A 141,049-nucleotide genomic window follows, 5' to 3' on the forward strand; every position below is an offset into this window, starting at 1 on the left:
ATCCAACTTTCCTGTAATTACGAGTTTATTTATTTAAAGAAATTTCTTAAAAAGAAATTAACTAAATGGTAAAATAAATATCGACACATTAATGTCCTCTTTTTTATTCTTTCTCAAATCATGATCAATGCTTTAAAAAAAATGTACAAGGTGTATCCATTTTGGCACTTGCTTCTTTTTTACAGACTTTACATCAATTTACAGCTCCATCTTTTTCTTGGAGACCATTCAAACTAAACTGTTAGTGACTTCCCAACCTTAATGGAGAGTTGGCTGAACTCTCGGAATAGCGGGTCCCGTTGTTACCTCCTTAATCTCCCCCAGCTCTCTAATCTATTTTTACATGACTTCAGCTTGTGCTACCTGCAGGAAATCCCTCTGATAAAAGGAAAATCCCAGGAAACAAGAATTAAAATTAGCCTCCTCTGATGGTTATTTTCTTCTGAAAGTTTCTTCCTCCTGAAACTGCAGTAAACACTAAAAACTTTCAGCCACGTGTGATAATTAACATTTCACTGCCTGTGTGCCTTAGAGATTCCAAACCATAACTGGACATAATGTGTGTGGGGGAAGCTAGTGTGAAGAACTAGAGCTTATGTACATGATTGTATTACGGATCTCTCCTGTTATGGGACCAAACTGTACCTAGTCTGCGTCTGATGTTCTGTGGGAATTTGTGAGACAAAACAAGGCACTCTCCTTTATATGTGATTTCAGAAAGGCACCGTGCAGGTGATGCAAGAAATGGACCTCCAGGAACTTTGTGCCATTCTACAGGGTCTGTGCACATTGTAAAAGCCATGTCCTTGGGTCAAACAGAAGGTCAAATGTTACATGAAGAAATGCATTGGAAGAACAGATGCATAATAATAGCCTGTGGGGTATAGTAGGCATATTTCTTTTCTCCAATTCTACTTTGATGTTGCAAAAAATTAATTCAGTAGTTGGATATTCCTTTTTAATGGGAAACAGGTATCAACTAATGTGGGTGCCATTTCAAATAGCATGACAATTGTCAGCTGGCTTCAAGACTGCAGAATGTCAAGCTTATAGAACACTGCTTCATCCATTTCTTTACCGCTGCTGTACCCTTTTCCCCTAAAATGCGACCTACCCTGAAAATAAGCCCTAGCATGATTTTTCTGTATTTTGAGGATACTAGAACTATAAGTTCAGCTCCAAAATTAAGGCAAAAAGCCAATTAAAATAGTCTCCAGAGAGCTATACATGTAAAAAAAAAAGTGAAAGCTTTAGGAGCAAAAATTAATATAAGACACTGTCTTAATTTAAGGGAAACAGGGTAGTTATAGTTTTCAAGGGCCTGGAATAGCTTAGGAACAATACACGCAGGGTGTTTTCACACAGTACTTTATATGTCAGTCTGTCATGCAGCTTTTTGAGCCAAAGCCAGAAGTGGATTGCAAGAGAATGGGAAATATAAAGGAAGGACTTGTACTTCTCTTTCCCGCAGGATCCACTTCGGACTTTGACTGAAAAAAACTGTATAAAAAAATTGGAGTTGCAATTTTCCAAATAGGAAAGAATGCTATGTGTGAAAGCGTGCTCAGGACAGGTTTAAATTGCAAAACAAAAACAAATGTAGATTTGATGGGGAATCCATATCCTACTCATTTGATTGGGAGTCCGTGACATATTTTTTTACCACACAGATTTGAAATCCGTGTCATACAAATAAAGAGAAGTGACGTCTTAAGGCCCATTTAGACACAACGATTATCGCTCAAAAATCGGTCAAAGCCGTCTTTTGAGCGATAATTGTTGTGTCTAACTGCACTGACATTGTGCAGTTTTCGTTAAGCCGTCGCTCATTGTTGTCTTTCAGAGTGCTGAGTCTTATCAGGGATTCACAGCGGGATACAGCTGATAATATTGCTTCACCTGTATCCTGCTCCCTGATGACAGGCGGGGTATGAAGAACACAGTTGTCCAGCTATGTTCTCCATACCCCGCACGGAGCGCACAGCTGTATAACAGCTGGGCGCTCCGTGCAGAAAATAGCTGGATGCAGAAGACAAGCGGCACCACCCTGCTTGTCTTCTGCATCCTCTGCTCAGAGCACTCGGCTACATGACAGCCGGGCGCTCAGAGCAGGAAACAACTGGATGCAGAAGGCAAGCGGGGACACTCTGCTTCTCTTCTGCATCTTCTGCTGGGAGCGCTCAGCTGTATGACAGCCGGGCACTCCCAGCGGGGAACAGCTGGATGCAGAGAACAAGCAGCCCCCCACTTGTTCTCTGCATTCTCTGGAGTGCAAGGTGATCGCTCAACGTTTGAGCGATCATCTTGCCCTGTAAATGACACAGCGATTATCGCTCAAAAGTCGCTCAAAAGACATCTTTTGAGCGATAATTGTTGTGTCTAAATGGGCCTTTACTTCTCGATCCTCCGAATGGAATCTGCATTGATTTATTTGCATGAGGATTAGCTCCATTGAATGAGACTAATCCAATGGAGACCCACAGCAGCTGTATGCAAAGCTTCACTGCCGGAATCCGAGGTTCAGCCTCAGACTTCTGCCATGGATTATGTAGCAAATCCAATCAGATTTTTAAAATGTAGAAAATCCCGTGTGAACATACTGTTAGGATTGGATATGACCAATGTCATGACAGCAAGCAAATCAGGAGATTAAATTTAGCAATTAAGACCCTTCAGGATGGACCAACTCAAGGAATTATATTAACAAATATATACTGTATGTGCCACTATATGCCAAAAAGAAAATGATTACATTAGAATTTTTGGGATTAGTATACCTAAAATAAATCACAACTCAAGTGCAACAGCAATTCTATCTGTTCAGCCTGTGTGATTGTAGTCAAAGGCAAACTGTTACTCAATTTGGTGATGTTACTTTCATCTCACTCTTAACCCTTTCCAATCCACTGCCTGATGTCTTCAGACATTCTAATTGGAAATTATACAGCTCTGATGTCGGAAGACGTCCGGCAGGGTATTCTTACTGTATATTACTGGCCACTCTGTTGTCTGGAGCCTCTCCAGTATGTCCCATACCACAGTACTGGCTCTAGGCAGCAGAGGGCAACATCATATAATGGCAGAAAGAGAAAACCCACCTTTGCCCGCCTCTGATCCTGCTCAAGCCCTGATATGTCCTTCTTTAGTACCGGTGCCCAAAACGCTCCACAATATTTAATGTGGGTTTTGACCAGTGACTTGTAAAGAGGAAGAACAATGTTCTCATCATGTGCCCTTTAGACCTCTTTTGATGCACCCCATTATCCTAATTGCCTTGGCAGCAGCTGCCCAATGCTGGTTACTCCAGTTAAGCTTACACTTGACTTCAATCTCCAAATCCTTCTCCATGTCAGTTTTACCCAGTGGTTTCCTATTTAGGGCTTAGTCAGTTGGGCGTTTTTTGCTGTACATTTTTTTTGATTGCATCTCTTAGAACAATGCTTTTCAATAGCAGTGGTCACATGTTCAATTTTTACCTGCGCACAAAAATTTGCACCGGTAAAAATAGGGTAGCGGATTTCAAAATACAAGTACCTGTGGCATTCAGGATTTTTTGGATGTGAAACCCATGGATATTGTCACATATAGGGGTTTCACCTTGTGCTCAATGTGCAGCAGCGGCGGCCCCATGGACAACATACAGAGAAGATTGCGATCCTCTGGCACAGCTGTTCAATGAATGGCTGAGTGCTGCCTCTGATTGACTGAGTGCAGGGACCAATCACAGGCAGAGCTCAGCTGTCATTCAATGGCTGAGCGCTGCCGCTGATTGGTCACAGCGCTCAGCCAATCAGAGACAGCCTTTTCAGCAAGTGGGGATTTTAAATCCACGTCTGCTGTAAGGACATCAGAGCAGTTCAGGAGGACAAGCAGTTAGACGCGCCTGAGCCCCGGCAGCGGCAGAGAGGTGAGTATATATATATTTTTACACATTCTAGGGATGATTTTCAGGGAATGGTTTATATTTAAAGCCCTGCCCCAAAAATCACTGCAGGGGATGCCGGCAGCCCTTGCTTTCAATGGGACTGCAGAAGTGCTGGCCCCTTTGAAAGCAGTGGGAGAGCATCACACTCCTTTGCCACAGCTGTGATAGCTGTGGCAGGGGAATTCTGTGACAGCTGTGAGAGCTGTGGCAGGGAAATTCTTCATACTAGGGGAGTCCCCTTGTCACTGGACACTGTGACAATGCTGTCACAATGTTTAGTGATGAGGGAACTCCCCGCGGAGATGAAGAAATCCTTGGCCACAGCTGTCACAGCTGTGCCAGAGGATCCCGATCTTCTCTGTATGTTCTAAATGGGGTCGGCGCTGCTACTGCCCGCCCCATTGACCACAAGGTGAAAGCTATGGATGTGATGGCATGGAGGGGTTTCATATCCAAGGAATCCAGGCACCACACTTTATATGCGAATTTTGAACGCAGCAAAGTGCGTTTTTTTCAGCAAGACGCCCGCTTTGGTTATGCAAATTTTTGTGCGCATGCGTTTTGCGCAAAAAAAAAAAGTCCGTCTGACTGAGCCCTGTAATGGCGACATGTATCTCTGCTGCCTATGTGCAGAACCTTACAGTTATCAGTGTTAAAACTCATCTGCCACTTTTCTGCGCAATCCCTTAATTTATTCAGATCCATTTGCAACTACATTGTCTTCTCTTGTGTTAATTGCTTCACATAGTTTTGTGTCATCTGCAAATATTGATAATTTTACTGTGCAATCCTTCTACCAGGACGTTAATAAATATATTAAAAATAATAAGGACCAAAACAGACCCCTCTAGTATCCCAATAGTAACGGTGACCCTTCCAATATTGCCCCCCCCGTGGTACCTCATTAGTAATGGTTACCCCCCAATACTGCTCCCTGTGGTACCATATTAGTAACGATGACCTAATCATAGTTTATACCATTTATAACCCCTCTCTGCTTTCTATCACTGACCACTTACTTACCCACTTACACACATTCTCACGCAGACCAAGCATTCTCATTTTATATACCAACCTTTTTATGTGGCACAGTATCAAACACTTTGGAAAAGATTAGATACACAAGATTCAATGACTCTCCCCAGTCCATTCTAGAAATTACCTCCTCGTAGAAGTGACCAGATTGGTTTGACAGGAGTGATTTCTCAGAAACCCATGCTCATACAGAGTTAGGGTGCATTCCCACGAACGTATATCGGCTCGGTTTTCACGCTGAGCCAATATACGTCATCCCCATCTGCAGGGGGGGAGGATGGAAGAGTCAGGAGCAGGAACTGAGCTCCTGCCCCCTCTCTGCCTCCTCTCCGCCCCTCTGCACTCTTTGCAATGGGGAGAGGCGGGATGGGGGCGTGGCTAATTTGCAGAACTTAGCCCCGCCCCCATCCCCGTCCCGCCTAATCCGAAGCAAAAATGACAAAATATAGCCGTCGTTAAGGGGTTAAGGAACTACAATCCCATAAATGGATTTTAAAATAGATGCGAAACTGAAACAAAACAGGAACTAAAGTTTTCGCTTTTTTGGCATATTAGTTAAACCTTTAAGGAACAAGTGCAGTAAATATATGGTGCTTCGTCCTGAGCTTTAATCCTGGCGGATAGCAGAAGTATGTTGCAAGATTAAAGCCCCTGCAATCAAGTAGGAGCAGGTCAGATCCTTGGCTCTGCAAGCAAGCAATTTGTAACTACTTCTCCTTTACAGGCTACATAGTGGTCAATGAGCACTATGTAGTGCAGAGACAAAGCGGATATTTAACTTCTGATATGCAACCCAGAGGTCATGTGACCGCCGGGTGTTCCCCTGCACAGCAGAGCTGCAGGTTCCTAGCAAACTCTGATCAGCTCTGCCAGTGACTACTGTCACTACAGGGGATGCTTTCCACTATAACTGGGGCTCCTATGGATTCCTGAGATACAGGGGAAAAGTGTGAAATAGAATAAAAAACAATTTAAATGATCCCCAGAGATTTTATATGACACTATGGGGGAAATCGATGGTAAACAAAAACTGTTACAAGACTAAGTTTTAAAAAATGATATATAATTATACATATTATTCTGTTATTTTTTTTTGTGTTTTTTTATATATCAATATATATATATATCAATATGTGTGTGTGGTATATATAAAAACACAAAAAAGAAAACGACTCACCGTTAATACCAACCAAAACTGTTGCTATATGTGTCCTGTAATCTAAAACTTTACATATTATATATCAAAACATCCAAAAAGAAGAGGAACCCATTCCTGTACTCTATTTTTGAATAAACATACCGTATATACCGGCGTATAAGGCGACGGGGCGTATAAGACGACCCCCCAACTGTCACCTTATACGCCGGTATACAGTGGAGAAAAAAAAAAAATTTATTACTCACCTCCCACGGCGTCCTGTCGCGCTCCGGCAGGATGTCGCTCGCTCCGGCAGGCTGTCGCTCGCTCCTCGTCCCCGCCGCAGCATAGCTTTCTGAATGCGGGGCTTGAAATCCCCGCTTCCAGAAAGCTAATACACACGCCGGCAGCCATGACATCATTGAATGGCTGTGATTGGCTAAAGCACATGTGGCTTCAGCCAATCACACTATTCAATGACATCATTGAATGGGTGTGATTGCTAACACGTGCGCCTTCAGCCAATCACAGCCATTCAATGATGTCATTGAATAGTGTGATTGGCTGAAGCCACGTGTGCTTTAGCCAATCACAGCCATTCAATGATGTCATGGCTGCCGGCGTGTGTATTAGCTTTCTGGAAGCGGGGATTTCAAGCCCCGCATTCAGAAAGCTATGCTGCGGCGGGGACGAGGAGCGAGCGACAGCCTGCCGGAGCGAGCGACATCCTGCCGGAGCGCGACAGGACGCCGTGGGAGGTGAGTAATAATTTTTTTTTTTTACACTTTTTTTTTTTTTTGTATTACTGGCGCATAAGACGACCCCCGACTGCAGAGCAGATTTTTCGGGGTTCAAAAGTCGTCTTATACGCCGGTATATACGGTATGTTGTTTTTTTTTAAATAAACCAATAAAATTAAAAAATCAATTTTTTTTACTAGTTTCCCTCAGTAGCATTTTATAAGTTTTTACACTGTTATTGACAAATACAAAGACAAAGACTGCATATTTACGAGGCTTCTGCAGTTCACCCTGGTATGCTGGAGATCAGCTTTTGCGCCAAATCCGGACTGAAGACAGCCCATTCTTCCTAATCTTGGAGTTTATCACAATTTTCGTGTTTTTGTTTGTCTATCTGCTTTTTGAGGGTTAATCACAGGTTCTCAATGGAATGTGATCTGGGGAGTTTCCTGGCCATGCACCCAAAATGTCAATGTTTTGCTCACTGAACCACTTAGTTTTCACTTTTGCCTTGTGGCATGGTGTGTTGCTCTTGGTGGATGTTTCGATCCCATTCTTTATTCGTGGCAGTGTTCTTCAGCTGTGAGCCAGCCTACTATCTTGGATGAAAAATCAACTCCACGTATTAAAGGTCTCAGGATGCTTTACTGTTGAGATGACACAGGACTCATGGTAGCGCTCATCTTTTCTTCTCTGGACAACCATTCTTCTAAATGTCCTAAATAGAGATGAGCGAACGAACTCGTCCGAGCTTGATATTCGTGCGAATATTAGGGTGTTCGGGATGCTCGTTACTCGTAACGAGTACCACGCGATGTTCTGGTTACTTTCAGTTTCCTCTCTGAGACGTTAGCGCGCTTTTCTGGCCAATTGAAAGACAGGGAAGGCATTACAACTTCCCCCTGTGACGTTCAAGCCCTATACCACCCCCCTGCTGTGAGTGGCTGGGAAGATCAGATGTCACCCGAGTATAAAAGTCGGCCCCTCCCGCGGCTCGCCACACATGCCTTGTGAGTTAGCTGAGGGACAGTGCTGCTGGTGCCTGAGCTGCTGTAGGGACAGTGTTAGTAGTGAGTGTAGGCTTCAAGAACCCCAAAGGTCCATCTTAGGGCCACATCTACCTGTGTGCAGGCTGCTGCTAGCAGTGGTTTTTTTTTTTTTTTTCTCAAAATCGGCAGTGCAGAGCATTGCACCCGGCATTAGGGACATAAGTGGTGCTTAGGCAGGGAGAGTGTTAGGAGTGAGTGTAGCCTTCAAGAACCTCAACAGTCCTTTCTAGGGCCAAATTTAACCGTGTGCAGTACTGTGCTGGCTGCTGTTAGCAGTGTTGCATTTTTTCTTTTTCTAAAAATCGTCTGTGCAGAGCATTGCACCCTCCATTGATACTACAGGGACAGAATTGTGTAGGCAGGGCCACAACACAGTTATTGTTCATTGAATATACGCAGTGGGGCCCTCCCTTTGCAAAAAAGCAGGGAAAAAATTATATTTGGCCTGCCTGTGTCAGTCCTAAGGTCTCCGTGTACGTGTGTGCTGCGTGGAGAACGTACAAAAATCAGACGCAACCAGCTACGGTTTACTGCAGGCTTGCGCCATTGTCTTTCCTGACTGGCAAATACCTGCTCTGCCAGAGTTAATAACTCTGCTACACTAAAGTTGTGTGACACTTTTTCAGGGCCACACCACAGTTATTAATTAAACGTATTGTTCATTGAATATCCGCAGTGGGGCCCTCCCTTTGCAAAAAAGCAGGGAAAACATTATATTTGGCCGGCCTGTGTCAGTCCTAAGGTCTCCGTGTACGTGTGTGCTGCGTGGAGAACGTACAAAAATCAGACGCAACCAGCTACGGTTTACTGCAGGCTTGCGCCATTGTCTTTCCTGACTGGCAAATACCTGCTCTGCCAGAGTTAATAACTCTGCTACACTAAAGTTGTGTGACACTTTTTCAGGGCCACACCACAGTTATTAATTAAACGTATTGTTCATTGAATATACGCAGTGGGGCCCTCCCTTTGCAAAAAAGCAGGGAAAAAATTATATTTGGCCTGCCTGTGTCAGTCCTAAGGTCTCCGTGTACGTGTGTGCTGCGTGGAGAACGTACAAAAATCAGACGCAACCAGCTACGGTTTACTGCAGGCTTGCGCCATTGTCTTTCCTGACTGGCAAATACCTGCTCTGCCAGAGTTAATAACTCTGCTACACTAAAGTTGTGTGACACTTTTTCAGGGCCACACCACAGTTATTAATTAAACGTATTGTTCATTGAATATACGCAGTGGGGCCCTCCCTTTGCAAAAAAGCAGGGAAAAAATTATATTTGGCCTGCCTGTGTCAGTCCTAAGGTCTCCGTGTACGTGTGTGCTGCGTGGAGAACGTACAAAAATCAGACGCAACCAGCTACGGTTTACTGCAGGCTTGCGCCATTGTCTTTCCTGACTGGCAAATACCTGCTCTGCCAGAGTTAATAACTCTGCTACACTAAAGTTGTGTGACACTTTTTCAGGGCCACACCACAGTTATTAATTAAACGTATTGTTCATTGAATATCCACAGTGGGGCCCTCCCTTTGCAAAAAAGCAGGGAAAAAATTATATTTGGCCTGCCTGTGTCAGTCCTAAGGTCTCCGTGTACGTGTGTGCTGCGTGGGGAACGTACAAAAATCAGACGCAACCAGCTACGGTTTACTGCAGGCTTGCGCCATTGTCTTTCCTGACTGGCAAATACCTGCTCTGCCAGAGTTAATAACTCTGCTACACTAAAGTTGTGTGACACTTTTTCAGGGCCACACCACAGTTATTAATTAAACGTATTGTTCATTGAATATACGCAGTGGGGCCCTCCCTTTGCAAAAAAGCAGGGAAAAAATTATATTTGGCCTGCCTGTGTCAGTCCTAAGGTCTCCGTGTACGTGTGTGCTGCGTGGAGAATGTACAAAAATCAGACGCAACCAGCTACGGTTTACTGCAGGCTTGCGCCATTGTCTTTCCTGACTGGCAAATACCTGCTCTGCCAGAGTTAATAACTCTGCTACACTAAAGTTGTGTGACACTTTTTCAGGGCCACACCACAGTTATTAATTAAACGTATTGTTCATTGAATATCCGCAGTGGGGCCCTCCCTTTGCAAAAAAGCAGGGAAAAAATTATATTTGGCCTGCCTGTGTCAGTCCTAAGGTCTCCGTGTACGTGTGTGCTGCGTGGAGAACGTACAAAAATCAAACGCAACCAGCTACGGTTTACTGCAGGCTTGCGCCATTGTCTTTCCTGACTGGCAAATACCTGCTCTGCCAGAGTTAATAACTCTGCTACACTAAAGTTGTGTGACACTTTTTCAGGGCCACACCACAGTTATTAATTAAACGTATTGTTCATTGAATATCCGCAGTGGGGCCTTCCCTTTGCAAAAAAGCAGGGAAAAAATTATATTTGGCCTGCAGGCTTGCGCCAATTTATTTCCTGCCTGGGAAATCAAATCACTGGTAATACAGCATGCTGAGGGGTAGGGGTAGGCCTAGAGGACGTGGACGCGGCCGAGGACGCGGAGGGCCAAGTGAGGGTGTGGGCACAGGCCGAGCTCCTGATCCAGGTGTGTCGCAGCCGACTGCTGCGCGATTAGGAGAGAGGCACGTTTCTGGCATCCCCACATTCATCGCCCAATTAGTGGGTCCACGCGGGAGACCTTTATTAGAAAATGAGCAGTGTGAGCAGGTCCTGTCCTGGATGGCAGAAAGTGCTTCGAGCAAGCTATCATCCACCCAGAGTTCTGCGCCGTCCAGTGCTGCAAATTCGAATCCTCTGTCTGCTGCTCCTCCTTCCTCCCAGCCTCCTCACTCCACTACAATGACACATGCTCAGGAGCAAGAACACTCCCAGGAACTTTTCTCGGGCCCCTGCTCAGATTGGGCAGCAGTGGTTCCTCTACCACCAGAGGAGTTTATCGTCACTGATGCCCAACCATTGGAAAGTTCCCGGGGTCCGGGGGATGAGGCTGGGGACTTCCGGCAACTTTCTCAAGACCTTTCAGTGGGTGAGGAGGACGATGACGATGAGACACAGTTGTCTTGCAGTGAGGTAGTAGTAAGGGCAGTAAGTCCGAGGGAGCAGCGCACAGAGGATTCGGAGGAAGAGCAGCAGGACGATGAGGTGACTGACCCCACCTGGTGTGCAACGCCTACACAGGACAGGTCTTCAGAGGGGGAGGCAAGGGCAGCAGCAGGGTAGGTTGCAAGAGGCAGTGCGGTGGCCAGGGGTAGAGGCAGGGCCAGACCGAATAATCCACCAAGTGTTTCCCAAAGCGCCCCCTCGCGCCATGCCACCCTGCAGAGGCCGAGGTGCTCTAAGGTCTGGCAGTTTTTCACAGAGACGCCTGACGACCGATGAACAGTGGTGTGCAACCTTTGTCGCGCCAAGATCAGCCGGGGAGCCACCACCAACAGCCTGACCACCACCAGCATGCGCAGACATATGATGGCCAAGCACCCCACAAGGTGGGACGAAGGCCGTTCACCGCCTCCGGTTTGCACCGCTGCCTCTCCCCCTGTGCCCCAACCTGCCACTGAGATACAACCCCCCTCTCAGGACACAGGCACGACCGTCTCATGGCCTGCACCCACACCCTCACCTCCGCTGTCCTCGGCCCAATCCAGTAATGTCTCGCACCGCACCGTCCAGCCGTCTCTAGCGCAACTGTTGGAGCGCAAGCGCAAGTACGCCGCCACGCACCCGCACGCTCAATCGTTAACCGTCCACATAGCCAAATTTATCAGCCTTGAGATGCTGCCGTATAGGGTTGTGGAAACGGAGTCCTTCAAAGCTATGATGGCGGCGGCGGCCCCACGCTACTCAGTTCCCAGTCGCCACTACTTTTCCCGATGTGCCGTCCCAGCCCTGCACGACCACGTCTCCCGCAACATTGTACGCGCCCTCACCAATGCGGTTAGTGGCAAGGTCCACTTAACTACGGACACGTGGACAAGCACAGGCGGGCAGGGCCACTACATCTCCCTGACGGCACATTGGGTGAATTTAGTGGAGGCTGGGACAGAGTCAGAGCCTGGGACCGCTCACGTCCTACCCACCCCCAGAATTGCGGGCCCCAGCTCGGTGGTGGTATGTTCGGCGGTGTATGCTTCTTCCACTAAAGCACCCTCCTCCTCCTCCTCCTCCTCAACCTCTGTCTCGCAATCTAGATGTGTCAGCAGCAGCAGGACGTCGCCAGCAGTCGGTGTCGCGCGGCGTGGCAGCACAGAGGTGGGCAAGCGTCAGCAGGCTGTGCTGAAACTACTCAGCTTAGAAGATAGGAGGCACACGGCCCATGAACTGCTGCAGGGTCTGACAGAGCAGACCGACCGTTGGCTTGCGCCGCTGAGCCTCCAACCGGGCATGGTCGTGTGTGACAACGGCCGTAACCTGGTGGCGGCTCTGCAGCTCGGCAGCCTCACGCACGTGCCATGCCTGGCCCACGTCTTTAATTTGGTGGTTCAGCGCTTTCTGAAAAGCTACCCACGCTTGTCAGACCTGCTCGTAAAGGTGCGCCGGCTCTGCGCACATTTCCGCAAGTCCCACACGGACGCTGCCACCCTGCGCACCCTGCAACATCGGTTTAATCTGCCAGTGCACCGACTGCTGTGCGACGTGCCCACACGGTGGAACTCTACGCTCCACATGTTGGCTAGGCTCTATGAGCAGCGTAGAGCTATAGTGGAATACCAACTCCAACATGGGCGGCGCAGTGGGAGTCAGCCTCCTCAATTCTTTTCAGAAGAGTGGGCCTGGTTGGCAGACATCTTCCAGGTCCTTCGAAACTTTGAGCAGTCTACCCAGGTGGTGAGCGGCGATGCTGCAATCATTAGCGTCACCATTCCTCTGCTATGCATCTTGAGAACTTCCCTGCAAACCATAAAGGCAGCCGCTTTGCGCTCGGAAACCGAGCCGGGGGAAGACAGTATGACGCTGGATAGTCAGAGCACCCTCCTGTCTATATCTCAGCGCGTTCAGGAGAAGGAGGAGGAGCATGAGGAGGATGAGGAGGAGGGGAAAGAGACAGCTTGGCCCACTGCTGACCGAACCCATGCTGCTTGCCTGTCATCATTTCAGCGTGTATGGCCTGAGGAGGAGGAGGAGGAGGAGGAGGAGGATCCTGAAAGTGATCTTCCTAGTGCGGACAGCCATGTGTTGCGTACAGGTACCCTGGCACACATGGCTGACTTCATGTTAGGATGCCTTTCTCGTGACCCTCGCATTCAACGCATTCTGTCCACTACGGATTACTGGGTGTACACACTGCTCGACCCACGCTATAAGGAGAACCTTCCCACTCTCATTCCCGAAGAGGAAAGGGGTTCGAGAGTGTTGCTATACCACAGGACCCTGGCGGACAAGCTGATGGTAAAATTCCCATCCGACAGCGGTAGTGGCAGAAGGCGCAGTTCCGAGGGCCAGGTAGCAGGGGAGGTGCGTAGATCGAGCAGCATGTACAGCCCAGGCAGTGCAACAGTCTTTAAGGGCCTGGCCAGCTTTATGGCTCCCCAGCAAGACTGTGTCACCGCTCCCCAGTCAAGGCTGAGTCGGCGGGAGCACTGTAAAAGGATGGTGAGGGAGTACGTAGCTGATCGCACGACCATCCTCGGTGACGCCTCTGCCCCCTACAACTACTGGGTGTCGCAGCTGGACACGTGGCCTGAACTCGCGCTGTATGCCCTGGAGGTGCTTGCTTGTCCTGCGGCTAGCGTCTTGTCGGAGAGGGTGTTTAGTGCGGCTGGGGGAATCATCACAGATAAGCGTACCCGCCTGTCAACCGACAGTGCCGACAGGCTAACACTCATCAAGATGAACAAAGCCTGGATTTCCCCAGACTTCTCTTCTCCACCAGCGGACAGCAGCGATACGTAAACAATACGTAGGCTGCACCCGCGGATGGAAGCTACGTTCTCTCTCACCATCCAAAACGGGGACATTTCTGCTTCATCAATCTGTGTCTAATATTCCTCCTCCTCCTCCTCCTGCTCCTCCTCCTGAAACCTCACGTAATCACGCTGAACGGGCAATTTTTCTTAGGGCCACAAGGCTCATTCATCTAATTTTTCTAAACAATTTTTATATGTTTCAATGCTCTTAAAAGCGTTGAAACTTTAACTTGAACCAATTTTTCGTTAAACTGGGCTGCCTCCAGGCCTAGTTACCACTTAAGCCACATTAACCAAAGCGATTAATGGGTTTCACCTGCCATCTTGGTTGGGCATGGCCAATTTTTCTGAGGTACATTAGTACTGTTGGTACACCAATTTTTTGGGGCCCTCACCTACAGTGTAATCATAGCAATTTGTATGTTCTTCGCCTGCACTCATGGTACAGAAGTGTGTGAGGGGTTGGCCTACACTTTAGCTACATAAATGTAACTTGGGCCTTGGCTATACTGCAGCTACTGAAATGGAACTAAGACTGCGCTCCCACTATACTGCTGCTTCAGAATTGTTACTGGGGCCTGTCTTGAGTGCTACTATTGCTGACATGGAACGAAGACTGCGCTCCCGCTATACTGCTGCTTCAGAATTGTTACTGGGGCCTGTCTTGAGTGCTACTATTGCTGACATGGAACGAAGACTGCGCTCCCGCTATACTGCTGCTTCGGAATTGTTACTGGGGCCTGTCTTGAGTGCTACTATTGCTGACATGGAACGAAGACTGCGCTCCCGCTATACTGCTGCTTCGGAATTGTTACTGGGGCCTGTCTTGAGTGCTACTATTGCTGACATGGAACGAAGACTGCGCTCCCGCTATAATGCTGCTAGTGATATGTTAGTGGGGCCTGCCCTAATGCTACGGCTGAAATGTTACGAATTATGGGCTCTGCCTATACCGCTGCTAATGGTATGTCTCTGGGGTGTGGAAACAGAGGCTTCCCAAAGACATGATGGCGGCGAGGCCATTTCCCACCAACGCGGTTACTGTTAAGGTGCATATAACCACGGACACGGGGAGAGGAAAAGTAGTGCCTCAAAAACATCCCCCTCCTCCTCCAACAGGGAAAACATTCTTGGCAAATGCCTTTGCATTGGTTCGTCTGGTGGCAGTCCAAGAATTTCACCTATACCGACACTACAAGAGAGCCCCCCACCATCCCCCCGCCACGGCCCACTTAATCCTGGCCACATTCCGAAAACCAACAAAATAAAACCGCGCTACTAGGTCCGCAGTCACCACCACATTACCACCAACGCGGTTACTGTTAAGGTGCATATAACCACGGACACGTGCAGAGGACACGTAGTGCCTCAAAAACATCCCCCCCCTCCTCCAACAGGGAAAACATTCTTGGCAAATGTCTTTGCATTGGTTCGTCTGGTGGCAGTCCAAGAATTTCACCTTTACCGACACTACAAGAGAGCCCCCCCCACCATCCCCCCGCCATGGCCCACTTAATCCTGGCCACATTCCGAAAACCAACAAAATAAAACCGCGCTACTAGGTCCGCAGTCACCACCACATTACCACCAACGCGGTTACTGTTAAGGTACATATTACCAGTCTGACTGGGGCATGCAGACACCTTGACAGAATGAATAGTGTGTGGCACATAGGTTCCCCATTGCTATGCCCACGTGTGCAGCTCCTGATGGCGGTGGCACAGGATTCTATTTCTCATTGCTTCTGTACAGCATTGTGGGCTATCGCCCCGCCCCTTTTAAAGAGGGTCGCTGCCTAGCCGTGCCAACCCCTCTGCAGTGTGTGCCTGCGGTTCCTCCTCATGGCAGACGCACTTCTAAATAGACATGAGGGTGGTGTGGCATGAGGGCAGCTGAAGGCTGCGCAGGGACACTTTGGTGTGCGCTGTGGGGGGGAGGGGGGGCGGTTGGTCAGCATGTAACCCAGGAGAAGTGGGAGCGGAGTGTCATCCAGGCAGTGATTGTGCTTTGTTGTAGCTAGTGTGGTGCTTAGCAAAGGTATGCCATGCTAATGAGGGCTTTTCAGAAGTAAAAGTTTTTGGGAGGGGGGGGGGCCCACTCTTGCCGGTATTGTGGCTTAATAGTGGGACCTGTGAACTTGAGATGCAGCCCAACACGTAGCCCCTCGCCTGCCCTATCCGTTGCTGTGTCGTTCCCATCACTTTCTGGAATTGCCCAGATTTTCACACATGAAAACCTTAGCAAGCATCGGCGAAATACAAAAATGCTCGGGTCGCCCATTGACTTCAATGGGGTTCGTTATTCGAAACGAACCCTCGAGCATCGCGAAAAGTTCGTTCCGAGTAACGAGCACCCGAGCATTTTGATGCTCGCTCATCTCTAGTCCAAAACAGTCTGAAGGAGTATTAAAAAGAGAAAATACTGTACAGGGATTAACCTGCAGAGAACTGTAGTAAAGCTATTTTCTCTGATGAAGCCCTTTCAGACTGTTTAGGACATTTAGAAGAATGATTATTGAAAGAAGAAAACTGAGCGCTACCATGATCCCTGTATCATATCAACTGTAAAGCATCCTGGGACAATTCATGAATGGGGTTGCTTTTCACCAAAGGGAGTGGGCTCACTCACAATTTTGCCAAAAAATATGGCCATGAATAAAGAATGCTATCTGAACATCCAAGAGCAATTTCTCCTAACCATCCAGAAGCATCTGGTGATGAATATTGCTTTGTCCAGCATGATGGAGCTCCATGTCACAAGGCAGAAGTGATAACTCAGCGGCTCAGTGAGCAAAACTCCCCTGATCTCAGTACCATTGAGAACCTGTGGTCAATCCTCAAAAGGCAGATGGACAAACAAAAATACCAAAACTATGATAAAGTCCAATCACTGATCAGGCAAGAATGGGCTGTCATCAGTTAGGATTTGTCCCAGAAGTTGATATCCAGCATGCCAGGGCAAATCACATAAGTCTTGCACAAAAGGGTTGATGCTGTAAATATTGAGTCTTTACTAGAGATGAGCGAACGTACTCGTCCGAGCTTGATACTCGTTCGAGTATTAGCGTGTTCGAGATGCTCGTTACTCGTGACGAGTACCACGCGATGTTCGAGTTACTTTCACTTTCATCTCTGAGACGTTAGCGCGCTTTTCTGGCCAATAGAAAGACAGGGAAGGCATTACAACTTCCCCCTGCGACGTTCAAGCCCTATACCACCCCCCTGCAGTGAGTGGCTGGCGAGATCAGGTGTCACCCGAGTATAAAAATCGGCCCCTCCCGCGGCTCGCCACAGATTTGTTCTGACATAGAGGAGGGAAAGTGCTGTTGGTGCCGGAGCTGCTATAGGGAGAGTGTTAGGAGTATTTTAGGCTTCAAGAACCCCAACGGTCCTTCTTAGGGCCACATCTAACCGTGTGCAGTAGTGTGGAGGCTGCTTTTTGCAGTGTTGCACATTTTTTTTTTTTGTATATCGGCCGTGCAGAGCATTGCGCCCTGCAGTAATTATTCATACTCCAGGGCCAGAAGTGGTGGTTAGGCAGGGACAGAAGACATATATTTAGAGATGAGCGAGCACCAAAATGCTCGGGTGCTCGTTATTCGGGACGAACTTTTCGCGATGCTCGAGGGTTCGTTTCAAGTAACGAACCCCATTGAAGTCAATGGGCGACCCGAGCATTTTTGTATTTCGCCGATGCTCGCTAAGGTTTCCTTGTGTGAAAATCTGGGCAATTCAAGAAAGTGATGGGAACGACACAGCAACGGATAGGGCAGGCGAGGGGCTACATGTTGGGCTGCATCTCAAGTTCACAGGTCCCACTATTAAGCCACAATAGCGGCAAGAGTGGGGCCCCCCCCCCTCCTAAAAACTTTTACTTCTGAAAAGCCCTCATTAGCATGGCATACCTTAGCTAAGCACCACACTAGCTCCAACAAAGCACAATCACTGCCTGCATGACACTCCACTGCCACTTCTCCTGTGTTACATGCTGCCCAACCGCCCCCCCTCCCCCCCACAGCGCACACCAAAGTGTCCCTGCGCAGCCTTCAGCTGCCCTAATGCCTCACCACCCTCATGTCTATTTAGAAGTGCGTCTGCCATGAGGAGGACCTGCAGGCACACACTGCAGAGGTTGGCACGGCTAGGCAGCGACCCTCTTTAAAAGGGGCGGGGCGATAGCCCACAATGCTGTACAGAAGCAATGAGAAATAGAATCCTGTGCCACCGTCATCAGGAGCTGCACACGTGGGCATAGCAATGGGGAACCTATGTGTCACACACTATTCATTCTGTCAAGGTGTCTCTGCATGCCCCAGTCAGACTGGGGTTCTTTACAAGTGGACACAGATGCATTTATAATTCCCTGTGAACCCACAGCATGGGTGGCTCCCTGGAACCCACCGGCGATACACAAAAATATCCCATTGCATTGCCCAACACAGCTGAGGTAGTAATGTCGTGCTTAATGCAGGTGGGCTTCGGCCCACACTGCATGCCCCAGTCAGACTGGGGTTCTTTACAAGTGGAAAAAGATGCATTTATAATTCCCTGTGGACCCACAGCATGGGTGGGTGCCAGGAAGCCACCGGCGGTACACAGAAATATCACATTTCATTGCCCAACACAGCGGATGTAACGTCAGCTGTAATGCAGGTGGGCTAAAAATTCATTTGATTACACTGTAGGCGAGGGCCCACAAAAATTGCTGTATCAACAGTACTAATGTACATCCAAAAAATTGGCCATGGCCAACCAAGAGGGCAGGTGAAACCCATTAATCGCTTTGGTTAATGTGGCTTAAGTGGTAACTAGGCCTGGAGGCAGCCCAGTTTAACGAAAAATTGGTTCAAGTTAAAGTTTCAACGCTTTTAAGAGCATTGAAACATATAAAAATTGTTTACAAAAATTAGATGAGTGAGCCTTGTGGCCCTAAGAAAAATTGCCCGTTCAGCGTGTTTACGTGAGGTTTCAGGAGGAGGAGCAGGAGGAGGAGGAGGAATATTAGACACAGATTGATGAAGCAGAAATGTCCCCGTTTTGGATGGTGAGAGAGAACGTAGCTTCCATCCGCGGGTGCAGCCTACGTATTGCTTACGTATCGCTGCTGTCCGCTGGTGGAGAAGAGAAGTCTGGGGAAATCCAGGCTTTGTTCATCTTGATGAGTGTAAGCCTGTCGGCACTGTCGGTTGACAGGTGGGTACGCTTATCCGTGATGATTCCCCCAGCCACACTAAACACACTCTCTGACAAGACGCTAGCCGCAGGACAAGCAAGCACCTCCAGGGCATACAGCGCGAGTTCAGGCCACGTGTCCAGCTTCGACACCCAGTAGTTGTAGGGGGCAGAGGCGTCACGGAGGACAGTCGTGCGATCGGCTACGTACTCCCTCACCATCCTTTTACAGTGCTCCCGCCGACTCAGCCTTGACTGGGGAGCGGTGACACAGTCTTGCTGGGGAGCCATAAAGCTGGCAAAGGCCTTGGAGAATGTTCCCCTGCCTGCGCTGTACATGCTGCCTGATCTCTGCGCCTCCCCTGCTACCTGGCCCTCGGAACTGCGCCTTCTGCCACTAGCGCTGTCGGATGGGAAGTTTACCATCAGTTTGTCCACCAGCGCCCTGTGGTATAGCATCATTCTCGAACCCCTTTCCTCTTCGGGAATGAGAGTGCAAAGGCTCTCCTTATACCGTGGATCGAGCAGTGTGTACACCCAGTAATCTGTAGTGGCCAGAATGCGTGTAACGCGAGGGTCAGGAGAAAGGCATCCTAATATGAAGTCAACCATGTGTGTCAGGGTACCTGTACGCAACACATGGCTGTCCTCACTAGGAAGATCACTTTCAGGATCCTCCTCCTCCTCCTCTTCCTCCTCCTCAGGCCATACATGCTGAAAGGATGACAGCCCAGCAGCATGTGTACCCTCACCAGTGGGCCAAGCTGTCTCTTCCCCCTCCTCCTCATGCTCCTCCTCCTCCTCCTCAACGCGCTGAGATATAGACAGGCGGGTGCTCTTACTATCCAGCGACATACTGTCTTCCCCCGGCTCTGTTTCCGAGCGCAAAGCGTCTGCCTTTATGCTTTGCAGGGAACTTCTCAAGATGCATAGCAGAGGAATGGTGACGCTAATGATTGCAGCATCGCCGCTCACCACCTGGGTAGACTCCTCAAATTTTCCAAGGACCTGGCAGATGGCTGCCAACCAGGGCCACTCTTCTGTAAATAATTGAGGAGGCTGACTCCCACTGCGCCGCGCAAGTTGGAGTTGGTATTCCACTATAGCTCTACGCTGCTCATAGAGTCTGGCCAACATGTGGAGCGTAGAGTTCCACTGTGTGGGCACGTCGCACAGCAGTCGGTGCTCTGGCAGATTAAACCTATGTTGCAGTGTCCGCAGGGTGGCAGCGTGCGTGTGGGATTTGCGGAAATGTGCGCAGAGCTGGCGCACCTTTCCGAGCAGGTATGACAAGTGGGGGTAGCTTTTCAGAAAGCGCTGAACCACCAAATTAAAGACATGGGCCAGGCAGGGCACGTGCGTGAGGCTGCCGAGCTGCAGAGCCGCCACCAGCTTACGGCCGTTGTCACACACGACCATGCCCGGTTGGAGGCTCAGCGGCGCAAGCCAGCGGTCGGTCTGCTCTGTCAGACCCTGCAGCAGTTCGTGGGCCGTGTGCCTCTTCTCTCCTAAGCTGAGTAGTTTCAGCACGGCCTGCTGACGCTTGCCCACCGCTGTGCTGCCACGCCGCGTGACACCGACTGCTGGCGACGTGCTGCTGACACATCTTGATTGCGAGACAGAGGTTGCGTTGGAGGAGGAGGAGGAGGAGGAAGGTGCTTTAGTGGAGGAAGCATACACCGCCGCAGATACCACCACCGAGCTGTGGCCCGCAATTCTGGGGGTGGGTAGGACGTGAGCGGTCCCAGGCTCTGACTCTGTCCCAGCCTCCACTAAATTCACCCAATGTGCCGTCAGGGAGATATAGTGGCCCTGCCCGCCTGTGCTTGTCCACGTGTCCGTTGTTAAGTGGACCTTGGCAGTAACCGCGTTGGTGAGGGCGCGTACAATGTTGCGGGAGACGTGGTCGTGCAGGGCTGGGACGGCACATCGGGAAAAGTAGTGGCGACTGGGAACCGAGTAGCGCGGGGCAGCCGCCGCCATCATGCTTTTGAAAGCCTCCATTTCCACAAGCCTATACGGCAGCATCTCTAGGCTGATCAATTTTGCAATGTGTACGTTTAACGCTTGAGCGTGCGTGTGCGTGGCGTCGTACTTGCGCTTGCGCTCAAACTGTGGCACTAGCGACGTCTGGACGCTGCGCTGAGAGACATTGCTGGATGGGGCCAAGGACAGCGGAGGTGAGGGTGTGGGTGCAGGCCAGGAGACGGTAGTGCCTGTGTCCTCAGAGGGGGGTTGGATCTCAGTGGCAGGTTGGGGCACAGGGGGAGAGGCAGTGGTGCAAACCGGAGGCGGTGAACGGGCATCGTCCTACCTTGTGGGGTGCTTGGCCATCATATGCCTGCGCATGCTGTTGGTGGTGCCTCCCCAGCTGATCTTGGCGCGACAAAGGTTGCACACCACTGTTCATCGGTCGTCAGGCGTCTCTGTGAAAAACTGCCACACCGTAGAGCACCTTGACCTGTGCAGGGTGGCATGGCGCGAGGGGGCGCTTTGGGAAACAGTTGGTGGATTATTCGGTCTGGCCCTGCCTCTACCCCTGGCCACCGCACTGGCTCGGCCTGTGCCCACACCCTCACTTGGCCCTCCGCATCCTCGGCCGCGTCCACGTCCTCTAGGCCTACCCCTACCCCTCAGCATGCTGTATTACCAGTGATTTGATTTCCCAGGCAGGAAAGAAATTGGCGCAAGGCTGCACTCAACCGTAGCTGGTTGCGTCTGATTTTTTTACGTTCTCCACGCAGCACAGACGTACCCAGAGCCCTTAGGACTGACACAGGCAGGGCAAATATACTTTCTTCCCTTTTGTTTAAAAGGATAGGCCCACTGCGTCTATTCACTGAATAATAAGTTTAATAACTGTGTTGCGGCCCTGCAAAACTGCACAGAACTTTACTGTTGCAGAGTTACTAACTGTGGCAGAGCAGGTATTTCCCAGGTAGGAAAGAAATTGGCGCAAGGCTGCACTCAACCGTAGCTGGTTGCGTCTGATTTTTTTACGTTCTCCACGCAGCACAGACGTACACGGAGACCTTAGGACTGACACAGGCAGGCCAAATATAATTTCTTTTCCTTTTTTGCAAAGGGAAGGACCCACTGCGTATATTCAATGAACAATAACTTTTAGTACTCTAGTGTGGCCCTGAAAAAGTGACACACAACTTTAGTGTAGCAGAGTTATTAACTCTAGCAGAGCAGGTATTTGCCAGTCAGGAAAGACAATGGCGCAAGCCTGCAGTAAACCGTAGCTGGTTGCGTCTGATTTTTTTACGTTCTCCACGCAGCACAGACGTACACGGAGACCTTAGGACTGACACAGGCAGGCCAAATATAATTTCTTTTCCTTTTTTGCAAAGGGAAGGACCCACTGCGTATATTCAATGAACAATAACTTTTAGTACTCTAGTGTGGCCCTGAAAAAGTGACACACAACTTTAGTGTAGCAGAGTTATTAACTCTAGCAGAGCAGGTATTTGCCAGTCAGGAAAGACAATGGCGCAAGCCTGCAGTAAACCGTAGCTGGTTGCGTCTGATTTTTGTACGTTGTCCACGCAGCACACACGTACACGGAGACCTTAGGACTGACACAGGCAGGCCAAATATAATTTCTTTTCCTTTTTTGCAAAGGGAAGGACCCACTGCGTATATTCAATGAACAATAACTTTTAGAACTCTAGTGTGGCCCTGAAAAAGTGACACACAACTTTAGTGTAGCAGAGTTATTAACTCTAGCAGAGCAGGTATTTGCCAGTCAGGAAAGACAATGGCGCAAGCCTGCAGTAAACCGTAGCTGGTTGCGTCTGATTTTTGTACGTTGTCCACGCAGCACACACGTACACGGAGACCTTAGGACTGACACAGGCAGGCCAAATATAATTTATTTTCCTTTTTTGCGAAGGGAAGGACCCACTGCGTATATTCAATGAACAATAACTGTGTTGTGGCCCTGCCTACACAATTCTGTCCCTGTAGTATCAATGGAGGGTGCAATGCTCTGCACAGACGATTTTTAGAAAGAAAAAAAAATGCAACACTGCTAACAGCAGCCAGCACAGTACTGCACACGCTTAAATTTGGCCCTAGAGAGGACCGTTGAGGTTCTTGAAGGCTACACTCACTCCTAACACTCTCCCTGCCTATGCACCACTTCTGTCCCTAATGCCGGGTGCAATGCTCTGCACTGCCGATTTTGAGAAAAAAAAAAAACAAAACACTGCTAGCAGCAGCCTGCACACAGGTAGATGTGGCCCTAAGAAGGACCTTTGGGGTTCTTGAAGCCTACACTGACTCCTAACGCTCTCCCTACAGCAGCACCAGCACGATAGTACTTTCCCTCAGCTAACTCACAAGGCATGTGTGGCGAGCCGCGGGAGGGGCCGACTTTTATACTCGGGTGACATCTGATCTTCCCAGCCACTCACTGCAGGGGGGTGGTATAGGGCTTGAACGTCACAGGGGGAAGTTGTAATGCCTTCCCTGTCTTTCAATTGGCCAGAAAAGCGCGCTAACGTCTCAGAGAGGAAACTGAAAGTAACCAGAACACCGCGTGGTGCTCGTTACGAGTAACGAGCATCCCGAACACCCTAATATTCGCACGAATATCAAGCTCGGACGAGTACGTTCGCTCATCTCTACATATATTGTGAGGCAGGGACAGAAGACATATTTATTGAATATAGGCAGTGGGCCTTAGCAAAAACATTTGGGGAAAAAAATCTATTTGGGCTGCCTGTGACTGTCCTCAGTGTACTGGGTCTGTGCTGGGTGTAGTTGTCCTCCTAATTCATACGCAGCCAGCTAAGTGTTACAGCAGGCTTGCGCAAAATTATTTCCTGGCGTTCCGTAAGCGAAGTCAGCCTCCAACCACAAGCCAATAAGCGGCACATTTAATTACAGCGTTCTGTTTCTGCACTACTGGTAATACACCATGCTGAGGGGTAGGGGTAGGCCTATAGGACGTGGACGCGGGCGAGGACGCGGAGGCCCAAGTCAGGGTGTGGGCACAGGCCGAGCCAGTGCGGTGGCCAGGGGTAGAGGCAGGGCCAGACCGAATAATCCACCAACTGTTTCCCAAAACGCCCCCTCGCGCCATGCCACCCTGCACAGGTCAAGGTGCTCAAAGGTCTGGCAGTTTTTCCCAGAGACGCCTGATGACCGACGAACAGTGGTGTGCAACCTTTGTCGCGCCAAGATCAGCTGGGGAGCCACCACCACCAGCATGCGCAGGCATATGATGGCCAAGCACCCCACAAGGTGGGACGAAGGCCGTTCACCGCCTCCGGTTTGCACCACTGCCTCTCCCCCTGTGCCCCAACCTGCCACTGAGATCCAACCCCCCTCTGAGGACACAGGCACTACCGTCTCCTGGCCTGCACCCACACCCTCACCTCCGCTGTCCTCGGCCCCATCCAGCAATGTCTCTCAGCGCAGCGTCCAGATATCGCTAGCGCCACTGTTTGAGCGCAAGCGCAAGTACGCCACCACGTACCCGCACGCTCAAGCGTTAAACGTGCACATTGCCAAATTGATCAGCCTGGAGATGCTGCCGTATAGGCTTGTGGAAACGGAGGCTTTCAAAAGCATGATGGCGGCGGCGGCCCCGCGCTACTCGGTTCCCAGTTGCCACTACTTTTCCCAATGTGCCGTCCCAGCCCTGCACGACCACGTTTCCCGCAACATTGTACGCGCCCTCACCAACGCGGTTACTGCCAAGGTCCACTTAACAACAGACACGTGGACAAGCACAGGCGGGCAGGGCCACTATATCTCCCTGACGGCACATTGGGTGAATTTAGTGGAGGCTGGGACAGAGTCAGAGCCTGGGACCGCTCACGTTCCTACCCACCCCCCGAATTGCGTGCCCCAGCCCGGTGGAGGTATCTGCGGCGGTGTATGCTTCCTCCACTAAACCACCCTCCTCCTCCTCCTCCTCCTCCTCCTACGCAACCTCTGTCTCGCAATCAAGATGTGTCAGCAGCAGCACGTCGCCAGCAGTCGGTGTCGCGCGGCACGGCAGCACAGCGGTGGGCAAGCGTCAGCAGGCCGTGCTGAAACTACTCAGCTTAGGAGAGAAGAGGCACACGGCCCACGAACTGCTGCAGGGTCTGACAGAGCAGACCGACCGCTGGCTTGCGCCGCTGAGCCTCCAACCGGGCATGGTCATGTGTGACAACGGCCGTAATCTGGTGGAGGCTCTGCAGCTCGGCAGCCTCACGCACATGCCATGCCTGGCCCATGTCTTTAATTTGGTGGTTCAGCGCTTTCTGAAAAGCTACCCACACTTGTCATACCTGCTCGGAAAGGTGCGCCGGATCAGCGCACATTTCTGCAACTCCAAGACGGACGCTGCCACCCTGCGGACCCTGCAACATCGGTTTAATCTGCCAGTGCACCGATTGCTGTGTGACATGCCCACAGGGTGGAACTCTACGCTCCACATGTTGGCCAGGCTCTATGAGCAGCGTAGACCTATTGTGGAATACCAACTCCAACAGCATACTGGGAGTCAGCCTCCTCAATTCTTTACAGAAGAGTGGGCCTGGTTGGCAGACATCTGCCAGGTCCTTGGAAACTTTGAGGAGTCTACCCAGATGCTGAGCGGGGATGCTGCAATCATTAGCGTCACCATTCCTCTGCTATGCCTCTTGAGAAGTTCCCTGCAAAGCATAAAGGCAGATGCTTTGCACTCGGAAACGGAGGCGGGGGAAGACAGTATGTCGCTGGATAGTCAGAGCACCCTTATGTCTATATCTCAGCGCGTTGAGGAGGAGGAGGAGGAGGAGGGGGAGGAGCATGAGGAGGAGGAGGGGGAAGAGACAGCTTGGCCCACTGCTGAGGGTACCCATGCTGCTTGCCTGTCATCCTTTCAGCGTGTATGGCCAGAGGAGGAGGAGGAGGAGGAGGATCCTGAAAGTGATCTTCCTAGTGAGGACAGCCATGTGTTGCGTACAGGTACCCTGGCACACATGGCTGAATTCATGTTAGGATGCCTTTCTCGTGACCCTCGCTTTACACGCATTCTGGCCACTACGGATTACTGGGTGTACACACTGCTCGACCCACGGTATAAGGAGAACCTTTCCACTCTCATTCCCGAAGAGGAAAGGGGTTCCAGAATGATGCTATACCACAGGGCGCTGGTGGACAAACTGATGGTAAAATTCCCATCCGACAGCGCTAGTGGCCGAAGGCGCAGTTCCGAGGGCCAGGTAGCAGGGGAGGCGCAGAGATCAGGCAGCATGTACAGTGCAGGCAGGGTACCATTATCCAAGGCCTTTGCCAGCTTTCTGGCTCCCCAGCAAGACTGTGTCACCGGTCCCCAGTCAAGGCTGAGTTGTCGGGAGCACTGTAAAAGGATGGTGAGGGAGTACGTAGCCGATCGCACGACCGTCCTCGGTGACGTCTCTGCCCCCTACAACTACTGGGTGTCGAAGCTGGACACGTGGCCTGAACTCGCGCTGTATGCCCTGGAGGTGCTTGCTTGTCCTGCGGCTAGCGTCTTGTCAGAGAGGGTGTTTAGTGCGGCTGGGGGAATCATCACGGATAAGCGTACCCACCTGTCAACCTACAGTGCCGACAGGCTTACACTCATCAAGATGAACAAAGCCTGGATTTCCCCAGACTTCTCTTCTTCACCAGCGGACAGCAGCGATACCTAAGCAATACGTAGGCTGCACCCGCGGATGGAAGAATCGTTCTCTATCACCATCAGAAACGGGGACCTTTTTGCTTCATCAATCTGTGTATAATATTCCTCCTCCTCCTCCTGCTCCTCCTCCTGAAACCTCACATAATCACGCTGAACGGGCAATTTTTTTTAGGCCCACAAGGCTCAGTCATATAATTTTTGTAAACAATTTTTATACGTTTCAATGCTCATTAAAGCGTTGAAACTTTCACCTCAACCAATTTTTATTTTAACTGGGCTGCCTCCAGGCCTAGTTACCAATTAAGCCACATTAACCAAAGCGATTAATGGGTTTCACCTGCCCTCTTGGTTGGGCATGGGCAATTTTTCTGAGGTACATTAGTACTGTTGGTACACCAATTTTTGGGGGCCCTCGCCTACAGTGTAATCCAATTAATTTTTAGCCCACCTACATTACAGCTGACGTTACATCAGCTGTGTTGGGCACTGCAATGGGATATATTTATGTACCGCCGGTGGGTTCCAGGGAGCCACCCATGCCGTGGGTCCACACGGAGTTGTAACTGCATGTGTCCACTTCTAAAGAACCCCAGTCTGACTGGGGCATGCAGTGTGGGCCGAAGCCCACCTGCATTAAGCACGACGTTACCTCAGCTGTGATGGGCAATGCAATGGGATATATTTATGTACCGCCGGTGGCTTCCTGGCACCCACCCATGCTGTCGGTCCACACGGAGTTGTAACTGCATGTGTCCATTTTTAAAGAACCCCAGTCTGACTGGGGTATGCAGTGTGGGCCGAAGCCCACCTGCATTAAGCACGACATTACCTCAGCTGTGATGGGCAATGCAATGGGATATATTTATGTACCGCCGGTGGGTTCCAGGGAGCCACCCATGCCGTGGGTCCACACGGAGTTGTAACTGCATGTGTCCACTTCTAAAGAACCCCAGTCTGACGGGGCATGCAGTGTGGACCGAAGCCCACCTGCATTAAGCACGACGTTACCTCAGCTGTGATGGGCAATGCAATGGGATATATTTATGTACCGCCGGTGGTTTCCTGGCACCCACCCATGCTGTCGGTCCACACGGAGTTGTAACTGCATGTGTCTATTTCTAAAGAACCCCAATCTGACTGGGGTATGCAGTGTGGGCCGAAGCCCACCTGCATTTAGCACGACATTACCTCAGCTGTGATGGGCAATGCAATGGGATATATTTATGTACCGCCGGTGGCTTCCTGGCACCCACCCATGCTGTCGGTCCACACGGAGTTGTAACTGCATGTGTCCACTTCTAAAGAACCCCAGTCTGACTGGGGTATGCAGTGTGGTCCGAAGCCCACCTGCATTAAGCACGACATTACCTCAGCTGTGATGGGCAATGCAATGGAATATATTTATGTACCGCCGGTGGGTTCCAGGGAGCCACCCATGCTGTGGGTCCACACGGAGTTGTAACTGCATGTGTCCACTTCTAAAGAACCCCAGTCTGACGGGGCATGCAGTGTGGACCGAAGCCCACCTGCATTAAGCACGACGTTACCTCAGCTGTGATGGGCAATAGAATGGGATATATTTATGTACCGCCGGTGGCTTCCTGGCACCCACCCATACTGTCGGTCCACACGGAGTTGTAACTGCATGTGTCCACTTCTAAAGAACCCCAGTCTGACTGGGGTATGCAGTGTGGGCCGAAGCCCACCTGCATTAAGCACGACATTACCTCAGCTGTGATGGGCAATGCAATGGAATATATTTATGTACCGCCGGTGGCTTCCTGGCACCCACCCATGCTGTCGGTCCACACGGAGTTGTAACTGCATGTGTCCACTTCTAAAGAACCCCAGTCTGACTGGGGCATGCAGTGTGGGCCGAAGCCCACCTGCATTTAATCGGACGTTACCTCAGCTGTGATGGGCACTGCAATGGGATACATTAATGTACAGCCGGTGGGTTCCAGGGAGCCACCCATGCTGTGGGTGCACACGGAATTCCCATTGCGGAGTTGTACCTGCCTGTGACTATTTATAAAAAAACGCGGTCTGACTGGGGCATGCAGACACCTTGACAGAATGAATAGTGTGTGGCACATAGGTTCCCCATTGCTATGCCCACGTGTGCAGCTCGAGATGGAGGTGGCACAGGATTGGATTTCTCATTGCTTCTGTACAGCATTGTGGGCTATCGCCCCGTCCCTTTTAAAGAGGGTCGCTGCCTAGCCGTGCCAACCCTCTGCAGTGTGTGCCTGCGGTTCCTCCTCATGGCAGACGCACTTATAAATAGACATGAGGGTGGTGTGGCATGAGGGCAGCTGAAGGCTGCGCAGGGACACTTTGGTGTGCGCTGTGGACACTGGGTCGTGCGGGGGGGGGGGGGGGGGGTTGTGCAGCATGTAACCCAGGAGAAGTGGCAGCGGAGTGTCATGCAGGCAGTGATTGTGCTTTGTTGGAGGTAGTGTGTTGCTTAGCTAAGGTATGCATTGCTAATGAGGGCTTTTCAGAAGTAAAAGTTGTTGGGAGGGGGAGGGCCCACTCTTGCCGGTATTGTAGCTTAATAGTGGGACCTGGGAACTTGAGATGCAGCCCAACATGTAGCCCGTCACCTGCCCTATCCGTTGCTGTGTCGTTCCCATCACTTTCTTGAATTGCCCCGATTTTCACAAATGAAAACCTTAGCGAGCATCGGCGATATACAAAAATGCTCAGGTCGCCCATTGACTTCAATGGGGTTCGTTACTCAAAACGAACCCTCGAGCATTGCGATAATTTCGTCCCGAGTAACGAGCACCCGAGCATTTTAGTGCTCGCTCCTCTCTAGTCTTTACCTATACTTGATGTATTTGTCAATAAAAGTTTAAAAACTTATTAAATTCCTATAATTGTACGTCACTAACTGTAGAAACATCTGACTAAAGATCCAAAAACACTGAAGAAGCAAACTTTGTGAAAACCTAAATTTGTCAGCCTCTAAATTTTAGGCCACAACTGAACATTTTTTTGAGCTGATTCACTTCTTAAACATTCTTGTGCATGGGGCACCCACCCACTGAGCTTGTTACTCCAGCCGTAAGTCTACTGAAAGCCATTGTTTTTGGTTTTCAACTCCTTCCAAGAAATAACAGAAATATTAAAAATGCTATTTTATTGAAGTAACATTGTTGAAGTAATTGTAAGAACCATTTAACACATCACAATTTTCCAAAACATGGATTCAAAAAAATCATGTTTACTTCTAAATTGCATTAAAGTAAATATCACCCAACAGTAGCAGCATTTGTCTTGCATTCTATAAAATAATCATACAGCCCAAAGAGGCTTTTATTAATAAATGTGACTTTGAGTCATTTTGTCATTGACATTAGCAGAACTGGATCTACCCACCTTAAGAATAAAATGTGAACTTCATAGCACAATTGGAGGGCTACCAGTTCAACAAACATTGATAGCATTAATACTTCTCACTGCTCCTTCTTATGTCTTGTATTGAGATTTCTAGTATGTTCATGGGCCAAGACAGTCTCCTAGAATTTGATCCCATCTACATTATAGGACTGTAAATAGGGCCAATTGCCCCCGGGATCCACCCACTAAATGCCTCACTGCAATGTCCAGCATGTCCCACACTCTCCCAATTGGAAAATGTTGGTGTTTTAAACAGTTAAGTGTAACCCCAAAATTACAGAAAATCTTAATTTATAGTGTAAGAGATAATTATGCAGTTTTTACTAATATTTAAGTTATAGAGCTCCAATTTATTTGCGCAGAACTCTGATGTCCAATTTGCACTGCGAACTAGAAGATATTACATGGTTGATAAGACATTTTTATTGTCATACAGTGAAGGGGATAAGCCGCTGCCAGGCACGTCTGGTAGTGCTTATCTCCTGGGGAAATAAAGGAACATGCATGTAAAAATCTAACATACCAAAACTTGTTTTTTGCAACAGCAGATGTCAAAGTACAATAAGGGCTACTTTCATACACATTCAAGGTCTTTGAACTTTGGTACCAATCCCATTGTTTGTATTTGTAAATTAATCATTATGAGTTTTGGCAAAACAGGTTTTGCAATGTGCTGGGAGTCTCCAGCTGTCTATTCTAACCTTGGAGAAAATATTAATTAATAAACAGCTGAGTACTAAACTTTTAAAACAATTTCAGTGTGATACTTTACTTTACTATTAGGATTCGATCACTAAGGACTTGTTCCCACTATCAAACGGAGATGCTGTACAGTAGCTATAGACACTTATGGAGCCCTACTGTATCTCTATATACTTCTGACTACATACAGAAGTTTTTTTCTATTGGGCTCAGAATGAATTGAGAGAAAAAAATTGCCATGTTCCATTGGCCTAGAAGCTTTTAGAATATAAATGAAGTACAGCGCTGGCCATAGATACAGGGAATCGGTACCTATGGGAATATGTCCAATGTTGATTCGGAATTGGATGACTCATAAAAGGACTCCCAAAAGCTGGATTCACACATCACGTATGGGTTTTAATATTCTCATTGTGAAATCCCCAGCAAAATTCAGCATCAAAGCATAGTGTAACGTAATTAAATGAATACAATTTTAACAAATCGGTTGACTCATAGCTGAGAATTCTAAATGTGCAGAAGATTTTGTATGTATCGTGGAAACGTTGAAGATTTTCACAATGGATTTCATTTATTGCAATACAATAAGTGAAATCCACAGAATAATCTGCACCAGAACTCTACATGTAAAACACAGAATCTCAGTGTTAGTTTCGGGGCAGATTTTTAGGCCAGTTCTACTTTTTACATAATATGTGAAACCAGCAAAAAGCTCCCTAATTCTTACGTTAAGCAGAAAAAAATATGTTTTTGCTTGATCCCATGTGCCTGGCCTCCATGGGTCCCGACTGCACTGATGTTTAGAACTCGGTGCAACCACATCACCTATGATGCTGATTGGAAAATACTTTTAAAGGTAAAAATATTACAAACATGATTGTTCTTTGAGGTCGATTCAGAGGTTTTCTTATTGTCAGTAATGTTCTACAAACACAGTTTTGGATTACTGGAAGCAAGTCTTGAGGTGAAGCATTCCATTATTTGGGATTCACAGTTGTAATAATTCAGCACATTTATTTTTTTACAGTAGGATCAAATTGCACTAACTGAATATTATAACTACATTAAACCATCACTAACTTCTCAAACAACTTGAGCTTATACGATAGCCAGTGTGATAATTTGCAAAACTGCTATTTATTTTATTTACCTAAAATGATGTTTTTGTGCTGAAAAATCCCTCTAAAGTGCTGTCTCCCTTCCCACTAGCTTGCTGTCCACTTGCTCCTGATTTACAAGGGGACACTGGGACACCAGAGGAAGGGATGAGTCACCAGTGCTCACTGAAGTGTATGCAGAGAGGAAGGGATGGGAGAGACACACACAGAGAGCTGCAAGTAGAGATAATGGTGAAATCTTTATACACATGTATCCTGCTAAATCTTTCTGTATACTCCTACCTGAAGAGGTTATATATATATGTGTGTGTGTGTGTGTGTGTGTGTGTGTGTGTGTGTATAATAGGCACTTAGAAAGCAAGACCTCTGTAATTATCTGTATGCAGTCTATAAAACACACACAGTAGCAGCTCCTCCCGCAAGTCCTGAGAAGATGGAAATTCAGATATACACCCTGCACAGGAGAAAATGGGGGGAAACGCAGGATACAAGTCATATAATGGCTAGAAAGAGGGTTATTCCTCATTTACACATGGCAGCCTATTCTGAAACGTTATCTAAAAACTTAGGTATGCTTTAACCTTGTATGCAGAATACAGAGACTAAAAAATTAGTTTGGGTACACACATCGCAGAACCACGAGACAGTACTGTGATCTACGGATAAAAAAAATGAGCAGAAAAACAGGAGACAGTTTGCCGGAGATTTGCAGCAAGTACAGATAGAGCACACTACCACCTCTCAGTCATAACGTATAAATTAAGGGCCTGCTTCACTGGAGTGTAAGACATCTAGAATATAGATCCATAATACTGACATATTACACAAGGCATTGGATTGGCATGTCATCAGTATTAGTGATCTGTAATTCTGATGGGCTCTCTGCAAGGCAGGATATTAAACTACATAAGACAGCCACTTTGGAAAATGGATGAAATGCTGATAGTATTCTGATGCAATACGGTTCATATAGAGAGGCATTTGTATCTTAATCATCGCTCATAGGCATCAATGTATGTATAAAAATAGTGAATGCTGCATTTTTAAAATATGCACATATTTTATGACCCCATGTTAACAGACTGCTATGACAGTTAGCTCTGTATTACAGAGAAGGCCACTTTCACACTACAGTATTTTGGTCAATATTTTGCTTCAGCATTTGTAAACCAAAACCAGGCATTGAATCGAAGCAGAGCAAAAGTATAATGGAAAAATCTAAAGCTTTTCTCTGTTTTTGTTCTACTTCTAGTTTGACTTACAAATACAAATGCAAAATAATGACCAAAGCGCTGTTATGTGAAGGTGATCTATGGGCGATCACAGACATTTAATGATGTACACTTTTGAAACCAAGCTGCTTTAGATTCCAAAGATAGTTTTGGAAGGGACCTCCGGGGTCATCGGGTCCAAACCCCTGCTCAATGCAGGATCACAAAATCATCCCGGACAGATGTCTGTCCAGTCTCTGAAGACTTCCATTGAAGGAGAACTCACCACCTCTCGTGGCAACCTGTTCCACTCATTGATCACCCTCACTTCGCCAATAGACTTGATGAAAATGTTCTACTGTTTGGATCCGCTGTGCCTATACTGAACAATGTGTCTTCACGGACATAGCCCAATCCTGCAGTCTATAATCATTACCTACAGCATCTGATTGCAAAGAATGTTTCTTTGCAGTCTCTTCCCGTGACGACATATAGTTCCCCATAGGAGCTGTATGTACAAAACATTTTTTTTTAAGTCTATTCGTAATTTTCCTGCATTTTCTTGCAGTTTAAACAATAAACAAAGTGCATGAAAAGTTGCACATATCCTGCAGCCTACCGTAAAATGATGCAATAAAACTTTCTGTGCTTACATTACGGCAGCACTATCCTTAAGTTTTCTACATATCGTAGCACTTATTTGGATGTCCTGCTTCTATTTAGTCTGCTCAGTTGGTTGCCACCATCAGCTACATATACAGTGGGTGGACAAAAATATGGCAACACCGTATGAAATGCATGTGATTTTAACCATTAACACTGAGCGGCCTTTTGACCCCTGCTTAGCTGAGAGCTTTCCCACCAAATTTGTGTTTACTTCACTTCTTGCCTTGCTCTGGGTAGTTTTGGGAGCCAGCTGGTAACAGCAGTTGAGTGGCTCAAACCCCTGACCAATGGAACCTAGTTGCTCAGGCAGATGTTCACTTCTGCCTGGCAGCATCAGTGTCATATTAACTCCACTAAAATCAGTTTCTACATATCTTATTGAAATATGATTTATAATCCCATGTAACATAAAACATGAATTTCGTACAGTGTTTCCATATTTTTGTCCACCCCCTGTAAATAATGATAATAACATCAGCATTATTTTTCAGACATTCAGCTACAAAGGTAATGTTTGCTTTCTTTAGGGGGAATTCACACGTAGCAGATTTGTTACAGAAGCGGTTGGTGCTTTGGTCTAGTTCACACCGGCATGTCCAATTTGTGTCCCTGAAAAACTGACTGATTTACATATATCCCTGTCGTTCTGTACACACCGCGTTTGTCTGCTGTTTTCTTCTTTTTGTCATCCATTTATAGCTTATAGACATCAATGGCAGGGGTGGTGGACCACAAATAGCTGCAAGACCGCCCATTGGACGGTTTGCAGCTCATTTACATACCGTACAGTGCGTGGAGCAGGAAAACGCCAATTTCTCCTTCATCCTTGTTTTTCCAGGGGAACAAAAGCTATAGAGCTTCCTTTTGTAGTACCCACCTAGTTTTGGCAGTACTTTATGGGGCATATTTGACTGTCAGTCTTGCTTTAATTACCTTTCAAAATAATCAGTGAATACATAAACCAACATACTTTGATATTCATTGCCTATCTCTAGGATAGGCCAGTGATGGTGAACTTTTTGGCCAAACTGCAACCCAAAACCCACTTATTTATTGCATTGAGGGGGGGGGGGGATTATCACGACGCATGACTTTACCTTTGTTGTTAAAAAAAAGGACAGGGCTGTTTCAAAATAGACAGGGTGCAGATTTTGACTGCTTTTTGGATGTGGAAATGCTGCGGAGTTTGCCATGAAAGTTTCCGCTGAGGACATTCTGTAGCATTTCTGCCATGTGTAAATATACCCCAGCAGTGATACTAACCCCAGAACAGCCCCAGCGGTAATAGTGACCCACAGAGCAGCCTCAGCAGTAATAGTGACCCCCAGAGCAGCCCCAGCGGTAATAGTTACCCCCAGAGTGGCCCCAGTGGCAATAGTGCCCCCCAGAGTGGCCCCAGCGGTAATAGTGACCCCTAGAATAGCTCCAGCGGTAATAGTGACCCCCAGAGCGGCCCTAGCGGTAATAGTGACCACCTGAGCAGCCTCAGCAGTAATAGTGACCCCCAGAGCAGTCCAAGTGGTAATAGTTACCCCCAAAGTGGCCCCAGTGGCAATAGTGCCCCCAAGAGTGGCCCCAGCAGTAATAGTGACACCCTAAAGCGGCTCTAGTAGTAATAGTGATACCTTACAGCAGCCCCAGCGGTAATAGTGACATCCCACAGTGGACCAAGTAGTAATGCTATTACTACTGGGGCCAATATAGTGGACACTATTACTAATAGTATCCCCTATATTAGCCTCAGTAGTAATAATGCCCCCCCCCCTAGACCCATATACTTACCGCTCTTCCTCGTCGAAGCGCTGCCGCTCCTCTGCTCGGCGTTGCTGCTGGCGCTGATGCCAGGTATACACTGTGATGTCAGTGTGCTGCCGGACTCCTCCTCCCCTCTGCTCTCATGAAACCAAAGAGAAGACGTCAGAGAGGGAGGATCCCGGGTGCACACTGACGTCACAGCAGTGCCACTGAGTGAATGCCGACAGGGAAGCCGCGGCCCCTTGCTGGTATTTACAACCGTGGGGAGCAGTTGCCGGTGCGCATGCCAGCAGACAGGGCTCTGCGTGCCGCCTCTGGCACGTGTGCTATAGGTTCACCACCACTGGAACAGGCCATTAATATCAGATGAGTGGGGGTCCGACTCCCAGCACCTCTATGATCAGCTAATTGAAGGGGTCATGATGCTCTGGCAAGTGCTGTGGACACTTTGTTGTTTCCAGTAGCACAGCTCTGTCCATTTTGTAGTGGCTGTGCCTGGTACTGCAGCATACAGCAGCTCAACATCATTTAAGTGAATAGGACTAAGCTGCAGGCAGAGCCACAAGGTGTATGTAACTGACTGGCAGACAATGAAGAGACCACAGTGCTTCAAAAAGCTGATCGTCAGGGTGGCGGGACCCCCAACAATCTGATATTGAAAGTCTATACTAAGTATAAGCCATCAATATTAAAGTCCTTAAAAAGCCCTAAAGTGGTGCTCCCATCTCAGCATCTCATAGCCTAGGTGGTAAACTGCTGCTATACATACCGGCCAACCAGTCAGAGTGTACAGACACAGCCAAATGTTTCAGCCCAGAGCTGTTTCCGTAGCTCTCATTGAAATGAATAGGAATTACGGAAACAATGCTGGGCTGCAGCTCTCAGCTGTTTCCATCGGCTGGTTGGGAAGAGAGGGCTTGGTTTTTTTAAATATTGGCTGTGAAAAGCTGAGATAGGCATACCCCTTTAATCTTTAATGGCCCTTTGAAATCCATTGCACAAAGATTTTGTAACTTAATCAGTACAAGCAAAAGTTTTTTGATTAACACACAAAGTAGAATTACTGTACAGTTAAGGGGGTTTTACAGTTACAGCTATATCTCTGCTTGCAGTAACTGTATTATAACCTTCATAGCTCACTTTCAGGGAACGAAAATCAGTTCTGGTCAAGTAATGCATGCATGGGCATACAATATGTGCAACCGGTGTACCTGCAGCGGGGCTCAGTAGTTAAGGGAGTCTACTACCACCTTAAAACAAGTTTGCTCCTACGAATTAAATTAAATGTGAAGAACTGAGTGAATGAGAGACATATAAGGTCCATGTACTGTTCCTGCCTAGAAGTTGGTGTCCACCCTTGCTGTGAACTTGTCACATGACTAGAACAGATTTGTATTCCCTGGAAGAAAACTAGAAAGGTTACCTGTTAAATGAAAGCAAACAGAGAACTTGAAAAACCATAATGAATTGTTATATTGGAAATGCTTTGATTATAAAAATTATATATATATTTTCAAAAGATTGGTCTGTGTGGACAATTTGATGACAACGCCACCTACTATATGTGTAAACGGAGAAATATCACTGAGCTGCTGCACTAGAAAAAGGCCTGGCTATGACAGTAGCAAAAAAGGCATTGAAGACTCAAAATTAGCAGTTAATTAAGACATTAGAAATAGTAACGCTAGGTCATGTGGTACAGTTAATAAAACACACCACTGTTAGAGTTATCTATGGCATGAGCATCATCCACATAGAAGATAGGAGAAAAGCAACTTTTTCCAGCTCAGCAGAGAATGAATTAACTCATAGAAGATCTGCTTGAGTTTCACTCGATCATTTTCACTTCCAGAAGATCCATTCATTGCTATTGGCTAATGATATTTTCTTCGATGTGATCATTAATGTTAATTAATGGTTAGGTAGGAATTCCTGAAGGAAAATGTTGTCCTACTTCCTATTCAATAGTATCAGTTCCTTTATCTCTGGTTAAAAAACCAATTCCTTTGGTACTTCCCAAGGAAATCCATCTCTGCCAAAGTGCCCATAACATGCGGTCTTCTGGTATATAGGCTTCTTCAAATCAAGATCTCTATAGAAAGATATAAAATGTAGATTTCAAAGAGTCAGAAAACTGTAATATCTGCACATTATATGTTGTGCTTATCACTTTTGTGTGTGTTATATATACAGGGTGTGGTCATAAAACCGGATCCCGCGCTATATCTCATACTGGTGCCCTAAGGTGAAATAACAATAGCATACGTGAATAGGAAGGCATGAATGTGCTACATAATGGTATGGTTAACATGGGGGCCCCAGAACATAGATTTCAATTTTTTGTTGTGGCCCCTTGGAACCCAATTGCAAAGTTGAAAAGTAGCATGTGAGAAGCAGAAATCCACTTTTCGTGTCTCTCTAAGGGTGGCTTCACATGAGCGTGTTTTTGTGCGTACATAGGTGCGCACGCATGAATGTGCAAAAACTCACGTGAATGCAGGTCCGTGCATTGTTTTCAATGGAGCCGCGGCTGCTGCTGGCGGCTCTACTGAAAACAATGGTCTGCCGGCACAGCTGCATTCTTTTTCATGGAATGGCTTTACATATAAGCCCTTCCCTGAAAAAGAAAAATTTTAGTGTAAAATAAAATAAAAAATCTACTTACCTGTCCGCCGCTGCCATGACCCCCGCAGGGATGAAGAACACATCTGCGGCAGATGTTTCCCTCATCCCCGCTAGTTAAAATAATTCCCTGCTGCTACATCTGCTACATCTGTGACAGATGCAGCAGAGGAATTCTTCAATTCTCTACCGCAGCTGTCACAAATATAAGCCCTTCCCTAAAAATCAAGTAAAAAACAAAAAAAAAGATACTCTCCTTGCTTCAGCTGTCGGGGCTCAGCCGGGTCTTCTCCTGCTGTCCCGACCTGCTGAAAGAGCTGAATGTGATTGGCTGAGGTGCTCAACCAATCACAGGCAGCTCTCGCCCGTCATTCATTCGGGGAGCCCCAGCAGATGAAGCAAGGTGAGTATCTGTTTTTTTTTTGTTTTTTGTACCACTTTTACTTGATTTTCAGGGAAGGGCTTATATCTAAAGCCCTTCCCTGAAATCAATTGCCAGCAGCAGAATCCTCTACCGCAGCTGACATGTGTGACAGCTGCAGTAGAGAATTGAAGAATTCCTCTGCTGCATCTGTCACAGATGTGGCAGATGTAGCAGCAGGGAATTCTTTTAACTAGCAAGGATGAAGGAAACATCTGCCGCATGCAGCAGATGTGTTCTTCATCCCCGCGGGGCTCACGACAGCGGCGGACAGGTAAGTATATTTTTAATTTTTTTTTTTACACTAAAATTTTTTTATTTCAGGGAAGGGCTTATATGTAAAGCCTTTCCCTGAAAAAGAATGCAGGGGTGATGGCAGACCATTGTTTTCAATGGAGCCACCAGCAGCAGTCGCGGCTCCATTGAAAACAATGCGTGCATTCCCTATGGTGCACGCAGGTCCTATCTTTGCAGGCACACGCCTGTAAAGCACGGACATGTGAACACACCATAGGGAATGCATTGTTGCAAATAGAAGCGTGTTTTTGTGCGTGCATATGCATGCACAAAAACATGCTCATGTGAAGCCACCCTAAGTCAGGTGGGACTGCTGCTATGACTGAAGTAAAGTGTACACAAAGTGGTTTCCTTATGCTGCGATAAGGGTGGATCATCTAGGAATTCATCTACCATCATCTGCAGGAGATTCAGGTACCAACCCAAGTTGAGAGTCCTGGAATGCACATAGGTCTATTGAAGCGATAGCGCCAAATTCCAACCCACAAATTTAGTCTAAAATTTGCATTGCCTTCTGATTTGGTTGTGCTCTTACTATTAATTTGCATTGTATCTTGCACTTCGCCATTCAGTAACACAGTCCCACAATGATATCATCAATCCTGGACTGCACTGTTCAACACCTCCATGTCCATGCATGTATCATAGCAGAAGGAGGCCACTTCGTTTACGTTTTCCTTACTTTAGTCATACCAGCAGTCCAAGGAGACTAAGAGAGGCATGGAAAGTGGATTTCTGCTTCCCACATGTTACTCTTCAACTTTTCAATTGGGTTTTACTCTCTATCTCTTACAGCGGCCACAATGAAAAAATGAAATCCATGTTCTCGGGGCCCCCAGGGGCCCGTGCACCATACCATCATGTAGCGCATCCATGTCTTCCTATTCAAGTGTGCTATTGTTACTTCAATATTCAGTATGGATATATAGCGCTGGATCAGTCTTATATATATTTACAGAATATACATGTTTATTGGCACGTGAGGTCCATCGAACAAAGGTTCCTTTACATGTGCACGAAAGACAGTTTAATCAATAATGGGGTTGTCCAGCATTAGAAAAAAGGCTGCTTTATCCTGGATTTTGTCTATGGGTTATGTCTGGTGTTGCAGCCCTTTACCATTGACATAATCGAGAAATTTCCAGATCTCCTATTTCATGTAGGCCTCACACAGCTGGGTATAATTCTGTTTTAGAACGTGGCTCTCATATCTATGGTGTATGTGCATGAAGCTTCCATCGTACCTTTATATACCTCTGATTTCACCAGAAGAACAATCAAAAATATGGAAACACCTTAGAAATGCATGGAATTTTGAGAATTGGCACTGAGCTGCCCTTTTGACCCCTGCTTGGCTGACAGCTTTCCAACAAAATTTGTGTTTACTTCACCTCTTGCCCCGCTCTGGGTGGTTTTGGGAGCCAGCTGGTAACAGCAGCTAAGTGGCTCAAACCCCTGACCAATGGAACCTTGTTGTTCGGGCAGATGTTCACGTCTCCCTGGAAGTATCAGTTTCATATTACCTCTACTTAAAATTGGTCTCTACATGTTTTATTGAAATATGATTTGTAATCCCATGTTACTTAAGACATGCCTTTGTACAGTGTTTCCATATTTTTGTCCGCTCCCTGTATGTATGAAATGGCTTGTCTTTATCTCCATACATGGCATCTGTCAAGGTCCGCACACAACACATAAAGCCCTTGCACTGCTAAACTGGCTTGACATGGCAGACATGATTGTGTGTCGGACCATCCTGTGAGAAGGAAGAACTAATATGTTTATCAGACATTAATCATTTTACCGGACAATGACTCCAGGTCTCAGATCAAAGTTCTTATTGACAATTTCCAACAGCTCCTTCTCAGATTTTTCGGAGGTTCCATAAGTGAACAGAGAGACTGACAATGGGTGGGCCACACCAATGGCGTATGACACCTAGTAAACCAATATAAAAATCTATAGTTTTACAAGAGGTTCCAATACTGTATTATTGTTCCTCTGAGAAATAAAGAAAAGTAAGCGTACCTGAACCAAGACACGATGGCAGAGCTTGGCATGCACCAAAGATTTAGCAACCCATCTAGCAGCGTAGGCAGCGGAACGATCTACTTTAGTATAATCTTTTCCTGAAAAAGCTCCTCCACCGTGGGCACCCCATCCTCCGTACGTGTCCACAATAATCTTGCGGCCTGTTACACCAGCATCACCCTGTAATATACCAAATATACCAAATACAAAGAACAGCTAAGTCAAACAATGGGTGAATGAGAGCAAAAGTAGAATGTGAGATAAATATACTTTATTTTCTAGGGAGAATCAGGAAATAGCTAATGAAGTCACCTGAGGACCACCAATGACAAAACGGCCACTTGGCTGTAGATGGTATATAGTCTTCTCATCCAGGTACCTGGCAGGAACAACGGCCTTTATAACTTTGTCCCTTAATGCATTCTGCATGTCACTCAAAGTGATGGTCTCATCGTGCTGCACAGATATTACAATCGTATGAACCCGAACAGGAATGACTGCACCGTTCTTCTGAATGTACCGCACCGTTACCTGAACAGGAGAAGATTAGTCAGTATTTTCTGGAAAGACACGCAGCTTTCTTACATGTCTTAGATCAAAACGATTGTCTTCAGTAGTGCAATACACAACTGAGAGGAAATGGACCTGACAAAGGGGAAGGCAAATATGGTGCAGCAATTTTTCTGCCTCAGCCTGTGTGAGACTCATGTTGTGAGAAGAATAAGGGCGAGACATCTGAGGGGTCGGAGCGAACGGCGTAGATTTCCAGCGTCACACGTGGAACAGTCTGCCCACTAAGCACAGTTATGGCATGTTTATATGTAGCGGAAATGCAGCAGGTATTCTGCAGCGGAAAATCCACAGCATTATCCACAGCATTTCCGCACCAAAAACAGCATCAAATTCTGTACCATTGAAGCAGACTGTCACGTGGATTTTGGTGCGGATCTGCAGCAGACTTCACCCCTTCTATTAAAAAGGTGGAATCAGATACATATCTGCACCAATGGATTATGAGGCAGAAATGCTGTGGATTTCGAAAAATATACAGCATTGCCACTGTGTGTAAATAAATATACCTTTATAGAGAAAAAAATTACCTCTTACACAAATTATGGAGTGGGTAAGAAAAGGCCCAAAAAATGACTGAAACATGAATGTCTAAATAAATCTCTAAATCTAAAGCATCTACAACAGTACCTACATCGGTATCTGTATTGGTATCTACATCAAATGAGTTCTCTGACAACACAGCATCTACTAGAAAGTCAAAGTGGAGATGTTGTCACCAGAATCTCCCAGCAGTCACTCGCCAGGCGGAAGGTCGGGTACGTCAGGCGGCCGTATATCAGTATAGAAGTGAGGTATTAAATGGTTTTCAGATAGTTAAGGGCACTTTATGAATCTCTTTTGTTTTTTGCAGCATTTTTCTTGCCAGTGTTATTTATTTATTTATTTAACTCCTTAAGGACCAGGATGTTTCAATCCTAAAGGGACAACCACTTTTTAGTGATATTACCCATGTGATGGTTTTATGTCCCTAATTTTTCCCTGGCCTACCAAAACTATTTTCCCTGTGTTTTTGTTTTTCATCATATAGGGCTATTTTTTTTAAACACTGGATTTTTATTGGCATTTCCAAATATGCAAAATACAAACATATATTGATCGATATACATCATATACATTAATGTCTTAAGTCGAAAAACGGGATATAAGGAGGGGAGGAAATCAGGAGGGGGGAAGGTACCTCTTTAATATAGGGCTATTTTTTAATACCATTTCTTCACTGATTTTTTTTCCCATTTTCTTATTGTACTAGGTGTAATGTTCACAAAAAGTAGAAAAAAAAGACTTTTAAAAATGTATTTGTTTTGTATATTTTGATATATAATTTGTATAATTACAGGTTGAATATGGCAATGGTTTAGGTTGGCATCAGCAGTGGGTCATTTTCTTTTATATATTGCTGGGGCATCCATAGGAGACACATCCATAGGAACCCCAGTTACAGGAGAAAATATCCCCTAGTGTGGTCAGGGGTCTGCTAAGAGCCTACAGCTCTGTCATGCTGGAGGTCATTGGTGATAACGTGATCACCGGGTCCTGTGCAGGAAAAGGCACTGCTGCTTCCTGCATTCTCTACATAGCGCTCATTGTGCTGTTAAAAACTGCTACTGTCTTCTCCTCTGGGTCCTCGGCTGTGTCTGATAGCGCCATAATCTTGCTCCATATAATTATGGTGCGTGGTCCTTAATGGCTTAAACAAATACTATAATCAAATGTTAACATAAAGCTTATACTGAATTATCAAACATGCTCTTTTTGTATTTTTGCTGTGTTTTCCTTAACTTTAAGTGCATTTTTGGGGGTCAGTGGCATGTTTTTTTAAAATGCAGCATGCAGGTGTTTTTTTTCCAGGTGTCTTCACATATACTTCTCAAAAAAGTGTAAAATACATGAATATAGTGTTAAATACAAAAAATTGCCATCCAAAAATGCTTGGAAAAAAACACATGAATAGTGCCACAAAAACAGTATGGGCCTCATTTCTTAAAACTGTGCAAGCGTAAAACTGGTGTTGTTGTCCTTAGCATTTCATTTTTCCAGAACAGTCAATGAAATAAAAGCTGAGCCGTGATTGGTTATTAAATGCAACCAGACCAGTTATAGTCTTACACAATTTTGATAGATGAAGCCAAGTGTGCAGGAAGCCATCAGCGGTGATTATTGTGTAGGGCAAATCCTATGAATTATTTGGCAGTTATGGACAGTTTTCGGAAGTTGTTTGTGCTTTGTGCATATTTCTATAGTAAACGCATGCAACTGTTTCCCTCATTCTGTGTTCTACTAATATGCCCTCAGATAAATCAATTCCTGTTTGTACATTGTGGAAACTGAATAGATTCTGTATTGCAGTTGATGTATCAGGCCCCTGTTCAAGCTTAGCAAACATCAACATGACTTCATGGTGAATCAACAATGGACCATGAAGATGTGACAGATCAGTTGGTCTCCAAGGCTTGACATATACTTGCCAATACATAGTGCTCTTGGAGCAGCTGAAAGGTATACGTTTACTATGCAGAGACTTATTCTGGAGCAACAGGTGCTTGTAATACACAGAGCATGCGAGGGAAGTATTACTGCTACAGATTACAAGGAAGAATAAACATTGTGTTTATTGCAAATGGACTGACGTAGACAACTGGTGGCAATATACTGTGCACTGACTTCCACCTGTCCATTTCCCCAGCACCGACATTTAAAGAGGTTTTTTAGGCAGTGCCAGGATACATCGTGGTCAGAGTGCAACTTTCTGGTGTCCTATCAGTCTGTCTATAATGCAACTACAGGATGTCAGTGGGTTTACGTGACAGCCCGAAGGCTTGTGAAGTCTTCCAGAGCCGTTATGTATTTCACCCTATTAAACCCTACCAGTAAAAATTGACATAATTTGTTATTGCTATATCCATAAAAAACAAGCCTGTAAATAATTCCACCGAGGAAAAAACGTACAAGTTAAGGGAGTCAGAATGTGGTGACAAAAAACATGTTTTTTGAAAGTTTTATATATTTTAGAGGTAGTAAAACCAAATAAAAAGTATATAAATTTTGTATTACCATATCCTTTTTACCGCAATGTTAATGTCATTAAAGCAAGAACCCCCCAAAAATAGCACAATTGTGATTTTTCCATTTCACATCCCTCGTTTTTGGGAATGAAAAAAAACGAAAGCGCAAAACTTGAAAAATCGCTGATCATATATTTTTCAAAGAGGGCCAGGAAAAAAAAGGACCCTGCCTAAAGAAAAACATAATAAATCACATTTCAAACTCACCAAAGAATATGTAACAGAGTCCCCGGATTCTCTGGTCAAATTAAAACTTTATGGCCATCATGGGAAATGCTATGTGAGGCAAAAACACTTTTCATCACGCCAAGAGCACCATTCCCACAGGAAAGCTTGATGGTGGCAGCATCATGCTGTGGGGATGCTTTCATCAGCAAAGGTGGGAAAACTGGTCAATATTGACGAAAGGATGGATGGTATTACATATAGGGCAATTCTACAGGAAAACCAGTTTCAGTCTGCCAGAGATGTGAGACTGTGACAGAGGACAATGACCCTAAACATACTGCTAGAGCTACACTGGAGGGATCCAAGGGGAAAGATTTAAATGTCTTAGATTGAGGTCTTGGCTTTTACTAGGCTATTCCAATTAAGAATCTGTGGCATGACTTGAGGTCTGCTGTACACCAACAGAACCCATCTAACATCAAGACGTTGGAGCAGTTTTGCCTGGAAGAATTGGTAAGAATTCCATTGTCCAGATGTACTAAGCTAATAGACACATACCCCAGAGACTTGCATATGTATTTGCAAGAAAAGGTCTTGACATTCGGGGGGTGAGTATTTATGTGCATTAAAGCTCTGTGTTTCTTGTCTTAAAGGGGTTTTTCACACAAATACTAACGAAGACCCAAAGTATCCTCATGATAGGTCAGCATTAGTTGATCGGCTAGGGCTCGCTGCTCTAGATCTCGGCTGACTAGCTGGTCAGGCACTTGCTGTCACTGCCACGATACACAGGGGCTATAGCGGAAGCAGATGTCTCCAACTCCTGTGTAGTGGCCGGTGCTTGTAATTACAGCTCCCATTAAAATCTATTTTATGCTATTTTATGCCTGGTTTTGAAATGGCTGAGAGTTTTATATACAGTAACATATATATTACTGTATATAAAATAATATTGACGTAATAGGGGGTATGATGTAAATGGGACAAGTCAAGATGCTATCACTAATCTACCATAACCTTTTTTTTTAAAGATTTTAGCTTAAACAGAAAAAAATATGCACCAAATAAAAGTAAGTGAAACTACAGTATATACACTGTATACTATGTCACTGGTTCGGCAGAAAAGGAAGTCAATGGGCAGTGCAAAATCACTGTGAAGGATCATTGTGGTGTGGGATCACAGTAGACAAGTATGGGCACTGGCGCAACTATAGGGGATGTGGTTGCACCCAGGCCCAGGAGCCTCAGGGGGCCAATAAGGTCTTTCTTCTCCATATAGGGAGTCCAGTACTATGAATAAAGCATTATAATTGGGGGCTCTGTTACAGATTTTGCATTGGGGCCCAGAAGCTTCAAGTTATGCCTCTGCGTTAAGGGGTTAAGAGAAGTTGGGGGGCCCCAAGATAAACTTTTGCACCAAGACCCATGAGCCTTTAGCTACGCCCCTGAGTATGGGGTTACTGGGATGGCAAGTAGGGCAATGAATGGATTACATAAACATGATGTAATCCTAATTCTAAACTGCTACAACAACATTTTTAACTATTTTCTTATTGTTTGCTTTTTTAACAGATAAAGAAATACTGTGTTCTATGTCACTGGGTCATTGACAGCTCTCCGCGGCAGGTGGGGAAGTTACTTGGCACTGTAAGATGACTGTAGTGTAGGTCCCTATAGAAAGATATGAGGGTACTGGGTGATGTTTGGGGCAATAGAGAGACTGCTGTATTTTTTTAAATCTTTTCAGCCCTGAGATGTACAATCAATGATCAGAGCCAGGAAAGGTGGTAAAACCAGTCTGTTCTGATATGATGGACCGATCACAGGCATTATGAAAGCTGACTTGTACACAACTGGCTAGCTAGACTTGCCCCCTCACTGTGACTCTAGCTTAAGTTGAACCCTTTTTTGTTGGATAGTTTAACTGAATGACATACGTGAACTTTGAGATGAAAAAATGTGCCGTATCACCCACCATATATGGTTTTGCGAAACGAGGTTAATGATAAATGAGTAAAGTCTACTTAAATTAAATATATAATCTTAATTTTGTATTTTTAAATACTTGTAGGATGAATAATTGTAGGATGAATGGCCATTGATGTGTGAAATTTTGTCACCAATTGTGGATCGACCAGGAAGAATCTCCAATAGAAAGAGATTATAGATTGAATAGTAATGGAAGCAGAAAGGACTATTAATGGCCAGCAGGCTTTTCCTAAAATAGGAATTTAAAGGGTTCATAACAGAAAAAAGCCGGGATGTCTATCCTGTCTTCTACCTGATCGACAGGAGCAAGAGAAGTGTAGGCACCTCAGAACAAGAAGTGTTTAGCAGTACATCTTAAGGAAATTTAACATAACAAAGGCAAAGAATGACATGTACAGTATCACAAACCACAAGGTACAACTATAAGTACTAAAAATGCAGTACTGACCTACAATTGGAGGACCAATAATGAGATCAATCCAACCACATTGAACAAGTACAAGAACACAATAAAAGAATAATAATGTGTTATAAGATGGACCTTCAATAGAAATGTGGATAGAGTAGAACCCAACAAACTACGTTAAGGCTACAATTAACATGTGTACAAACAAACACAAAGTATCAAATCGTACAGTATAAGAGGTCTATAAAGTTATGAGTGTCAAGCAGAGAAGAGAAGTGAAAAAAAATGCAGCCTCCTATGAGCTAAGCTTATGGGCTAAAGGTAGATGACCTGTTGAGTCCAGGGATGTAAGTGCTATAATTACCTCCCCCATCGTTCTTGTGGTGTCAGCACTGAAAGGTACTCATTGAGCGGCACTGTTAAGTAGTCTGCCCATTCTAATTTTATAATTGGAGGACTACTTAGCAGCACCGCTCAATGCATTGAGTGACGGCTTCCAGCGCTGACGTAAGAGAAACGATGGGGAGGGTAAGTATAACACTTACATCCCTGAAGTCAGTGGGTCACCTACTTTTCGTCCATGGGCTTAGCGCATAGGACTAAACGTAGGTGACAGAGTCCCTTTAATTAAGCAACATGATTCTATATTTATATCCCTGTGAAGATTCTGCCCCCACACATATAGCATTGCTGTAGACTGACTTTGCAAGTATACTTGTGCCTTGTTGTTTGTGATACTCTACAACCATTCTTTTGACATAAACCCACTCTCGTGTGCACAATGAACACATGCGCATTGTAATGTATCAAGTGCTAGAGGAATTCATTGTAACTAGTTAACAGAAACCTTAGAAAAGAAATTCCCCATTTCAATTACCTGTGTTTTGGAATCTGCCCTCAGCCAAGGAAGATCGCCACTGCGTCTTAACTCTGCTAGTTTGGCATTCAGTTTGTGTGCAAGCATAATAGTCAATGGCATGCACTCTTCTGTCTCATCAGTGGCATAACCAAACATCAATCCCTACAGAAAAAATTAAAAGGCAAAATTGAGTAATTGAAATGTGCACTAGCAATAAAAGTAACCCATTCAGGATTATAAAAACTTTTTCAATATTACATATTTGACAAAAAGACAATTCTGGGGCTATCTAATTACAATGTATATATGAATGGACAGTACAGAGATCTGTCCATTCATATGATCTTTTTAAGTAATGATGACACGAGGAAATCCTCTACGTCTAAAGGGAAGAAGGTTATAACATAGACGGGGATTTTCTACTGTAAGAGCAGTAAGACTATGGAACTACAGGATAAAAAATAAAAAGCATGCCAGTGATTTCTAATACTGCTAGTATGAGTCAATGTAGTCCTGCAGCAAAGACTCAGTTTCATCCCAGAAATGCAGCAGATTGAAATGCTAAGCATTGACAAATATTGTCTAAAAGCAGAAGCTGGGTAAGGCAAATAGAGTGATGTACATCCCACGCAAGCACCCGTAGGAACATAGGCCGAAATCAGAAGCCTTCACTGAGAATGCTTGAATTGGTCACAAATCGGAGGACTAGATGAGCTTGGAGTCACATGGCATTGGGAAGAGAACAACAAACTAAGCTGCTTCATGTGGAACCTTTGTTTTTATGGCCTTTTCAGCCTTGTGCATGGAACTCGCTGCCACAAGAGGTTGTGATGATTGATTCATTGAACATGTTCAAGGGAGACCTAGATGCCTTTCTTGAAAAATTCAGTATTACAAGTCATGTGTACTGGATTTCTAAAGATGGGACATTGATTCAGGGAATCATTCTGATTACCATAATTGGAGTTGGGGAAGTACGTTTCTGCCTAATATGGGGTAACTGGCATCTGACTCGTATGGGGTTTTGCTTTCCTCTGGATCGCATATTTGTATTACAGCCATCCTCCTGCCAGTGGCCACATGGTACTTTAGGCTAAAGTTGTAATTTGATGTCAAAGTGTATCAAGGGTTTTATATAAAAATAAGTAATTCTAAGGCCAGGTCAGATTCTGTATGCGGGCCTTCCGGACTGTCACCCTGCGTACCTGATTTGTCTGTATTCGGATGACCGTAGCGGCTCGCCGTCAGTCATGCACAGTACAGTTTTCTTTTCTAATGTTTGTATTTCCCGTAAGTGATGACGTGGGTACCTGCAGCCCATATGCAATGTTAATTGCGAATGGGCTGCAGGTTGGACACCTACATTGACTTCAACGAAGGCCGTCTGGGCAGAGATCACAGCAAAATAGAGCATGCTACAGTTTTTCTTATGCCTGCCGAACACAAAATTTGTATCAGTGAGATTGAAGGTAAACTCAAAAGTTCATGCCTTTCAATGCCTGCGGTATGCCATGGATCCTCTGTCCGGACAGCGATCACAATTAGAATCAGTCCGTGTGAGACCCCCATAATTAGGTGGGATTTACCACTTATAAAAACGTACCTGATCACCAGCTCCGATATCTTCCTCTTTTCGGTCTAAATGAACACCTTGTGCAATGTCAGGAGATTGCTGTTCTAGAGCTACGAGAACATTGCAAGTTTTATAGTCGAAACCTGCATTAAAAAAAAATACAATAAAAATGCAATTTAATACATGACCTACAATCGGTCTGCTAATCATTTTTAAATATGGTTAATAGTACCAAAATAAACTAAATTTAGGAAAAATCAACAAACCTTTTTGGGAATCATCATAACCAATGTACTTAATGGTGTCACGAACCACTTTCTGATAATCCACAACTGCTCTTGATGTTATTTCTCCACAAAGCAGAACCATACCAGTTTTACATACCGTTTCTGGAAGATAAATACTTGTGCTTAATGACATTCCCTCCATTGTCTATGTCGTACATTTACTGTCTTGGGAATAACATAACTCTCTAATTAACCAACATTATTCATACAATCAAGAGCCATTTAGGAGACAATGCTTTATTGCAGAAGCGTAACTAGAAGTTCTTGGGCCCCCATGCGAAATCTGTAACAGGGCCCTTACCTACCATGTGCTATTGATAATACTGGTGTCTTCTTATGTGATGGAAGGTTCTTCGGGCCCCTTAAGTCTCCAGGGCCTGGTAGCGACTGCTGCCCCTGCAGCCCATATAGTTAGACGTCTACCTTGTTGGTCTAACACCATCCAGTTAGTGTTTTAGAAGCCAAGGATCTTTTTGGGAAAAGTCATGTATAGTTTTGGCATAGAAGTTGCATTTAGATAGTTATGTGATCTACCACTGATGAAAGAACCCCTTTCAGAATGTGGCTACCACACTAAATGACTGGTCACCCCTTGTTGTTCTCTTGGCTTTCCCGGGAAACAGCTGAATTTTCTAGAAGCTTCAGCCAATCAGTTATTTCTTCTGTAACAGCCACTGCAAGGGCTATATAGTATTACATGGTGGCCATTCAAGGAAAGCATGGGTCCTCTTATTCTAGCTCCCGGAATGGGTCTTGAACAGGGGATCCCCCTCCATAATATCTATATACCCTAAGAGGGCTTACGGACAATTCATTAAGCGAGAGGTAGGCAGAAATGGGTTAAATGCTGGTTCCAGGTCTTAAGAGGATCTATGGGAAGTGGTGGGGACAATAGTTTGACAACATAATTTAGGTGGAACTGGAAGCATCCTTTCCTCCTTTCCTTAGTGCAATCAGATGTTGGCATAAACAATGCTAGAGGCTCATGTTTGGGGACAATGGTTCATAGAAATACTTTAGGGTTCTTTTTGTTGAGGTCCCCAGAAAAGCACCCTTTAAAAGGCTTGTCAAACAAATATTTAATTTCTCTGTTAGGTCACTCAAAACATTCCAATTTTTCAACTGGAAAAATAAGGAATTCTCCTGTGTCCAGATATTGCTGTGACACACTTAATGTTCTTTTAATTCTCTTTGAGAACCTGAGGGGAAGACAACAGAACACTAGGAGGTGCTATAACAAGGACAGAAGATAAATACCGTATATACTGGCGTATAAGACGACATTTGAACCCCGAAAAATCTGCTCTGAAGTCGGGGGTCGTCTTATACGCCGGTAATACGAAAAAAAAGAAAGTGTCAAAAAAAAAAATCATTACTCACCTCCCCCGGCGTTCTGCGGCGCTGCTGCAGGCTGTTGCTCCCTCCTGGTCGCCGGCAGAGCATTGCTTTCTGGACGCAGGGCTTGAAATCCCTGCCTCCAGAAAGCTAATACTGTGATTAGCTAACACACGCCGTCAGCCAATCACAGCCATGCAATGAATGGCTGTGATTGGCTGAAGGCACGTGTGTTTTCTGGAGGCGGGGATTTCAAGCCCTGCGTCCAGAAAGCAATGCTCTGCCGGGGACCAGGAGGGAGCGACATCCTGCAGCAGCGCTGCAGAACGCCAGGGGAGGTGAGTAATGATTTTTTTTTTTTGCTCCGCTGTATTCCCGGCGTATAAGGTGAAAGTTGGGGGGTCGTCTTATACGCCCCGTCGCCTTATACGCCGGTATATACGGTATATAGGCACGGGAACATTTTTTAATACAGTTCCAACTGAAAAAATTATGTTTTGCATGACCTAACAGGGGTAATCAAACTACTAACGACCACTTGTCAGTGAGTATGTATGTGGGTTTTTCTCATGCTCCGCCACCCTGGTGACGTCATCGCAGGTCCTATAGGATATAAAAAAACACAGAGCCTGATCGATTGAAGAACAACACAGTTAGGGCTCTTGGAAGGACAGGACAAAATAACAAAATGAGAATACAACTAAGCCATTATTATCTCAGACACAGCTCAGTGGTCCTGACAGAAGATACCGACCTACCACCACCACAAAGATCCACTGAGCTGAAGAACCTGTGGTGATGTCACTGCTGTGGGAGGGGCCCAGAAGTGTTTGTCTTGTGTGGGAAACAAGATGGATGTAGTGGAGCTGTGTGTGATGTGTGGGGTCAGGATGGATGTAGAAGAGCTGTGTGTGTGATGTGTGGGGATCATAATAGCTGTACTTTGTAGCACAGCTGTGTGGCGCATTGCGGCTCCAGAAACACTGGTACTGTAATTTCCTAATAATTACTAGCTCCTTTAATAAATGTGAGCATAGAAAAGTCAATACAGTATCATCAAGGCATATCTACTGTAGACTTTTCTTTAACCAGGACAAAAATCATCCCCCTCTGCCCCCAGGTCATGTACCTGCCATAGCTGCACCCCTGATGAAGCTTTTGTTTGGCTAACTGGAGAAACACAAGATTCCAGAAATATGAAATAATGAGAAGAGTTTGATTTGGGAAATTCATAGTAAATACAATATAATGTTTTGCAAATTGTTATTTCATAGATATACTCAAATATTCAACACTGACATAAAAAAATTCATATGTGTTCAAGTCTGCAAAGAAACCAATGAAAGAATGTAAATAAATACTTCATCAAATGAAAATTATCCTATCCTAAAATATCCAGTTACCTCCAATTCTGGACAAAAGCACCTTGTTACCGAGAAAGCTTCGAGAAGAATGATTAGACTAGTACAAGCTGAGAAGTAGGCTACAGGACTGCATCTAAAATAAGCATGTGATATGGGGAATTGGAAACTAGTCCCACAATACAGAGCTGATGGCTCACAAAAACAGAATAGGTGAAGTCTGAACTATGGTGCCCCAGTTTATGCTACATCACTGTAGGCACGGTCATACTGTACTTTGGCATAATCCACGTGAATCCTCCCTGCCTCTTCTCAATAGTTATAGATGCTGATGTTAGTCATGGCTTACAGTACCAATCAATGCCAAGTGAACATATTCTGAATGCTGCAGTCTAAGTATTATTGCTGACCATGTCTATCTCTTTATGACTACACTACTTAAAGGGGTTGTCTCACGAAAGCAAGTGGGGTTAAGCACTTCTGTATGGCCATATTAATGCACTTTGTAATATACATCGTGCATTAAATATGAGCCATACAGAAGTTATTCACTTACCTGCTCCGTTGCTGGCGTCCCCGTCGCCATGGTGCCGTCTAATTTCAGCGTCTAATCGCCCGATTAGACGCGCTTGCGCAGATGGGTCTTTTCCCTTCGGCTCGGCAGCAGCGGCGTTCTGGCTCCGCCCCCTTGTACGCGTCATCGCATAGCTCCGCCCCGTCACATGTGCCGATTCCAGCCAATCAGGAGGCTGGAATCGGCACACGTCATGGGCGGAGCTACGTGATGATGCGTACAAGGGGGCGGAGCCAGAACGCCGCTGCTGCCGAGCCGAAGGGAAAAGACCCATCTGCGCAAGCGCGTCTAATCGGGCGATTAGACGCTGAAATTAGACGGCACCATGGCGACGGGGACGCCAGCAACGGAGCAGGTAAGTGAATAACTTCTGTATGGCTCATATTTAATGCACGATGTATATTACAAAGTGCATTAATATGGCCATACAGAAGTGCATAACCCCACTTGCTATCGCGGGACAACCCCTTTAATTGCTAATGTTTGTTTCTAACAGTACACCTCTCTGTCATTAAATAAAATTAGTTTGGTGCTCCCCAATGGTCTACACATTCATCAGATCCCAATCAAATATAGATTATTTAGGATGAAAGTGCAGTAGACAAAGCTGCACCAATTTCACAGTCATATCCTGGCAGAATACCTCATTAGATCTAAGTAATGTTTCCAGTAACTTAGGGTACTTTTACACGTTCCATGGTCGCCATTCAAGGAAGGCACCAGTCCACTCATTCTAGCTGCCGGAATAGGTCCTGAACAGGAGATCCCCCTCTATTATATCCGTGTACCCAAAGAGGGCATATGGATGGCTGTTATCTTTATAAGACAACCCAATAAGGTGGAGTTGGGCTGAAATTGGTTAAAAGCTGGTTCACATAAGCAAATGATGTCATAGTTTGCTCGTTCACTCAGCCTGTCATTTTAAACACAAATATAAGTGATTTGTTGAAAGGTAATCATTCCAAGTAAAAGCAGCTTTACTAAATCTTTGTTATACTGTAGGGAATTCGGGTAGAAATTCGACCAAATGGTCTGTCCTCTATCATAAAGAGTTGTACATAATCCAAACAGCTCCAGAAGAGCTCTTCTGCTTGAATTCTCAAATTGTTGAGAGTTACTGTATAGATAAAGAATATTTGTTGAATTAATTTCATCTGCTGCATATACAAAAATAAGTGTGTACTAAAGGATCCAAACAACCAATTACTGTGAAGTGTTTAGAACGAACATGGTAAGCTTGATAAAGACCTAATTAAGGGTCGAAATGTGGCATTTATCTATTATGGAGGAACAAAGATTTGAAGATTCTTGCACCTATGCATGCAGCCACAAGCTTCCTTTATTGTGCATGTACTTTTTCTGGGAACAACGGTTCAGGTTCCAGCTCATGTGGCTGTTGCATTTTCCAGTCCTACCTACACTGGGTTAAAGTGGGTGCTGCTGGTAACCCTTTCTCTTCTAGAACGAACATGGTGTCATACAGTAAAGATTTTACTTTTAATCAATGCGCCTTACCACATGCAACCTTGGCCTCAGGATCCTGTTTTAAATGGGCATCTAGGACAGCATCACTTATCTGATCACAGATCTTGTCTGGAAAATAAGAAAAGAAAATGATATTATACTGAGAGTTTAAATAATGCAATTTCCAACAGAACCCCTATTTTAGTCTTTGTGGGCTAGACCCCACTGATCACATTTTTTTTTCTACATATTTGGCCAACGTTTCAACCAAAATTTTTGAGGCAACAGCTTCCACCATTCTCGGCGCGTCTGGAGTCCCATTGGTACAGAATGTGAACTGAATTACCCCAAAACAATTGAAATAAAACAACCAGCAGACATTACACTAGAGACATGCATGCTGTAAAACAGAAGTGGACACTATCATTGTGCGTTAATCTTCCTCTAACAAATACATACTTATCTCTTGTAGTAACATGATTGATTAGTAAGGCAAAAGTTGATTCAGGTGTCTTCTTTCCCTCGAGTACCAGGAACCTCCGCCAATGCTTAACACGTAGAAAGCTTCTATGAAATACATGGACTAGATCTATTTTTAAACCCATCTCTTTTTACAAAACCTCCAGTGCCAACTACTCATCACATAGGTCACACTACATGCTAAAACAGTGACCCGGGGTATTACAGGCTACACGGAAACATGTGGGAGTCAAGTGAGGGCAACTTTACTGTGATCTGATACACAAGATTGCATTCACATTATAACTGTTGTTGATGCTGTATGACCAATAGTTTATCCATCTTGGAATGATCCTAGTCATTTCTAAGGCATTCAGACTAATACTGGAATCTATTCATTTTCAAATGTTCCAACCATTCATTCATTCATTCATTCATTCATTTATTCATTCATTCAGGATCCCTTGTTTCTTGCTTTCCAAAAACGTATCCAGTAAAATTTAGATGCAATTTACAATTTAACAATTTTGTATGGAAAAGCTGATGCAAATCGACTTTATATTGATATTTGCCAACACTCAATGTCTGAAAGGCTGTCTGGAATGGAAAAAGAATGCATTTCTGCTACTTTTCATTAAAAGAGGTATTTTTCAGGATGGGATGCGCAATGTTGCACAATATAATCTACAGTATTTTACACTTTTAGTTGTCTCATTTTATATTATTTGCACGACTCTATATACAAGGTTGTGTCTATAGCATTTAAAGGGATTGTCTGGATACCAGATAACATTTCAGCAGTAGCTTGAACTGTCTTAAAATAAGAAACAGAACTATACTTACTCATCTTTTGCTGCATAGATAAGCAATTTTGCCCCATCGTACTCCTGGTGATTATTGTGGAAGATGACATCAGCGGAAGTCACCTGACTACTGCAGCCAATCAGAGACTGCAACGTCTCTGTTCTGAACTAATGGCATCATGATGCCCAGGAAATAACAGCTGATGCCAGAAGAATGAGCAGTGATGCTGCAGTTTCTGATTGGTTGCAGCTGTCACCTGACTTCCACTGATGTCATCTTTCACGACAATGACCTAATGACCGGTGTATGACAGGCAACATCTCTGGATCCCCGCAGCAGAGAACGGGTAAGTACAACTCTGTTTCATATTTTAAGACAGTTCAAGCTATTGCTTAAATGTTGTCTGGTAACCAGTCAATCCCTTTAAAAAGTAAACATGGAGCCACTTTCTTTTAGTACGTAACAAAAAAGAGGGGAAAAAAATGCTTAATTCTGTGCATTTCACAAGCTGTATGGCCTTCACTCCAGTTGCTAAATCTTTCAGTCTGTATTTGCTTTTTGATCCAGAATTCAGATAGTTTTTTGATAAAAAGCTTACATAGGAGACCTCTGTGTACAGCAGTGGGATGTACTGCCAGCAACAATATACCTCTCCAGAGCACAGAGTTCCTACAAGTCACTAATACCCACATAGCATTTACTAATGTAGCCTTACACTCAATACAATCAGCCTTTTTACATGGGCTGAGAATAGGGCCCAAACATTCATAAGAATCCTCATTTGCCCAATTATTGGCCCATGTAATGTGGAATTACACTGTGGTATTTCTCCTGTACAAAACACGCCAAGGGAAGAAAGGCTGATTGAGGTTGGTACCTGGACTCAGCATAGGCATTGATTGGATGAGCCCAGGTGCTGGCTGCAATGTGTTGCCAAGAGTGATGATTCTCTAGGGTATGAGAATGATGTCTCATTGGACCCATCTGAAGATAGGGTAGGTGAGTGCCAATCATTGATTGACGATTGTCTACTGGAGCAAATCTCTCCATGTGAAAGGACCCTAAATCATAAGCCTTTTAGAGCAGGGCTTGCATCAGCACCCAGCAAACCCAGGTTGGTGCAGTGCCCACCCCACCTGGGAGACCCATTTCACTTACAGTTCCAGAGGTAGAAGAATGGGTCACGAGGAGGTGCAGCAAAAGGTGTCTGTTTGAGTGCCTAATTACTGTTAATTATGTGTCCTAATCCTCATGCTTCGCAGCACATGGCCAGTCTCACTCTAGGTCCTCTGCAAAATGATGCTCCTGGTTTATCTGTGCAGTTATTTTACATTTTGATTAGGTACTTGTGAGTGTTAGGTTGGTTCTAAAGGTTTCCATGAGCACAGCTTCACAGGTGAGGGTTAATTGAACTAGCTGGGTGTGGTGTTTCTCCATCCAATCCCCTCTGGTCTGCTGCACATAAATACCAGCATCTCTTGGTAGAGATGATGGTCATCTTACTCATTTTCCTCTGTTAATGCACTCTGTGCTAATCCCACTCTGAGCTGTGTTGTGCATGTCTAGTCTGTTGTGTCTCTCTCACTTTCCCTAAGGATGATGTGGACATCTGTAGTTCCCGTCTGCATCATATGCAGACCCCCTCTTCCCTTCCCTTTGACAGGTGTGGCCTCCAGACGTCAGATGTTTTATGAGTGTGTCAGATGGGTAATGCCTGACACTGTTCCCTGTATCTCAGCACGGTGGCTGACTCTCTATTCCCTTGGTGTGAGGACACTTGGACTAGTTATGGTTTACTATCTGTATGCATGTGAGTTCTGGGTGGGGTTCCTGTTCTATTCGGTATGCATGACCTTGTGTGTTGTTGTGAACACCGACTTCTCTTGTATGTCTGTGTGTGTGGCCAGACATGTGCTCTATGTGCAGTCCTGTTCTGTGTGGTATGCATGACCTGGTGTGTTGGTGTGAACAGCGACTTGTTTTGTTTGTCTGTGCAGGTGGCCAGACATGTAGTATGTACAGCCGTGTTCTGTGTTCTGTGTTCAGTGTGTGTGAATAGTGTCGTGTCCTATGTTTAGTGCTTCTCTCCGGGTTCCTAATCAAGGATAGCCAGGTCCCAGATGAAGTCAGTGGGGCCGACCTTATCAGGACAATCACCCCGCTTTTTGGCAGGAGTTCCCTACTTTCCCTGATTAGCAAGGGGCAGGCGCCCTTCCATCTTTACCTGGAGAGGTTCAATTGGTCCTTGCAAATGATGTGAGAGTATTGCAGTTTTATTAGGACACCATCTTGCGTCCATGCTGAGGTGTGGCGCTTTAGTGTGCCGCATTGACGTTACAGTAAGGCTCCTTGAAAGCACAACACGGTAGAGTTGAGATTCACGGGTCATAGGTTAAAAAATTAAAATAGTGTTTGAAAATCGGGAAAATAATGTATGATTTATAGAAAAGGAGAAATGTTGCTTAATCCAATTGGTATTCCAGATGGAGCAGGTTAGAAATTAAAGAAATGATAGATATGTTCTCTACCTTTGTTTCCACAGAGGCCTACAGTTGGGTTCACAAAGCATATTTTCTCTATCATTTAAAAAATGTGGTTTTTGCTACGCCTCCATAAGCTGAAAACTTTTCTGTGAGATCACTGCATAGTTATACTGTGTTTCCATTACAGGCAGATTTATCACTAGGTCTCAGCATAGTTAGGGTGTTCATACAGTGAATTTTTGCAGCAGAATCTGTGCGAGTTCCATGGCAAATTCCACTTTCCATGCAATGAGAATCTGCACTGTAGTCTATGCAGCTCTCAAATCCGCTTGTGGAAAAAAAATAAGTGACATGTAAATTCTTGATGTAAATTTCACACCGTTGCTGCATCAGCAATTCTGTTTTGCCTATTGAAAAGGGCTAAAGCGTATGCAGATCTGTGGCTTTATATCTGCATAGTCCCAGCAGAAATCTGCAGCATTGCCGTGGATTTCTGCTGTGATTTTTAGAGGCAAAATCCACAAAAAAAAATCTTTGTTGGATTCTGTCATCTGAATATGCCCTTAGCGAAACAGATGCTTCAAACATGTGTCTATAGGGATTTAGAGGGATTTGGGGAATTAAAAAACGCAAGGAAAACATGGCTTCCCTATTTCTGAATCTACAGTTATGTGTTTCCCTCAAGCACCCCAGAAATAAATTATACTACACCACACCCCCAGAAAAAAGATATAATATGTACTGTGTCCCCAGAAATTATTATACGCACCTTGATCCCCAAAGTTAGTTACTGTAAGCACCGTGTCCCCAGCAAGTAATCATAATACACACTGTGCCCCCTGAAAATAAGAGTCGTCCCCCCACACACATACACAAGCAAGAAATACTTACCTGTTCCTGCTACCACCTAGAGATGCCTGCATGGCCTCTTCTGGGCAGACCTGGCTCCTGTGGACGTTTCTGGTGCTACAGTATCTCACATATTCCCTCCAGGTGGCTCTAAACATCTTTTGTGGGACCATTGTGAGGGACACATCCCTGCCAGCCTGCCCCTGCTGAGGATATTGTGTTTGCCATGGCCGCCGCACACAATATCCTGTAGGTCCAGACCTGCGGCCAGGAGTACACTTGGGAAGTAAACTGGTGAACTGGAGGAACTGCAGCAAGAGCAAGTAACATGGGAGGTAGAGACAACATACTGGGGTCACAGAGGCAATGCAGCTCATCCACACAAAACGTCCTAACAGTGCTAGCATACGGACTGTCAGGCAAATGCCAAGTGAGCTTTAGGTGCAATGACCAGTAAGAGGATTACCTCCTTGCATGATCAGCGGCCTGGCTGTTGGCCCACCAATTCATTGGGCAGCGTCGCTTACCGGGAATCTGCCAGCCTGGACCTGCTGCTGCACTAAGAGTATATGTGGACATAGCAGTTAGCCATGAACTGTGCAGAAAAAAAACACATGCAATTTAATTGCAAGTCGCCACAAATTTTAATGAGGATCACTTATGCTAGCTGCAGAACTGTGGCAATTTGCAGTAAAACCTTAGGTTTTTTTTTTGTTATGCAGTTCTTGGCTGTACACCAAGAACCACAACACAACTGCTTTTCTAAATAAGAGTTCTCCCTCTGTGTGCTCCAAGTAACAGTGCTACCTTCTGTGCCTCCACATGTAATAGTGCTACCTTCTGTGCCTCCCCATGTAATAGTGCTACCTTCTGTGCCTCCCCAAGTAATAGTGCTATCTTCTGTGCCTCCCCATGTAATAGTGCTACCTTCTGTGCCTCCCCATGAAATAATGCTACCTTCTCTGCCTCCCCATATAATAGTACTACCTTCTGTGCCTCCCCATGTAATATTGCTACCTTCTGTGCCTCCCCAAGTAATAGTGCTACCTTCTGTGCCTCCCCATGTAATAGTGCTATCTTATGTGCCTCCCCATGTAATAGTGCTACCTTATGTGCCTCCCCAGGTAATAGTGCTACCTTATGTGCCTCCCCAGGTAATAGTGCTACCTTATGTGCCTCCCCATGTAATAGTGCTACCTTCTGTGCCATTCCCATGTAATAGTGCTATCTATATGCCTCTTTAAGTAATAGTGCTACCTTTTGTGCCTCCCCATGTAATAGTGCTACCTTATGTACCTCCCCATGTAATAGTGCTACCTATATGCCTCCTCAAGTAATAGTGCTACCTTCTGTGCCTCCCCGTGTAATAGTGCTATCTTATGTGCCTCCCTATGTAATAGTGCTATTTTCTGTGCCTTCCCATGTAATAGTGCTATCTATATGCTTCCTCAAGTAATAGTGCTACCTTATATGCCTTCTCAAGTAATAGTGCTCTCTGCATCAAGACACAAGAGGAACCAAAGAGGAGAAGAAGACTGAGGAGGAGAATGCAGGAGGTGTGCACCCCAGCAGTTCTGTGTGAGGAAGAAACAATAAAGGAACAGGCAGTTAATCAGGGGAGCTGTCAGCATGCTGCTAGCAAGCCTCATGGCAGCCAGCTGAATGCAAATGAGCCTACAGCAGGCATGTTGTGCCAACCCAGGTCCTCCTGAGACTGCAAGGTCAGTAGTTCTTCCAGTAGTTACTTTATTGTTCTTTGCATGTGTTCACATGTTCCAGGACTGTGGCCTAATGTGCTTTGTTTTCTTTACCATCATTTTGCATTATAGATTTTTTGGAATGGGAAATTAAAAGATTTCTGACTAAAAACCCTTTATGAGGCCATTTTCATCTCCCAGGAGGAGCCAAAAAGCAGTGAAGACAGCTTAAGGGGCTTGGGTGATCATTGTAGTCCCCTTGTTCTAGCGATCAGCAGGGGTTTCAGCAGCAGGACCTCCACTGATTAAAACTTTTGACATGTGTCTCTAACATGTCAAAAGTTTGACCAAAGTGCAGTTACTCTTTAAAATTCTTGAAGTGGGGCCTATATGAGGCATTATTACTGAATAAAGGCCTGCATGGGGCATTATTACTGAGTGAAGGCATAAGATGAGAATTATTACTGGGTTGGGACCTATATGGAGCATTATAAGTGAGTGGGGGAAAATATAGAGTATTATTACTGAGCGGGGGCATAAGAGGAGCATTGTTTTTGAGTGGAGGCAATTTTACTGTGTGTGGTGTACGAACAGTGGCACTTACTATGTGGGGCCTACAGGGAGTACAAAAAGGGAAACACTATTACTGTGTGGTCACCTCTGGTGGTATTACTACTATCTGGAGCCCTATGAATGGGGAGATTATATAGATGTTAAGAAAATGAAGCTAGATCTCTGGAAAAATGAGGAGTCAAAGATGTCTGTGTCTAATTTTTCCAAGACAAGTTGTGACCAGGAGAAATCATCATGTCAGTCTGGGCCATGTGAGGAAAAAGTGTACAAATCCTGTCACTGCAAACATTACTGATAATGTTGGTCTTGGTATAATGGGTTTTGTTCAGTGACAATATAGAAGTAATTATACAGGCCATGATGATTATAGTGATATCGTCTGTATTCTTAACTTTTCTTCATTTTTTTAACTGTACTAAACTTTATTAACATTTACTCCATTTTTTATTTAGACCCTATAATCAGTATAGCAAAGAATTTTTTCCATGTCCGTCTAAAACTGCAAAGCAATCTATTAGGTTGTGCTAAAGGCTCGGCCCATTACTCATACAGCTGTGGCATGCCTGGGGGTCTTTCCTAGATTTTGGCTGCCAAGGTTCCCCATCGGCATCCTGCAATTGCATTTGTGGAATGCTGATGGGGACATATGGAGCTCCCTCCCTCTGCTCAATCACCTACATACCATGGCATCTAGGAAGTTAAATGACAGGGATCAGGGTCTTTCTGATCCTTGCCATCACTGAAGAGCTTGTCTGTCAGTCAGCACAGGAAAGAAAGGTGGTGAAGGACACATGACATAAATGTCTGTCTTAACAGCTGAAGACAAGTTAGCCTATGATGTTCATTCATGTAATGGTGGCTTAATGGGTTAGAAATAGGCAGCACCATGACCTCCAGTTCTAACATGCTGTAAAGACTACTCTTATAACCTTCATAACAGCAGCTGGCGATTTGCTGACTCTTGCTTGCTTGTATTCGCCCCACTTGCTGCTAGTTTGGGCCCACTTACAACAAGAGGCCAACTTTTTTTCCAGGGCCACTTTGATTTCCCAATCCACCGCTGCCCACCCCTGTTCATGACAATAAATTGTAAGAGTATTATTTAAATCAGGTAAGTCACTTTATAGCACTACTGTATTTTTTTCAAGAATCTTTTTAGAATCTGAGTTATAAATGGGCATTTAATACAGTAATATCAGCAATGAGTATGGGAAAGGAACAGACGCTTGGCGAAATCTTCATAAAGGCTTAATGTCAACTGCACAGTGGGCCACAACCCAAGAGTCCTGATGAATGAAAACAAATGGGTTTTCTTCTTCTAGCTATTCTCCTCCTTCGAGACACTTAACTGTAGAATTATCATTGTCCTGGATTGTCTATTATCAGAGAGAAATTCAGGACCTCAGGCTCCTCTCATTGGATTCCTCATACATGACCCTCTCCTTTTGAGCTTTATTATCCACAAAAAATGTCATCTGCCTCATAATAATGGCTGTTACAATAACTTTATTGAATCCTGTACCTTCAACCTACACACTGTAGACCATGGCAGGGGTGCTCGAGACCGCCCTGCCCGCCTCCTCTCCGCGGATTTGCAGGCTTTCCCCATAGAGGGGAGGAGCAGTGAGCAGAACTTGACAGGAGTCACAGCTCTCATGAGCTCTGTTCAATTGTGCCGCAATCCGCTACCAACGTAATTTCATTAAAATGTCTTTTATATAAAGGGGGAAACATAAAACATTACAAAAGGAGTGGGGTGCTGGCGCTATGGTATCTTCCAATCTTCAAAAGTTGGGAGATCTGCTCCCCATTTATATGAACATGTTATTGTTTGATATGGAATTACATTATAGTGATTTTCAGGTCAATTTCTTGATCTTGGAATCCTGTACATCATATAAAAATTCAAATTTAAGAAAAGTGATTTCAGCTTAACCATATCATCTGTTGTAGGTCTGAGGTAGTCCACAAAGTCACCGCCTTCTTCAACTGTAGCTCACATTACTTTCTCTCCCTGATGCCTGTTCTCACATTAGTAAAAGCTCACCATAAATCCCCAGTACGATAAAAAAGATTGTCAGGTACTGTAACACATACACTGATGGAATTGTCATGAGAGATCTGTAAATGCCATCCAAGTATGGGCTTCTGTTTGATAGAATCCCACTACTTGCGCTACGCCAATGCACAGGCTTAAAGAAGAAAGCAACTAAACAGCTAAATAGGTACAAAGTACACAGCCTTCCAAAAACAACAGTATATATCATTTGTAGGCTAGGACATCCGAGAAGACAATGTAGAATTATTGCCTTTAGCCTTGTCACAACTTTACAATATTAATCTATCAACGAAAACCTCTTTCAGTGCACTAAGTTGTGGGATAAAGGTGGTTCTCAATATGTCACCATTCAACTACTAACTACAGATGTAGCAGTCATTAACATGACAATTTACATCATTGTAGTACATTGTACTTAAGTTATCATAACACATTGAATGTCAAGTTAATGTTCGCTAAATGTGTAGAAATGACAATAAAAAATAACCAATCGAGATAGAATGTTCCTCAACACTACTACATATCATTACAATCACCCCAACACCAGTAATTAGAAGACCTATAGATGCCATTTTTTTCCATAGAATCGTCAACGGTATGTATATATATATATAATATAATATATCCAGGAGTAATATTAGTTTAAAGCACTGTGGGCAGATTTAAGAAACTGTCTTCGCTTCCAATAACAACCAATCACGGCATAGTTTTTAACTTCCAAGAGCAGACTATGAAAAAAAAGCTGCACAATGATTGGCTGCTATGGGCAGCAAAGACAGTTTTACTAAATCTCGCCTCGTGTGCTGGCCTTGTAAGTACTACTACTAAACATTGACAATAAGAATTTGCTTACCCACTCCAAATCTTAGTTCAATACTTTGAACTTCTAGATGACTGTGTAATAAAGCATCTGAATAGTCCCTGTCTCTGCACTCTTTGAATGTATCAGGGTCATGAGTGACTGGCTCCTAGGAATCCCACATGCTGTTCATGGCAGTTTGAAGAAGACATAATTGGGCGGTGAGCCAGTGCCTGAAGTGCCATAGTTAATTACAGCTCTGAAAATGCATATGTTATGGTTCTAGAAGATATTTATGACCACATGTGTAGTGTACGTACAGTAATCCATATGTGTGATCTCATATAAACAGTTGCTAGAAGATTCAATAGTCAATCATACCAGACCTACTCAAACTGAGACGGAACATAAATCATTATTTCATGTTGACCATAATTAACTGAACGTACAAAGATAATATTATCTATGATGTAATACAACAAAGTTTTGGATTTTGTAACGTTTTTATGTATTTATGTTCTTTTAGTCATTTTGAATTCTGTGCTCTCTCACTTCTACATATATATAATCAGCTGATCTATTGTCCCTTGCAGCCCTGCACATCATATAATGTACTTACCAGGATGTCCTTCTCCCACAGACTCTGAAGTGAACATAAAAACTCCAACATCTTCCACGGGGTGGTCACCTAAACCATCTACTGGTCCATTCATGGTCTGGCTTTAATTTAAGACGTCTGAAGAGGATTTTGAAAACAATCAGTTCACGGAGTACTTCTGTAGACCTCACAGCTGATGGGCTTTTTTTTTTAACTCAGCAAGACTGCAAGATCTTGTTACTGCTAGTAGCTCAGTAACTTGACTGTGTGTGTTTAAGAATGAACCCGCCTATCCCGGTGTCACAGTTCAGTTTAGCTGTCAGTCAGGCAACTTCTATATATGGGAAGTCAAAGTTTTTCAATGACCATGTGAGAAAACTGGAACAAACATTTGGCTGCAAGGAAATCACAACGTGTCCTTACTTGTTTGTATATTAACTCAATATCAGTTTTAGCAGAGATCAAAAATATATTCTAGCAAATGCACTAATTATCTGTCAATATACACAACTTCTGGGAAATTCATTTATTGTAGGGGGAACAGTATTTTTTCCTAGCACAATGATTCTGAGGTAAATAATAAAGACATCTGGGTAATATATTGCAAAATATGTTCTTCTTATCTAAAAGGGAATCTATTGCCTGACTGCAAAAAACTACATACGAGTACATTTAGTCCTCATACTTGCAAAGATACACTGTATTTCATTTTGGTCACAGATGTCCTTAGGAGGTTTGTGGTGTTTTACACACTCTTCTTCTTTTAAACAGGTGTCTGCATAACTTGACAGATTTCACCCTTAACATGACATGAGTAAAGCTTAAGAACAGTATAATTCAGCATGGTGGTTCAGAGGTTAGCACTGTTGCTTTGCAGCAATAGGGTCTTCGGTTAAAATCCCAGCAACGACAGCATCTACATAGTGTTTGTATGGGCTCCCCATGTTTACAAGGGTTTCTTCCCATACTCCAAAAATATATAGGTTGTGAGCCCCTTTAAATCTAGAATCGGCAATAAAGCTACTGGGATCTGAGTTCTCTTGTGTGTCCAAATTAATTAACGATTATCATGAGAGAAAGAACAAAGGATATCAACTGTGTGAAGTCACCACTGTGCTCTTTCTGAGAGGCCCAGCCAAGTGTTAAATTCATTAATAGCGCAAAACAGAACAAAGAGAAGTATAACGTCCAATCACGATGGACCAACTCCCTAAATGTAACAAATGATTGCAAAGTCTAACACTGACAAATGAATAAATAACGTTGCTTATATTACCTTACACTGATAAGAGTGAAACAATACAGATATAATGACTAAATATTCTCCAGGAAATGCTGCTTCTCTTCGGACTTAGCTATATTAAAGGAGATGTCCCGCGCCGAAACGGGTTTTTTTTTTTTTAAACCCCCCCCCCGTTCGGCGCGAGACAACCCCGATGCAGGGGTTAAAAAAACCACCCGCACAGCGCTTACCTGAATCCCGGCGGTCCGGTGACTTCAATACTTACCGCTGAAGATGGCCGCCGGGATCCTCTATCTTCGTGGACCGCAGCTCTTCTGTGCGGTCCACTGCCGATTCCAGCCTCCTGATTGGCTGGAATCGGCACGTGACGGGGCGGAGCTACACGGAGCTACACGGAGCCCCATAGAGAACAGCAGAAGACCCGGACTGCGCAAGCGCGGCTAATTTGGCCATCGGAGGCCAAAAATTAGTCGGCACCATGGAGACCAGGACGCTAGCAACGGAGCAGGTAAGTAAAAAACTTTTTATAACTTCTGTATGGCTCATAATTAATGCACAATGTATATTACAAAGTGCATTATTATGGCCATACAGAAGTGTATAACCCCACTTGCTGCCTCGGGACATCTCCTTTAACCTTTTAAATAACAAGTGTTACACATAATAATTTCACAGCCCCAATGAGGATAGAGCCCAGTATCGAGTGTTGTAATATGTATGCACTATATAAATAAAGGTAATTATTACCCGGAGTCATGGGTGTAACTAGCACCATAGTAGCTGGAATCTGCATCTCAAGTGGGCTCAGACTATCAAGCTTTCCCTAAGAACGCAATCTCTAAGTGGAGGAAGGATATAAAATTTAAAAGCATATACCCCCCTTAGTCGCTTCCTTCACTGCTCTTCTTTACTTCCGGATAGCGTGAACACATGCTAGATGGCATGTGACCGCTGAAGGCAATTCTTCACCTCAGTATCTGAGGCCTGGGATTAGCAGAAGTGATCATGTGTCTCAGCACATGACCATGCTATTCGGAAGTGAAGAACAACCAGAGTGGCAGGGGAAGCAAATTTTGCAACATTTTTACTGATGGGGCATAAAATGGGGCATTATTACAAAGTGGAGGAATAAGGAGGCATTATTACTGTGCATGGAATATAGGGGTAATTATATAGTTTGGGGCCTATTTATTATCTGGACAGGGTGGGGGAGGGCATACCACCTGTTAAGCCAGTTCAGCTGCACATGGGCCCAAGTGGTGAGGAGGGCCCAGTCTGAGTTTTGTTTTTTTTTAACAAAAAGCTGTTTCTATGATGCAGTCACGGCCAATGCATACATTATAGTATAGTTTTGGCAGCCTAGTGGCTACCATGGTTGGGGGCATAGGAGCTCCTGGGCTTGAGCCCTGACAGTATACTTGCCTGCATTGTGCCTGGTAATCACGTTTTTGTTTTTCACCGTTTTGTTGGATGTTATTGACTGAATGTTCCACTATTTTCATCATTTTTTGGTTTAATTTCTATTATTATTTGGATAGGTGAATAGCTTGACTGACACGTTTTGGTGAGATATAGTCTTTTGTATGATGTGTAATGTTTATTCTGGTCATTTACCTGGGTTGATGTATTAGCGACCAGCACTGTTGGTGTATTCCTTTAATATTTATTAGAGCAACACAGATTCATTTTGATTTTAAGTATTTTTACTGGTCTTGCTTTTTACTTTTATTTCCTTGTGAAGCTTCTTTATATTTTTTTACAGAAAAAAAATCTCATACTCATATCCTGGCTGCTTCAGTCTGTGCCACAATGGTTCACCACTGAGGCTGAGGATTGAGCAGCGATCACATGTGCTTGTCATGTGATTGTGCTTGCTACCAGTAAGTCAATTGGAAGCGGTGCAGTACAGACTTCAGTGGCCGGGATGTATGAGCTGTTTTTTTTTATTTAATGCATAGAGGGAGAAATAAGGAAGCATTATCATTTATGTGGAAATATATGGAAGCATTATAAACAAGTATATAAATGGGCATTATTATGAACGAAGCATATAAGGTGGCATTATTACTGAACAGGTTAATATAACTGAGTGCAGAAATATAAGAAGGTATTATTACTGAGTGGGGACAGTTTTACTGTGTGGACACTGAAATCAGCAGTTATTGTGTAAAGCCTACCAGGTGAACAAAAAGGGGGCACTTTTACTGTGTAGGGCACCATGGTTGGTATTATTACTATCTGGGGCACTATAGATAGGGAGATTGTGTACAGGACTGGGAAACAAAGACAGGTTGCTAGAAAATTGAGGAGTCAAAAATGTCAATCTGTTAAATTCTGTAGAGACAAAATGTGACTGGGAGAAGTTGTCATGTTGGTGTGGGCCAGATAGATAACTAAAGGAAAAAGTGAAAGACTCCTGACAGAGGGGACGTCACCTGTGACCACTGGAGATAACCATCCTGTAATCACTTGCACAGTCTGTGGAGTGCCTGTGTGAGCTGGTATCTACTGGTACATGGTCACTGTATGTGGGTAATATTGGTCTTTGTATAGTGGTTATTTTGGGTAACAGTATCATGATATTATGTGGTCACGGTCTGGGGGAGTATAATTTGGCCCTCATATAGTGTCTTTGTGGTGGTGTTATTCAGTAACACTATGGTAGTATTAATCATTATGTGATGGTAATACATGGGCATGGTGTGTCAATATTATTTAGCGCTTATATAGTATCATTATTGCTAATATTAGTCTTGGTATGATTGGTTTTGTTCAGTAGCAGTATGGAGGTAATATGAATGGTGATAATATTAACACCCACTATGCAATATAATTTAGTGGTCTGGTCTGGGGTAACACTATTCCTAAGTCAACACACACTTAGAAGCCTTCTTTTATGCCTACATAACTATGTATATCAAATTATTTTTGACGGTGAGAGACCAAAGCACATTCTCTGCACAGGTACACTTGACACTCTCTGTCCACCACTGTATCTGGAGCAAGATAAATCCAACAATTACGCAAGCAGCACACGGGACTCTTGTTCCTTTTAAAACTTCACATCCTGAGATGCATATTTATTGCGTCCAATTAAAAGGCAACGTTTCAGCCCATCGCAGGAGCTTGAAAAAGGCCTGCCATGGGCCGAAACGTTGCCTTTTAATTGGACGTAATAAATATGCATCTCAGGATGTGAAGTTTTAAGAGGAACGAGAGTCCCGTGTGCTGCTTGCGTAATTGTTGGATTTATCTTGCATTTGTTTAGAACCCTTTTTGGAGTCAGGGTTCGGATGGTGAGCGGGCACTCCAGGAGCTTCCCAATTTTGATAGGATATACTAGTTGTGCTGCTGGAAAACTGTATTCTTACTGTATCTGGAGCACTGTGGATGAGGAAATTGAGTAAAAGTATGAAAAATGCAGGTAGCTAAAGTTATTTGTATAGCAACAGAGAATAGTTGTGGCCAAGAGAAATTATTTTGGTGGTCTGAATCAGATGGAGAAGAAAAGGGTAAGTGAGTATCTGCAGACAGTACAACTAAGGGAGCATTTACAAAGTGTTTTTAACATGCTGTGCGAATTTATTTAGGGTTCTGTTATAGGTGCAAAAAGCACAGTGATGAAATACCCTGATTGAAATAAACAGAGCCATTGTTAAGCGGACACCCCTTTTGTGTTTGTTTTACAAAGTTTCAGCTTGTTTCCATTTTATTTGGAGTAAAGGATAACGTAGTCAACTACACTATTCTGTACTCCAAATAAAATTAAAACAAATAGAAACCTTGTCAATCGGAAGCCAAAGCAAGTGAATGGCTACATTTGCACGTGTGATAGAATCCCCAAGTGGAATCATACAGCGTGTTATAGAACACGGGTGAACGCTTCTTAATTTACAAATAACGTATTGTATAGGTAAGTTCACAAGCAATGAATTTGCTGTAGATCTTCCACAGCAAATCTAGGCTCTTTTCTGGGGATGTTGCCACAGATCTGTAGCATATTTTGCCAATTCAATTGAATTGAAGTGGTGAAATGTTATGCGGATCTGCAGCAAAAAATGCACCAAGTGGTATGGATTTTGTGGAGGATTTTTTCTTCTACAGAAATTACAAATGGAACTTCTCTCAATAGCAGCATCAAAGAGTCAAGAGGGGCATCATCACTTCTTAAGGAGAGCACTCTCCTTAAGGAGTGATGATACCTTTTTCGACCCACATCATAGACCTTTCAGTAGGCAAGCCAGAATCCTACTGCAAATTGATGAGGGGCAAACACCTCAAAATAGACCTGAATAAAGATTCTGACATTGATTTGCAGAAATGCTGTCATCCAATAGGTGGCACTACAGAGGTATTGTTCTATCTTCTTTATTTGTAAACTTCAAAAACTAACAATTAAAAATAGTCAAAAAAGTCCAGGATTTTACATTACTAAAGTTACCTTTACACAAGCCATATGTTGCAAGAAAATTACCTCAAATTAATGATTTTGGGTGACTGCTGGGCTGTGCACACACAACCCGCAACAGGGCACTGAGCGAAAAGTCGCTCAGTTGTAGCTAGTGCTAGAACAACTGCTGAGCGGCTTCTCGCTCGCTGTAAACAGGAGTCACTCAATATATGAGCCAGTGCTTAGTTAAAGTGAATGGAGGTGGGTGGGCCAGAACAACATCCAGCCCACTCTGCCTCTATACACTTGAACGCTATGTATACAACAGTCTTACTGTGTAAAGGTATCTCAAGTAACCTGACTGACATTTGGGCAAGAAAACTTAAAAAAAACACATACAGAATGGAAGGAATTGAGGAAAGCAGTAATAGATCACAGAATGAACATGAGTCAACAGTGTGATGCAGCAGCAAAAAAAGACAAACACAATTCTGGGATGTATTAAGAAAATCGTAAAGTCTAGATCACATAAAGTAATTATTCTTCTCTACTTTTCCTTGGTCAGACCTCATCTGGAATACAATGTGCAGTTCTGAGCACCCCATTTAAAAAAGACTGACAAACTGGGGCAAGTTTAGAGAAGAGTTATCAAAATGGTGAGCGGTCTGCAAACCATGTCCTATGAGGATCGGTTTATTCAGTACAGATGACATTATGACTTTATCCTGTGGGCTGTTATGATTGCAATAATACCAAAATTATATTGCTTTTCTAAAGGTTTATCTACTTTTGTATAATAATAACAACACATAAGTCTTGAAACCAGTTTATTGTTTCAAAGTTAGAAAATATGAAAAAATCAATTTGATGAAATCAATGGGTTCTATTCTCTGCAGCATTTCCGCTACACGTGAACGTACCTTTAGTGACCACTGTAAAAAAGGCGTATCAGTGGAGACTAAGTGGTTACTTTGCATGTCTATTGTTTTTGTTTTACTCAAAGTAAATGTGTATTTATCGCCAAAATCAAGACTATAATGGCAAATTCATCCACATCTCAACAGCCCCTACCTGGATACAAAGTTCCCTCCTACCCTTGCCTGCTGCTTAGACTCCAGGACTCTCCCTCTATGATGGGTCATTCAAGGGGAGTTGACTGCAGTGAAAGAAATATGTGATGTTTCGTTTATGTGGTGTTGTGTGCAGAGGTGGAACTATTACAGCTGGTGACTTTCTGAATTTTTGGCATTGAGAGAGCTGGGAAGGGGATGTGATAAGGATGTGAAATGTCATTGATTCTGGGGTAATATGGTAAGAGTTTGGTCAAATGAAATATTTGCAGAGAGGCTAATAGAACATCGACCAAAAAGAAAGCATATTAATGTCTTAAATATGTGTGATGTATTGTATTAAACCTATTTTTAAGAGCCAACTAATGTGCTTAACAAACATAGGATACCTGGTCATCCCTGTAGAAGTTCCCTATCTTCCGTGGGAGATTATAAAAAATTTAATTTGAAGATGGAGTAATATGGACACTTAATTGGTACACAGATTTGTTCTGTCCTTGGTTCAAACATAAGAAACAAAAACAGAAAAGAATCCAGAATGTAATGTTGTAAAGTCCACCACTTAAACAAACCTGCACTCTGACGAAACTTTGGCAGCAAAAATTAATTGAGCAAGAGATGGGGAGACAGTGAAACAACAGGTGAATGTGTGACTCCCTGGTCAGTAGGGATGTTTTCATGAACAAAGAAAATCAGCTTTTGATCTGAGAGCCGCACACCCGCTACTACTTCATCAACCTCTGCGGCTCTACACTCAAGATCATTAAGAGACCTAGACATCTTTCTCAACTACTATGCAAACATATGCATTGTACTGCTTAATTATGTTGGTGTTGTACGACTGTTACTGCTATTTTTGCACCTCTCCTGTTTGATATGACTTTTATGAGTAAGGTAAACATCGCAAGGACGTTAGGAGATGTCCTTCAATAATACAAGCGACACATTTTGCTTATAGGGTACATTCTGTTGGGACAGCAACTGATTCTATGCAAGACTCAGAAACATTAAGAAACCTTGAGGTCTTTCTCAACTTCCATGCCCTACTGTTCAATTACTTTGGCTTAGTACGACTGTTACAAGTACTTTTGCACCTCTCCTGTTTTCATGCACGTACTGCACGCAATATACACTAATGGGAATGGATCAATGAAGATCAATGTTCTTTTTATTTACTTCATTCGATTTCACGTGCGTAATATGCGGTGAAATTATGCTCGTGGGAATGAGCCCTTAAGGCTAATAGAACTTCAGGTGCCACAGTGCAACCATGGACTGAGGATGCAGCTCTTAAACCTGATGATTCCACACTGTAGCGGGTCACATCTCCTATGACTGGTGGAAGCATGTCCATTTTTCAGCTACAGATATAGCCGATACTTGGTGCACCTTTTCCGAGTGGTGGATGTACTTAACCTCAGTCTAGAGCAGTGTTTTCCAAACTCCAGTCCTCATGGACCCCCAACAAGTCAGGTTTTCAGGATTTCTTTTGTACTGCACAGGTGATGTAATTAGGCCCCATGTGCACGGGCGGATCGGTTTCCGTGTGCAGGAGCCCGCAGCAGAATACGACCCTGCCCGTGGTTGAAGACACTGCAGTACTTTTACTTACCCGTCTGGGTCTTCCGCACGTCTTCTCTTTTATTCACTGCAAATGTGTGCAAAAGCGCCAGCTGCCGCACATGCGCAGTGGAGTTTTTTAATTCTAAACTCCTGCTTTCCCGCTGAATCCGCAGCTCACCCACAATTGCAGATGGGCCACGGATCGGACGGCTTCCATTGACTTGAGTGAAAGCCATCCATGCGGGATCCGTAGTGTAATGGAACATGCTGTGATTTTGTTTTTCGAATCAGAAGGTCTGCTCATCAGATCCGCATGCTTTAGTTCAGTTGCGAATGCTCATGTATCCCTATGGGTGGCTTGATTTGTGGATCTTCTGTGTGGGTGACCCATGCAGATTCTGCAAATCAGATCCGCCCATGGACATTGGGCCTTATTGTCTTCGCCTCAGACATTGCCACAGCTGATCTCTCTATAGGATATCCTGAAAACATGACCTGTTGGGGTCTGTGAGGACTGGAATTTAGGAAACACTGGTCTAGACTGATCTGCTATGTTGAACCCAGTGATTACAGTTATCATAAATTGCAAGTCAAAGAACATAATATCAGTGTTACTCTTTGTTACATTAGTTATCTATTATTGTTAAATAAAATGTAATAATAACCCATCCAGCAGAGTGTCTGTTACAGCCAGATTATTACCACATTGTAACAAAACTATATGTAAGTTCAGAAGATGCCGTTTTAACGTGGGTTTACTAAAAGGCAGGCCTCTCTGCATGTGCTGCTACTGATTGAAGGCAAGTTTCTCCAAAACTCCTGCACAGATCCCCAGCAGACACCTCAGTGTGATCAATAACTTGTGGTGCTCTCTGAGAAGGGGCAAAAACATAGTGACAGTTTCCAACTCCTGTCATGTAATTGTGCAATATTATAAACAAGCAGCCAAATATCTTTTTAATATCTTGAAATTAACATAATTATTTGTGAAAGACTGTTAAAAATTTTCTTAGCTTACAATTCTCAGATATTTCCCATGTTGTACCTGAAAAACCTGCACGTGCAGATAAAACAGGCTGAATCGCAAATATCCCCAACAAAGTTTAAACTGACCATCAGGATATAATCATTTCTCATCTGCCCACCAAATCAGGACCATTTAAAACTGCCCCTAGGATCTGTTCATACTTTGTGGTGCAAGTTATGCCAAATGTATGGTCCAAATGTATACAACTATATGTCAGAGAGGCTGGCCATTGACTCCCAATGAAAAAAACATAGTATACTTTTTTTTGAAAAAACCTTTGTACTGTTGTTACAGTTTGCAGCCGTGGCCACAGCTTACCTCTCATTCCTGCACCCTTGTATTAATTATCATGGCCTAAATACAATCACTTTCAAGAATAAATCTCTCCTACTACTGATCTGTGTACTTTTCAGCAGATGACTATTACATCTGTGCAGACCATTGGAACAACGACCTACACGGACACAACCCAAATAAGGAAATAGACTCACATGAATGGACATACCAAAACAAACCGAATGCGCAAACAACAACAGGGAGAACAGGGACATAACACCAGGCGGCCAAAATACTTACCGTATTTTGCGTTCTATAAGACGCACCGGACTATAGGAGGCACCCCCGTTTTAGAGTGGGAAAATAGGTACAAAATATTTCAAACTCGCCCAGGACAGCGCAGGGTTAGTGCCGGGCGACTGGGCAGAAGCAGCAGCAGGGGCCAGGAAAAACATCCCTCCATGTCACAGCGGCGATTGCAGGAGGAAGGGAAGAAGCCGTTTAATGGAGACGGGGAGCAGCAGCAGCTCACCACCAATCAGCGGTACATATGGGCAGCAGTGGGGAGAAGAGAACTTCTGACTGATCGCACATTTGTTCGTGCGACCGCGAGTTTAACGCGCGATTGCGCTCACTAAATCGCAGTCGCGCATTAATTTCGCAATCGCGCTTAAAATGGCGATCGCAAGGAATTTTTGGCACATTCGCTCTATAAGACGCAGCAACTTTTTCCCCCCGCTTTGGAGGGGAAAAAAGTGCGTCTTATAAAGCGAAAAATACGGTACCAATGTACAAATACACAGATGGAATTGATAATTTGTACGAGATATTGGTTTCTATTTTGGCCAGAATACGTAAGCTCACAAGGCCACGTGAAGGGTCTTCATTGTCTTGTGAGTCCCTACAATAAGAAGACAACTAAAACCACAAAGAGTGAGTTCAGCCTACAAGTGGGGCGATTGTCCCAATAGGGACGGCCCCACGCTTAAACCTAGGGCCCTGGCTCGCCCTAGATGGTAACAGGCAGGTCCACCAGATGAGCATACATACTGAAACAGGACAGTTTACACCTAGGATAGTCAGCACTTAGAGACATACACAGAACACAACCCAAGTGACTGCAACATAAAGGGAACACAACACAAAACAACTCATAGTTCAAACCTCCAAACATACACGGAACAAGTCATTGTTCATACCTGAAGTCTGCTCACCTCACAGATGGAAGTAAAACCCCACTCAGAATCTCATGCATGCAGCTTACACCATATCAGAAAAGGCATGAATCCAAGCACTGGGTTCTGAGAGGAAAATTGGTAAATGATAAGAGAGGTTGGTATTTATGGGCACAAGACCAGTGGTGATTGGCTGGCTGGGGAACTCCACACCATCAGCCAGCCAAATCAACCACACCTACAGCAATGTGCTACTGGAAACCCATAGAACTATTGGTCTTAGGAGCACAATTTGACAACTACAAGGAGCAAAGATCTTCACAAAGCTGTACTTGCGCACAACCTATATCCTGATCTGAATTCGTGAAGGGCATGAATGGAAAACAACATTTAATACCTGTGCTAGCCACTATGAATACTTTGTCATGCCCTTCAGTTTGTCTGGAGACTTATCATCAATCATTAAGGAGAGGACCTAGAAGGTGAGGTAGGAGACTTATAAAGCCTTTCATGCTCCTCTGGGCAATATATGCAATTAAGAAAGATGGAACAATACCTTTGCAGCACCACCTATTGGATGGCAGCATTCTTTTAAATCAATGTCAGACCCTTTATACAGGTCTTCACATCAATGATTGGAAATTAAAAATCAAGCCAGAAACCATACACATATAGCTGTTTTGGGGATTTTCCCCCTCGTCAGTGTGCAGTAGCATTCCGGCTTGGATAGTGAAAGGTCCATGACGTGGGTTGGGAAAGGTATCTTCACTCCTTAAGGAAAGCACCTAGAAGGTGAGTGAGGAGACGTATAAGGCCATTCATGTCCCTTTGGGAAATATATGCAAAAAGGAAGATTGTACAATTATTTTGTGTAATGCACCTTCAGTTTTTCAAGACTTTGTTAATGACATCTTTTCAGGATCTTTTATACTCTTTTGAGGTCATCTATCTGGATGATATTTTGATTTTCTCCTTTGATTTGCTTTTCCACCCAAGCATATCATCTATTGGAGCCAGGGCAATTCTTCTACAGAAATTTCCTAAGGGAAAGTATGTTGATACTGGTGACCTACTTTAATTAAAGGTATCAAGAATTCTGTTCCTGCTTGTGAGGAATGCACATGTAATACAGCCTCTCATCTGTTGGAATAATTATGTTAATGAATCCACTAAACTCTTTCCATCAGAGTCGTAACTTGAAGTTTCTGGGCCCCAATGCAAAAGCTGTAACAGGGCCCCCAACTATAAAGCTTTATTCATACTACTAGGGTTACTATATGGAGAAGCTAGGCCTTATGGGCCCCCCAAAGGCTTCTGGGCCCTGATGCAACCGCATCCCCTGCATCCTCTATAGTTACGCCCATGCTTTCCATTCTGCATTGTACATGGTAAACATTCTCAGGTACCACTTCCCACATTAATCTTGATATCTGCAGTTCCTGATGCGTATGTCTCTTGTCTGGAATTTCTTCACATCTGGTAAAAAGTAAATAACACTCTTGCCCAAACAGTTTGGCTATCCTCAAGAAATATTTGGTTAAGTTTACCTTCATTCAAGTTTGCCCCAAAATTTCTGGTTCTGTTCTCTGTTGTAAAACAAATTAATCTGGTAACTTCAGGTAGCAGCCTCTTGGAGGATACCTAGTTCCTCTAATGTATCTCTTCTAAAGCTTCTCATCTTGAATTACTTCTCTAAGTTCTCTATGAGCTCTGTTGTACCTGCTAATACTGTGGAGGTTTGAAGTAAAATAAATACAGTATGACAAAAAAATGAGAGAAAAATTGCTCCACTTAGAATGGAAAGGTTTTGGTCCTGAAAAAAACTCATGGTAACACCTCAAAATTATTGCTTCCTTATTTCTTAGGAATTATCATCAATTTTACAGATCAAAGAAGAGGGACATTAAAGGGGATACTGTCAGACTTGACAGCTGCCAGCTTACCTCTTCGTTTTGTTGGCGGATGTGGCCTGCTCCTCGCTCCTATAGATGTCTAGCTTCAGTGTCTGCTTCTCTCAGCAGCTTAGAGGGCGTGCACATGAACATGCCCACTATTTTAAAGAGCCAATGTGATAGAGCCAACATGGTAAATCTTCCCCTGCTTGTCATGAAGTATCTCTGGATATATCAGGCATCCTCCTCCTAAGGAAGGTACCTCAGTTTTTGGTCTTTCGGCCCAGCTTAAGGTGCTATCTCGTGTATTCTGACTCTCAGGTTTCTGACTTTGTGTCTTTAACTCCAGCTTGCTCCTCATTCTGAAGTTATGCTACCTGCCCCAAGTCAGATTGATGTTACTACCCGTCTATTCATAGGCTCAGGTACCATGCCTTGGGCTATAGTAGTATCAGCTGCCACATTACAAGACCACTTCCAGTATATCTGCCTAGGCACCTGCAGAGACTCCTGCATTGCGAATAGTGGGGTTAAAGAGTAAAGACTATGGTTCCTAAGATATTGCCTATGGATTTGGCCAAAAGTCAAATCAGTATGTAACACAACAGATCCCCATCCATTGACCCTGATAATTGTGAAGTATAGCCAACGACACTTTCCAAGACACAATCTTTGTAAAACAAAATCAAGCACTTAGAAGGGGTTGTAGTTTTGCTGCAAAACTCGGCATGCAATTACCTCTCAGACAGATATGCAAATGATTAAAGTTTTGGCGGGATTAGATGAATGGTTTTGCCACCTGAGGCCCTAAAATTGGTTCCACCCTTGGCCTATAAAAAAGGCTCTCGGAGGCTCCTTGTGTGTAGTGACATCTTCTTCTGCTTGTGCGAAGCTTGTTGATTACTATTTATTCTTTTACGATGCAGAGAAGAGAATTTGCCAAGTTAACTGCGTCTGAGAGAGGCGCATTATTGGAATGCGAAAAGCTGGATAGTCGTATTGATAAATTGCTTGCCACATGTGCCATTCTGAGCAGCCTGTTGGAAAGTGTTGGAACCAGCAGGTGCGTGAGGACACTCAAGGCGATTGGGCTCAGAATGCATTCGACAGACAACCAGTAGAGATGATCGTCTGATTACCCGATAAGCATGAGCAGCTCCAACTGTTCCGTTGTCCACCATCCAGAGACAGGGGGCACCATTATTACAGACTCCTGTGTCTGTCGGAACCAATTCTAGGCCCTTGGCTGAAGGACATTTGCTCCTACGGCACCCATTACATGTACGGCCTTTGAAACCCACCCACGGTTGTCTCAGTTTGCAGTGGTGTTGTGAATGGTGAAACTGGACTGCTACAGAGTGGAACCGGGTTGCCTTCAGCGATGAATCCAGGTTTATTTTGGGCACTGACAATGGTCATGTTCATGTTTGGAGACCTAGGAGTGAAAGCCTCAATCTGGTCTTTGCTGTGAAGCGGCACACTACCCCCACTGCTGGTGTGATGGCCTGAGGGGCCATCGCATATGACATTCGTTCACCCATAGTAGTGAACAATAACACCTCAGTAATGTATTCAGGACATCCTGCAGTCACGTGTTCGTCTAATGGCGGCTTCCAAGAGGCGTTTTCCAACAGGATAATGCTCAGCCACACACACAAGGGTGTTATAGGAATGCCTCCACAACATTCTCACACTTCCATGGCTGCCCGGTCACCAGATTTATCTCCAATAGAACATGCATGGGACCATCTGGGATGTCAACATCGCCAGTCTATGAGTTGCACTGTCTAGAAGCTCAGTTAGCAAATGTAGACTGATATGGCGCTGTATACTATACGAAACCTGTATGCCTCCATGCCTGCCTGTATCACATTTTGCATCCAAGCTAGAGGCCGCCCAACAGGGTACTAGAGCCTCCATGCCTGCCCTTATCACATCTTGCATCCGAGCTAGAGGTGTTCCAATAAGGTACTAGAGCCTCCATGCCACCCCGTGTCGCATCTTGTATCCAAGTTAGAGGTGGCCCATTAGGGTGCTAGGGCCTCCCTGCCTGCCCGTATTTCATCTTGTATCCAAGTTAGAGACAGTATAACAGGGTACTAGAGCCTCCATGCCCCCCATATCATATCCTGTATCCAAGCTAGAGGCTGCCCGACAGGATCTAGAGCCTCCATGCCCGCCTGTATCACATCTTGTATCCAAGCTAGAGGCCGCCCAATAGGGTACAAGAGCCTCCATGCCTGCCCCTATCACATCTTGCATCCGAGCTAGAGGTGTTCCAATAAGGTTCTAGAGCCTCCATGCCCCCCATATCGCATCTTGTATCCAAGTTAGAGGCGTCCCATTAGGGTACTAGAGCCTCCCTGCCTGCCCGTATCTCATCTTGTATCCAAGTTAGAGACAGCATAACAGGGTACTAGAGCCTCCGTGCCCCCCATATCACATCCTGTATCCAAGCTAGAGGCGGCCCGATAGGGTACTAGAGCTTCCATGCCCACTTGTATCACATCTTGTATCCAAGCTACAGGCAGTACTACAGGGTACTGTAGCCTCCATGCCCACCCTTATCATATCTTGTATCCAAAATAGAGGTGGTGCAACAGGGTACTAGAGCCTCCCTACAAGGGGACTGTTCTCCAGAATAAATGATCCTTTTGCTCTGATATTGTAATCATTTACTTATATAAGCGTTACAATCACACAGAGAAAGTTTCATCCATCTGACAACTTCTAGCAGAGGGATGTTACTGACAATGAGTGTAGTTACAAAAAGGCTATTCTTTAGGCATATGTCGGGCCCACCGCACACTAAGGGGCATTTTCAGCGCATTGTTGTTATGTGAACATAACCTAATTAATAGTAATGGATAAAATATAAATAATTTCTGCCACTGTTCAGTCTGTAAGAACTGCAGGGTTATCACACCGAGAAGCAGCATGCTTAGCGTTTAGTATGTTCACAAGTGAAGCAGCAACTCAGCGGTTGTACGTGTATCTTTAGGACAAATTGTGTAAATATTTGATAGACCGTGTGCACTCACAAAGGACCTCGATGTCTTGGCATGTAGGACTATTGTACACAAAGTCCCTGGAGGAGTGTTCCGGAGCACCAATGGGAGTGAGAAGGGTAGGAAGTGTAGAGGTCAATCATTAGGGAAATGCGCACATGGCACTTTGTTTTCCTACTTTTTGAGCATGCAGGTACAATACATAAAAGGTGACACATTGAGGGATATGTCCATATAGAGCATTATGCCCTTGTTTATGTACAGCAATAGCCACAAGGGTCATGATTTAAAGGCAAAGTGGCGTAGGAAAAGTGAAACTGAAGTTTTATTTCTCATTAATGGTATTTTAAAGGGGTTGTGCAAGTTTTAACACTTATATAGGATGGGCAATTAAAGTCTGATCAGTGGGGGGTCTCACAATAGACACTCTCACCAATCCTGAGAAAGGGGGTTCCTTGTCCCTCTCTCCACTTCACAGCAGGGTCACTGCACTCACCTGCAGAGAGGAGAAGATCGGAGCGATGGTTGCACATGTGCAGCTCCATTCATCTTCAGTGGGACTGCCAGAGACGGACGAGTGCTTGTAGTCAGCTAATTCCATCAACCCCATTGAAATGAATGAAACAGTGCCCACATATGCAACCACTGCTCCATTCAGTCTCCAGTGCGGGTGGGTGCAGTGATGAGGAGCAGGGAGCAGGGGTTCTCCATTCTTGGGATCAGTGGGAGTCTCTGCAGTGAGACCCCTACTCATCACTTATCCTATAGACAGGTGATAAATGTGGATTTTAGGACAACTCCTTTAGGACTAGAGCAGGCGATCTTGTGCTGTCTGTCTCGGGGTATGGTCCGCCTTGGCGAAGCTACAAGAAAGGTTAACACATCTTCAGGGATATATAACTGTATGGCGAGGAAATGCTGAAAAAATGAGCAGTAGCCTGTTTTCAGGGCTTTTTTTGTGGACGCAAAAAATGGACAACATACCAAAGTGAGAAACGAGCATATGGACATCATATGGAACTGCACTCGGATGAAACAACATCCGTTTTTGGTGACACAACATGGATGACTTATGTGAATTTAGCCTGCTACGTGTGGTCTGCCCTATCTGACCTGGGTTACAGCTGTTGCGGCTTGTCGTTCACGACAACATCATGGCATGGTGGCTTCAACACAGGCAAAGACCTATTGCCAGGTTAAGCAGGTCAATGGTTAAGGCATCATGTGCAGGGTCTGCTGGTGCTGTCTGCCTTACTGCATGGATGTAGGCTGGATTAGCCATGCCTGAGAGTAGGGTGGAGGTGTGGTTTTCTATTCACTCTGCCATTGTTTCAGGTGCACAGTGGCTATCTATTCTCACCCCTCCTGGTGAGCAGTGCTGCTTATTCTGTTCCATAGTGGAGAACTTGGAGTTTGTAGCTCTGCTGTGCTACGTTTTCAATTTGCAGATAAGTAGCTGCTGGTTCCTTTCCAGTTTGTTTTTGTTGCTTTTCTTTTCTATATTTGCTTTGCGTTTCAGTTCATCTCTCCAGGGGTTCCTATAGGGACTATCAGGGCCCAGAAAGAAGACCTGCTGGGCCGGCCTTTTATCAAGGCGATGTCCCTGCTTTAAGCAGGGACCCATCACCCTCCCTGCTAGGTTAGGGCCAGGCTTCCTTCCCTCTCCCTGGAGTGGTGCTACCATCCCGCATAGAGTGGTGTGCGGCTATTTTACACTATATGTACGTTCCCTGTCGCCACGTGGAGTGTTGTACTCTGGTGTCGCACAGGTCTTACTTCTGGGTTATGTACTTCGGTTGTGGTGCGCACTGTTTGTCAGTGCAATAGTGGATTCAACTACAGTCATGGTTATCATCACCCTGTGTCCGTGCTGAGCTTAGTGCTCGTGTGCTGCACGGACGTGACCAAGCCTTTGTAATGAAAAAGGTCATATTTAAAATGTTTATAAGCTGATATGTAACACATACAGATTGTGTCTTTGAAGTCTAGACCATCGGGAACAATAATGCTGCACACAGACCTTGTGGCGCTCCAGGCTGCCCTGCTATTACACGTCTCTGTGACACATCAGTCAAACTTGAGGCCCGCTGGCCGTGCAGCCACCTAACAGGCATTTCAGTCACCCAACATGCAGCTTCGGTGGTGGCAGTGCAGTCCGTGACCGCTACCCTCTCCCCTTGGTGTCTGTATGCGCCATCCTGCACGCAGCACAGACGCTGAGGGGAGAGGTCATCAACTAGAATGAAAGCTGCAGGCTGGGTGAGTGGAATGCCTGTACGGAAGCATCCCGGCCGGAGGCCAATATGGGGGTCACTATTACTTCTAGGACCACGATAGGGTCACTATTACTACTAGAGCCTCAGTGGGGGTCACTATTACTACTGGGGCCATTTTGAGGGTCACTATTAGCTCTAGGACTACTATAGGTAAACTATTACTACTGGGGCCACTAAGTAGTGGGTTTTTATTAATACTTAGGCCACTATGGGGGAGATTATTAATACTGGGACCACTAAGGGGGTCACTATTAATACTGGGACCACTAAGTGAGTTACTATTAATACTGGGACCACTAAGTGGGTTACTATTAATACTGGGGCTACTAAGTGGGTGACTATTCATACTAGGGGCCACTAAATGGGTGACTATTCATACTAGGGGCCACTAAATGGGTGACTATTCATACTAGGGACCACTAAGTGGGTGACTATTCATACTAGGGGCCACTAAGTGGGTGACTATTCATACTATGGGGCCACTAAGTGGGTGACTATTCATACTATGGGGCCACTAAGTGGGTGACTATTCATAGTGGGGGCAACTAAGCGGGTGATTATTCATACTAGGGGCCACTAAGTGGGTGAGTATTTATAATAGGGGCCACTAAGCGGGTGATTATTCATAGTAGGGGCCACTAAGTGGGTGACTATTCATACTAGTGGCCACTAAGGGGGTGACTATTCCTACTAGGGGCCACTAAGGGGGGTGACTATTCATGCCAGGGGGGCCAATAAGGGGGTGACTATTCATGTCAGGGGCCACTTAGGGGGATGACTATTCATACCAGCGGGGCCACTAAGGGGGTGACTATTCATACCAGGGGGGCCACTAAGGGGGTGACTATTACTTCCAGCACCATTAGAGGGTGAACAGTTACTACTGGGACCACTAAGGAGGGGGGGGGGGTCACTGTTACTACCTTGACCACTAAGGGGGGTCACTATTACTACTGGGGCCACAATGGGGGTCACTATTACTACTGGGACCACTATGGGTACACTATTACTACTGGGGTCATTATGGGGGTCACTATTTGTTCTAGGACTACTATGGGTGAACTATTACTACTGGGGCCACTAAGTGGGTTAATATTAATAGTGGGGTCACTATGGGGGTAACTATTAATACTGGGACCACTATGGTGGTGACTATTACTTCTATGACCACTATAGGTAAACCATTTCTAATTGGGCCACTAAGTGGGTTACTATTAATACTGGGGCCACTATGGTGGAGACTATTAATACTGGGACCACTATAGGTGCACTATTATTACCGGGGCCACTAAGGAGGTCACTTACTACTGGGACCACACAGGCCTCCTGTCCAAGGGCGATATGTCACTGCGTTATCTGCGGCGATAATCCAGCCGCGGGTAACGCAGTGAACGCTTTCCATAGATTTAACTATGGAAAACGTAGCCCGAAGTCCACGAGCGGAGCATCATAGCGATTCCCTGCTCACGGGATTCAAATCGCAGCATTCTGCGGTTAGCCTATCTATCAGATAGGCTCACCGCGGAGACCTGTCAGTTCTCCCCCCTGCTCCGCCACTAAAGAAGTCACTATTACTACTAGGGCTACTATGGGGGTCCTAGTAGTAATAGTGAGATCCTTTAGTGGCCCCAGTAGTAATAGTTCACCTATAATGGTCCTAGAAGTAATAGTGACCTACTTAGTGGTTCCAGTAGTAATAGTGACCCCCTTTGTGGCCCCAGTAATAATAGCTAACCTATAATAGTCCTACAAATAATAGTGACCTCCTCAGTGGTCCCAGTAGTAATAGTGACCTCAGTGGTCCCAGTAGTAATAGTGACCTCCTTAGTGGTTCCAGTAGTAATAGTGACCCCCTTAGTGGCCCCAGTAGTAATAGTGACCACCTTAGTGGTCGCAGTAGTAATAGTGACCACCTTAGTCGTCCCAGTAGTAATAGTGACCACCTTAGTGGTCCCAGTAGTAATAGTCACCCCCATAGTGGCCCCAGTAGTAATAGCTAACCTATAATGGTCCTACAAGTAATAGTGACCTCCTCAGTGGTCCCAGTAGTAATAGTGACCTCAGTGGTCCCAGTAGTAATAGTGACCTTCTTAGTGGTTCCAATAGTAATAGTGACCTCCCTTAGTGGCCCCAGTAGTAATAGCTAACCTATAATGGTCCTACAAGTAATAGTGACTCCCATATAGGGTCACTATTACTACTGGGTCGACTAAGAGGGTCACTATTACTACTGAGACCACTATAGTTACACTATTACTACTGGCGCCACTAAGAAGGTCACTATTACTACTGGGGTCACTAGTACTTCTAAGACCATTATAGGTGAACTATTATGGGGGATCACTATTACTACTGTGAGCACTAAGGGGGGTCACTATTACTACTGGGACCCTTGAGGGGGTCACTATTACCACTGGGGCCACTAAGGCTCAATGCACAAAGCTGGGTCGGATTCTGTATGTGGGATCCCGCAGCAGAATCTGCCCCTGTGCCCCGCTGGTGACTCCTGTCCGGATTGTTCATAATTTGTATTGTAGATGGCACGGTCAGCGCACATACACAGTACAGATTATGCCGCGCCGCTGCTAGGCGATGGTGCGGATTCGTCAATGATGATTCTGTTAGAGCTACGGATCAGACAGCTTCCATTGACTTCAATGGAAGCCATCTGCGCTGAAATAGAACGTGCTGCGATTTATCCTCCACGAGCGGTCGCAGTTGATTTCCGCTTGTGGGCAGGGAAAAGCACTTTTCAACAGCATGGTTATGGGCAGTATTTGCTGCTCCGGATTCCGCAGGGGGTGACTATATACTACTGCCGTACTGCTGCTGTGGCCTCGGTGATAAACAGTGTGACGCTGCTGATCTAGCAGACTTGCAGCCGGTCATCAGGTCCCACGGGCAGTCGGGAGCAGCAGATACATAACGATTAATCTATAACGATTATCACGCACTGACAATACTGATGGTCCTCTAGTAAGACCGAGCTAGCTATAACCGATAATGTGATCCCAGCGTAGCACACCGCTGTAATATCCCGCACGGCCACCAGAGGGCAGGACGACACGACTCTGAGCTGAGCGCCTCCCTTCGCTCCTCCTTCCCCGACTGTGCGGCTCGCTGTCAGCCACTCGTCTGTGAGAACGCTCCATCACTGCAGGGCTATAGGACAGTTGCCGCAATAAACCGCGACCACACACAAGATGGCGCCTCCAGCTTCCTGTACAGCCCGGCACGGCGCTGATGTGACGTCATCACGTTCCTCTTCGGTTGCTAGGAGACAGGAGACGCATTGCTGGAGAGGACTGACGGGGTGAGTGTTGACTGTGAGGGGCTGCGGCGGACAGCGGAGGAGCAGCCGGACTCTCAGCCGCCTCAGGACTCTCTTATCGCCATGCTAAGGGCTTATTTAGATGACCATATTTGCGTAGGCATTTCCGTATGTTAAAGAGTCGCACGTAAAACGCGACCATGCGATGCCTTTGCTTTCAATAGCTTCATTCAGACCAGCGGGTTTTTTTCTGTGCGAGAAAAACTAGGAGCTGCTCAGTCTTATGCGGACGTGTGTGTGTGTGTATATGTATGTGTGTGTATGTATGTATGTATGTATGTGTGTATATATATATATATATATATATATATTTTTATAATTATACGGGGCGTGAGACGATCGGTCTTGCTCTATCTGTCCATGTTATGCGGCAAGCTCCCATAGACTTGCAGGAAGACGGGGAGCGGAAGGGAGTTACCGTGCGCACAACAGGGGCGGAGACGACAGCTCGCCCGAATTAGGCATTTTAATAACATTCTCAGCATTTTCCGGTCGTTGCTCGCAATAGCTTAAGCGTGTTTTTTTTTTTTTACATTCATGCAGCAGCGCCCGGTGTGAGCGGCTTTAAAAACGTGCAGACAGTGCAAGTACATGGGTTTACATCGATCCATTCACACTTGCACATGTTCATTGCATGTAATACTATTGCATGTACTATTTTACCGCATATTAGGGCTCATTCACACAGGCGTATTGTCACCGCATATTTCCCTGCGTAACACATGGTGAATGGAGCCAATGGAAGTCTATGGACACCTGTGTTGGAACTGCGAGGGGGCACCCGTATAATACGCAGGAGAAATACATCGCAGCACGCTCTGTTTCTCCGCGTATCATACGCAGCCTCGCTCTGCACATAGCGGGGAATTAGGAAGAAATAAACTGAGCATGACCGTGATGTCAGAATCCTGGGCATGCGCAGTGCCAATCACAGCCTGAGGCGATCTCTGCCAGCAGAGCGTATGGGATGTAATGCTGCAACGCTGCGAGATACGCACACGCCCGTGTGAATAAGCCCTTACAGGCAATAGACGCCTATTGTTCTCAGTGGGCGCATAATAAATGCTGTACATACGTAATTACACTGCATATAGGTGGCGTTTATATGCAGTGTTGCTAAGCGACAGAGCGAGAGATTTTTAAAAAGCCAGACTGTACGTGGGATATGTGCGTGAGATACGCTTTTACGTGCAGTGAAAAATTGCTGCCATGCGCAGCGAAACACCGGCAAACACACCATGTGATCCCGGCCTAAGTGCCAGCTGTAGTGCCCCCTTATATACAGTGCCAGTCAGAGTGCTGCCATACACACTGTGAGCCAGAGCCCTTATTGAATAGGGCCAACCAAGGTGCCCCCATGAATAGTTTCAGCCAGTGCTGTCATTCCACTGTCAGTGCTCCCCATTCCAGCGCCCGCTGGAGGTCCGGAGTGCCCCCACGAGTAGTGCCGGACAAGATGAAGAAGTAGAGAAAATCCAGCGCTCAGAGGGTTCGTCTAAAAGATGGGTCTGCAGTCCCTTACAGTATATACATATAGGTGCTTACTGGATTGGAGGGGGTCTAGTGAACATCCAGACCCCTGTTGTCCAGGGATGCAGAGTAATGGCGGCTGTTTTGCAGGTTACACTGAACCAGATCCGCTGCTGCGTCTTGTAAGGATTATTTATTAATTCGTAGAACACAAAGATTGGAATGGCGCGGTGCGTCTCAGAGGCCACATCTCCTTCCTGTAGCACAAATGTATTACAGATAAGGTGCCTAAGGGGCGTACGATTGTTTAGGGGAGGGACGTAATTGCGTTAAAAAATGATCGCACTTTCACGAAGCATGGGTGCCCGTAATAGGCGTGTGCTGCAGTGAAAGAGCGCCAACTGCGTGTCAACCGCCATTTTCCATATTTTCCCTTCTGGTTGTTATTCCTAGTGCCAACCATGTCGCGGGGCTCATCTGCAGAAATTGTTTCTCTTGCATTCAGCCACATTGTAACATTACAGCATTGGTGCATCCCCTCCCGTCAGTTGGCACGCACGCCGTACGCACGTACTGTTTCTGTGAAGCACACGCCGGGGGATGTGCCTGCATTGCAGCGTTGTATCCACTTCCAGTTGTTGGAATGCACATCTGGAGTTGGCGCTCTTTTGCTGGAGCGCACATCCGTTACAGGCACTCATGTTTCGCGAAAGCGTGCTCATTATTCAAGCAGCCATTCCCCACGTAACTGTCAGCTACATATAGCCCTCCATTCAGTAAATGCCCGTGTGTGTACTGTAACGGACTGCAGATCCGTCTATTGCTATGTGTCTTTATGAGGAGCCCTCCGGAGTCTCTTGGGCGCCTGCGCTCTCCACTGCGGATGTCCTACTGACGAGGTGTCCCGGTTATTAGCACTTACACATCTGTGTGGACCACTGATGCGACGGCGTACTGGGTTGTTCTGCCCTTTTTACACGGGACGATTCTCATTTGAATAAGCGCACGAGTGAGTGACGTCACCGCTAGTTGTCTGCGCTCAAGCAGAATGCTTAGGTCACGCTGGGAATCTCTCCACGTCCCGCTCGGTGCTTCACATTGTATGTATACACGTAGCGGGAAGCGTCTAGACACAGCAAGAAGTGAGCGACAAATGAAAAGCACACGATGGCTCGCGTTTAGATGTAATGATTATCGCACAGTTTTGAGCTACAATCGTTGTGTAAATGTGCCTTTCGGTCGCCCACACCAGGAGAGTCGTCTGTTTTTTTTTTTGTTTTTTTTTATTTTTTATTTTCATTTTAATTCTGTCTTCCACCTCTTGAGGCGCTGTCTTGCTTTTGTTTGAAAAGGTTGTCCTTCAGCAGTAGCATCCAGCGTTGATCACCAATATCCAGCCAATGATAGCGGGTGCTGCTGGTAATAGTGTCGGATGGCGCCCCCCATAGTAGGCTAAGTCAGTCTGATCCTCCACACACACAGAAGTGTCCATGGGTGTAACACCGTCATATATACAGAATGAAGACTGTCGCCATGAAGGAGCCGCGAACGGCCAATAATGCTTTTCTTCCCTAAAATAGAATTTGATTTCTTAGGTCAAAGATGGATTCTGAATATGTAAGGAGAACTTTGGGGAAGTGCCTGGCAGAGGGGTTGGCAGAAGTAGTGGAGAAAAGACCGGCGGACCCTATTGAGTATCTTGCACACTTTATCTACAAGTACAGAAGCAACCTGGATGAACACAAGAGGGTAAGCGGTGCTATCTGTATGAATCACTCAGTGCACCTGAAGATGCTCGAACCGGAACTGTTGGGTATCAGAGAGAATATCACTAAATCCTCCCATCTACATAGGACAGTATATAAGGCTCCTTTACAACTGTATACTGTACTCAAGACAGAAATATGTCGCCATATACACGTTGTAGACAGCGTATGCCATATGTGTCTGACAGATTAGCCTGAAGGCCATCCTGTCTCACCGCATCTACTTCCAAGCTCCTGGAGATTGCTGGGTTTTACGGAGTGCCCTTTCTTACGCAGTTTCCATAACTCCCATAGAAGTGAATGGGAGTTATAAGACAGTAGCGCAGCACAGTGAGCTACACTGTTTCCGCATCTCACAAGCAGACTGCTGCGTTGATCAATTACAAAAAAAACAACATAAAACGGGTTGTTTGGCTGTTTCTGTAAAACCTGACCACCTTTTGGGGCCTGGTTGCCACAGTAAGTGCAGAGGTGAGGTGGGATGGGATGGGGGCCTAGAGGGAAATACCCATTTAAGGTGGTAAAATGCCTTTATTATAAAAACTGAGTACTGCGACCCAGTACATATTTTTCATACTGGTTTTGTCAAGGGCTGTCAACAATTTACTGCATCTTCATATCTGTGTGCCATAAAATGATGCAGACTGATATATCAGCTTCATGTTGCCCGAACCATGGGCACGAACACGGGACAGCTCTGCACAGAGCCCCCACCGCCATGCGTGGTTCATTCTGAAATGCAGAATAAGCACACTGAAGTTTGACTCAGTGCTGAGCTCTGAGTCACGGAGGCGGGCCACACTGACTTTGCCCCACCCACATCATGCAGTGTGACAGCTCATTCCCTATAAAAAAGCAGAGAGAGCTGTCACTCTGTCTACATGAACAATGGATGTTGTGTTCTGTTAAAGTTGCAGCGTGGCGTGTGAGTATAATTCCACTAATAGTGACTGTAGCCCGTTACCTTTATTTCCTTACATTTAAGAGGACACGAGAGAGGGAGCAGCTAGAGAGGGAGAAGGAGGAGGCGAGGCAAGAGCTGGAGACTGCTCAAAAACTAAAGCAAGAAGAACTTTTGATCCAGCAGAAAATTGAAGAGCAACAAAAGGTGGGAGCTGCTCTATCTCTACACGAGTCACGATGACCTTAATATGACTTAAGAATCAACCAGAGTTCTGATATATTTCATTATAGGGGTGTTAAAGGAACCTATATTTAAAGAGCAGACTGAAAAGTTCTGCACAGCAGAGCCTCTTGGGGGCTGTTATACCAGGGGAACTGATGCATCAACTTAAGATGCTCTTGGAAAGATGAAGGGTGCGTAAATGAAGAATTAGTGGTTTACAACCATGTATTAAATTCCTAATGATTAGTCATTAGGGCCTAAAATGGGCCTATCATTTTTTTTTCATCTTCGCATTATTAGAGCGATAACTTTTTAATTTTTCCATGGAGATAGCTACCTGAAGGGCTTTTCTTTTTTGCAAGACAAGATGTATTTTTCAGGCTGCTTCCACACGGGCGATTGTCTCGTGCGATGTTGTAGCGATGCTGCTGTGCTACAAATCGCATGTATATAGAGCCCAAGCTTTCCTATTGGTTTTTCCACGTGAGCGATGTTTTGTAGCCTGCTACATTGGAAGACTACAAAATTGCGGCATGCTCTATACTGCTGCGATTTGCGGGTTTTTTTTGTAGCCTATGTTTTCCTATGGAGCCTCCTTGTTTATCACATAACATGGCACGAACTTGCGACTTTCGTGCTATGCAATTCTTTTTTAATATTGGGGGGGGGGGTGTTGGTTTGGAAAAAAAAGAAGTTCCACCAGTTTTGTTATTTATTTTTGAGAGCGTTCAGCATGCAGAATAATTTTTTTTTTTATGTTGTTCACAGTGCAGTATAAATAATATGATAAATTAATTCTGTGGGTTCAGTACAAGTACATTAACACCAAATGTATGTAGTTTTTAAAATATTTTGCCACTTTTAAACTTTTTTTTTTTTTTTACATAAAGATGTATGTTTTTTTTTTGTTGTTGTTGTATTATCACATTCAAAGACTTTTAACATTTTTTTCCTGGTGGTAATCCCGACAGCCCCATTTACAATGGAGGTTGCCCTCTGACCTCGGTAGGGACAGGAAAAGCCCTTAAAGCACCTCCCTTTCCACCATGCTTCAGTGTCTTCCTGTCCCTACGGTGGACAGATGCAAGCTCCAGGGAGGTTCACCTACAGGAGGCACGTAGTGCCGAAGATTCCCTGGAGGGAAGAGGTCGGGGCGGCATACCGCAGAGTCCTTGCATCCCCGACCTGCGCCACCATGGAGTCGTCAGTCGTCAAGCAGCACAGGCCTCCTTGTGCGGGTCAGCACCTTCTGACTGCCGCCGCCGTTCCCTGCCAGGAGGAACTCCCTGATCATGGCGGCGGCAGTCATAAGGTGCTGACCCGCACAAGGAGTCCTCTCCAGAAGATGTCCATCTGTACAGGGAGACCCCAAAGGTCAACATGCAGATTGCCAGGGTAGCTAAAAAAAACTCTCTGCTACCTTTCGAAGATGCGTCCCAGCTCTCAGATCCTATGGACAAAAAAGTCGACGGACTGATGAGGAAAACCTGGGAAGCAACCACATTCACGATTGAGGCTAATATAGCGGCAACGTCAGTAGCCAGATCTATGGTCCTGTGGCTGAACAGGATGGAAACCTCAATTAAAGAACGGGCTCCCAGGGAAGAACTAGCCAGTTGCCTTCCCCTTTTGAGAATGGCCACCGCCTTTCTTGCAGATGCGTCAGTGGAATCTGTTAGATACTGTGCAAGAGTGGCGGTCCTCAGCAACACCGCAAGAAGGGCGTTGTGGTTGAAATCATGGTCAGCCACCGTGACATCCAAAAACAAGCTCTGTGCAATCCCGTTCGAAGGCGAATATATGTTCGGACCTGTCTTGGACAAAATCCTTGGGAAAGCGGGAGATAAAAGCAAGATCCTTCCAGACAGAAGGTCCTATAAGAAACCATCCTTTCCAAGGAGGACACGGCAGCCGCCTCCAGAAGTTTCGGATCGCTAGCGATATTCCGCCCCATGGGAGAAAACTGACAGGCTTCCGCAGTGAGCCTATCTATTAGCATGCCGTGATTTGAATCCTGCGAGCAGAGAATTGCTATGATTCTCCGCTTGTGGATGTAGCCTATGGAAAGCGTGTCATGCGAGGTCCACGGGCGATTTATCGCCACGGATCTCACAATGAAAACTCGCCCCTGGACAGGCAGCCTTATGGTACCATTCGATGCTTCATATGACTTTTTTTTATCTCTTTCTATTCAGTTTTTTTGTAAGGCAAGATATGCTAAACCAATCATTTTTGCCATGTTTTTAATGAATGTTTTCACAGCATGCACCATGTGAGTTAAATAATGTACAAACTTTTTAAGGGCTCCTGCACAAGGGCAAATTTGATTTGTAGAATCCGGGGGCCGGCTGCTGCCCCCAGATTCCGCAGCAAATACTGCCTATAGACTGCTATGGAAAACCGCTGCTTCCTGCACACAAGCGGAAATTTCCGCTTGTGGCAAATAAATCGCAACATGCTCCATTCTGTGCAGTTTTACGCATGGACAGCTTTCATTGAAGTAAGTAGAAGCTGTCCGTCCCGCAGCCCTTCTGCAGTGAACACTGCAGAAGGGTCGTGGGATCCACATCATTGCCTAGTGACGGCACGGCATAATCTGTACTGCGCAGGTGCGACAGCCAGCACTTCCACAGTACAGATAGAGAAGAATCAGGACAGGTAAGCAGACTCACGGACTGAGCACGGGGCCGGATTCCCCATTCCGGATCCGACCCTGTCTTGTGCAGGTGGCCTTAAGTGGGTCATTACGAACGCTGCAATGCTAAATTTGTAATTTTTTTACAGAGTAAAGCCAGGAAGGTGGGGTTTTGACTTTATTAATTGATTTCTTGCAATAGCAACCCTACAGGACCCTATGATCACATCCTTTTGGATGCTACAAGAGCACTGACCACAGCATGAAAAGGGTTAAACAGCTGGGATCAGTGCTTTCTCCGGTCTTCACCATTAAAACTGAGCCTATGCTTCAACCAGCACAGGAGACTTGTGTCAGTATTCTGATGCAGCGCCATAAAAAGGCACACTCATCGGAATACAGCTCATTAGTGATGTTTGTAACAGACGCATGGGTGGCCACTAAGGGGTTAAGTGAATATTACACCTCCCCCCTTTGAATCTACATGTTAGTAGAATGGCACAGAGTTAGGGCTAATGCCCACCGACGAATTATCACTGCAGAATTCACGGCCAGACACCCGCCGCAAATTCCTCAGCAATGACCGTCCATAGACATGCTGAGGTAAAAGATTCTCCCTTGCCCTCGAGCGGAAATCCACTGCGATTTTCTGCTCGCAGGGGAAAATCGCAGCATGTTCTATTTTGTGCGGAAAATTGCACGGACGGCTTCCATTGCAGTCAATGGAAGCCGTCCTTCCCGCGATATACTGCGCTGTGGGCACTGCAGAGTATCCCGGGAATCCGCGTCATAGCCCAGCACTGGCGCGTCATGCGCTGCACTGCACATGTGCGCTGGCTCGCCGAACTACACACTTGCGGCGGATCCATACACTTAAGTATAGGGTCTGGGGCGCCAGGTCTCATTCTGCTGCGAGATCTCGCAGTCTTAATCCAATCTGGCCATGGGCATTAGGCCTTACAGTACCACAGGCATGCCGCTGTTTTTCTAATACTAGACAATTCTTCTAACGCCTCTTGGTTCAGAAAGGGATATACAGCGCAGCAGGCATTTATCTGTAATGTCACCATTGAAATCTAATTTCACTGTGATAAAAAGCAAATATATTAAATATAGCTGACCATTTTATACAGATATAGCATACGCCAAACATGACAACTGGACTTCAGCTCTAACATCTGAGAAGCCTCTGATACCAGCTGATCTCCGTCAATAGAAAAGTAAAACTGTTAAGACTCTTGGAATGCTGGAACATAAAAGCAATTTTTTTTTTTTAAAGTGCCTTTAGGCTCAATTCCCACGGGCAGATTTCCGTGCGTATCATGCGGCGGAAATCGGCGGTGTTGCCCCGCAGCTATTATGATCTATTGAACCTAATAGCGCAATGCTCACGGTGCGGAATTACACTGTGGAATTCCACCCCACTAAATAACCCTTAATTACCCGCAGCATGTTCTATTTGCCGCAGTCGTACGCGTGGACTTCCATTGCAGTCACTGGAAGCCGTCTGTCACGCTATGTTCCGCTGTAGCACAGTGGAAGACAGCGTGAAAACGGTTCCCCGCCCACGTCATGACGCGGGCGGCGCATCATGTGACGCGTCATATGACACTGCCAGCGCGTCATGCGCTGTACTGCAAATGCGCGCCGGCACGGGATGCAGGATGTCGGGCAGCTGATCCGGAGGTGAGTATGGAGTCTCTGGGGGGACACCGTGATTGACTCCGCTGCGGAATTCTGCTTGCGAAGCCCATTACGGCCGTGGACACTAGGCCTTAGTGTATAAAAATTGGAAAACATGAGCCATATGAACTTGCATCGCTAAAATCGTGCTGACCCAGGGAATAATTTTTGCATACTTATTCTGCATGCTGAATACCAAAAATAAAATCCCTCAAAAAATGGCAGAATTTAATATCCCCAAAAAGTTAATAAAAGTTATACAATATATGTGTGTGTAATATATATATGTATATGTGTGTGTGTGTGTGTGTGTGTGTGTGTATATATATATATATATATATATATATATATATATCCCAAAATGGTGCCATTAAAAATACAATTTGTCCTGCAGAACACAAGTTTTCATGCCTCTATATTGACAGAAAAATGTATGACTATAGAACATTAAAAAATGCTGAAAAATTGGTTGGTCCTTCTCTTCTAAAATGGGCCCGTCATTAAAGAGTTAATAAACAATAAAGTGCAATACATTGCAATATGGGGCAGATTGGCGACAGAGGGAGCTTCCTCCTTTTGTGCAACCACTCAGATGCCGCGGTCACTATTGACTGTGATATCTGAGGGGTTAAACATCCAGGAACATCATGTATGGCGTGGATATCCAATATCCTGTGCAGTGGATGTTGCCAAGAGGTTAAGATAAAGCATGTAAGTAGCATGTATGTGGCTGTCACTTTTAATAGGAAGAAGATAAAGAAGCAGCTTTTAAATCAAATTGTTTCATTTTAGAACCAAATTTCAGAAGATCATTCCCCCAAAACTATAGCGGAGCTTACAGAGAAGTTTGGTGCACCTCACTTGCCTACTGTGGAAGAGACGGATGAAGGTTTGGCTGTAAGTATTCTTCAGGGATCCGGTGTAAGGGCTCTGCGTGTTTTTGGAGATCTCCTCTCTTCCTCAGTTGATACCTCCTGTGGTTGGGGAATGGAGTGGTGAATATTGCTATTCATGAATGAACAGCTAAGAGCTATCTGTCATTGGCTGAGCGCTCAGCCAATAGCTAAGCAGTAGCTGCTATTGGCTGAGCCCTCAGCCAATCTGCACAGCCCTTTCAGTAGGAGGGGATTTTTAAATCCCCGTCTGCTGAAAGAGCTCAGTAGCAGTGCCGGGGAGCCAGCCGGGGAGACAGCAGGAGAGGTGAGTAACTTTTTTATTTTTTTAACCACTTTTTTATGATTATCGGGGAAGGGCTTATATTTCAAGCCCTTCTCCAATAATCATTCTGCAGGGCTTGTCAGAAACCACTGCTTTCAGTGTCAGAAACCACTGCTTTGAAAGCAATGGGATAGCATGCCGCTGACTTCTGCCACAGCTGTCACAGAGGGTTCCTTCATCCCCGCGGGGATGAAGGAACCTCCTGCCACAGCTGTGACAGCTGTGGCAAAGTGCATGGCATTCTCCATATCTTTTCAATGGGGCTGGCGCTGCTGCCGCTGGCCACATTGAAAAGACTGTCGCAGCGATATCGCTGCGATTTTCCCGCCCTGCTCTGCGAGAGTTTTCACTTACTCTCGCAGCGCAGTGGAGAAAAAAACGCTAGTGGGTGGGAGCCCTAACACTTTATTTCAACATAAATATAATAATGTTAAAAATAAAGAACTATACATTTAAAAACTCTCTTTTTTTGCCTTTTGTACACATTGCACCTAATAAAATTTTTTAAAAATCAGTGAAAAGAGGTATTAAAATAAAGCCCTGTATATGGAAAAAAAACTCAGCAAAAATAATTTTGGCAGGCCAGAAAAAAAATAAAGCCACAAAGCTACCACAGGGGTAAAATAGCTAAAAAAGTGTCTGGGCCTTTAGGAACAAAACACCCTGATCTTTGAGGGGTTAAAGGGGTTGTCTCGCGAAAGCAAGTGGGGTTCAGCACTTCTGTATGGCCATGTTAATGCACTTTGTAATATACATCGTGCATTAAATATGAGCCATACAGAAGTTATTCACTTACCTGCTCCGTTGCTGGCGTCCCCGTCTCCATGGCTCCGTCTAATTTCGGGGTCTTCTTGCATTTTTAGACGCGCTTGCGCAGAAGGGTCTTCTCCCTTCTGGTCATCCGGGCACGAGCTGCGTTCTGGCTCCGCCCCTTCTACGCGTCATCGCGTAGCTCCGCCCTGTCACGTGTGCCGATTCCAGCCAATCAGGAGGCTGGAATCGGCAATGGACCGCACAGAGCCCACGGTGCACCATGGGAGAAGACCCGCGGTGCATCGTGGGTGAAGATCCCGGCGGCCATCTTGGAGAAGGAAGAAGTAGGAAGAAGTCGGAGAGCGGGGATTCGGGTAAGTAATATTTTTTTTTTTATTTTAACACATTCCTTGTGTTTGTCCTGCGCCGAACGGGGGGCCTATGCAAAAAAAAAAAACACGTTTCGGCGCGAGACAACCCCTTTAAGGCAGAGTTCACACTGTGAATTTTTCAGTCTGAAAAATTCTCTGCTGAATCCGTGACAGAAACCCAAATCCGGCAATCAGATTTCTGCTGTGGATCTGCATTTTGAAATGCTTTTCTTAGACATCAGTAGCCCTCGAGCTGGTCGCCCACTATTGTAGCTCATATGTGCCGAGGAATGATGAGGCATGATCGTTGGGGCACCAGCATTGTACTCGGCTGCAGTTTGTTTGACTGAGCTCTTCACCTCCTCCTCTGACTCCTTTTGTGAACACGTTGTTTACAAACATACGATTCCCTTTCACTGGATGTTTTTTCTTGATCATACCATTCCTGGTAAACTCTCCACACCACTGCAGTAGAAAACCTCACAAAGTTGGCAGTTTCTTAACCCCTGAAGGATCAAGTGTGCTAATTATACAGCACTAGGTCCTGGGCTTTAATACTGGCCGATAGCAGAAGTATGGTGCAGAATTAGGAGCAGGTCGGGTTCTCAGCTATCAAACACAGCCAAAGACCCAGAAGAGAAGGAAGAAGCCATTTTTAACTCCTTCTGCCTTCTCCTTTATAAGCCACATAGCACTCAATGAGTGCTATATACTGAAGAGTGAAAGGGGAAGTATTACTACCACTATTCGACCCGGCAATCATGTCACTGCCAGATGCCCCTCTGCCACGGCAGAGCTGCGGAATCCTAGCAGATCCTGATCCGCTCTGCCAGTGACTACTGTCTCTATGGGGGGGGGGGGGGGGGGGTTATTTTTTCCTGTAACTGGGGCTCCTATGAATGATCCAGCTACAGTGTAAAATTAAAAAAAAAGACCATGTGAATAACACCCAGAGGTTTTATATGATGCCATAGATGGTAAAAACAAAAGTTACAGAAATAAGTAGAGATGAGCGAGCATACTCGTCCGAGCTTGATGCTCGTTCGAGTATTGGGGTGCTCGAGATGCTCGTTACTCGAGACGAGCACCACGCGGTACTCGTCTCGCTTAAACGAGCACTGACCATTGAATTCAATGGAGCCGGCAATGCCAGCGATCTCAGGATGAATTTTAGGGAAGGGCTTAAAAATATAAGCCCTTACCTGAAAATCATCCTAAAATGTGTAAAAAAAAAAAAAATTGTCAGCATTAAGTTCGTTCTCTGCCACAGCTGTGGCAGAGAAGAACAATGTTAGCCCATTGAATTCAATGGAGCCAGCAATACAGCCGGCTCCATTGAAAGCAATGGGCTGCCAGCGAGCGCGGGATGAATTTTCGGGAAGGGCTTAAAATATAAGCCCTTACCTGAAAATCATCCTTAAGGGTGCGTTCAGACGAGCGGGTTTTGGTGCGTGCATACGCACGCAGAAAAACACGCTTGTATTTACAACACTGCATGCCCTATGGTGTGTGCACATGTCCGTACTTTGCAGGTGCGTGCCTGCAAAGATAGGACATGCGTGCACCATAGGGAATGCACGCATTGTTTTCAATGGAGCCACGGCTGCTGCCGGCGGCTCCATTGAAAACAATGGCCTGCTGGCTCCCTGCATTCCTTTTCAGGGAAGGATTTTACATATAAGCCCTTCCCTGAAAAAGAAAGATTTTAGTGTAAAAAAGATTAAAAATGCAGGCATTCTCTTCAATGGAGCCGCTGCTGCTGCCGGCGACTCCATTGAAGACAATGGTCCGCTGGCACACCTGAATTCTTTTTCAGGGAAGGGCTTTACATATAAGCCATTCCCTGGAAATGAATTAAAAGTGATTTAAAAAACAAAAAAAAATAGATACTCACCTCCCTTCAGCTGTCGGGGCACAGCCGCGTCTTCTCCTGCTGTCCCCTGCACTGTGGTGCTGAACTGCTGATCTATCACCAGCCGGGGATTTAAAAGCCCCGCCCGCTGAATGAGCTGCCTCTGATTGGTCACAGCCTCACCAATCAGAGGCAGCTCTCACTCACACCCATTCATGAATTCATGAATGGGTGAGTGCTGCCTCTGATTGGTCCCTGCGCTGAGTCAATCAGAGGCAGCACTCACCCATTCATGAATGGGTGTGAGTGAGAGCTGCCTCTGATTGGTCACAGCCTCACCAATCAATCAGAGGCAGCTCATTCAGCAGGCGGGGATTTTAAATCCCCGGCTGCTGAATACTACTCAGTGCAGTTCAGAAGAACTGCTGGCCAGACGCGGCTGAACTCCAGCTGCAGCGGAAAGGTGAGTATACATTTTTTTTTTATTTTTATACATTTTAGGATGATTTTCAGGTAAGGGCTTAAATTTTTAAGCCCTTCCCGAAAATTCATCCCGCGCTCGCCGTCAGCCCATTGCTTTCAATGGAGCCGGCTGTATTGCCGGCTCCATTGAATTCAGTGGGCTAACATCGTTCTTCTCTGCCACAGCTGTTACAGCTGTGGCAGAGAACGATCTTTATGCTGACAGTGCGGGGGGGGGGGGGGGGTCTCACTCTTGCCACTATTGTGGCTTAATAGTGAGACCTCGGAGCCTGAAATGCAGCCCTGCATGTTGCTCCTCGCCTGCCCTATCCATTTCTGTGTTTTTTTACATGACTTTGGTGATTTGCTAAGATTTTCACAAATGAAAACCTTAGCGGAGCACCAGTCATATACAAAAATGCTCGAGTCGCCCATTGACTTCAATGGGGTTCATTACTCGAAACGAGCTCTCGAGCATCACTGAAAGTTTGACTCGAGTAACGAGCACTCGAGCATTTTGGTGCTCGCTCATCTCTAGAAATAAGTAAAAAAAAAACATGTACAGAATAAAATAAAGATATATACATAAAGAAATTACCCAAACCCAATGCCAACCCAAACCATTGCTATATGCACCCTGTAATCCAAAACTATACATATTATATATCAAAATGTCCTAACCAAAATAAAGAACCCATTCCCATACTTTATATTAGTGTAAATTTACAAATTTTAAAAATGATCAACCATAGATGAAGTAAAATCATTTTTCTTAGCTTTTTGTTTTTTTTTTACCCCAATAAAACCAAAAAAGCCAGTTAAAAAAAGCTATAAAAAATAGCACTATATGTTACAGAAAATAAAAATGCTGCAAAAATAATATTGGTAGATGAATAAAAAAAAAAAAAAAATAGGGCCATAAAATCTTGTCCCTGTCTAGTCAATCAACAATAACAATACCTCATTCAAAGTCACTTTGATCATTTTCTAATGACAATTCGCACTAAAAATGATCCACAGGAAACGCAGTTGACTTTTTTGCTGTACTTCGGAGTCATGTGTCTAGTTTTCATCCAGGTAAGCTTTAATCTCTGGTAAAGTGGCCATTCGGGGTATGTTGGGTGTGGTAACATGCTTCTGCTCTGCATATAATACAAAATATAGTGAAGACAGGAAGTTTTTAGGCAAGAACATCCTTTGTGTCCGATATGCTTTATAATAAACTCTGTGTAGTTACTTCAATTTAACAGAGGCAGTGAAGTCCAACTAGTTTGGAAAGAACTGACTATGTGGACCCTTGACCGAAAAATATAATAAAATATAGCTTTTATTAAAGAAATAACTAAAAGGAAGAACATACACACATAAATCTAGATCCAGGAAAACCCATGGAACCGATAAAAATATATTGATACCACTGTCCATAAACAGTAATAGACCGGTCAGTCTGAGTATCGTTATGACTCAGCCATTTAGTGTATTCGGTCTCTTTGCAGAATCTGACAGGATTATCAGAATCTATTATATACACGTCAACCTAATCAGGAGATGAAAAAGTGACATAAGTCCGACAGTTGGATGTTACAGAACGTGACCCAAACTCCAGAGATCAGGTTCGGTGATGTAAACGTCGTTCACATCGAGAAAATAAGCTATGCCGGACCACTAAAAATTGTAAGCGTAACCCAACGCGTTTCTCCCACAACGTGGGTTCATCAGGGGTTTCAATACGCAAAAATTGGTACTTTACTGGTTTAATGACTCCCAGTCAGAAATCGGATAGTGGTACAAAAATAAATAAAAAATTGATGAAGCCTCAAAATGTCCAGCACTGTCAAATAAATGACACACTGGATATAGAGGGATCAATCAGAGTAGAACTGTCATTTCCACTGGTGACGATTATATTATTAGATAGATTATTGTCTCCATATAAGATAAATAAACTGACAGGACTACGAGAACCCTACTACTACAATGATAGAAATAAGAGTAGGGTACAGGTAAGAAAAATTTCTACCCTTTAAGTGAGAGAAAATTATAATTTCTCAGGGATAATAGTCCCGAGTACAGAAAGATAGAATAATTTTAGCCGTTAAGTCAAAGAGTATCCCGAGGGCAAAATTTTTGCAACCGGGTCCCTGGATAATCAGATGGCATATTCACAGCAGCCCAGACTAGCCGCCTTTTGGATAGCCATCTGATAAAGTTTCGCTCTAGACCTACAAGGAAAATTCCTAAGACCTATAATAGTCCCTCAATAGAGTGGAAAGAGGATTCAAAGACCTATATTAGTCCCTCAATAAAGTGGTCACTAAGTCAGAGCCTTAATAAGCAAAAACTGAAATCAAACAAATAAACAAAACGGCGGCATGTCAGCCCTTATTTAGGACTGGGAGTCATTAAACCAGTAAAGTACCAATTTTTGCGTATTGAAACCCCTGATGAACCCACGTTGTGGGAGAAACGCGTTGGGTTACGCTTACAATTTTTAGTGGTCCGGCATAGCTTATTTTCTCGATGTGAACGACGTTTACATCACCGAACCTGATCTCTGGAGTTTGGGTCACGTTCTGTAACATCCAACTGTCGGACTTATGTCACTTTTTCATCTCCTGATTAGGTTGACGTGTATATAATAGATTCTGATAATCCTGTCAGATTCTGCAAAGAGACCGAATACACTAAATGGCTGAGTCATAACGATACTCAGACTGACCGGTCTATTACTGTTTATGGACAGTGGTATCAATATATTTTTATCGGTTCCATGGGTTTTCCTGGATCTAGATTTATGTGTGTATGTTCTTCCTTTTAGTTATTTCTTTAATAAAAGCTATATTTTATTATATTTTTCGGTCAAGGGTCCACATAGTCAGTTCTGTGTAGTTACTTCAAGCCACCACCTGCTTACAGAAGAAGGAGAACAACTTTGAGGGACCTAATTTGCTGTTTTGTAATCTTCACATTGAACATCAAATAATTACTAAATTTATTTAATCCCACATGAAAGGGCGGCAAACAGAAGAGCCCAGATAATCCTGAGGACACAAACACGCCGCCCAACCCAGAAGAAACACATGAGGTGAAGTATGATGTGGTGGAGAGTCAGGAAACCTCTGAAGCTGTAGAAAGACAGGAAGATGCTGAGGCCTCGGAAGTTCCTGCAGGCAATGGTGAATATGTAGATGACCCAACTGTAGATACAGCCAACACCAATACAGAGAATGAGGCTGGGGTGGAAGCATCCGAAGGAAAGGAACCCGAAGCAGAAACTGAAGGAGACAAGTGAGGACTTATCAGAGTAATCTAGCTGTTACCTCCATGAAGAGTGTAATGGTTAGAAGATTATAAAAGCCACTTTCTCGGTACCTGATGTGCCTTGTCCTACTGCAGAAGTTGTTTCTTACATATAGATTGGATGAAATGCACAATTATTAAACTAGTTTACCAGAAATGTCACTCAAGATTACCTTTATTAAAACCTTTATATTTTTGGTGCTTGCAGTTTATATTATTGCCTTGTTCATAGTCCGTCTTCTTCATTCCTTCTGTCCCTGTTGTATTAATAGCAGGTAGGACAATAAGGCCGCTCTCACATGGTTGACAAAATTGCACGATTTTCTCATGATACGATGGTGCTACAAATCGCATGTATGTGAAGCCCATGCTTTCCAATGGGTTCCTTCACATTAGCGGTTTTTTTTTTTTTTTCTTTGAAGGCTGCTACATTGTGGGGGAAAAATTGTGGCATGCCCTACACAGCCGCAATGTGCTATCTTTTGTAGCCCATGATTCCCTGTGAAGCCTTCCTTTGTGTTGCTTCGCATCACACAAAATCGCGGTCTTCGGGCAGTGCAACTTTTACAGTAGGAAGTCCCACTGTTTGTCCCTAAAATAACCTCTAGCTGCACAAAAAAAGACATTACCTAACAGGCGCTGTCCCCACCGCTGTACTTCTCCAACAGTTCCACGGCACTTGTTTGCAGTCTTCAGCCAGTGCTTCCTGGTCAGAAGGTTCAAAAATTCCATCTCCAGGAAACACCGCGGCGCTCAAGAACCAATCACTGCAGCACTCAATAAACCAATCACAGCCATTTCACCAAAAATCAAAACAAAATCATAACACTGGATCACAGAAAAAAAAATATTGGCTGCTACTTGGGGTATTTCATGTGTTCTATACTAAACTGAGTGTGTAGAGTCCAAATCTGCAGTCGAATTTTACCTAAGGCCATCAGGTTCTGAAGTTATACACAGTATAATTGGCTATTTCCCTATCGTCTCCATGACAGCACACCTGAGATCGCCTCCTCCTGATAGGACAGGAATATATAGAGAGGGTTAAAACACCCCCTTCCCTTTCTCACCTTCATCAGTGTTTTTCCTTTCCTGCCAGGAGGCAAGTATCCCAGAGAGGTGCTGGAGGCTGGAACTCCTAGCATTAAGTGTGCAGGCATATTCATGCCACATGAGAGTCAGCAGGCGCTGTTCTCTGTGCCTGAGGACTCTTCACCCAGGATGTGCATGCGCAGTTCAATGGCACCAGAGTCCCCCACCCCACTGTGGTGTAGGCGGGCTCTACGTGCTGGCTGGTCCTCTCCCTACTCCTGATCCTGCCCTTATGGTTCCCGTGGGCCTGCATAGGGCAGGTGCAGCATTCTGTTGCTCCACTTGTCAGTGCTGGGGAAGGCAGAGCCTGCGGGATCATGTGACTGGTGTGATGATGCAATCGCATCGGGGTGTGGCCAAGCAGACGAGCGGCAAATTTGAAAAAACAAAAGGCATCTGAAGTAAAGAAGTTGGACACCGACTAGTCTTTGGATCCTGCGTTGACAGGACCTCTATCCAGCATTTCTGCAGTACTTCATTCCCATGAGTACTCCAGTTTTGGACATAACCGTACTGGCTGCTGCCTCTGAGGTCATAAGTAGCCCGTTGGGTAAAAAAGGTCGTTGGTGTAAATGTATGTGTGTAAGGTCTATAAATTTATTATGCCTTTTCCTTATTGTTAGTGGTTAAAAAAAGAAAACAACCACAAAAACCCGTCTAAAAAAATGCACAGTTTGCGTAAGAAAGCTGTCGCCAGTATGTGACAAATCCCTATGCAAAATTTGCATCACCAAAATTTTTAAAGAAGAATCAGGCATTTATGGACGACATTAGAACCTTAATCAGCGAGGAAGTCCGCTTAGCTTTACCATCATGTGATGTGCAACTAGCTGCGGCAGAGGCACCGAGCAGCTCATGTAATTTCTCTGACCCTGAAAAAGTTCTCTAAATTCGGGATACAGAAGAACAGGCAGAACCCGCAGAATCGTCTGAGGATGATTATAAAAAATTCCTTTTCAACCTTGAGGATATTGCGGAGTTAATTAAGGCAATCAGGGCTTCGTTAAACATGAAGGTGCCCAAGAAAAAGCGCACAATGCAGGATGAGTTTTTTTGCGGGCTTAGGGGAGAGGCACAGGCAAACCTTCTTCGTTCATGTTAATGTACAGAAAATAATTAAAAAGGAATGGAGCAAGCCAGACAGGGGCTTCTTTTTATCTAGGGGTAACAAGAGGAGCTATCCTTTTGCAGAAGAGATTTGTGCAGACTGGAAAGAAATACCTAGGATAGATGTTCCTGCGGCTAAAGTAGCCGAAGGCACGACTCTGCCCTTTGAGGATGCCACTCAGATGAGGGACATGACACCCAGTCAGAAGAAGGTCTTTTTAGGAGTCATGCTGGATTCAGAAAACCAATGTTTCTTCCCCTCAATGAAGGTGCAATAATTACATCTCCTAGTCGAGAAATTTCTAAAACACAAAACCTGTACTAAACCTGTACTATCAGGGCATCAACATTTCTCTGACATAACCCAGACATTAGGCCATTCAGTGCTGCAGAGGTGCAATACATATCAAATGCATACACATAGAAGACGCTGACAACACCAATGCACAGGACAAACACTTAACATTAAGGAGAGGCCCCACTAACTTTGGGCCACTACAGTCCCCCATACTTAAAACAAGCCAACCCCGGTGCCTCTTAAAAGAGAGTGTAAAATCCGGAGTTGGAATTTTCTCAGTGTTCTACTCACTAACATCTTGAGAACCATCTACACAGCCATGGAATGTGCAAGACAAAACCTATAAACATTGTAGAGGTGCACTATAGAGAATGGCCTGTAGGGGGCAGCAGAGAGGCATTCTGGTGCCAGAGAAAAAGGAAAAACACTCACAGGTATGGTATGGAATGGAAGATATGTCACGGAGGTTGTTAGCTTCTGTGATGTAGATCGGTCCAATATTACTGCAGGCCAGATCTTCTTCCTGAACCAGCAAGCTATGTAAAGAGACAGGTTGAAGTAGGGAGGAGGTGTGTGTGTCTGGGAGAACCAGACTTGGGTTGTGACCAGACTTCTGGTTAACCTGACTCCTGTTGTAAGCAGAGAGAGAGACACTGTGACAAGGCGGAGAGCTGCGTTGTTCCGGGGGGATGCTTGGGGAACTCTGGCCCTGGGATTGAGGTCTGGAGACACTACGGCATGGTGATGAGCTGCGCTTCTGGACTACTACAGGTCTGTGAAGGTGAACGGACTTTTTACTGTTTGGCTGAGTTGTGGACTTACTTGCTCCTCCTGTGGACTGTTCGAGGATTAAATTGAAAGGACTTTGCAAATGTTATCATTTTTCTGGGGACCCAGTCGTTTCTGTTCAGATAAAACTTATGTTGAATAAACTAACAGAGAAGTAAAAGTGACCCTTGGCATACTCATTAACCCCCGTGTTGCTACAACATGTACTCCCCCTTTGGTTACTACTCAGAGCTTACCCATCCCGGTGTACTCATACTACCTAAGGGCTCCCACACACTTGCGGTTTTTTAAACGCGATTGTCAATGGGACTTTCTAATGTTAAAAACGCAATGCAACTTGCGTTTTTGGTGCGTTGCGTTTTTAACATTAGAAAGTCCCATTGACAATCGCGTTAACAAAAAATGAAGTGTTAAAAAAACGCAAGTGTGTGGGAGCCCTAAGACGTCACTTTCTATGTAAAGCTATAATATATGACAGCGTGTAAAAAAAGTGGTATGGCCATAACCACCGGACAATTACTACTAGGCTAGACGGAATCCAGGATGCACTAGCATTGCTGTGTGGCACTTTCATAATTCTTCTCCCCAAAAACTAAAAATATAAATACAACACTGTAGCTGGACATGAGAATAGAAAAGGGTGACTGGTAGGTTTGAGGCAAGTGGAATGACTATCACTTCCGCTGAATCTCGTGAAGGGTAGTAGCTTAATCCCAACCAAGGTGACTAGAAAAAAAAAATGATAATCATACTGTGTCTACTGAGACAGCTAGGACAACAGACAGACACCGATACACTCAAGTGGCTTAGTAGGGTGTAGTATTTTAACCTCCCATCATATACACACTTACTTCACTCAGACACCACTAAACGGTTGCCGTAGGCTCACCGGAAGTCCTCTCAGGCAGTCATCCACAAATTAAAATCCAAAGTTCCCATCCCCATATTTCCAGATAAACGGGGGAATTGAAGGTGGCAACGCAGCCCTTACTTCTTGGTTGAATTCACGGCAGGTACCGCCTCTCCACGAATCCTCCTGGGACTCAGTAGCCACTACACACTGTTCACAAGTGCTTTAGGCACTAGCTTTTGCCCTTGTGTTTGTTGTTAACTGCTGCAGAAGCCCATCATGTTGGGGTTGAAGTAGCCTAGATATCTTTTTTCTATGGTGGAATCTTTCCCTGTGTTCATCACTCACATCACCTAAAAAATCCAGATGAAAATGTAAGAAATGCATTTTAGGTGACATTCGGCAGCCGAGTTGCTGATATGCTGTTACCATATTGCTTACAAGTTCAATGCGGTTGTCAACTTGTTGGTTGCCAAGACAGTTTTGCACAGCTAGCATAAATGCATCCCAAGCGGTGAGTTCAAGCATGCTCAATTTGGATCTGAATGTGTCATTAATTCGCGGATTTCAGGACCAACAAAAATTTCTGCTTCTAGTTTGGCTTCCGTTTTTTGGTTTTTTTTTTGCCAAACTTGTCCTTCAGATACTGGAAACCATTTCCATTCTGATCCATAGCCACGACAAAGTTTTCCAGCTTATGTGAAGTGGTGGAAGGTACACTTTCATTGGATCAACCAGTGATGCATGTAGCACCTTGTATCTTACACTTGGCCCATCTCGCACTATATAGGCCTAGCAACTGCTGACATCAGCTTACCGACATGCTCAGACGTGCCCAGATGCTGCAGGAACCCACTGCTGCCAGGATGTGTTGGAGGTGCTGGCAGGTATGGTGCAGGTAATGGTGCAGCAGTTATAATGTTTCCATGCTTAAGTACATGGACTAATCTACCAAGCCATTGCCAAACTGTAGTTGGCCTATAACTTAAGATCTAGACATGCTAGGCAAATTCTGACTCCAGATACGGATTCAGGGCCCTCGATTTCATGTGAATAGCATCATTTGCTCCCAGTAGCAAAATCTTTGTTTATCAGTTGTAACAACACGGGGGTTAATGAGTACTCCAACGGTAACTTTTACTTCTTGTTCAGTTTATTCAACATAGGTTTAGCATAAGAGAAACGACTGTGTTTCCAGAAAAATGATAAAGTTTGCAAAGTCCATCAATTTAATCCTCCAACAGTCCACAGGAGGAGCAAGTAAGTCCACAACTCAGCTAAACAGCAATAAGTCCGTTTACTTTCACTTTTGTCTTTATGTTGTAGCGTCTCCAGATCTCAATCCTAGGGCCAGAGTTCCCCAAGCGTCCTGCCAGGACAACGTATCTCTCCTTTTAGTGTTCAGGTCTCTCTCCAGACCTCTTGCTTTCAGTCCAGGTCTCCCCCTGGATCTGTCTCGGGCTCTCACAGCCCAGGTCCCTCTCACTGGACATGTCTCTGGCTCGCAACCCAGCTCCCTCTTACTGGACCTGTCTCTGGCTCGCAACCCAGGTCCCTCTCACTGGACCTGTCTCTAGCTCGCAACCCAGCTCCCTCTCACTGGACCTGTCTCTGGCTCGCAACCCAGCTCCCTCTCACTGGACCTGTCTCTGGCTTGCCGCCCACTTCACCCCTGACTGTAGCAGGAACAAACACCTTTATCCTAATTACTGACCACACCTGTGGGTGTTTTCCCCTTGTCTCAGGCACCAGACTGTCTGTCTGTTGCCCCCTACAGGTCATTCTCTGTAGTGCACCTCTACACAGTGTATTTGGTATCACTGTGTCTGTAAAAGTGCGATCTTGCAAAGTAACACAATATTTGTTCAGAAAGTGGTCGTCGTCAGGAGAAAATATATACAATGCCAGAATTGTGCATTTTTGGTCAACCCTCTTAACCCCCCCCCCCCCCCCCCAAAAAAAAAAATAATATAAAAAGTGATCAAAAAGACCAATAAAAACTACAAAATGTTCCTCAATATTTACAGGAAAAAAAAAAGTCAGAAGATGGCGGGAGGAAAAAAATCTTATTTTTTTATTTTTTTCCAAAGATATTTTGTTTTGTAAAAGTAGTACAGCAAAAAAATTTTTTATATATATATATATATATTTGGTAGCATAATTGTACTGATCCATAGAATAAAGTTATCATGTGATTTTTGTCACAGTCTGTGTGCCGTAAATACAATAACCCCCAACGATGGCGGACTTGTGTTTTATTTTTCCTTTATACTCCACTTAGAACTTTTAAAAACTTTTTCAATACATTATATGGTATTAAATTGAATAATACAACTCGTCCCGCAACAAACAGCCCGCAGACATCTACATTGATGGATAAATAAGAGTTATAATTTTTTTGAAAGTGTGAAGGAAAAACTGAAAATTAGAATGAAAAAAAAAATGGCTGCGTCCTTAAGGGGTAAAAGACAAAATCAATTAAAATGGAAACAAATAATGGTAATTGAGGTACCCACAGATATACTTTACATCAAGTGTCCAGCAGATGGCAGCAGGTTCCACATCCTGTGCGTATAGAAAAACTTCTCAGCTCTGCAGATCATTTTCCCAAAATGTAAAAAAAAAAAAAAAATGTGTGTGTGTGTGTAAAAAGTGTAACATCTGACTGACCTTGACGAGATCCAAATCATGGTGACTATGCAGCTGGGTCCACTCCGAAGCAGTCAGACTTCTGTAATGTTCCTGACATCCAGGGGTTAGTAACTACTGCGATTGGTCCAAGCACAGCGTCATAGTGCCTGAGGATCATTGTTGCATATATGGAACTTGTCTGGTTCAGTCCTGGAGAAAACTCACTGTAGCATAAATTGCTGAAAAATCTAAAGCTAACTATGGCTAACTTCACATGGGCGAGCGCGATATGGGACCGTGAATTCTGCGCCCATATCCCGCTCGCCACCATGGGAACTTCCTGAAGACGCAAGGCGTTTTCATGTCAAAACACCCTCACATCACTTCAGGGAAGAAGCGGTCCTCGCGATGCTGCCGCCAGTCTCATTGAAAACAATGGGTGCTGCGATGCGATATCACGCAGCCAATAAAACATGCCGTGATTTGTTTCCTGCATATCATGGTATTGCGGTGCCTCGACGGAAAATATCGCTCATGTGCATGACTCCATTTAAAAGAACGGGATTCCTACTTGTGCATCGTGCAACGCACAGATCTCACGCGATTTTAGCGCCTGTGTAAAGGCAGCCTAACAGAAAGGTGTCAGGACACACAGGGTCGCAGTGCTTGCCGCATCTGGGGCTGAATGGCTTCAGGCCAGTCAGAGCGCCCTTGGTCACCCCTGTCCGTCACTGAGCATGTAAGCATCACAACTGGACTGAAGGCGGTCCAGTCTGATGAATCACGTCTTCTTTACATCATGTGAACAGCCAGGTGCACTTGCCTGGGAAACAAGTAGCACCAGGTGCACTATGGGAAGATGGCCACTGGAGGAGACAGTGTGATGCTTTGGGCAATGACCTGCTGGGAGACTTTGGGTCCTGGCATTCATGTGGATGTTACTTTGACACGTACAACCTACCTATACATGCAGACCAAGTGCACCACTTAATAGTAACAGTAACAGTATTTCTGGACACTGACCCATAAATGTTTCCAATGATAAGTGGATATTATCTAGATTGGACATAGTAATATATGGGACAAATTGAGATTGGACGAACTGTCTGCCTGGACAAGTTTTTCCTTGTTAGTGTAGGATCCTGTGTACAAGAACCCCAACAGTCCTTCTTAGGGCCACATCTGACCATGTGCATTACTGTTGTGCCTGCTGGTAGCAGTTTTGCTAATTTTTTTTTTTTCGTATATCGGGCGTGCAGCCCCATTACAGCTATAGTGTTCTCAGGTTGCAGTCTGTACTACATAGTATAGGGACAGCGTTGCTGAGATAGGGAGAGTGGTAGTGTAGGATCCTGTGTACAAGAACCCCAACGGTCCTTCTTAGGGCTACCTGTGACCGTGTGCATTTTACAGGTTGTCTGATGGGAGTTGTAGTCCATCACTATTGCACAGCTAGGCCTGTTTGCAGCCTTCCGTATAATTTTTTTCTGTCTGCAGTTAGCGTTACATAACCGCTGTCAGCCTCCAACTGTACGCCAATAATTCCAAAATTTTTTACACCGCTCTGTGTCTGCCGTCAACTTCACGCATAGCGTACGGCGACAGCCCCTGATAGAGGGAAAGTCATATGCATGCTATATAGCCGGTATTCTTTTTCAAAAAATTTTTTAAATAAAAGCTCCTTCTTACGGCTACCTGTGACCGTGTGCATTTTACAGGTTGTCTGATGGGAGCTGTAGTCCATCACTATTGCACTTAGGCCTGTTTGCGGCCTTCCTGACTATTTTTTTCTGCCTGGAGTTTGCCTTACTAGACTGCTCTCAGCGACAAAGTCTACGCACATAATTCCAAGATTATTTACACCGGCCTGTGTCTGCACTGAATTAGAGACGCACAGCATACTGCCACAGTGACTGATAGAAGGAAAGTGATATACACACTATATAGCCTGTATTCTTTGACCAAAGAAAACAAAAAGCTCCTCAGTTGGGCTACCTTTGACTGTTTAAATTTTACTGGGTGTCTGATGGGAGTTGTAGTCCATCACTATTGCACTTAGGCCTGTTTGCGGCCTTCCTGGCTATTTTTTTCTGCCTGGAGTTTGCCTTACTATACTGCTCTCAGCGACAAAGACTACGCACATAATTCCAAGATTATTTACACCGGCCTGTGTCTGCAGTGAATTAGAGACGCACAGCATACGGCCACAGCGACTGATAGAGGGAAAGTGATATACACACTATATAGCCTGTATTCTTTGACCAAAGAAAAACAAAAAGCTCCTCAGTTGGGCTACCTTTGACTGTTTAAATTTCACTGGGTGTGTGATGGGAGTTGTAGTCCATCACTATTGCACTTAGGTCTGTTTGCGGCCTTCCTGACTATTTTTTTCTGCCTGGAGTTTGCCTTACTATACTGCTCTCAGCGAAAAAGTCTACGCACATAATTCCAAGATTATTTACACCGGCCTGTGTCTGCAGTGAATTTGACGCTCAGCGTACGGCCAACACAGGTACTTATAGAGGGAAAGTGATATACACAGTATATAGCCTGTCTTCTTTTTTTTTAAAGCTCCTTCGTTGGGCTACCTCTGACCGACTGCATTTTACTGGGTGCCTGTTGGGAGTTTTGGTGCATCACTATTGCATTGCTAGGTCTGTTTGCGGCCTTCCTTCCATTTTTTTCTGCCTGGATTTAGCGTTACAATTCCGCTCTCTGAGTGAAAGTGTACGCATATAATTTCATAATAATTTACAGCGGTCTGTGTCTGCTCTATTCGTAATCCACCATGCTGAGGGGTAGGGGTCGAGGATGTGGACGCGGGCGAGGATGCGGAGTTCCAAGTGAGGGTGTGGGCACAGGCCGAGTTCCTGGTCCAGGTGTATCCCAGCTGGCTGCTGCGGTATTAGGAGAGAGGCAAGTTTCTGGGGTCCCCAGCTTCATATCACAATTTATGGGTCCACGTGGTAGACCTTTATTGCAAACAGAGCAGTGTGAGCAGGTCCTGTCGTGGATGGCAGAAAATGCATCCAGCAATGTATCGGGCACCCAGTCTTCTATGCAGTCCACTGCTGAAACTCTGAATCCTCTGGCTGCTGCTCCTCCTTCCTCACAGCATATACTGCTGCTACAAAAATGGTACTAGGTTCTGCATATGATTCTGCTACAAAAATGTTACAGGGGTCTGCTGATACTGCTGCTACAGAAATGTTACAGGGGTCTGCGTATACTGCTGCTAGAGAAATGTTCCTGGGGTCTGCCTATACTTCCACTACAGAAATGGTACTGGGGTCTGCCTATACTGCAGCTACAAAAATGTTACAGGGGTCTGCCTATACTGCTGCTACAGAAATGTTCCTGGGGTCTGTTTATACCTTTGCTACAAGAATGTTACAGCGGTCTGTCTATACTATGGGTGCACTAAGTCTTCCCATCGCAGTGTTTTACCTATGTGGCACAAATAATACAGTGACTGACTAGGCCAGAATTGCTGGCCGAGGCCAAGTTGCTTGGCGGTGCGAAGCTCTACCATGGTTAGGCACTCCGATTTCTTCCTGTGTAATACCATCTTTGTGCACTTACAGCATAGGCTAAGCCAAGGAACTCAAAGACTGCCCCTTCCAGTGTTGAGCTATCTATGTTGCGACACATGGATTTCCCGTTGCTATGTAACTCAGGGCACCTTGGGTCAAAAGGTGGAGGCTTGGAACCGAGCCTGACCCTGGGCCCGCTAATGTGCTTCCCACACAGACTATAGCGGGTCCTGGTCACGGTGTCTTGGACTTGTAATGCCACCTTCTTCTCCTGCTTGGGGTCAGGGGATCAGCACTGGGAATCATGTATTTTCTCCCGTGTTACCACAGTTATCTGAGACACTGGTTTGGGCCAAAGAAGAGGAGCGTTACTGCATTGATGAGATCTTCACAGCTGTACTAGCATAGGAGTCTGCTCTATGCCCATGATTGCTGCAGGTGTGTGAAGAGGCCTTTGTACTCAGCACAGTGAAAGTCTGCCATGTTTGGGCACTATCATTTCTTCATGTTTATTACTGTCTTTGGGTTCCTTCGGCTCGCCTACGCTGTGGGTGCACAAAAACTTCCCATAGTGGTGATTTACCTGTCCGGCACAAAAGTCACTGACTGATTTGGGTAGGGTGCATAGTGCAGATGGCTTTCCCCTTGCGGTGTGGATAGAGCTATCCGACACCTAGACAGAATGAATACTGTGTGGGCACATGGACTTCCCATTGCTATGTCACTCGCAGCACCTTGGGCCACACAAGGTGTTTGCTGGGACCGAGTCTGGCCAAGGGCCCACTCACATCCTTTCAGCACAGGCTACAGCGGGTCCTGATCATGGATTCTTGGCCTTGTGAGGCCACCTCCTCCTCCTGCTTGGGTTCAGGGGATCAGCAATGCACATCATGTATTTTCTCTCGTGTTACCACAGTTATCTGAGAAACTCGTTTGGGCCACAGGAGAGGGGCATAACTGCATTACTGAGACCTTCACAGGTGTACTAGCATCGAAGTCCGCTTCCTGCATACGAGTGCTGAAGCTGTTGGCCGAGGCCTATGTCCCGGGGGAACTGCAACGGCGCCAGGTTGGGCCTGTGGAACTTTTTCCTGGCTAATGCAGTCTTTGGAGCGGTGAAAGAAAACGTAAGTGATTTAATGAGACCTTCACAGGTGTACTAGCATTGAAGTCTGCTTCATGCCTACGATTGCTGAAGCTGTGGCCCGAGGCCTATGTCGTCGGCGCAGTGTAAGTCTGCCATGTTTGATCACTCTGATTTCTTTATTGTTCATGTCTTGGGTTGCGTTGGACCCACCTATGCTGTTGGTGCATACAGACTTACCATCGCGGTGTTTGACCTGTCTGGCACAAAGACACTGACTGACTTGGGTAGGGGCAGAGTGCAGATGGCTTTCCCCTTGCGGTGTCGATTGAGCTATGTGACACCTTGACAGAATGAATACTGTGTGGGCACGTGGATTCCCCATTGCTATGCCCACGTTTGCAGCTCCTGATGGAGGTGGCACAGGATTGGATTTCTCCTTGCTTCTGTACAGCATTGTGGGCTATTGCCCTGCCCCTTTTAAAGAGGGTCGCTGCCTGGCCCTGCCAACCCTCTGCAGTGTGTGCCTCCGGTTCCTCCTCATGGCAGACGCACGTATCAATAGACAGGAGGTGGTGTGGCTATGCAGCCAGCGTGTGGCATGAGGGCAGCTGAAGACTGCGCAGGGACACTTTTGTGTGCGCTGCAGACACAGGGTCGTGCGGGGGAGGGGGTTGGGCAGCATGTAACCCAGGAGAAGAGGCAGCGGTGTGTCCCGCAGGCAATGATTGTCCTTGGTTGGAGGTAGTGTGGTGCTTAGCTAAGGTGTGCCTTGCTAATGAGGGTTTGTCCAAAGTAAAAATTTTTAGTGGCGGGGGGGGCACTTTTGCTGCAATTGTGGCTTAATAGTGGGACCTGGGAACCTGAGATGCAGCCCAGCATGTTGCCCCTCGCCTGCCCTATCCGTTTCTGTGTCGTTTCTATCACTTTCTTGGGTTTTTCCAGATTTTCACAAATGAAAACCTTAGCGGAGCATGGGTCATATACAAAAATGCTTGGGTCGCCCATTGACTTCTATGGGGTTCGTTACTCGAAACAAACTCTCGAGCTTCGCGAAAAGTTCGACTCGAGCAACGAACACCAGAGCATTTTGGTGCTCGCTCATCTCTAATCTTTAACCATCTGCCAACTGATTTCAGGAAGGATGTGGTATGAATCCGATCATTTCTCTTTAGCTTGTGATTGCATGCACTGCCTGTAATTCGAAGGTGAAGCGAAGGTGGATTCTTGCATGGCTTTTTTATTGCACAAATTTCTGCAAATGAAAATCCTTTCCAAATCTGCCATGTGTGAATATACCCTAATGATATGTTACATGGGGCACAGATGCTTGGGATTTTCGCATTGAAAAATCTTCATCATTTACAGTACAAGCCATGTGGATGAGATTTCAGCTATTCAATTGAATTCAAATTGATGGGATGTGATTTGCTGCAGATCTGCACCAAAATTAGGGCTTTAAATCATGGCGAGAGTGTGTCCATGTGAACTTGCCCTGCAAGTGCAAAAAGTATAGCAAAAAGTGCAAAAATGCATCCGCCCATTTGAGGCTAACTTCACATGGGCAAGTGCAATATTGGGCCATGAATCACAGCCCAATATCGCGCTTGCCAACATGCAATTTCCATACCGGAGGATTGCAAAGTGTTTCCCATTTCCCTGCTGCCACCAGCCCCATTGAAAACAATGGGTGATGAAATGGCACGCCCAAAGATAGAACGTGGTGTGATTTGTTCCTCGCAAAAACGCTCATGTGTATGACCCCTATTCATGCAAGATTTGTGCGTCTCGCAAGAAATTAATTTTGTGCAATGTTCTCGCTGTGTGAAAATGGTCTGAAAGAGTCCTAAGGGTGGTTTCACACAGGTTTTTGGGACAGTTTTTCATGCCGTTTTCGGAGTCAAAGCTGGAGGTGCAACCATCAGGACAGAGAAGTCCTTCCTTTATATTTGCCATCTGTTTAGAATCCACTTCTGGCTTTGGCTCAAAAAATCTGTATGAAAACTGATACAGAAACCTTTGTGAGAAGCCATCTAAAAGCCGGTCTTAGGGAGCTTTCATATCAGCGTCGGGGATTCTGCTGTCTTGCTCTATTCGGGGAGCAGAAAATGGGAATCCTCGCAGCTGAACTGTTCTGTTCTGGGCTGCACCAAACAGCGCCAGGCAGACCCTATTGAATATATTGGGGTCCGCCGGCTTTCCGCCCAGCTGCCCCGTGTTGGGACGGAAGAAAAAGTGTTGCATGCAGCTCTTTTTCTTCCAGTATCTGAAGTCGGATCTGCCACAGAACCTCCAACCAGAGCTTCCGACACAGATGTGAAACTCCCCTAACACAACTGTATTACAGATATATGATGCTGTGACTCAGTAGACCTGTAGTTGGGATGGACATAAATCCATAATACGAGCACAAGAATGCATCCATTGTACGCTTATGTGACAGAGGCCGTGTGTTAGCTGCTAATTCATCATGAACACTATTTCTTATAATAAAACCCAACAGAGAAGATCTGTTATGGCAACACTGATGACTGCTGAGGATACTTCTTCTGCAGGGTACTACGTATTATGATACTCTCTGTTGTTGCTGCCTGGTGGGGATTGTCCAGATGGACTCTGCTGGGTTGGCAAGAGCCAACACTGCGATTCTGGCAACCAAAACTGCTGTGTAGCGCTACGGCATCGCTCTGACATTGAACTCAATGGATTTGCAATGTGAGTCAAGTTTATGTAACGGTAACATCACGGTCACAAAATACCCAACCCGTGACAACCAATGGCTAACACCGCAACTCTATTAATGTCCAAGTTAGTGCGATGTTGCTGCGCTGCACAGTGATCGTTGATCGCAGTCAAGGTTGTTGTGTAGCTCCAGTCTTAGACTGAATTTAGTTCCTTGGCCAGTTGTCTTTTCCATATGGGTCATATAAAAATGATAAGAAAAGCTAAAATATTTTCATATCTTATGCGTTTTTCATACATGATATTTTAGTGTTTCTTGGTGTATTTTCCAGATCAAAGGTTAATAATTGGTTCTTTATAATTGAACTGAGAGTAAATCTCCGGTCTTTTCCTAAACTAGGGCCCTAATAATATCCTTCATATAATCTTGTACATAATTTTCCATTGCATGTGGAACAGGAACAAGAGGACGGGCAGGTCTTATTCTACAGTGTTTACAGCAATGTTTTCTCCATGAAGCCCAATTACTTGTGTTGTGCAAACAGTGAGATGGACTGCATAGAAAACCCGATGCTGGAGGGGATGGTGGAGCACCCGGCTGGTGACTAACACAGGAGTGTATTCAGACAAAACTTGTCTGAACAATTATTGTTGGTTTTCCTTTTTTGTTAACGTATCCCGCTAGCAAATAGCGTATTGTGCAATGCCTAAATAATTGAGTCATTCCCACGCCTCGGGCCAGCAGAAGATGTTGCTCTACACGGGGTGTTCTCCAATGTAGACATTTTACTGACTGACGGTCATTTATATACATGATGAAGACAAAAATATTGTTTGGAATTGTCTTGGGTGAGTTGAACCATTGAGGGTTTTTTCATTCATAAGGGAGTATTTACGCCATGTATTACGCGCATATTGTTTACGCAAATAATACACAGTGAATAGAACCCATCGATTTCAATAGGTTCATTCACATATGCATATTTTTCACATGACTTTCAGTTGAGTGAAAAAATACTATTACACACCGAAATAGTCAATAGAGGTGAATAGGCAGTTCAAAACACAGCAGAAGGGCAGAAATATGCAGGGAATCTGTATTTTTCAGTCGCACAATACGCTGCTTATTACGCAATTGAAATAATTGTTCATAAGTTTTGGGGTAGAGCGTTCTACAGGATTGGTGCTGCTCTAGAGAAGTCCTGGAGGTGAGCATGTGAGATTCATATTAGAGGGGTATTTAGCCTGAGTGTATTAGTGGAGCAGAGTGTGTGGGCTGTTCTATGGACAGGAGGGAAGCGCCATGGAGAGCATTGTGGGTGAGGGTAATGAGTTTGAATTGAGTTCTGTAGTGTATGGGTAGCCATTGCAGCCAACTGTGTTACATCTTTACCACCCAAGGAGATCAGCGGGATCCACCGCCAGATGATCGAAAATTGCTTTGCAAAACTGAGGCAATTCGCCATTAAAGGGGTTGTCCCGCGCCGAAACTGGTTTTTTTTTTGTTTCAACCCCCCCCCCCATTCGGCGCGAGACAACCCCGATGCAGGGGTTAAAAAAGATCACCGGACAGCGCTTACCTGAATCCCCGCGCTCCGGTGACTTCTTACTTACCCGGTGAAGATGGCCGCCGGCATCTTCTCCTCCTGATTGGCTGGAATCGGCACGTGACGGGGCGGAGCTACACGGAGCTACACGGAGCCCCATTGAGAAAAGCAGAAGACCCGGACTGCGCAAGCGCGTCTAATTTGGCCATTAGACGGCGAAAATTAGACGGCAACCATGGAGACGAGGACGCCAGCAACGGAGCAGGTAAGTGAATAACTTTTGATAACTTCTGTATGGCTCATAATTAATGCACAATGTACATTACAAAGTGCATTAATATGACCATACAGAAGTGTATAGACCCACTTGCTGCCGCGGGACAACCCCTTTAAGGTCCCCTTCACAGGAAAAGATGCCTAAGGGCTGCGTATTTGTAGAATCAACAATGCTTTTTTGCATGGGCATTGACGTATTTTACTATACTTTTTGCACCCGCAAGGCATGTTCGTTTGCACGCAGCAAACCAAGGCGCATGAATTGAAATTGCAAATTAGTCCAATTATTTCCAGATGTGTTCTTTTTCCTGCGCAATCACACAGCAGTATATGCATTTCCCAACGTGCTTTATGTGCATTTGTGCATCCCTATTGATTTCTAAGGACTCTTTGGGTGCGCAAATGGACAGGAAAATAGAGCATGTGAACGTAGCCATTTAAATCAATGGGTTCTATTTTCTGTGTATTGCGTACACAAATTTTGCGTGCACAAATAAGCGTGTAAATACACCCATGTGAAGGACACCTAAAGCATGTGTGTTTTCTTGTGCAGCTGTTGACCTTGTGGGGAACATAGATAGTAAAAAACATAATTACATACACAAGTAAATACAAATTATAGAATACAACAACAATATATACATAAGAAAGAAAATGACCAGAAAAGTCGATGCCAACCAAAACCGTCGCCGTATGCGCCCTGTAAACCAAAACCATATATATTATATATCAAAACGTCCGAAACAAATAAAGGAACCCATTCCCATACTTTATTTTAGCATAAATATACTAAATTTAAAAAAAAACTATAAATGTTTAAAAAAACCAGTTTTTTAGCATTTTACCCCCAATAAAACTAAAAAATGGGGAAAAAAAGCTAGTGAAAAAGATTTTTTTTAAATCGCCCTTTTTGTCTCAGAAAAAAATGCAGCAAAAATAATTTTGGTAGCTAAGGGAAAATATAGGGCAGTAAAATCACCACATGGGTAAAATCCCTAAAAAGTGTCTGGTTCTTAAGGTATAAAACAGCCTGGTCTTTAAGGGATTAAGGAAAAGCCCACATATGTGGTATCATCGCCTCCGTAACGGCCTGTACTATAATTTGAGCGCACTAATTATCCTGCGCAGCAAAAAACGTAAAAAAACAGAGGCAAAATGTTTATTTTATTCATTTTACTCCAAAAAAAGCACAATAAAAAAGATCAAAAAAGCTATATGTACCTCCACCCATGGAAAAATAAAAAAGTTATGCAACTGTGAATGCAACGATGCAAAAATGATTAGAATTTCCAAAAAAAGTGGTTCCTATTGTGCAAAAGTGGAAAAACCTAAAAAAAATTATATTGTTTTTGGTATCGTTGTGATTGTACAGATCCGCAGAAAAAATGTATTCTGTCATTTAGGCTGTTCAATTGACGCTGTAAAAAAATAAAAATGAAAAACAATGGCACAATTAAAGGGGTTGTCTCGCGGCGAAAGCGAAAAAAATTTTTTTTCACTTACCCCCGCATTCTGCCCTGTTAAAAAGAAAGCATAGGTTAGTTTTTAAAAAGCACATTGCACTTACCTGCATCAGCGTTCTGCAGCTTCTTCTATTCTTCTTTTAAAGATGGCGCCGCTGGTCTTCTCCCACGGTGGACCACGGGTCTTCTCCCATGGTGCACCGTGGATTTTCTTCTCCTTCCTTGCGTTACATTGCCGATTCCAGCCTCCTGATTGGCTGGAATCGGCACACGTGACGGGGCGGAGCTACGATGACGACGCGGTGAGCAGCTCTCCGGCACGAGTGGCCCCATTCACCAGGCAGAAGACCGCACAGCGCAAGCGCGTCTAAAAAAGCAAGAAGCCAGCGAAATTAGACGGAGCCATGGAGACGGGGACGCCAGCAACGGAGCAGGTAAGTGAATAACTTCTGTATGGCTCATATTTAATGCACGATGTATATTACAAAGTGCATTAATATGGCCATACAGAAGTGTATAACCCCACTTGCTTTCGCGAGACAACCCCTTTAATGTATTTTCTTTCCCTGCTCTCAAAAAATAAATAATAAAAGTTTTTCAATACATTATATGCACCCAAAAATTGTACCAAAAAAAACTATACTTCGTGACGCAAAAAACAAGCCTTAATATGGCCGTGTGGATGTAAAAATAAAGAAGTTATAGCTCTTGAAAAGTGGAAATGAAAATCCTCCAAAAATCATTGTGTCCTTATTAAAATAGGCCATGTCCTTAAGGGTTAAAGAGGAACCTGTCTAATTTGCTTTATGTTATTGAAGTGTGCGGCATCGCCACGCGAGAACTCTCTGAGGCCTCGGTCACACGGGCGTTTTTTCGCGCGATTTGCGGATCGCATGACAGATGCGCATCCGCAAATCGCGTGACCGGGGCCGACGATTCGCCGACAAAACTGCAGCTAGCAGCGTTTTCGGCGAAACGGCCCAGCGCTGCCCGTTATCCTCTGCCACAGCTGTGGCAGAGGAGAACGATGTTCGTCCATTGAAAGCAATGGGCTGCTGGCAAGTGCGGGATGAATTTTCGGGAAGGGCTTAAAAATATAAGCCCTTCCCTGAAAACCATCCTAAAATGTGTAAAAAAAAATAAATTATATATATATATATATATATATATATATATATATATATATACATACTCACCTCTTCCCTGGAGATGGAGTTAAGCCACGTCTGGCCGGCAGTTCTCCTAAACTGCTCTCTGTAGTATTCAGCAGGCGGGGATTTAAAATCCCCGCCTGCTGAATGGGCTGCCTCTGATTGGTCACAGCCCTCACCAATCAGAGGCAGCTCTCACTCACCCATTCATGAATTCATGAATGGGTGAGTGAGTGCTGCCTCTGATTGGCTGAGCGCAGGGACCAATCAGAGGCAGCTCTCAGCTGTCATTCAATAGCTGAGAGCTGCCTCTGATTGGTCCCTGCGCTCAGCCAATCAGAGGCAGCACTCACTTACCCATTCATGAATTCATGAATGTGTGAGTTAGAGCTGCCTCTGATTGGTGAGGGCTGTGACCAATCAGAGACAGCCCATTCAGTAGGCTGAATACTACACAGAGCAGTTCAGGAGAACTGCTGGCCGGATGCGGCTGAACTCCATCTGCAGGGAAAAGGTGAGTATATATATATTTTTTTTTACACATTTTAGCCCTTCCCGAAAATTCATCCCGCGCTCGCCGGCAGCCCATTGCTTTCAATGGAGCCGGCTGTATTGCCGGCTCCATTGAATTCAATGGGCGAACATCATTCTTCTCTGCCACAGCTGTTACAGCTGTGGCAGATGAGAACAATCTTTATAGTATATGTTCTCAATGGGGTCGGCGCTGCTGCCGCCGGCCCCATTGAGCGCATTTATAGAACACAAGGAATCGCAGAACACAGATAGGCGTGTTCTGCGAATCGTTGTGTCCTATAATTTATCGGACATCCGCATAAAAAGCGGACATGTGACCGATCCCATTGCGAAGCATTGGGTTTATATATGCGCGGATCGCATTCGCAAATCGCGCGAAAAACCGCCCGTCTGACCGAGGCCTGAGGTCTATGATTGTGAAAAGGGATTTAAAACAGGTACTGCGCTCCACACACAACGTTTGCTGCACTCCAGGACATGACTTGGGTATACCAGAGTGGTTACCTGCTGTAGCCCCCATGACTTCAAAAAACCTCCCAACTTTCCAGCCCCACACCCACTACTTCCCAAATAATGATAAAGACTTATTAATTTTGGATATAGCAGCTATTTTATTACAAATAGTTTGACACAAATTAATTCTTTAACCAAAACTAATTAATTAACTAACCATCCACCAAAGAGTGGTGGTCCTTGGAGCCCCAAAATCTGACACTTCACCATTTAAAGGGAAATATCCCAATTGCTTCCAGACACACTCCAACAGACTCATAGAAACCAATAGCCCTTATAAGGTTATTTATTAAACTCCACCATCTCTGAAGGACTCGCCCCTGTCAGAGCAAAGAAGCGACAGTCACAAACACACACCATCCAATTAAAGTGGAATGGTGGCAATCCACATCCTGCTCCCCCCCAAACCAATTTTCTATCCAACTCCAAGGACCCCCACACATGTCACAGTGAGCACAACTTGACATACCTGCGACACACCTAACAGCACTTAAGCTCTATCGATTCACTCCAGGATCACCAATGCCCATAGATCTATACATACTAGATTTAGGTAGAGACCGTCACTACAACAAAAATTCCTGTGCCCAGACTCCAAGTTCTTCAACGGCCACTCCCCCATTGCGAGCTACAAAATCCAAGATCGCTCTATTCACCTTTCCCTGCGCTTTGTTAAGCCTCTCCACTGACTTCGCATTGTGCCACATTTATGCGGGACAATCTCTGACCAAACCACAACTAGCCTGGGCAAAGAAGTTAAAAGGCTCAGGATGTCATAATGGATATGCTGCGTAAGCTCCCAAAACGGCCTACAACTCAAGTCATTCCCCATGACCTGTAGAACAAGGATCTAGGGACCCTATCTAAACCAACAAAATGGGATTCCTCCAGGAGTACCCTGCATCATTCCATTCCACGCAGTGTAATCTACCTTAGACATCGCCACGACATCACGTGCAATCCCCAACTGTCTGCCGTTCAGGCAGATGTTTACCTTCTCAGCACCCTAATAAACATAAAAATAGCTCAGTATCCATACTACAGCCGGCCATCAATCTGTAAAACAAGAAATCAAAAATCCTGCAAAACACAACTAACATCAAAACGTTAACATTCTCACTACCTTGCACGCGCCCCACCCTTTTAATTTTTTCTCATAGTAAATGCGGCTGGACATAAGATCTATGGCGCCTGGATTCGCATCTACTGATCGTCTTTACCTCTTCTGAATCCAGGCTCTAACTAGACACCTCCGTTGCCCCCTCCCCCCCCCCCATCCGGAAGGAATGAGACCCGAAAAGGGAACTATTAAAGGAGATGTCCCGCGCCGAAACGGGTTTTTTTTTTTTTAACCCCCCCCCCCGTTCGGCGCGAGACAACCCCGATGCAGGGGTTAAAAAAACCACCCGCACAGCGCTTACCTGAATCCCGGCGGTCCGGCGTCTTCATACTCACCTGCTGAAGATGGCCGCCGGGATCCTCTATCTTCATGGACCGCAGGGCTTCTGTGCGGTCCATTGCCGATTCCAGCCTCCTGATTGGCTGGAATCGGCACGTGACGGGGCGGAGCTACACGGAGCTACACGGAGCCCCATAGAGAAGAGGAGAAGACCCGGACTGCGCAAGCGCGGCTAATTTGGCCATCGGAGGGCGAAAATTAGTCGGCACCATGGAGACGAGGACGCCAGCAACGGAGCAGGTAAGTATAAAACTTTTTATAACTTCTGTATGGCTCATAATTAATGCACAATGTACATTACAAAGTGCATTATTATGGCCATACAGAAGTGTATAGACCCACTTGCTGCCTCGGGACATCTCCTTTAAGTGCCAAGCTAACCAAAGCCTTGCAGCAAACGGCTATAAATTGGAATCTGGACAAAAAGGAACCATCTAAACACCTAAACAATTAACTGGACACATGAGTGCCCCTTCAGCTTGTCCAACAATGATCTGTCAACCTTTTCCCACCTGGTCCATCTTAGAACGACGAATCCATACCTCCAACCGATCTTCAAAGGGCATCACATTATCCGTACACAAATCACCTCCAATTTTTTTGCAGGGAAAAACTAATTCCCCAGACATAATACCCCAAAAAGGCCAAAGAGAAAGCTAATTTAAATAAGGCTATTTCATTAACATCGTTACAAACTTTTTTCACTACTGTGTTTGTCTGGTCCCCTTTCCCCTTTTCGGAAACCTTTCAGGGTCTGGCCTACTAAAAATTGTTTTGTCACGTCTTTGAACCACTTTAAAACCAAAAGCCAAAGCTGCTATGAAGTGATTAACTTTGGCTACAGACCAGCCTGCCATGGATGCGTTTCACAGACAATAAATTAAAGCTCGCATGTCACCAAGCGAAAATACCCAATCTTCCCATTCCCGCCAAGCTGCCTTATAAGCTGTTAAAGTTCCTGTCACCAAAGATACAAGAATCAGATGATTCACTGCTCAATGACCAATTTCCAAAGTTGTGGCGGGCACATCCTCCCCTTCTCTTCTGCTTCTAGAGGTAACAATCAAAAACGCTCCCAATGAAATTGATTTTTTACACTCGGTACATGTACCGCCACAACAGTGACAATGTTTGTAGCACCAAAAAATGCAGCAAACTTACTACCAGGGGAAAGGATGCCATTAAGTTGTTAATAGCACAACCACCCCCAAATTGTCGCAATGAAATCTAAATTTTCTGCTGCAAAACCACTCAGCCTATCCCATTACCGTGACAATAATAGGTAAAAGGTCAAGCAACACCAAATTCTTAACCAATCCTGATTCAACCCACTCATTAGGCCACTGACCGTCGCACCAGTCCTTGAAAAAATGCAGCAAACCCCAAACTGCATGCCGCATCCGTAACAAGTTTGCTGTCAAAATGATCAATTAACTTCAAAATCATTAAAGATTTTCCATTGTAATGTTCCCAAAAGGACACCCACGCCTCCAAATCTGCCTTATATTCCTTCCTCAAGTGAATGTAATGATGGGCCGCTTTTACAAATGTCAACAGAAGACTCTTCCTATGGCCATTATTTGACACGCAAAATTAAGCTTCCCCAACAGAGATTGCAAATCTCACAGTATAATCTTATTGACCTCCAGCGCCTTATTAATCTGTTGCTGCAAGAGGTGCCAATTTATTCATTGGCAACCTACACTTCAAAGTCGCCACTCATTGAACCGTTGAAAGGAGAGTTGAACATAAAGGCGAACTTGCCAGGCCTAGACATAAAAAATCATTCAGGTAATCCATTACCAAGCCAATAGCCACTAAATCTTTTACCACCCACTCCAAAAGGAGCTAAACGCCTAAAAATACGTGCAAGAAATTGAACAGCCCATTCGTAAACTTCTATCTGCAAAGTATCCCCTTTCCCACTAACATCCCAACAAACGAGTGCTTTTGGGATGTACTGGGAAAAGGCAAAAATATGACTCAATATCGATCCTTGCTAATAATGCCCCCTTTCCATATTTTCGCACTGAAGTAACTGCCACATCAAATGACATATGTACTATGGAATAAAGCTCCGAATCTATGCCGTCATTGACCGATGCACTTTATGGATATGATGAATCAGCCAAAATTTATTCTGCTTTTTTGGGGGGACTACACGAAGCAGAGAAACTATGAAATCCGAAAAAGGAAGGCCCCAACATGCGACCTAAGAGCACCTCCTTCTCCAGCTTTTTCGTGACTACTGCTGGATAAATAAGGGCAGACCAAAGGTTTGTATAGATAGTTGTATAAAGTGATTTCTAAAGCCCCATTTAGACGAGACGGCTGTCAGGCAAACATTGCCTGACACTCGTCCCCGCATTTACTAGTTCATGTGCTTTTGCACAAGAGCGAGTATCGTTGCGTCACAGCGGGGCGGCTGGAGATTTCTCTCCTCGCTCTCCCCCACCTCTCTCCATTCACTTAACACAGCGGCTGTTCAGTAATGAACGGCTGCTATTTACACTGCACGATCATCATTCAGATCATCCGTTCAGTACTGAATGGCCACTGTGTTAAGTGAATGGAGAGGGGCAGGGCAGAGCGCGGAGTGAAATCTCCTCCAGCAGCCCCACTGCTGCCCCACGCTGCTCAACCAATCAATGCAGCACTTGAGAACCAATCACAGCCATCTCATTGGTTCATCGCGCTCTGCATTGATTGGCTAAGCAGTGCTCGAGAACCAATCAGAGCCATCACTTTCTGGAAGTGGGATTTATGAATCCTGTAATCAGGAAGTGATCTTCTGTGGGTGGCCAAGGACTGCAAGAAGCGCTGTCAGAGCTCCGAAGAGAAGCGGGAGAGACCTGGAGCATACCTGTTAGGTAATGCATTCCTTATTTTTTTAATGCAATGCAGCAGGAGCTTATTTTCAGGGTAGGGTTTACATTTAAAGCCCCCCCCCCCCCCCAAAAAAAAAAATCCTGAAAAATCAGGGTAGGGCGTATTTTCAGGCTAGGTCTTTTATTCAGGGAAACAGGGTATTTAGAAATTGAACTATCTCTGGTAGTTTCACCGGCATCATCCCTTTTTCTAGCACAAGCTGATCCCCTCGCATTTCCTTTTTTGAAGCCCCGGGTTGCCCTGTGCGATGTCCTTCTACAGTGGAAGAAGATATGCTTAAATCTACAGCTTGCAGCGAATTTGCATTGCCCTTATTAAATTGCCAACACACTCCTGACTTTTGCCCCTGGCGATTGCCTGGACTTTCCAGAAGAGTGGAAACTACTGGCCGAGTTGGAAGACCCAGAGTCACCTGGAAAGGATTGCCCATATCTCACTGGAGACCTCACCCTTAACCAGGAGGCCTATCTCCTTGTGGTCCCATCGAATATTAGGCATTTTTGTTGCCTGAACTATTTGTCATACCGCAGCTAGGTTTGCCCGCTGTAAACCCAATACGCTTCCCCAATTGCATCTGCATAGCAAAAAAGGGGGGAACAATTTTCTGGCACCTTTTCCTGATAATGCAAGCAAAAATGGTGAGCTCCTGCAACCAGTTTGTAGACTGTGGGATCAAGCACAATCTTTTCTTTTCCTCCTCCTCCTTTTTGGACTGTCCTTTTTCCTTTATCCAAATTAAATTTTTCCAAAGGGAGGAGAGATAACATCTCGAAATACTCATCCCAACAAATTTTTTCCCTAACCTCCTTTCTTAAATGCGCTCTCAGCGGACCTTCGAAACACACATGTACCTCCCCCTTCACTCTGTCATCTAACCGTAACCCGTCCCTATCTTTTGCCATCTGCACCTCCACGATCCCCCCCAGATTTCTGTTGAACCTCACCTGCCACCAGACTCCCAAAAGGAACACTACCCTAACTTGTTGATGGAATTTATGGGGTCGTCCATGCCCAAATTGGAGAAGGAGCACCCCCGACACAGGTCCTCTTTCATTTCTATTTAAAAGTTTGAGCATACTACCCAAAATGTCCCTTAAATTCTCCCCACCGTTGCGCACATTTAAACTCGATGCTTCACTCACCTACTCCCAACCTAACCCGATGCCTGCGTGCGCTATATAACTATAATAATCGAAATTGTACAGACATAACATGGACATATACTCACCAGGCTGCATAGAAGCTGTGATTCCACCGCTGATCCAGAAGTTGACACCACTGTCCTCGACGACGAATCCCTCCTCCGTGTTGCGTGTTGCAAGACCAGATTATTGCAATCCGTTCCCTCTGACCCACTGACCTCCAGATCGACCCTCCTCTGGATTCCAGGCATCATCTTCTCTACTTCTTCCAATTGGGTGACAGGGAAGCTTCCCAACTGATACATCGCTAGGTGAGCTTCTACTCATCTGTCGATTGCGTTCTGATGTCAGCCAGGTACTAGGCTGACATCAGCAGCACGGAGCCTTGCCATCTAATGGGATTCCTCCCAGGCCGACTCTCCCTCCTAGCAGGTTGTGTGAGGGAGACCCTGCCCGGAGGGTCCTCGAGAGGGCTCCCCAGACAGCGGCAGAGGCCGCTCTCTCCTCGGCCTCCTCTCCCTCAGCAGCGTCAGATCGTCCACTACCACAGGTGTCCCTCCATCGTCTTCTGCTGGCAGTCAGGACCTCGGACAGTGGCAGCAGCACAAAACTGCTCTATCACAGCATCCACATCCATCAGTGAGTATGGGATCTTCTTTCTGCTTCTATTTTCCTTGCTTTCTTCCCTCCAATTGCCGTTCCTGCACTTTTGTGACTCCTCCTATCCCCCTCCTGTACATGGAAGAGTGCAAGGAAGCCTTTGCTACCCAAAAAGAACATCAAGTTAAGCATGGTTCACCCATGAACACCTTTTCACGGGATGGGCCATAAACGTCAAAATCAGCATCAGTGCAATATGCTAGATGGGTCGTGGATGATAAGAATGGAGAGTTATCTTACGGTATGCCGCAGCGGTTATCATCAACACTTTCCCAAACAGCAGTGCCTGCAGCTGTAAACTGATATTAATAAGTGGGCTGATAATTTGTCGTGACGCCAGTGCTATACAGCACAGAATTGTGAGAGAAGCGATCAGACGGAGACTGAGGGTTGTAGTAGAACCACGTGGCAACCATTTACTGAACTCCACTGGTTTATAACCTTCACACTTTCTCAGCATGCAATTATTTACAATATTTATAACTGTATAATGGCGATGAGGTGGCTGGAGTGATCGGGGAGGTGTTGGAGGTTGGCGTTTGCATAAAACTAGGCTCTGCTGCATCCTAAATAAGGAATAAACGGCCTTTAGTGAACAGGAGGCTTCTGTGTCTACAGTGACTATGGCGCTCTACATTTAACCTGTTGTGGGCTGTAGACAAATGCCTAAATCACCTCACCACAACAAGATCTTTGTGTAGGGCTTTTCTGGGTCACTACATGAGCAACCCGGGGGTAAGAAGACGAGACGCCATCTACTGGGGGATCAGTGATTATTACCTTAAAGTAATGGCGGGATATACTATTCAGTCTGAACCGTGTTTTTTAGTGTGGAGGAAAAGTAGCAAACAAAAATTGTTGTGACAGTTTTGGAAAGAGTGAACAGAGTTTATTGACTTCAGGGCAAAACGAGAGTAAATAGAAACTTACAAAACAGATGTGGAGGAAGAAAAGCGTGTAACCCAGCAAAGCAGAAAGAAAGCCTGAAGTCCAGGAAATCGCTAATGGGAAGTCCACACAGGCATGACTGCTACATCTATTGTAGAGACTGCTCAGAGTGGGGGCTTTATCAGACCTGACACCTCCCAAATGGGGAAGGATCATCAGGTAACACATTAAAACTTTCCTCCAAACTGCCCTTTCTGTACAGCTTTGTTTAGCAAAATGAACCTCAAAGAAGGGGCACGGCTTATGCAAATGTGTCCCAAAATGGTTGTTTCTGAGGGCAGATCTACAGGTCACCTCGCACAAAACGAGCCCTCACACAACCCGAAAAATAAAAAAAGTTATAGGGTTCAAAAGATGGCGGCAGAAAGCTAATTGTTGTTTCTTTAAAGGGTATTTTATTAAGTCATACTACATTAAATAAAACTATATACATTTGCTATTGCCATAATGGTACTGACCCACAGAGCATACATAATTTGTTATTGTTACTGTATCATGAACATCGTAAAAGGAAACCCCGAAAAACATGCAGGTGCATATTTTTCCATTTTGCCCCACTTAAATGACTCCAATGAAAAATACAACTTTCCTTGCAAAAAACAACAACCCCTCCTGTGGATATGTAACCAGAAGAATAAAAGAGTTAGGGCTCTCTTCCACGTGCTTGTTACCGCGATTACCGTGGCATTTTGAACACCACAGTAATCGCAGTATAATGCTCCTATTGATTTCAATGGGGCCTTGCAGACATGCACTCGAGCGAGCGCTGTCTGCTATATTTTTCCACCTTTAGCAGGACCTCATCACACATTACATCCTGCATCCGAAAGCGTAAGTAAAATCGTGGCGAAATGCAGCGATGAAACTCGCAACATTTTGCCGAGCGTATGTGTGAGTGTGGCATTATGATTCTTTAAAGGTCAGGAGAAGAAAAGAAAATGAAAAAGGGCCTCAGCAGGAAGGGGTTAAAATATGCTGAGGGAATTAAATCTTCAGCATGTCAATTGAGGGCTCCTTCACATGGATGTACTTATGTAGCATGCTCTACTTTTCTGTGCATTTGCGCACCAAGGGTACCTATACAAGTCTATGGAATGCTAACCATTTAAATTGGAGCATGATCGTCTGCCGCGCACAAATGTACATGTCCTGCGGGGGGGAAAGCACAGTGAAATACACCAAAAAAGGCTTGTTCAGGGCTCAAATACATTGCAGTGAGGTGTGCACAAAAATGCATATGCCTATGTGAAGGAGCCCTCATACTGCAGTTTTTGACAGCAGATTTCTACCTTTGTAATGCAAAAGTTGAAACCTGTGGCAAATCCGCACCAAAGTCTGCAGCCAAATCTGCACTATTAGGCCTTTTTCACGTGGGCTACAAAATTTTGCTACAAAACACATGTATGTGAAGCTCATGGTTTCCAATGGGTTCTTTCAGGCTACAAAACATTTCATGTGAAAGAACCCATTGAAAACCATGGGCTTCACATACATGCAATTTGTAGCGATGATTTTGTAGCCCGTGTGAAAGAGGCCTTAATGTGTGAATTTGGCCACTGCTGATGCAAATATGGCCTGTAGAGCGGCGGCCTAACATCCTCAATAGCTGTTTGACATCGATTTTTGCTAAACCCCGTCTCCATTGCACATCCACAGTCTAGTATAACGCTGCACAATCTAGTGTCAACACTGCCACCGGTTAGCACACAGTCTAGTGCAAATGTTGCCCATCAGTTCACAGTGAAGTCTAAATGCTGCCTCTGCTCAGCCCTTACCCTTGTGTAAACACTGCTGACTATCAGTCCAGAGGCTAGTGAAAACACCACTGCCTTTCAGTCTGCGGCCGAGTGTAAATACTGCTGCCAGTCAGTCCGCAGTCTTGTGCAAACATGGAGGTTACTAGTTGTTATCATGTTATTTGAAGGAGGAGGCTGGGTGTGATTGAGTGTGCTTTGGTGGTTGTTGGGCATGGCTACAGGCGTAGCTTTAAAATCACTTGCTCAAATATTCACTAACTTTTCAAACAACTTAAACTGCTATTTACTTTATTTACCTAAAATTATGTTTTTGGAGGCCATGCCTTAACGGATAACGGATTAGAATGCACAGCTCCGGCACTCCTGCAGACTCAGGTATTATATTAGTCTTAATAGGCAGATGGGTAGGTGCATGAAACCCTCTGCCCCAACGGCAGCTGAAAAAGAAGAATTAGGCTCCACAGTACTCTATTTCAGGCTCCATGCTCATGCAGCACGGCATGGTTCAGTCCCGTAACATGCCGCCGCCGGCCGCACTCCACATTCTCTCGGGGGAGATTCCTACCTCGGTTTCCCTGCTGAGTGGGAGCGGGACCACGAAGAGCACTTCCATTAAAGCCATGCAGCCCTCCACAGAGAAGGTGGTAAGCAGGAGGCTGCCAGGCTCCGTATGCACACCAGCCCTCCAGCACACTTCTAATATGCAGTGGTCCCCCTCCTTCTCCAGACCCTCACCTCCCAACCCACTAGCAAGGAGAAATTTCTGCTAATCTCCAACCACTGAGGATCTGGATGATAGGAACTGGAAGGCCTATCTAAAGGCCATCCCCACTAAAAAGGAGCTGGATGGCCTGTTTGCCCATTTTGAGTCTTCAACTAAGCAGGTTCTAGAGTCTCTACAGAAAGAGGTGCATCACATAGGACACAGTTTAGCAGAGACTGAGACTGAGGTCATTCAAGATCAGATATTTACATATAAATAACCATCATGTTGTCCTGCAGGGACACTCAAACCAGATAAATGATATCCTAATTGAAAACCGCCACAATATCGGCATTAGGGGGCTGAGAAGGTAGAGCCACAATTAGAAGAATGGGTGCAAAACTGTTACAGTGGTCTATTGCAACGTCCCGTGGGAAAATCTGTGGAAATAGACAGAATCCACAGATCCCTAGGCCCCAAGCCCTCAGACCCTTTCCTCGCACGTGATGTGATTTGCAGGATCCATTTTTATAAGGAGAGGGAAGCGATACTAAAAATGTTTAAAGCAAAGGGTCAGGTCAAGTTTAAAGACATTACGCTCACTGTCCTCCTGGATCCTGCCGGAAGGACTCGCCATGTCTCCAGGGCCTTTACTCGCGGCCCTAAAGGGGAAGGAAATAACATATATAGCGGACCATACACTTGTCTATGGCTCCTTTAAGAATAAAGGGAACAAAGGCCCTAATTGGCGCCTAAATTATAATTTATTAAAGGACGCGGCTTGTATGTGAGATATCAGGAAAACTATCAACAATTTCATATGGGGCTACCAATTAGACTCCATATTTGCCCACATTCAGTGGGGAGCATTAAGACATGTCCTTAGAGGGATATTCATTTCATATAGTACAATAATAAGTAAAGACAGGTAGCATGAACTTTGCCATGTGCTATAGACCCTAGGCTTACAAAGTCGGCTAACAAAGCACCTTCTATTGATGCTCTAGGGGCCGAGATATCTTCTCTCCATTACGAAATTCTAATACTCCTCAATCAAAAAACTTTATATCTTAGGGCAGGATGAGAGTGGGACACTATGAATATGGTGATAAATGTAGGAGATGGTTAGCTACAGCATTATATCCCCGTTGATCCGACTCCCATATTTTTTCCATTACCTCTCCCAAGGCCTCATGCATGCACCTCGGGGAATCCTCGAGGAGTTTTGTTCCTATTACGCTAAACTATATAATGTTTCTACTCCAACTAGCTCTTTTTGGAACAGTAATACAAAATGATATTGATCAATATTGAGAGCTTAAAGGCCCATTTACACTGGACGATTATCGCTTAAACTTCGCTCATTGGCGATCGTTTTAGCGATAATCGGTGGGTGTAAATGGGCGCGGGCACCCACATTTTGGGCTCTTTTCTCTGATTGTTATAATCAAGTGAGCTTGATTTTAGCAATCAGTTTTATCAGTCATTCTCCATGGGGGGGGGGGGGGGCAGTGCTGAGCATTGTCCCCCCCCCCCCCCTTCCACTGTGGAGAACAAAGCATCTGAGCACAGTTAATAGCCTCAGGCTATTAGCATGTGCTCAGTGAAGGCTTCATTAGCATACATAATTTGCATGTAAGTAGCTGAGAAGCTACCTAAATACCAATTATTTTTTAAGCAAAATAATCGCTCAAAGTGAGAGTTGAGCGATCTTTGTGCGATTATTTGCTCGTGTAAATGGGTCTTAACTAGAGATGAGCGAGCATACTCGTCCGAGCTTGATGCTCGTTCGAGTATTAGGGTGCTCGAGATGCTCGTTACTCGAGACGAGCACCATGCAGTACTCGTCTCGATTAAACGAGCACTGACCATTGAATTCAATGAAGCCGGCAATACAGCCGACTCCATTGAAAGCAATGGGCTGCCGGCGAGCGCAGGATGAATTTTCGGGAAGGGCTTAAAAATATAAGCCCTTACCTGAATATCATCCTAAAATGTGTAAAAAATTCATGAATGGGTGAGTGAGAGCTGCCTCTGATTGGTGAGAGCTGTGACCAATCAGAGGCAGCCCATTCAGCAGGCGGGGATTTTAAATCCCCACCTGCTGAATACTACAAAAAAGCAGTTCAGGAGAACTGCCGGCCAGACGCGGCTGAACTCCGGCTGCAGCGGAAAGGTGAGTATACATTTTTTTTTACACATTTTAGGATGATATTCAGGTAAGGGCTTATATTTTTAAGCCCTTCCCGAAAATTCATCCCGCGCTCGCTGGCAGCCCATTGCTTTCAATGGAGCCGGCTGTATTGCCGGCTCCATTGAATTCAATGGGCTAACATCATTCTTCTCGCAGAGGAGAACGATCTTTATGCTGACAGTGCGGGAGGGGGGGGTCTCACTCTTGCCACTATTGTGGCTTAATAGTGAGACCTCGGAGCCCGAAATGCAGCCCTGCATGTTGCTCCTCGCCTGCCCTATCCATTTCTGTGTTTTTTACATTACTTTGGTGATTTGATAAGATTTTCACAAATGAAAACCTTAGTGGAGCACCAGTCATATACAAAAATGCTCAAGTCGCCCATTGACTTCAATGGGGTTGTTACTCGAAACGAACTCTCGAGCATCACTGAAAGTTCGACTCGAGTAACGAGCACTCGAGCATTTTGGTGCTCGCTCATCTCTAGTCTTAACTCTCCTGGGTATTCTTCATCAGGAGTTTAGCTCAGATGAACTCGACATGGTCTTCCGGTCCTGGAAGGCTGGGAAGCATCCGGGACCTGATGGATTCACTTCTAGATTCTATAAAACATTTGGAGAGTTGATATCGGACTTAATGCTCAAGGCATTTATTGTGGTCTCCCGGGGCTGTCGCTTCCCCCCCCCCCCCCCAGGCCCTTCAAGCACACATAATTGTAATACCTAAATTAGGAAAGACTCCCCCAACCTGTAGTAATTTCTGTCCCATTTCTTTAATAAACAATATTTAAATATTCTCTTAAATGATTGCCCATCGCTTAAGTCCCTATATCCCCCACCTTATATATAAAGGTGCATTTAGACTGAAAGATGATCGCTCAAAAATCACTCAAACTATAGTTTGAGTGACAGTTTTGAGCGATCATCTTTGCATAAAGCCTGGTTTAGACACAACGATTATCGCTCAAAAAAATCTTTTAATGCGATTTTTGAGCGATAATCGTTATGTGCTTTTTACAGCGCAAGGTAATCGCTCAAACATTGAGCAATCACCTTGCGCTCCGAGCGGGGGATGCAGAAGACAAACGGGGCCACTTGTCTTCTGCATCCAGCTGTTTCCTGCTCGGAGTGCCCGGCTGTTATACAGTCGAGCGCTCCGAGCGGGTGATGCAGAACACAGCTGGACAGCTGTGTTCTTCATACCCAGCCTGTCTTCAGGGAGCAGGATACAGCTGAAACAATAGTATTAGCTCTATCCCGCTGTGAATTCCTGATAACTGATTAGCGACGGCTTAACGATGTCAGTGCAGTTAGACACAACGATTATCGCTCAAAGGATGGCTAAATCAGTCTTAACTCTTAAGTAGCTAATTAGCTCCTTAAAGAGTTATGCAGGTGGAGTGGGACATGGCTGATAACCTCGAGAACAAAGCAACTATTTTGTATATGCGGTGTCCCGCTGAGCTGCTTGTTCTGAGAAACAGCAGGAGCGCTGACAGCTTCTTTGTTCTCTGAGCTTTCAGCTGGTATCTTGCTGGGAAGTCCCACTATGTTTATTGTCTATACAAGCTAGACACCTACAGGAAATATTCCTCTTGTGTTGGAATAACACATCAATAACAATAGATAAGGATTCAGCTTTCTGCCATCCCAGACGAAGTCTATCAGTTACACTACGAACCCTTCCTCTCGATCCTTGAGTCAGAACGTAGAGAGTGGCATGGTCTTCCACTCGAATAGTTTGCAAAAAATAAAAATGGATATTCTTACTAAAATGTTATATATGTTCCAGACTATCCCCTGGGATATACCATACGCATTATTTTGAGAAGCTACAAAAGATGATGAATTTATCTGGAGGAATACCTCGCCTCATATTAAATATAGAACACTAACATGGTCTAAATTGTAGGGAGGGACTGATTTGCCCAATATAGATCTATATCTATCTGTCCTAAATTTCTTTCTGGATTCCCCAAAGATCAGGCTGGGAAAAATTTGAAATGTCAGCCTCCTTACTGACTCTTTTGCGCTCTTGGAGGAAAATTTTTAATCAGGGAAGCCTAATCTCAATACCTGGTCCCATCACACCTCTAGTGGGAAATCCTCAGCTACCCTCTGCAATGCATACTTATCTTCGATTCCTTGAGTCAGTGGAGTTCCCGAGGATACACGATGTGATGGGACCGGTAGCAGGGGAGTCTGGAGTACCAACAGGTTTTTTGCTTCAATATTTTCAGATACGCAGTTACATCAAAACCCTTATACCTAGTTCCAACCTGACAGTTGAAACTTACTCCTTTCAAAAAAAAATGTGTTTGTCCTCGGAGGCTCCTTCTCATGCGGTTTCCTTGGTTTATGGATTGCTGCTAAACAGGCAGATGAGGGATCTCCTACCCAGCTGGATTGGGTTTTGGGAGGTTGAGCTGGGTAGACCCTTTTCTGGAGAGCTTTGGCACAAATTCTATACACTGACCTTTAAAATCTCTATATCAAATAGGCTGCAGGAGCTCAACTATGAAATAGTATCGCAGTGGTATAGGACCCCTTCTAAATTACCTAAATTATTCCCATTAATTTCAGAACAGTGCTGGAGATGCTCATCATCCACGGGCACAATGCTACATATATGGTGGGAGTGCCCACTAATAGCTGGATATTTCTACACTATACCCAGCCGTAAGTGGTTCCAGAATGGTTATCACTCCAGAGATTAAACTCATTCTTTCCATGTTTCCAGGCCCGATTTCCAAGTCTAAGAAAGGCTTGTTGAGATTTTTTTTAGAATGGCTATGGATGCCATACCACACCGGTACCGATCTGATGACCTCGTTGCCAGGTACCAAATTGGTAGATATGGAAGCCCGTGATGAGGAGATTTGCTAGCAATTATATCTATCAATGGCATGAAATCACTCCATGTTATGTCAAGACACTTCTCCATGAGAACTCAATGAATTCTACTTTATTATCAACATTACCAGCTCTTATACAGAAAGAAGAGGGCGTATTCAAGAGTTACTTGGTACAAAGATTAGTGTTACATAGGTGACAAAGATCATAAGGCTTATTGACATCTACCAAATAGTCTCAAAGCTCTTAAGGCGCGTCTAAGACATGGAAATCACTGCAGTCAGGATATTGTTATCGCATTAGACACTATTTCTGCTATAGTTGTGTGTCTTCTCTGTTAACACGGCTTAGTCTTATTTAACTTTTCTGTTGACCAACTATCTTAAAATCCTAGTTACTGGCACTACAAAGCATAGGTTTTAGTCTTCTATTTAAGGGTCAATAGTCCAATACAAGGTAATAAACATACACTTATTGCATTCTGAAACTTAACACTTTATATTTCATGACAATACATGAGCATTGCAGTTCCAAGAATAGTTTGGGTAGAGGCTATGGGTTGTTTTAAATATATGGAGGAACTTAGATGCTATGACCAGGATAGACTTTCGAGATTCACCTTCCTTCCAGACATGGTTGTAGAATTGCATAATTCCCTAAAATGTAATTTTCAGATCTGATTTGCAGGGAAAGCCCACAGGTCACCTCATACTCGTATCATTCCCTTTCTCTCTTTTTTTTCTATTTCCCATTTATTTTATCTTCCTCTCATCCTAGATCTTCCCCCTTGTTCTATTACCCCAGTTTAAGGGTTAACCCTACACTGTGACCAGGGGTCACCACACTGACAGGGGTTGATATTCTAGGGGATTAACCCCACTAAAGAATGAGTCCTGCATAAAAAGCTGTACTTATTTAAGTGCGATGGCCTCCTGAAGTGCCGATTCCTGTTCATGAGGTTTGTTTGTTTACATTTTTTGAGAGCCAACTTTGACTGACAGAAATAGATGATGAATAGTTTATGCAATTTTCATTTATTGTATCTTGTATCCATGTTCATCTTGTACGTGTAACAGCTTTAAATAAAAACCTTAAACATAAAATTATGTGCTGAAAAATCATTATAAAGTGCTAACCACTAGGGGTCTCACTTCCTCCTAGCTTGCTGTCTATTGCCTTCTGACAAGTGTGTTGCTGGAGATAGGTTAATGGCATTACTGGAATTCGAGGAGGGGAATGAATTATTGTCATTGATGTCTATCAGAGCAGAGAGAAGAAGGAAGAGGGGGATGAAACACGCAGTTGTGCCTGATGGAGCTAATTGTGATTTATCTGCTGCTATTTATTCACATGTATACTGCACAGTCCTGCTGTACACTGTCCTATATAATGATGTTATATCCCTCTATGTGTTACAGACAGATTCCAGAATTTGCAGTTCTCTGCACAATCTATAGAACATAGCAGCTAAGATGCCTCAAACCAGATCTGAGAGAATTGAGAATTAGATGTACATAGTGGGGAAATGGGGAAAAATGTAGGATACAAATCATATAATAGGCAAAAAGTGTTATTCCTCAAGTACACACAATGCAGCTTATTCTAACAAGTCCGACCACTGGAACCCACAATGAGCCTGAGAATGGTGGTTCAAATTGTCAGCACTTACCTCCAGGGGTTCCAAGATGGTATCTGCTCTGATTGTATCTGGCCCATTAAATGTTCTTTTAGCCATACCTATGTACACAAACTTCCCATTCTGATGCTACCTACACTCCTCTGAGCCCCCTGCACAGTGATAGTGCCCACTTAGTGCTCCACAAAGTATTAATGCCCCCATTATGCTCACCACAAGATAATAATGCTTCCATTGTGGCCACAGTAAAAAGTCCCCTTTATGCCCCCACTAAATTATAGCTGCCCCATTTGTTAGTAATTAAGTTCCGTTTGTCCCCTCACAATAATTAATGTCCTTACTTCACTTTTATTAGACCCCCCTCCCCATCCCCTGCTTAGCTGGTTGGCACCCGGGGGCAGTCAGATGCCTAGTGGTAGAAATTGCTGTGATTTAATATAGCATAAACTGTTTACTAACCACAGGATTGGGGATAACTATAACCTGGTGGTCCGATCAGTAGGATCCCTACTTATTCTAAGAACGATTGTCCTGAAGGTCCCTATATGACTGGCATGGAGGTCGTGCATGTACACTGCCACCTCATTCATTTCATTGGGATTGCTATAGAAGGCCGAGCATTTGTACTCAGCAATTTCTGACACTCCCACTGATATGAATGGAGCAGCAGCATGCATGTGAGCGGTTGTACCCCCGCCGATCATACAGTTATAACCAATCTCGTGGAAGGGGGAGAACTTTATAGCTTGGCACAACCCCTTTTAACATGTGCGGCAGTGTCTGGTAAGTTTCTACCATTCAAGATAGGGGAAAGAGCTGCAGTATCAGACACAGCCATCCATGCAGATGAGGCTTTCCCCGAGGAAGAGATGTAGAGAAGCTAGATCTGCGATGCATTGCTTCTTTATTTAAAAGAGGTTGTCATCAAAAGACCACCCTTTTATGTAAAAACAACACATCACCCCCACACTTTGTGGCCTTAGTCTTACGAACGTTTTCACGTGCCTAATTTAGCCATGATAAAAAGACACAACCATCTAAAGCATTAGATTCCAATGCATTCATTCAGATAACCAACTTTTAGCCACATAAATACGTCACGCCGGAAATTAACTATTTTTGCCACATTTTACTTTTTTTTTTCCATGCCATGCACCCTACAGAATAACCCCTTCCCGCTCCAGGATGTACATTTACATCCTGTAGCGTCGCGGTCATTCCGAGGATTTATGCCAACTGAGGGTTTTCTGCTCTGTGGCGTATTTATGCCGTAGTCGCTCATGTTAATGGACAAGAAAATGCGAATATTGGCTGAGACTTCATCGCGGCTTTTTCCCGTTCACATGTTTTTGATACATCTTGTGTTACAAAGAAAACTATGTCTATTAACAGAAAGGGGATGTGAATCGCTCAGCAGCTCATGAATCAGCACGACTCTTCTTGGCCAGATGACTCTTCTCTGCTCATTTGCATATGGCAAGCAGAACTTTGGAACCTAATTGCTGAGGTTCCTGGACTCATTAGAAAAAGAGAGGGCATTAGAAGTGCTTGATTTTTCATCCCTTCTGGCTAGTGAAGACAGTTTTACGGGTGAGATAGTGGTGACAGGTTCCCTTTAATGACCAAATGAATACTAAAATAATGATATTTTGCTATACAATTGTCTTAGCTACATGGTAGAGTTTGAGCCTAATACACGCCAATAAAAGTGTTTAAGAGTCAAGTAACCATCACTACTGCTCTGAGTAGCTGTTACAAGGTGTTTGTAGATCTACTGCGTTGTCCTACTGAGTGAAACCACCCGGCAGGATAGACAGCTGCCACCGAGGTGAAGACTGCGCCCAGGCTGGAACTTGCTACAAAGGACGAAAGCAGGCCTGACCCTGAACACAGATGGGCTAAAATATCCCTTAACTGGAGATACCCCTGAAGGTGGAGAGATCTCTGGCTCCTAGCCTTCTCTACCTACCTGGTGAGGATAGAAATCCAGAGTCAGTTGCACCGAGCCACTCAGATATGGAGAAGTGAGGAGTGGATGTAAGGTGAGGGCAGGAGACAGTCCTATACAGAGACTACAGACAGGGAACAGACAGCAAACAAGAAACCAGCAGCAAAACACACAGAAAGCTGGATTCACCCAAAGACACACTACAATCTAGCTAGGCATACACAGGAAAGGGGTATTTTATATATACAGTGGTGCCTTGACATACGAGTTCAATCTGTTCCGAGACAGAGCTCGTAAGCCAAAAAACTCGTATGTCAAAGCACTTTTTCCCACTAAACTACATTGAAACACCATTGATGTGTTCCAATGCATTTCAATAGGGGAAACTAACTGCAAGTTAAAAAAAATTCAATACTCACCTACTGCCGGTGTTCCCCGATGATCTGCAGACTGTCGCTCCCTCCTCCACGCCGACACAGAGCATTGCTTACTGAATGCGTGGCTTGAATGCCTCGCTACCAGCAAGCTAAGCTCTGATTGGTTAACTCAGCGCCACGCCAGCCAATGAAAGCCGGCGCTGGGTTAACCAATCACAGCCATTCAATGACATCACAGACCATCATGAGGACGAAACACTGGCAGCAAGTGAGTATAGATCCT

At 44.9% G+C, this 141,049-nt stretch overlaps 2 protein-coding genes across 2 annotated transcripts; one reads left to right on the forward strand and one right to left on the reverse strand.

Annotated features, from left to right (window-relative positions):
- Positions 1-36,912: 36,912 nt before the first annotated feature.
- Positions 36,913-64,917, reverse strand: MAT1A (methionine adenosyltransferase 1A). The gene is made up of 9 exons (XM_066598729.1): positions 64,786-64,917; positions 54,495-54,572; positions 49,689-49,811; positions 49,453-49,565; positions 47,868-48,011; positions 41,105-41,323; positions 40,790-40,972; positions 40,566-40,699; positions 36,913-37,513 (listed from the first exon to the last, which is right to left on the reverse strand). Exons 1-9 carry the CDS (start codon positions 64,877-64,879, stop codon positions 37,411-37,413), a joined length of 1,191 nt encoding a protein of 396 aa, XP_066454826.1. The 5' UTR covers positions 64,880-64,917; the 3' UTR covers positions 36,913-37,410.
- A 20,989-nt stretch (positions 64,918-85,906) lies between these two features.
- LOC136625856 (DPY30 domain-containing protein 1-like) lies at positions 85,907-102,852 on the forward strand. The gene is made up of 5 exons (XM_066600409.1): positions 85,907-85,997; positions 89,081-89,234; positions 90,237-90,359; positions 95,488-95,592; positions 102,365-102,852. The coding sequence occupies exons 2-5, from the start codon at positions 89,088-89,090 to the stop codon at positions 102,641-102,643; spliced, it is 654 nt and encodes a 217-aa protein (XP_066456506.1). The 5' UTR covers positions 85,907-85,997; positions 89,081-89,087; the 3' UTR covers positions 102,644-102,852.
- Positions 102,853-141,049: the final 38,197 nt, after the last annotated feature.

This window comes from Eleutherodactylus coqui, chromosome 4 (assembly GCF_035609145.1).
Source record: "Eleutherodactylus coqui strain aEleCoq1 chromosome 4, aEleCoq1.hap1, whole genome shotgun sequence".
Classification (NCBI taxonomy): domain Eukaryota; kingdom Metazoa; phylum Chordata; class Amphibia; order Anura; family Eleutherodactylidae; genus Eleutherodactylus; species Eleutherodactylus coqui.

What these genes read in the sequence shown, in the direction of transcription:
- MAT1A (XM_066598729.1), bottom strand. Translation starts at nt 64,879, where the DNA reads ATGAATGGACCAGTAGATGGTTTAGGTGACCACCCCGTGGAAGATGTT. An exon ending in TGAGGCCAAGGTTGCATGTG is followed by an intron (nt 49,812 to 54,494) that starts GTAAGGCGCATT and finishes TTTATCTTCCAG; the next exon opens with AAACGGTATGTAAAACTGGT. An exon ending in TTGTCATTGGTGGTCCTCAG is followed by an intron (nt 40,973 to 41,104) that starts GTGACTTCATTA and finishes GGTATATTACAG; the next exon opens with GGTGATGCTGGTGTAACAGG.
- LOC136625856 (XM_066600409.1), top strand. Translation starts at nt 89,088, where the DNA reads ATGGATTCTGAATATGTAAGGAGAACTTTGGGGAAGTGCCTGGCAGAG. An exon ending in ACCTGGATGAACACAAGAGG is followed by an intron (nt 89,235 to 90,236) that starts GTAAGCGGTGCT and finishes CTTACATTTAAG; the next exon opens with AGGACACGAGAGAGGGAGCA. An exon ending in AAATTGAAGAGCAACAAAAG is followed by an intron (nt 90,360 to 95,487) that starts GTGGGAGCTGCT and finishes GTTTCATTTTAG; the next exon opens with AACCAAATTTCAGAAGATCA.